This window comes from Oreochromis aureus, linkage group 7 (assembly GCF_013358895.1).
Source record: "Oreochromis aureus strain Israel breed Guangdong linkage group 7, ZZ_aureus, whole genome shotgun sequence".
NCBI lineage: Eukaryota > Metazoa > Chordata > Actinopteri > Cichliformes > Cichlidae > Oreochromis > Oreochromis aureus.
In genome coordinates, this window is record NC_052948.1 from 41,263,921 (window position 1) to 41,408,099 (window position 144,179).

General features: G+C 38.5%; 1 protein-coding gene across 1 annotated transcript; it reads left to right on the forward strand.

Moving 5' to 3' along the window:
- The first annotated feature begins 12,848 nt into the window (after positions 1-12,848).
- On the forward strand, positions 12,849-73,085 carry trabd2a (TraB domain containing 2A). The gene is made up of 7 exons (XM_039615802.1): positions 12,849-13,551; positions 14,911-15,471; positions 40,849-40,995; positions 41,502-41,676; positions 64,609-64,699; positions 66,431-66,703; positions 70,786-73,085. Exons 1-7 carry the CDS (start codon positions 13,447-13,449, stop codon positions 70,991-70,993), a joined length of 1,560 nt encoding a protein of 519 aa, XP_039471736.1. The 5' UTR covers positions 12,849-13,446; the 3' UTR covers positions 70,994-73,085.
- Positions 73,086-144,179: the final 71,094 nt, after the last annotated feature.

Here is a 144,179-nt window from a genome sequence, read left to right on the forward strand (position 1 = left end):
TTTAAGAAATGTGGATACCACGAGTGGCTCCCACGCAGCTGAATGAAAATCTCCCCAGAAGGCTTCGGGAAATCATCTAGGATGAATGACAGCATAGTGTGTAGGTAGGAGGCCATGTCGAACAAATGGATCAGACACAGGCCTGTCCCCCAGTCAGTTTGAATGTGTGCACCATTTGAAAATAAGAATACTAAATATTTCTTTTGGACTTACAGTTGCGTTATTATCTTAATGTCTTCCTCTTTTATGGTTTCTCTCTGTGTTTGGGTTTGCATGGTCACAGAAAACTGCTTGGTTAGGTATAGGAAATGATTATGGGTTGGGTCAGGCGAGACCCTTTCACAGCATTACTCACATGTTAGAAAGCCTTGCTGCTAAAGCCCTGAAGGCAAGCTTCTCCCATGTTCACCAGGAAAGAAAGCGTAGGTTTACCTCCATGTCATACTCACTCCCTGTTGGGCTGACTGAACCGACCTACAATTTACTAATAAGATTGTTAACGACGCTTCATCTGTTGTATATCATTTCACAGTTTGTCATGAGAAAATGTTAAAAATCAATATGTTATTGTTTGAGTTTATATGAGCTGGAAAGTATGGACACTTCACATTGTGACTGTTGTATTGCAGTTTGCTAAACTTGATTTTCTATAATTCAACTAAAAAGGATTGGAGAGGAAAAACTGAGGCCAGTGAAAGTCACGGACAAACACTGAGTCATGAACAACATGAATAGAGACTAACCAGAAGTGCTGAAAAAAATGTGTGGATCAGACAAAAGCCATAAATTCTTCTTCTGTCTTTTGAAACATAAATACGTAGTGTCTGCTTCATTATAATCCCATCATGGTCAGACCTTCTCTGAAACATAATAAAGTTGGAGATGAATTCATTTTTTAAAAAGAAAGAAAAACAATGTTTCACATACATAAAATGATGCGACTTTCTTTTTTTACCCACTGCAATTTTACAGTTAAACTTTATAAGTTGTTGGCATGGACGGGCTGATTCTCTCTCTTTTTAATTTATTTTTCTAAAAATGTCAAACAGCTTGAACGCTTTAAGGCTGTGGAGCCATTAGAAGTGTGACCGGTACAGTAAGGTACACCTATTTCAAAAAACATTGTTGCTCTTAACATGCTGTCAAAGAAACAGCATTTTTTTAAATATCCTAAGAAAATCTTGTCATTGATCCCAGATGGGTTTTTTTCTCCCCTCCTTTTTCCTCTCTCCGTTTCTCAATATTGAAGTCATTACGGAAACATTCCATTGAAAGGAAAATCAGAGCAAATACGAGCTGTCATTTCCTTAATGAAAGAGCCTGTTACTATTTCTTCATAACTTAGCATTTGGCTGACAATATAGGCTTTATGACACTTTCAATTTACATTTCAATCAGGCTGCTGGGGGTTGGGGGGTGCAGAGGCCTGATAACACAAGGCTCTCATTGATGCACGAACGATAACACGCACACACACACACATACTCACAGCCACACACGGATCAGGTGGTGGCACTTTTGGATTGAAGCCTGGTGGGTACCTGACCTGAGATTTTGACATGCACATGCACACAAAAACCCATGGGCGCACACACCATCACCGTCAGCTAACACGCAGGCAAGCCCTCCAATTTTCCATTATCATTTCTGGCATGACTTCAGTGAAACATAGGTGAGAAGTGCACCGGTGTAACTGAAACCTCATGCTCAGCCTGTTGACACAGTCAGAGAGTGAAAGGAAGGCAGAGTGGCTCTTTATATTGTGTTGACCCCTGCGAGAAAGGAGAACTGAGCAGAGTTTGAAGGGATCAGTTTGACAGACAGCTGCTGTGCGCAAAAGGCTGCGGTTTATAAAAAAGGTCCAAGCAGGCGATGCTTTTTGGAGACACAAGGCTTTCATTTGCCATGAAGATTTATTTTTTTCTGTCATATTATTGGCCTTATCACAGGCTTGTTAAAATGCCTTTGGTTGAGTGATAGGTTACAGAGTTCAGTAAACAAACAGAACACTTCTTCCCTACATGAAACTCCAGCCTTTTTATGTATTGCCCTCGTGTCCTGTATACAGATTGCTCATTAATCTCTTCAATTTTACTGCATTATTAATATATTGATTTTGACTTGCATCTCATTGTCATAAAACCAGTATGTACCGTATGATGTTCTTGGTTAACCACATGCTTTGAAAAAATCTTATTTTCCAAGTAGTAGTACGTGGCTTTACTACTGATACCCATTTATCTATTTATTTATTCATAGTAATAAATGCTAAAAGGAGATATATGGGACCTTTGATTACTATTATTCATTTATTCCATTGTGTGTGTTTTTTCTGTCCAAGTATGCTTTTATTGCATTGGTAATGTGTTTGGGATCACTGTCAGTGTGAAAAAAGAAGCCAATCAGATGCTTTCCCGGTCGATCAAAATGCGATGGCCTGAAATGCTGTTCCAAACCATGACAGAGCCTGATGCTGATGACAATTTTAACCAAAAATGTCAAATTTGGATTCATGTCTCCCGTCCAGTTCTTGTGTAATTTGGCAACCTCAGTCTTTTCTCCCTGTTTTCCTTCCACAAGACTGGAACTGAGATAAGAAAAAAAAAAAAAAAAAGCTCTCTCTGATAAGGCTTCGGTGATCAACTGAAGGCCCAGGTAGATTTTTTCCTGTTTCTTAAGAACGTGATGTGGAATTACAGGGATTATTTTACATAATCATCATCTTATCATTGCATTAATTATCATTTCATCAAAGCGTTTATTGAAGCTGCTGGCATTATGTTATAATTTGTATTACAAGGGTTATCATAATCTAATATTAACATGTTTATTACAGGTGCAGTTACAACCACTTAAATCGTTGAGTTAAATCTATAATCTTAAAAGCTTATAGGCTGAGTATATTGTTACAGTAAAATAGTAGCTGAGTAAAGGCCTGAATGTATTCAGCTTCTTGTGGTATTTGAGTTTGCTTAGTTACAGGTGACGGAAGGATGTCCAGTCCATGGTGACCTCAAAGGCCTTAGGTCATCACCATATTCGGAAGAGTATGCCACAAGGAGGAACCTCTATGTTGCACTTAATTCTTAAAATACATGAATGTTCTGTACATGCAAATTATGTGCTTGTAAACGCAAGAAGGGGCATTACAATACCCTGATGTTATAAAAGCAATCTAGAGTGTATTTTGGGCAGAGATGTACAACTGTTTTGCAGTTTGCACCTCTCCACGCTGCGTGCATTAAAATCAATTGTTTGAACGACCTTTTCTGGACTATCATTGTTTTACTCTCATCCTCAATTTCGAACCCGTAACAGTGACTTTGGATACTGTTCATCTGTTGTAGACAGTTTTTAATGCCTGCTACTTTTTCTTTGCCCTCCACTTGTCCAGTTTCCTCAGATTTCTTAATTGCACACTACAGATCAGGCTGAGATATGCTAAGTTTTTGGCTAATAGCTCTTTGGGACTCCCGTTGTTGATGTAAAAATGCAATTTTATACCTATTTAAACTGTGTAATCTTTGGGATGATGTGTTTTTGTGAAAGACTGCTAGTAATAAAGTGCCCCAAGATGCAATTTAAGGTCAGTTAAAAGGTTTGGACTGTAAATGAGTGAAAAAGTAGCCAATGTCCAAAGAAAAGCTTTGAATGACCTTCAGAAAGCCTGGAGAATAAGACCACTTTAAAATTACAATAAAGTCTGGCTCCTTGGAAACAAAACATTAAGAAAGAAAAAAAACAAACCCAGTGTGCTACATCAGCAATTTTGCTGACTTTTGCTTTTTAAAAATCTTTGTCCTCGAGAGGCTCTAAGCTGCGTAAGTACATTACATGAACATTAACCTTTACACGATGTATAAGTAATCAAGTTCAGGTACTGCAGATAGTACACACACACAGAGATCAGGAGGGAGCAGAAATCCACCGGGCCAGAGGGATGAACGTCTGAGTGATCTCCATGGTGTTTGAGCCAGAGTGAGTCACACTGGGCGCCGTGACCACTAAATCAAAGAGCTGTTTGAACAGCTGCATTCCTTCACACCCCTTCATCCTCTCTTTCTCTTGATGTGCAGTAATTCTAATTCTGGCTTTGCTGCTGACCCAAACCCTGTCCCCTTTCCATGTTCTGCTGTGATGGAGATCAAACTTAATGGAACAGGAGTGCAAGCAAGTTTAGTCATCCTCTGATAATGAACAGGTGTCTGTTTGAGTTCCAGTGTGATGATGAGACAGAGAAAGTGCAGCAGATTTATGGACACATGACAGCCCGAGTGAGTCGACCTGCCGTTGCTTTTCACATATACAGCTGCCCTCCTCCACAGTCATTTACTGTTAGGCCTTTAGTTTTCAGTGACAGGCGTGGTAATTGGAGCGGTATGGACAAATCTCATATTGAAACAATTCTTTTGTTTTAGGTTTCTGACATTTTACTGGTTCAGTACCACCTAATATTACAGTGCAATCATGTGTAATGATTATATTAATGATTCTGTTCAATATTTCCTCCACATCCCTGCCCTGATTTTTTACTTGCATGCTTAGGGTGACGATCCTGATCACTAGGCCAGTTTTATTCTACTGTCCATGAGTATTTAGCAAAATAAACAACTTATCAGTAAAGTCTGGCATTTGACATTGTTCCTCCTACTTTGGGGTTCTACAAGTTCAACTTCAGGCCATGCAAACTATGTTGCATCTGGCACATTTAGTGATAGATCCTTAAAAAGAAATGAAGCATCACAGTTTCTCCATTAAAGTGTCATCTTTGAAGTCATCTGTCAACAGGACCAAAGACAGAGATGCTTACACTGGCGGTTTCAGGTGGTAGTTTCAGGCGGCTCTTCATGTTGAGAAGTTGTTAGCTTTTTTTTTAATGTAGGTATTTCCTATTGTTATTCACACTGCCTAAAATAAAACAGTGGTTTAAAAGAGAGAGCTAGGGGAAAATTTAAGAAACATATGCGTATTTAATATCCTACCATTATGACTGCATCCTTAGTGAGTATTTGTTGCTACAATCTCAGGAGAATTTTTTGGAAAATTGAAATGTAACTCTGAAACAAGTCATTTAAAAAAAATCTGCTTTAAACCTGAGGGGGAAAAAACACTGAAGGAGTAGTGCCTGCTGCAGCACTAATTCAAAACAGATGAGGTCTCTCAGCTACCATACTGGATTATAGGTTGACTTCTGTAATCATTCATCAGCATGGTGGACTTTGGTGGACCCTGGCTCAGGCTCTGGGATGGGTTTCACTGGTCTTAGTTTTGCTTTATTTCTAATCAAGTTGCTTTGCAGTTCTGTATTTTTATTTTTGAGTCTTGTTTTATTTAACAATATAACTAAAAGCAAAGCAAATGTGGATACAACATGTAATGTATGTCAAAGATGGACGTACCACTGTGATGTCACCTTTTGGACTTCTGATCTGATTTGGTTGAGTTAATTCAATTTCAGCCTCAAAGAAAAATGGATGAATTAATTTTTTTCACAATCATTCTAAACAAAATACCCTGCAAATAAAAAATGAAAAGAAAAATACATAAAAACTTCTTAATCTAGGTGTTTTTAATGAGATTGCTTCACTTAACACATAACATGTGTATTTTTACGTGTTCATTTCCCAAGAAATTAAAATCTTAAATCAGACCATGCCATTTCAAATCCCAAACTTTCTATCGTGTGATATAAAATTAACAGTTTAAATGACAGTTTTAGTGATTTTATCCAAAATAATGCTCTTTTAGATATGTTTATTTTTTTAAAGAAAAGATTATCTGTTTCACTATACACAAGTCCATGAGGAGAGGAAGCACGTTGAGCAGGTACACAGACTGATACACATACTGAGAGAAGACGCTAATAAAAGTGTCTAATAAAAGCGCTAATAAAAAGGGTATTGAACACAGGAGGGAAACAAGACACAGGTGAAACAAATAAAACAATCATGCAAGGGGAGAAATATTACATGGAACAAACAGGAGACAAATAACAAATAAAACTAATAAAAGTAATTAACAAATACAGAGGTAGATAGCAACTTTACAGTGAGGAAAACACTGAGGGAGTTTGTTTCCACCACTTTTTTTTTTTTGTCAGTGGTGGAAACAAACATTACTTTTGACCATTGCAAATAAGTTAAAATTTCCAGCCATTATCCCAAAACTCAACCCAGCAACTCAAATTTCTGAGAAAGTAACTTGACATGTTGTGTTATCAAGTCGAAACTCTGACATAATAACCCCAAACCTCAACTCATTGAAGACAAACTTTTTTTTTCATAGCGGCGGTAACAACCTTCCTTAAAAAACTGCAATTCACAAAATCTAAAAACACTATACAAACCTCAAAAGAAGAAAAAAACACATGGATTTGAAACTAGAAAGAAAGTGTCCAGTGAGGTCACAGATCATCTAAGTGGTAGAGTCGTCCTCCGGCTAACTTCCATGCAGGAAAACCCTCCTTGCAAACAGAGAAGCCGCACCCGTCAGTATTAAACCTGAAGTGCAGATTTAAGACCTTGTCACCTTCACCTTTTGTTTCACAGTCGTAAGCACACTTTGATTGGTTCTTCATTAACTTTTTTAAAGATTTTTTTTTTGACTTGATATAAATGCAATCCTCTACATATGTTTTTAAGTCAAGTTTTGTAGCAACAATACCTTGAGAATCAGAAAACCACTTCAAATTGTCACAAGATCAACATTTTTCTGCTTTTTTACACCTAAGGAAAACCACACCGCACAAATGTGAGTCAAATATGAAAAACATGTCTCCCAACAGAATTCAACAACAAACACTGAGAGGAAGGTGGTTGGGTGATGAACAATTACGAACATAAGCTGGGATCAGAGCTTTGGATCAAGTATACAAGGTATGTGTGTCTGCCCACAGATCCGCCGGGACACCCTGGATTCCAGTAAGTGCTTTTTACCCTGAACACCACTCCTGCCTTTGAAGCTGTGACTAAAGGCTCAGTCACACAACCACTTCCATCACAGCTAACCATACAGTCATGCCTTTTCTGCTGTGTGTGCCATTTGCCATTAATGTCATGTTTGTTTTTGAAATGCGAAACTATAGATGTTTACAAGTACCAGATAATTAAATGTGCTGTGACTATCAAACACAACCATCATGTGGTTTGTGTCCCTGCTAAAACTAGAAACTCTCCATATAAATCTCATTGAAGCTGAGATATTTGGGAGATTGGTTGTATTGTGTTGAGAAGTCACAGATTAGAATAGATGGGATTACTGTAAGCAGAGCAAAACAGCATTAGGACAAATTATCATGTCATAGGAAGAAAATGTGTGTGGTTTTCTTTCTTTTTCTTTCCAAAACCCAAAAAGATGTCATTATAAAAGTCAAATATCTGTGCAATAAAGTCATATTTTCTCTGCCTGACGAAGACAAATACCCTCCGGGACTCATTTATAAATACTCTAAATGGCTCTGATTGGATCACGATTTTATATGATCACCTCAAACTCCAATCAGAAAACGGAAAACTCTCTTTATGGACACAACCTAGATCAGGATTTGCCTGTAGAGGACATTCCACAAGGTACCTCTGTGTGGTTTGTATAGTTAATAAAAACTGTGAGTCACTGTCTTGATTGTAAAAAAATTAAGAAGTTTCTTTCAGTAAGAATCTACCCAAAGGACCTAAAATACCTTTACCCTAAAAAGCACAGACATTGCAGGCTTTGTTACTTTCCTGGACATCTTCTGAGTCCTGTGTTTACAAAAAATATACCAAATCTATAACAGCTGAACAGATGAAGTGAAGCAATCAATGAGGAAAAAAATTAGCCATGTTGTGACAAACAGTTTAACATCCACAGCCTTGTTTTTTATTTTATGCTACCTTGCTAGCACACAAACTGTCCCTCAGCCTCTGAATCTTCTGTTCGGTCTAGTCTCTGTAAGAGAGACATAATGAAGTCTGTCTTTGTATATGATCTGTCTGACCTCTGTGCATTACTTACTGCTGATTTAACTTGATCGACTGATGTTCAAAGTGGTGAATGTAGTTTAATTGATCCAGTGAGACTTTGGCATGAACATCTGCATCTGCAGCCATTAAAGCAGGGAGATGGTATTGGAAGGTCACTTCTGGTCTGGCTCATTTGTTATTGAATCATCTATAGGAGCTCAGAGGACAATCAGTAAATCATTTATCACCCTTTATTTAATAATAAATTCAAATGAAAGTATTATTTTAAAATTCACAAAACTCTTTGAAAACTAAAAGTGTTTATCTGTAACTCGAAAATGTCTGAGGCTAAAAACGAAATATAGTGTGTACTATATATATTCTGTGGCTTAATATTTTATGAGAATATCAAAACTTCTCTCATATCTGCACATAAAGATCCACTCCAGGTTTAACTGAACACACTCTGCTTTGTATAATAATGTGTGTTGGAAATAAAAGCCAGCCACCTCCACTAAAACCACATAGACCATTTTCACGCATGAACTGCCGCTCTGAACTTGTCTAGACATTACCACACAAAGGTGCACGTGACAACACTTGGGACAGTCTTTAATCTGCCAGCTCCCTAGTAAAAAGTCCATGTGATGCCTGATTGGGCTGATGGGAAAAATATCAAGCAGGTAACTGTCCCGAGAAATCCCAGCTAGCGAGTGGGAGTCATGTGTCCTGGGTCCTGCAGGCTTTATCCGGGCCCCTACGTGCCTAAACTGAAGAAATCTTTGGAGTGAGAACATCTCCAAAGATTACTGTGCTAAATATCAAAAAGGGCATATTTGGATAATTTATCAACCGGATTCCTCCGACATTATCTGGAGGTCATGTGTGAAAATGTCTACAGGCAGGCAATGCAAGCATGGAGGCAATCAGGCATCTGCCAGCACACACAAGCCGCAGATACTAGAGCCAGGTCTTTTCAATTAGACACAATAAGACAGTGGTTTATATGAATGACCATCTGTAATCGGACAATTACTGGAACTGCATATGCAGTCCATATGATTCTCATCTCTTCCTGTTCTTTTTTTCATGCCTGATTCAACACTTCATCAAAATGTGCTTTCCACTACCAATATCCACAGTTTAGGTCAGCTATTTTTCTCCCTGACTGATTACAGCTCAGGACAGGCCCTGGTTTCCCGTCTAGAATCATCTGTGGATTTGCCAGAACCTCGTTCAAGTTAACTGAACTGTTCCTACATCACAGCTGTAGTCCTTCTGTCCCGCAGGTACTTGTCTACTTCTTCTGGAGGCCTCTAGGTCAGCCAAGCCCAAATGGTCTTCTTTTTCAGCTTGACAGCTTCCTTCATCATCAGTCTCCCCTTGTTGATTCTTAGTTTGCAGCTCCAACAGGCGCTGACAACCTACTGACCACAATTCAAGTAACCACCAGCACTGGGTCTAAACGTGGCTTTCTTTGCTTCCATGTCTCTAATATCCTTAGACTGTATCCAAAAATATCCCGTGGAGGAAAAAGCCCTCGCAGACATGTGCCACAACTAGATGTTAGCTGTTCACCCACCCAAGAGTCCAAGACATAGCGCTTCATATCTGACAATCAGAAGTTCAAGCTTTGAACTTTGACCTTAAGCATTCTGCTGCAAATAAGTAAGCCTGTGATCGCTAATAAGGTGTTTCTAGCACCGGAACTTAACCACGAGGTCTCACAAACATTCAGGAATATTCTCCAGAGACTAAATAGTGTCCATCTGGCACCAGGTGGCACAACAAACTCTGGAAAATGCAACTCAACCGCTCAACCTCCCACACCAGCACAGGGTACTTCCCCACTAGAGTGGTTAGCATGCCAGGGTTCCATCTCACAGGTCTGAAAAGCTCCACACCCAGGTCTGGCTGTTTAACAAGCCCTAGTGGATTTCGGTGGAGAGACCCACCTCCAAACATGACATGTTTTGTTTATGTTTTTATGCATTTTTCTTTTGACCCAATATAAAAATGTAACTTCTTCTTCTTTTTATTTTTTTATATCTTGTTCATGCTCTTTCTACACATTTATGACCCAATTTTTTCATTTTACAATATTGTTGCATGAGAAAACAAAAACCCCAAAACAGTGTTGTATGAGTCACCTGTCAGGATCAAATGCATTCACCACCCCATCTTTAAAAATGAAACATATGTGGTCATTTCCATACTGTGAGATGCTTTTGAAGATTTTTCTAAAGAGGCAGAATCGGATGTTTGCTCAGGATCTCTCAGAAGACCCCGGTTCTGTTTGATCTTCATAAACAAAGCCACTTTAAAGTGGAAATATACAGATGCAATGTTGCATCTGTATTGACAGGAGGTCACTGAAATCCATTCCAGATTTCAAACAGACTTTCTTTTAAAAAAAAATAATAAGAGAGAAATGGTTTATGGTCTATTCAGTTCAATTCAATTCAATTTTATTTATATAGCGCCAAATCACAACAAAAGTCGCCTCAAGGCGCTTCATAACTCAACCTTTTATTATCGTTGTATTTGAATGAATGTCCTTACACTTACTACTGCACTCAACTTGAACAAAATATCATCAATGTTTTTTGGAGTGTTCAAAATTAATTTAACCAATAAAACTGTGGATTACTGGTTTAAACAAAGCCAGACTTTAGTTCGCTTGTGCAAAAAATCTGACCATAAAACCAAATCATCTATAAAGTCACCTGGTAAGGTTTAACTTATATCATTACAATAAAAAAAAACATTTTTCAGCCCACAAGAACATAAAACTAGGTGCTTTGTAATCTCCCCACATGCTGGTGTGTCATATGGTTTTAAGTTGCAAAGCTATTTTGCTCTGACGTGACATTTTTAGCAACGTGTTAGTTAATCTCTGAGGAGTCATGAACCCCAGACTTCATTCTGATCCTCGTCCCAAGCGAGGTACTAAAACTGTGACTTCTGCTGCAATAAAGAACCATAAAAAGCACACGTTAAGGGCTCTTATGCCAGGCATGCCATATGTGATGCTGCATTGAGCTGGGAAGGATGATCGAACAGCCTTTGCCAGATAAAAAACAGGTGTGTGCACAGATGATGTTCTTTTAATCTTTATACAGATGCACCACACAAATGATCAAACACTCACATGCGTGCACACACACACACACACACACACACACACACACACACACACACACACACACACACACACACACACATTCAAAGTTGTTTTTGCTTCTCTCAATGTGTCCTGCCAACAGATTGGACAAATTAGCTTAAGATAAAGATCGTTTCCAGTAGATTGTTTATGTACATGATTGACAGTTTCCTGTTAGTCACTAACATCATTAGACAAATGCAGCGATGTTCAGAAATGAGTGAAGTCGAAATGGATGGAAAATAGCACGAGTAGCCATGTGTTATAATTTACATTTACAATTCTGGATTCTAGAAAGATGGTGAGAATGATCTCCAAACTATCTTTGGGCAGAATAAACTTAGAGGGACCGGCTCTGACACTCTGTCTGACACCGCTGCTTCTTTTCTGTCTTTACTTTTCTTGGCTGAATTTGTCGTCTAACCCTCCATCCTATCTTCCATCCTCTCTTCTTCCTTTTTCTCCTTCAGTCCAGTTCTGGAACCAGCAGAAACGACTCTATCCACTAGGAGGCGCTTTAACAGATATTGGTAAAGTTGGTTTATTTACACACAGCTGTGCAAAAACACAGCAGATTATTGATTCACCAAGGGGAAATGTATGCACGTGCAGCCACATATCTGATTAAATTTCCCCGTGATTATCATCATTCACTGTTAAATGATTTAAACGGATTTAAATCGCATGAGTCAACGCTGTCAATTACATTCGGTGAGCTTGACTCCGTGAGCTTAATGTCTTGCACTGTTGAAACCAATTATCATACAAGACACTTTTTTCTCTCTCCAGCCGGTTCTATTTGTATGCAAACAGCAAGCGACAGAAATTGGGCCCCGGGGTCGTTCCTCGCGTCAATAAACCATTTCGTATTTACTCAGACGTCTGAAAACATCAACATGTGTTTACTGCCCCCGTGTGAACCAGGGGTTTCGAGCCAGAGCGCACAGATCGGCCTCTGGACGCAGATATAAACCTCAAGGCCTTACTTAGGAAATTCAGTCCAAAACTGCTAAAACATTAGAAAATGTAAAGCTGTGTTGGATCTAATGATAACACGACCTAATAAATATATAAAAATAGGTTACAAACACATTTTCTACATGGACACTACGTTTACCCTACGTGGTAAAAATGTCGTATCGGTAGTCCTTATTTATTCAGGGCGAGGTGACTGACCTTTTCTCAGCTGCTGCATGTCTCTGCTGGCCTTTCATGAAAAGGTGAAGCTCTGCGGTTTCCTTGTCTGTCCCAGATGTAAGCCAGTGTTATGGCAGGTTTTCTCATGCTAATGCCTCCTGTTTGTAAGGCATTAAGGACTAGAACATGATAATCTATCCACGGGATCTCGAGCGGCACCCCAAAAAACAATGCCTTTGGGGCCTGCTTCTCTAGGGCGACAAAAAGAGACCTCATCAGTCTAACAATAATTGAAATCAGGGATAAATGCTGCAATCAGTGTAGCTTTTGTTAATCACACATATCGGTGATAAATTGCTCTTGATTTAAAACTGGTAAAGGTATGCACATTGAGTTCATTGACATATGAATAGTGATCGCCGAGGTGACGTTTAATCAGATTACTGTATATGTGTGTGTGAGAGAGAGAGCGAGAGAGAGAGAAGGGAAAGGGTGGACTGCAGCAGGGTGGTGGCGGTGGGGTTTATGCAGGCAACCTGGGGGAGGGGGGTGGGGTGGTAGGTGCTCATTCACACACGTCAGAGAGAGAGAGAGAGAGAGAGAACGAGAGACGCAGAAACAAACAGTGCAGACTTGGTGGATAGACAGAGCAGTGTGCGCAAAAGTTTGAGGTTTTTAAATATCTATCTGGCAAGTGCGGCTTCGTGCACCACACTCACATTCACCAAACCGGACATCAGGAAAACAGAGGTCAAAACGCAATCCCGAGTTTTATTCTGATGTTTAGCTTCAGGTGCTGGCGCGGCGTGGACCTGTTGCTTCAACTTTTGCAGGCAACTTCTGGATAAACTCGCGCAGTTTTTCTTGCCAGAAGGGAGCACAGAGAGGGGAGTGTGTGTCTGTTGGAGGGGGATCCAACATGACCAGCAGTGAGAGGATGATGTGACCCTGTGTAGACTCCTATGACCGCCTCTCTCTCGCTCTCTCTCTCTCTCTCAGACACACGTGAAGCGGCAGTCCAGGAGGCTGAAGTCAACATGATTCTGTCCGGCGGTTTGTCGGATACTTGTCAGCTCATTTTACGTGACCGCACGGAGCCCAAGCTGTGGAAATAGGACTTGGTCCATGCTTTTTTGGTATAGTTGCTGCAAACACGTTGTGGTAGAGTAAACACAGGCCACCGTGCACGGTTTGGAGATAGCTACGATGCGGGGCACTTTGGGCGCATTCATTCAGTCCTGCCTCATACTGTTGGTCCGAGCAGACCAGTGGAGGCTGAAGGACTCCGCCAGCTGCGAGCTAAACAGGAAAGTAAGTTGTATGAAGAGAGAGTGTATGAGTGATCACACTGTTTCAGTTTGCAACAGTGTGGCTTTTTGTGGCTTTTCATTTGCTTTTAATTTTGCACTTTTTTGCATAACAGATAAAATAGTTGATCTCAGACTGGAGCTGTCTTGGATTTTGTTAAATCTGCTTTTGATAACTTGTAAAATCAGCCCAGTTTGTTTTTGTGCAACTACTCACTTATCTTCATTATTTGTTTAATTAATAAATTGATGATCTGATCTTTGAAATCTGAGTTCCCTAATTCCAAAGCTCTAATGTAGCTTGGACTTGAAAACTAACAAGCCTAAAAAACCAGTGGATTGCCTACAATTTTCTGTCAATTAATCAATGAACTATTTCTTTTAACACTCCTTTTGTGTATTGGGATTGTGTTATTTGTAGATCCTTATCTAACCTACAAAAAGATGTGTGCATTCATAAAAATAACCTTTCAGTCTCGTTGTGAGTAGTCTTGTTGTAACATCATTCATCATGCCCCAGAGTAACTCAGACCAATTTGAGGTCAGATCCAGCAGCAACAGGAAGGAAAACATTCAGGGCAACAGCCTGTAGTCTGACAGTCACTGACATGTGTATTGTTCATTTGACACTTGGGCTCTAAGTGGCCTGTTAATAAGTCATTATCAGCGTGTTAGTGGTCTGTCTAATAAACAGCCACTCACAGACAAAGAGGCAGTTGGTGTCAGACAGGCTGTAATGTAAACATAATGGAATGACTGTAAATTTGCCCCTTTGTTTCTTTCTCGCTTGTTTTCCTATGTTTTTGTTTTTCTTAGAGTTGCTATTGTTTAGGTGCTATGTGCTTAGGTGATAATTTGATTACTTGAGAAACTCACAATTAGAATTAATTCAACAATAAGGAATCTCCTACATTAAGGATTTATATATTTCTATATTTCATGAGATTGTGGTTTAGGACTATCGAACAAACATAAAAAGTAAAATATTTAGCACGTTATTATGAACCACTCAGTTTATGTTTGTTTGTTGGATCTGGTGGTTGGGACGGTTGTCTCATTGTAAGAAGGCTGTGGGTCTGAATCCAGTCTTGGGGCATTACTGTGTGGAGTTTGCATGTTCTCCACATGTCTGTGTGTCTACACTGGCTTCCTCCTGCACTCCAAACATGGGATTTAGTTAATTGATGATTCTAAATTGTGAATGATTGTCTGTCTCCGTGTGTGATTAGCGACGTGTTCAGGATCTATCTTGCCTCTCGCCCTGTCACAGTAGGGATAGGCTGCAGACCTTCTGTGACCCTCCATGAATGGGTCTGTCTATCTTGATTCTAGCTTTACTAATATTTTTTTCTTGTACCCACAGCAAACTGACCTAAACTCCTTCCTCTGGACGATCAAACGGGACCCTCCTTCATATTTCTACGGTACAATCCATGTTCCCTACACACGTGTTTGGGACTTTATCCCAGAAAATTCCAAGCAGGCCTTCCAGGAGAGCAATATTGTCTACTTTGAGCTGGACCTAACAGATCCTTACACCATCTCAGCCCTGACCAGCTGTCAGCTGCTTCCTCAAGGCGAGAACCTGCAGGACGTATTACCCAGAGACATTTACAGGAGGCTTAAAAGACACCTTGAGTATGTAAAGCTCATGATGCCTTCCTGGATGACCCCAGATCAGAGAGGGAAGGGACTCTACGCAGACTACCTCTTCAATGCCATCGCTGGGAACTGGGAGAGGAAGCGACCCGTTTGGGTGATGCTGATGGTGAACTCGTTAACCGAGGCAGACATTAAGACAAGAGGGGTGCCGGTGCTGGACCTGTATCTGGCCCAAGAGGCGGAGAGGATGAGGAAGAGAACAGGAGCTGTCGAGAAGGTGGAGGAACAGTGCCATCCACTCAATGGGCTCAACTTCTCCCAGGTTAGTTTGAAACTTTACTGACTAGAGAGATGCATTTCTTCTTTATACCGTCTCATCTTTGCTTGTGTGAAATTGTCAACACTGCAAAAATAACAGAAACACAGTGGTACAGCTGTAATCCTACAGCAGAGACTGGTTTAGATAAATTAAACATGACAAGGAGAGTGAGGTGGACACATTGAAGTAATGCTATTTCCCAAACCTTAGGCTACAGTTACAATTTACACAAGCATAAAAAGGTTGCTGGGCTATGATTGTCTCCATAGTCAACATTTAATATGTAGCAGCACATAAGTTTTTAATAACTTCCACAGAGGAGTGATCAACTGATTGGACATTTAAGAAAAGCATTATTTTAAGATGTGTGCTTTTTTTGAATGCGATTATGTCTTTTTGAGTCTGAACATCATCCATCTCATGCTGATGATGCCAAATGATGTGATGTTACATGAAGCAGCTGGTGGGTTCAGGCTTCGGCCTTCAGACATCAGGCTTGCTTGTTTCAATAAACATCAAACCCCCCCAACGCTCTCATATATTGCAAAATACATCAGCATAAGGCCCTAGGATGTGTAATGATTGAGACTGGACATATACAGCCCTCTTGTCCCTTTCCCTCTTTTTCCCATAGCTTATGTGGAGAAAGGTGTGGTGTGAGTAATCAGCTGTATAAACATCCAAGCGCTTGTTTCTCTACATCCTTTTGTTATTAAGGAAAAATGGATTCTAATAACTCAAGTCTGAAATCACCAGAAAAAAAGGGAACCTTGTTCTTCAAACCTCTCTCCCAGCCTTTCTGTTTATCTGTCTGTGCCCCTTGGTGACCCTTTCAGCATTACAAACATGTCTCAAAGACAGCAGCCACTATGAAATCATGTCGCATATTACTGTGGAATTTCTGCCAATGCTGGCCGGGAGTTAGAGGGATTACACCATTTACTCTAACACCCAGAAGCCTAAATTGTTGTTATTTTAAAGGGCGCCCTGTTGGCCACCATAAGTCTCAACTCAAACCACCCAACACCACTTATATAAGCATTCTCTAGAGATGGAAACAAGGGGTTTAATAATCTCACAGCACATATAATCAGTCACATGTAAAATGAATTATGCTTTTTACTTGTTGGTGTAGGCAGTTTAATAGAAATCTTTTTTCCCCATGGCAGTGCTTACATCTTAATAAACACATGGCATGTGAGTGATAGATGACAGTTACTGTGAAAGCATTTTTTCCCTCTCACTGAGGTAAGATGATTAAATTTAGCTTGTGCTCTAAACATCTAAGACTGATTTAAGAATGGCTTTGAATGACTGTGAGTGTTTTTGATTAGATTCCTCTAATAAATAAGAACCACAGGAGTATCAGCTAATTGCTAACCCCTTTCTAGAAAGCATGCTTTTTTCGTAATTAGACAAAATATCCAATGGCCAATGGATATATTAATAAAGCTGTGATATTTCCAGGAAATCTGCAATAATGATATTTATGACACTATAGAAAAAATATGTTTTATTAGTGATTGCAGCTTGCAGCCAGTGACATTGATTTCTGCAACCAAAATTTCCATTTTCAATTCTTTGTTGTCACTGATTACAAGCTATGTAATTTTAAGTGAGAACCTACTGCTACAAGCTCCCAGCAGCTTTAACTTAACTCTAAAAAGTATGTCAGCCTAGCAACTAATAATTCCCACTGCACACAGCAGACAAGAATAAACAGCCAAACTTAACTTAACTGTTCCACATAGACGAGACACAATTATTTACAATATCTTAACTCAGGCACTACAATAATTAAACTTCTGGGCGCACACATCAGGCACATACACAGGTGAGCCAATCCATTATAAGAACATTAAAGAGGATTCAGGTATTGCAACTGTTTAGTCTCTAGAGACACAGCAGTCGGGACATACAACAGGCCTGTTTGCACACTGCTGACTAGAACCTATCAGATTTAGCATATAATACTCGCCCCAAAGCCAGATTTGTAGGATGTAGGACTGTAAAATCACTGCCTAATAACAATATTAAACTGCAGCAGCTTGTAATAGGCCAAAGGGTTACTTTCATCTGCGTGCACAAATATAATACTCCAAATGTGACTAGGTGCTCCGAGGTTTAGGCGATGAATTTCTTCATGAGTTCTACGGAAGAAATTGTCCCAAGTTTTCAAAATGTCTTTGAAGGCATTCATCAGTAACAGGTGTGTGACTCTCATCTGTATTGTATTGAACAGTAACCATGGCGTCACTGGAGAATAATCACTCTGGTGAGGCCAACAGGAACAGTTCTGAGAGTCATCAGGGGGATGATGCTCTATAATATGCTGGTCTTTTGCTGTGCTCTCTATTAACAAAACAAGTGTTTCGGGATTACTGTCATTTTGAAAAATGCACCATGTTTAACTACTAGTGGCTACTATGTAAAGTTATTTGAGCATGATACCTGCTGGTGTTTAAAGAAAAAAAACAGCATTACTTGGCATTTTTAATATATTACAACTTCCTATCACACATTTCTTAGACAGCTGACAACAGGTGCACTCTTGGCACTATAAAGGTTTTTAACATATTTATCTAGGGTTCTTTTGGCACTTGGTAGAGGTGCTGAAATATAACTGCTTAACACTTTTGTTTAACTAAAGTAACTTAATCTTAAAACCCTTCAGGTTTCAGGTGTAATATTTTTATGTAATAAAGCAGAAATTCAAAAATATTTTCTACCTGGGATTTTGTGTCTTGGGTTGATCATTTTAACCAGATGGCTAAATCCCACCTTTTCCATCATGTAACAGCATCAGTAATTTCCATCCGCCATTTCCTTTTTTGTCTACCGAGCATAACTAGCAAGTGTTCCAGCGATGCTAGGTTGAGCCATTTACTTTATTTACTGTTGGACTGTGGTGGTAGTGGTGAAGCAAGTTTGCCCTTTCCACCTTTAGCAGGAATAGTTTGTTGGAGGTTGCTGAAGTAGCTCCCTATTTAGGTACTACATTGCCATCAGAGGCTAGCATTCTGCTATGGCGATATACCGATATTACTGCAGGCTCTGTATCCAATGACCATTGGCATTGGCCCATGTTGGTCTTGTTGATTGATGTCAGAGTATAACTAGCATAACCGGCAATTGTTTATCTGTTTCGTCACATCAATTTTATAAAAAGTTTGAAGGGAGTGAAGACCTAAGCAACTTCATATGTTCTATAATGATTTCTGTGTTGCCCTGGCACAATAATGAAACAAATAACTAACACAAGATAAAGAAAACAGAAGGACATTTTGGTAACAACAAGTTGTCTGAAGTTTGCACTGATTGTACTGCTCAAATTCCTCCAATGGTGAATTGGTGTATGTACCTGACATTACCACCAGCATTTGCAAAGAAGTTTAAATACCCAGAATCATTTACGGGAGGTGGCATATATCCTAATTAATTTCCTTAATCAAAGTCGGCCTGTTATGAAAGACATTGATACTTTGCTTATTTTGTTGTATAGACATGGTTGTTAGACATTATCAATATCAGAGAAAGGTTGCGGGTGGCTGAAATTGGGTTTGTCAACAGACCTGTAAAGAGATTAAACCTTCCATCATCGCAGCTTCCATTTAATTAGGTCCACAAAACCTCCAGAAGGCTCAACAATGGATTGTAGTGTCCTGAAAACAACCCCTATCCTGATCCTATCAAAACAACACACAGCTTGGCACTCCGTAATTTCCACACTCAGTTTCAGTCTAATCACCAGCAGCTCGACTGACGCCTTCGCCCCGCTGGCTTAAAGCAGCCTGCTTTATACCTTTTTTCACAGTTCTGCCTTGTAGTTGAAAAGGGCAATTCCATTTAAAGCCTTTTAGCTCAACTCAACTGTAAGATGTCCAGATAGAGTGTGATGAGTGAGATACACGCTTGGTGAAACAATACTGCCGCCTCAGCCACCAGTCTTGACAGAGATGTTTAATCAGGCTGCAAATAGAGAAGCACATTTATGGTTTGTAATAGTCTCTGTAATGTTTTCACTGGCTATTTGGCTCTGGCATGGAAAATAAAAATATTTAATGTACTGAAACAGTGAAAAGTTCTCTCCTCGTGCCTTTGTTAAGGACAAACCAGCATGTAGGCCTGCTCACTTCCAACAACTCAGATGGATATGCATTTGAAGTAAAATTGATTTTCAAAGCCACAGTCGATGTAGACATTCTCTTCTTTTGTGAAAAATCAACACAAAACCTTTCCACAGCTGATTGGATGACTGCACCGCTAGCTGGGCTGGGTCTTTATTTCTGACTTTCACACTGGAAAATCATGGTTGCCCTTCAGGAATTTTACCAAAATCTAACCCTGAAGAAGTTTAAGACAAATAGGTCTTGCAATCATGTATAATTTGACATCCAAAGTACGTCTTTTAAAGGGTTTTGAAGTCTGGGTATTTCTTCTCAGAAATGAAAGAAAAAGAAGGAAAGAATTACACCATCATCTCACTGTCATTTAGTTTTTATAATCTAAACCCTTTCCATAATCAGCTAATGAGCCAGCTTCCTGCCTTCTGCGAATGTATCCAAACAGATAAATTCACAGAAGGGAATGCAAATGGGATAATGCAATCATTTACATATAAAGATAATGCTGTACATTTTGAACAAATCTTTCCCTGAAAGGTTTCTGTGGTTTTGTACTTGAGACATTCACAAAGAGATAAAGTAATTGCATCAAGAAAGGAAATTTGAGCTCTACAGCGTATGAATTTTGAGAAAGTTTAGATGTTGAACTACTGCATGCAGCAGGAATGCTTCTTGGACCGATGGCTTAGGAAAGTTAGAAAAATTGCCGGATTCATGGATCTTAAAGGCAGGCAATTTGTTGATACCCTAGAATATTGGTACCTGGCGCAACTTTTTTACACAAAAAAGACGAGAGGCGGCTTTTTTTTGCTTGTCAATATAAATTAAGCACATTTAGGTCATTATTTTCACACCACAACTTATTATGCTTTCTTTTGTCGCATCTCTAATCTGGCTAAGCATGACTGCTCTTATTCTTGCGTGGTGCCCCTAGTCTTTTGAAGAGCGAGCTCAGCCTTGGCCATTACACTAAGTGAGCTTGTTGAGGACAACAATAGCCGCATGAAGGCTGGCTTTCTCTGTCACTGTTGCTGGATACCCACAAGACATTCCACACCTCAGTGGAGCGGACCTGCTAATGAAAGTGTTGTTTCTTTGCTTCCATCATTGGGTGTAATGGTGCATGGAGAGAGGTGATGAATGCGGGTCTCAGTGTACGTCTAGGAGAACAGAGAAAGAATGTTTTGAGCCCATTTGGTTCATTCATGACCAGGAGAACAGGGAGAGCCGAGATGCAGACTGAGATCAGTAGAAGAGCCATTAGGGAAGGAAGGCGTGACTCCATCTCCATTAAAGGTATCATGACGTTACCTCTGTTTGACAACCTTGAAACTCCATTTGTGGTATTTTCTTTTCACTTGAACTGATGAGCCACCGGGCTCTGGATGTGCGAGGTTTCATAAGGCGAGGCCTCATGATATCTGAACAAAACTCACATTTATAACATCACAGACTCAGAATGAAGCTGTTTTCTCTTTCGATGGAGCAGTTCAGTTCTCATTAGACTTTCAGTTCGCCTCTCTTCCCTCTTTTTAGGCTCGTCTTTTTTGCCTGAGGAGAAGCATAAGATATTAGAGAGATATTTTACTAAGGAAAGCCAAACACAACTTCTGCCTGATGTGAAATTTAACACGGACAAGGCTCAATAGGACTAGTGATTTTAACCTAATTATCATATCTTCCTGCATGTCTGTAATCCAAGCTGTTTTCACACATGCACAGCGGCCCTGAACTTTTTGAGCCATCACCCTGTGGAGGTGCGCACGAAAAGCAAATGTAGATCGGATATGAGGCCGTCTTTAACCTGCCGTCTCCTTACAAAGTTTCTGTGCTGTTCAATCGAGTCCACTTGAGAATTGCACAGGTCACTGTCAGGTGAGTTCACAGTGAGCGAGTTGGTGTCAAGTGTCCTGCCTCCTGCATACTTTAACCCGGCTGTGCCCTCACCTAAGAAAAAGAAACGAGTGTGTCTTGTAGTGAGAATGTAACCATTTCAGACCATTGACAGCAGTGTGCTACATTTGAGAAAGTGCAACTTTAGACAGTGTCCCGACCTGATTCACCCAAGAATATCTGAGGTTCACGTGTGAAAATGAACTGCAAATATTTCTGGCCTCAAATTCAAAAAGGCTTCTTACTGCACTGATTTACCCATTACATCCTTTTTTAAAATCTCTACAAAACTGTTTGAACTTAATTCTACATTTATGTAAGATCATCAAAAGGAGATATGGTAACAGAAGTGTGCTGTTACAGGAACATAATACTATAGACTATAGACTATAGTACTATAGTACTATAGTCTATAGATAAATCTTTTTTTTTTAATTAGATAAATTAAGTCAAAATAATTTAACTCTTTATCAAAATGCAAAATTCAAAACTATTGCTACACTGCAGATAATTGTTGGTCACTGCATCAGTGAATCATCATAATTGCGGGCAGGGCAGTGGTATTGGTTTTGGCTGGGAAAACAAAAATTCTTTCGTTTGAGAAACAGAGAACATATGGTGTCATAATGACAGTATTACACAGTAATACACAGGAGCAAATCTGATTAGAGCTCATTTGTCCAACTGAAAAGCCATAGCAGTGAGCATGTGACGAGAAAAATGTCTGTGTGTGCTCTTACGGCTGCAGTCAAAATAAAGGGAAAAGAACAGCAATAAATTTTAACCTGCACTTGAATTTATTAAGCTCATTAAGGTATTCTTGAAGTCGAAGTTTAATGCTCTGCCAAATAATTGTCTTGGCTTAAAGAATATTAATTTGTTATTTTGGAGAAATGATGAATCGTGGATATTTTTGAAATAACTTGCTAAAACAGTTTTGCCAAGGAAACGTCACTGTTTGAAATATTAAACATGCAGTGCAATTTTCAAAAAGCCAACAAAGCAGATATGGACTGAGCGCAGTAGGACACGATCTAGTGAAAAACATTTATTTACATGCAACCTGTTGCCCAGGTGTTGCAGTGCAGCTGCATGATCTCATTTATATTGCAGAAAGTCATTTGTATTCGTATGCCCAGCATTAACTTGAGCATTTAGTCTCTAAATTGTTTATAAAATAATTTATTATCTTGCTTCATTCTACTTTGATCACAGGGAGTAAACTGCGCATGTTTAATTACAGCTCGAGGCGTGTTTGTCCAGTGTATATTTTTTCATATAATTGCTTGTATCCGTTTATTATTGCTTGCATGTGCATGCAAATATTTCCATGCACATGTGCACTTCTGTGCTTGTTTGCAGGAGTTGGATATGAATGATGGTTTGTATCTCTGTGTGTATGCGTAAGTGCATGTTTATGTGCCTATACAGCTCTATGGTTGAACTTCGAACATGCCCTTACAGCTTCTTTCCTCAGTTTCATGTCAAACGCCGGTGCTTGATTTCCTCCCCACTGTTGACCAAACAGTCCCGTATTAGATGTCTGGCATTTCCTCAGACATTATCTGTCAATCTGTCTGGATACATGACACCAGAGACAAAGAAGCGGCAACTGTTACTTTCAAATCGCTTTACAGATAGAAACTGAAGCCTGGCAACAAGTCAGAAAAGAATACAAATCAAAAATCAGCTGTCTGCATCGACTCTTGATATGTAGTTTGTATTGGCTGCTTTCATTTTAACAGCCAAAAAAAACAAAGAATGAATAAAACACCAGAGATTTTGTTTTTCTCCTGAAGGTTGAGGAGTTGAATGTGGTGCCATTTGCTTTGGTGATTGCAAATATTCATGTTCATATTACTGCACTCCCTTCTTCGCTTTAAAGTTTACACGTGTAACTTCTCAAATATTTGAGGAGATATTAGAGAGAATTTCTTTAACTTCTCTTGTTGTCAGGATATTCTTTGTGTGATCACTGCACACCTTTTTAAAAGAATCATTAGAAAACCGGCGTCATACCAAGCTAGAAAAACTTTACAAATTCCATTTTCCTGTCCTGTGTAAGTCCACCCATCTGCATAGTTTTGTTTTTTGAGTATATTTGCTTCAAAGTGGATGAGATTCAGCTGGATGGTGCCAACTGCGTGCCAAGAAAAAGAGCTTAGATTCCTGAAAGTATATACAGTAATACACTCCCGCCGAGCAGAGTTTGACTTTTTGAGACTGCCGCAGGCTTTTCCTGGTTGTGTAACACAAGCTTCTGCTGCTCAGTTAGGGATTTAATAGCTTGTCTTTCTGACTTAACGCTAAGTCATGAAAGTTTCTGCAGGCTCCAGAGAACTATAGTATCAACATTACACTGCATTCATACATGGATGCTCCAAATTAAAACATAACACTTACACTCAAAGCTTTAGAAAACATAAACTCTTAAAGAAAACATGCAAAACTGCACATAATAGCTGCCACTTATGTCAAACAAATGCAAGTCACTAATCCTGGTCCAGGGTAACACAAGTTAAACACACTTCATTAGAAATAATTAATCGCTGACTTGATCTTTTTCAAGGATTAATGTATAATAACTGAATTGGGACGTAAAAATAACTCAGATGAACAGAAAGATATCTCAGAAACTGCTTATTTTAATAGGCAGTTTTCCATCCACTGTTCCAACATCTGATTATGAAACCTTACTGAAAGTAAACAGCTCACGGAGAAACATGGATTTTGTTGTCTCACAGTGAACCGCCGCCTTCATTTAAGTAAGAAAAGCTTACCATCTGCAAATGAACTTAACCCTCACTTACTAAGGCCTTTGCCTAATTAAAGCTAATGTAGGTTACATGTAAGAGCTGCGGGAGTCGTTACGACGCTAATTTCAATTTGTTTGGTGCCCATCAATCCCGCTATTGTAGTGTAAGTTAACATTTTTGCAGGCTGTATGTGGTTGAGGCCCCGGGTTTATTGTTTATACTAAGTCGTGACCAATTAGCATTAAATTAGCATGTGACTGATGAAAAGTAAGGAATCCCATACATGCTTGTTTTAGCGTAATTTATTTCTGTGTATTGCAAAAAAAGGTACAAGCTAAGTAAAATAGTTTGGAAGTAAACGTGTCATGATAAAGGATTTGTTAAAAAAAATAAAAGGTTGCTTCTCATGGTTCACTCTTGACTCTGGTAAATTTTATCCTGTTTGTTTTCCCATGACTGATGAAGCCATTGGTCAGGATTACTTGATAGCTAAATTGCTGTAATATTGCTAATGGCTCAGTCACACTAGAGTAAAAGTACAGCAACTGCCTTGCGACTAGGAAAAATCAGTGCCTCAGTGTCTGAGGCAAGCCCGGGTGTAACTCCCTCAAACGTTAGGCAACCAAGGTGATTGCGCTAGGTAACGTGTCTCCAAACAGTCCGACTGTGACTGCAGACAGATTCGCAAAGATTTGCTAGCAATTTTGGAAAAATGACAATTCGTGAACACAGAACTATTGCAAACACACTGCAGCTGATCTAAGTCAGTCTTCATTGGTTGTATTCTGGTTATTTTACTATATAAAAGCAAGCTGAGCGCCTATGATGTTTTGAATTTGAATCACTATTTGTGGTGGGAAATCTGGATTTCTGTTTCAAATGTGTGAGGTTCTAAGTGGCCTCTGAATGCAAGTAGTTCATGTGAATTTCTGTGTGTGTAGATGTGCAACAGATTTGCAGTTTTTGCTGGTAGTTAATCGCTGTTTCATCACAAACAGACCCCATTGCCAACTCAATCGCAAACTTGCAGCAGATTAATAACAGACTGGCCATCTTAACATCTTAATTGCTATCTTGGTGCACCAAAGTTGCTTTGAAGATGGCAACTAAATGCAAGTGGTCACAGACCCTGCCTCTGTCTTCAAAATAACTATTTGAGAGGCAACAAGATTGTGAAATAATTTCCGTTGTGTCACATGAACTAGAGAAAACAGTGTGGAACACCTTTCAAGTAAGTATTATCAAGCTGGATCATCACTGAATGCTGAAAAAAGATGGAGATGCTTTTTAAATTAACCTTTCGCCGTATGACATGATCTCTCCTAAACTCTGCCTGGTAAGCTTATGCTTTCTGTGTGCTGCTGAGGTTTGTGGCTGGTCTGGATTAAATCCAGTTACTCCACTGCCTGTCGAAGTGAGCCAAACCTGGCTGGACTTCAGCCGAGTGATACAAGGCCAAAGCTGTCCACAAGCTCCCACACAGAGGATTAATAGTTTCTGTGTCACCTGGAACTTGTCAAAAGGTTTTTTTTTTCTAAAGAACATTTTTTTAAATTAGGAAAATAATATATTTATCATTTCTAATTGAAGGAATGTCAGATAATTGTTTTTTCATATGTTTGCTTTGAGGTCAGCTTTCTCATACTTAGAAAAAAGTTGATTAAACATTTGTAGCACATATTTCCAGTTCAGATCTTTTTTTTTTTTGGCTTCGGCTTCAGTCTGTAAAATACAACGGTGTTACTGACCATTAAATGAAGTAGGTAAATTAATGTGTTTGAATAAACGTTTAAAAGAGATAAATGACTGTAAACGCACTTGTGTCCTTCTGGCTCCAGTCCACATTTTTGGGGTTTCGGTGGCGTTTCACAGGTGAGTGCCACACAGGACAGTTTGTGAGAGTTCTGCACAGATGTTTTGAACTGTCTCAGTGCTGTTACACACCTCATTCACAACAGGTCTGTAATGAATAGCTGCCTTGAGCATCCACTAGATTTTTTTCCCCCCAGCTAGGTGATGATTTCTTAAATACATTGCAAAGCTGCTTTTTGACCATTACGTGCCATTACTAACGTGTCACTTGCCAGGCTGTGTTCAGTTTCAGAAAACACAGCCTGACCCACCAGTAGATGCTTCTGAGTTATTTTTTCTGCGTGGCAATTTCTACATATTAGCTAAAAAGTGAAATGTTTTGTAAATGATGAATAGCTGTCATGTTGGGAATGGAGGCCAGGACCTTACACATGCTTCAAATGCCAGCAAAATGAGGAAGATGCTTTTTAAATGATCTTTTTGCTGTATTCTGCTGAGAATTCTGGTAATATACTAATTCATTCATTAATTTAAGATTAGCTACAATCTGTGTATGACGAAGGAACCAGTCATATTGTTCAAGGTACACTCAAAAAAATGAAATTGGGTGGTTGTTACATGTACAAGATTCAAACTTGTAATTTGAACTAAATAATTTCATGTTTCTATGGTGAACGTAATTAAATCATGTAGCATCTGCATGAAATTCAGCAACTTAATTTGTTCTTGTTGAGATGACATGATACAATCTAGTAAGAGTGGTTAGTTGCCTGGACTCACGAAATTCACAAGATCACATTAGATGTCAAACTGCAGGAAAATCGCTGGAGTTTTAAGAGGCAGACAACTACACCCACACCATGTGTATGCTATCACTATTTATTGTGGTTTAACCTGTCAAGGACAAAAACATACAGAAAATTCTACATAAAGCTTTGTAATCATAGCTTTCCTACTTTTGTCAAGCCTGGATTGACAGCTTGATGGCGTGATGGTTAGTGCTGTTGTCTCACAGCAAGAAGCGCCTGGGTTCATATCCATAATCTGGCTGGTTTGCAGTGTGTAATTAGAGTTGGTGATTCTAAATTATCCATGAATGTAAGTGCAAATGGTTGTTTGTCTCTATGAAATCACCAACCCCCATATTGGTTCATTAAGCAAGACTAGCAGTAATTGCCTTGATTAACAAAGTAGTTGTTCAAACAACAAGATTTCATTGAGTTTTCCTTAAGTTTTTAACTTGTGTAGAATGAATTAAAACAAATTTCACTTTACATACTTCAATAAATCACTTCAAGTCAATGTAAATATACTACGCTGATCCAACATAATCTGATTACATTAAACCACCAAATGCCAAATGTGTTGGTTTAACATGGTCAAAAATGGGTTATTGTACTTGGTTAAATCACGCGGAAAAAGGTGCCATGATTAAATTGTATTCGTCCAACAACAGATTTGTGTAGCCTTTGACTTTACACCATTAGAATCATCTTCATAGTGCTGGTTTTTAAGGTTACCACAAGCTGGAGAGTCCCAAAAAAGTTACTCTGTCCTGTCTTAGCTTATCATCAGTGTTCCACATATATCTAACGTTCACTGTCAGACTAAAATTGCTCCACAAAAACTTGCCCACATTTTCTCCTCCTTTTATAACTTTGTATTGACAAAAATTGCCATGTGGGTAGCCTTCACATGATTCAGATCTGGCACTTACTACTTTGTGTGGGCATAATTAAACACTCTAATTTAACTCTTTATAGAATTAGGGATGGTAACCATGGTGGATTAGACAGTTGTGATCACTTACACGAATATCTGACTTGAGCTGGCAAAGAGACACTGTGCTACACATGCTCCACGGCCAATCATGACCTGCAAAGGTAATCAGATAGCCTTTACCTCAGGCAGCAGCACACCACAGACATTGTCAAGCTGTCCAAAGAAGAGGCAGGAAAATTTCTGTCTTTCCTTGGGCTTTTGTAAGGTGCCTTGCATGCAGACCTGGTCTTCTTTCATTGTGAAGCAGTACACCTTATGGTGAAAGCATTTGACAGTAAATAGTGCTCCAGACACTCTGCACATGTCAGGTTAGGACACTATTTAGCTGATTTTTCTAAAAGGAATTAAGCTGCTCACACTCTAAAAAGTATTAGACTGTCAAAGTAACTACTAAACATTGCCTCTCCGTGCCTCATTTTCTTACCCAATTGGAAGGGAAAATTGATATTTTCGTGTTCTTGTCTGAGAACAGAGCTAATTGGAGGTTTGAGTGTCACACGGCCTTGCACAGTTTTCCTTCGTGAGCGGAAAAAAAAAACGGTAAAAGCAGTTTTTCCAATTCTGGAAGCCCATAGTTGTAGATTTAGATAAGATCTTTTCAGCTGAACACTCCTTTTGATAAATCGCTGCTTAGATAACTGACACATATTGGTCTGAATACAACGGCAAATGTGATGGTCTGGTGATTTGACTTGTTTCGTATCTGTAGACGAAGACAGATATGTTGTATAAGCTTATGCTGTGTGTGGTTTTTGTGAGCCGTGCATTTTTGTCTGTGTGTCGTGCTATTATGTGTGTTTGAATCATTTTTTGAAAATAGTCAAAAATGTTAAATTATTGACATTGCTGCATTCAAATACCAGGCTAAAATAACGTTTAAAAAACATGCTAAGGTGTACCTAAGCCTTTGTGAACACATACTTTTTCAGCATTTGTGGAATTTCTACTCAGAAGTTGAGGTTTTTGTCAGAGTTGGGTTTTTAGGTTTGGCTTTTGAGGTTTGAGTTTCAGGTGGTTTTGTGACTTCAGCAAAACTGTTTGGTGAGGTTTTTAACCTATGTATTTCAATACCATTGATATAACTGTAATTTTACGTTTTCTGCCCCCAAACATCGACCTCCTTGTAGAAGATAAATACCGTGTACTACCATACAGCCTAAAATACAGAGACAAACTTTTAATCCATGTCACTAAGTGTTAATGTTAGGCCTGTAAGCCTGGCCTGGCTACTGACTGCTGGCTTTGGCCCTTTTTTAGTGTTCTTTGCTAAGAGGATGATCCTAGAAAGGTTTTAACAGCCATTCTTTATAAGAGAACTTTTTCTAGCTTGCTAACAGCATGTCTCTGTGTGGATCTTAAAAATTAGATCAGACATCAACTACCTGATCATTAAATTTAGTGATAGAAAATCATCCATCCAATCAGTCCATTTTCTTCTGCTTGTCCAATAACAGGAAAGTAATGGATGGAAATATGTATTTATCTATTTTCAAAGTAATTTAGAAAGCAAAACCTACCAAACTCACTCTGATGCAAACCGTTCATGGGTGAATATTTGTTGCTTTTTATTTTAATTTTGAACTCAGTATCTTTGTTGTTGAAAAAAAAACAAGCACACTGTATTTTTTTCACATTTGCTGCTTTTATTTTGAGATTCTCTGAAGTCACACACTTTGAAACTCTTTCTGATTCTGCAATAATATAGAAAGTTTACAGACATGATGCAAATTTTGATTCCTCACCATCTAACCTTGTATGCAAACCACTCTTTGACCCTGTGTGAATCTTTCATTGGCTGCAGTTTCCCCCCCTTATCTAAAACGTGCTGAAGCCTCTTCGCTTGCTGTTTTTACAGTATATTTCATCATTTGTGTTGCTTTGACAGTTGCTATTTTGGTGTCAGCTTGCATATCAGGATGTTTATATTTGTACCATCCACAATGGTTGCAGAGGGACACTTCTCTGAAAACTGAACTCCCAACACATTTATGATGTTTGGATGTTTTTCATATTTTGTTGACTGTTCATAAGTCTGTGGTTGTGAAGCTGAGGGAAGTGGTAGTTGTCTGGACAACAACAACCATCACACTCTCTGATTTTCACCCGGTCTACCTATCTGTTTTTTTATCCGCTATTTTTTTTTTTTCTTTCCGTGGAAACGCGATTCTGTCTTTCCTCCCGCTGTTTGTCTCAAAAATATTTTTGCCCTCTGTTTATCTCCTTTACTTCCTTTGTCTCCTGGACTGATCAGCCTGACAGAACAATAAACAGATTCATTTCTCAGATGGTTTGGATGCAACGGCCTATTTTCCATTACATAGACTTATTCTGTAGGTGATTGGGAGGTGTACCATTTATACTGCTGATGGCGTTAAAGGTCGATGTTGAGTTTACTGGGATTCCAGTCTCTGTTTTTGTTTAGAATAAGAGAAGTGATGCAAGCTGACTCAAAGTGTTCACATGCATATTACTGTAAATAAGCGTGTGTGCTTGTGCATGTGCCTGGCTTCTTCAGTTTGGTTTGCCTGCGGTGATTTGGTTCTGAGTCTAGGCCAGTGGTAAATAGCACTGTGTGGGTTTTTAATTCCTGCTGTGTCTTTATTTCTTGGAGAACTTGGAGAACAATTTCTTATCCTGCTGTCTGTTGTTTTTTTTTTAACATTATTTGCCCCCATCATCATGTGGAGTGAGGAATTTGGTGTATTTCAATCCAATGTCTAAACCTTTTACGGGATTAATATATGGATTCAAAAAAGTACAAAATAATCATCTTAACAAAACAATTTAGTCAATGCTGTTGGATTAAAGGTTGGGTAATATTTCACAAAGTTCAGAAACATTTGAGCCTCCAAATTGTGAAGATCACAAATCTTTAAAATTTCGCCAAACCAGTCCTTTAGGAAATGGTATGAAATGGTTTATGACAGTTATTCAGTTGGGTCGAGTTATTTTAACCTAAGAAGCAATATCCCCTAAAGCAGTTTAAGAGTTCCACTTATAGAACATTTCCTGAAACAAAGGTCTGAAATAGGATAAAATTCCACATGCATTAAATTCAGTGCAGTGTTGTTTGAAGCAGCCTAACAGTATCAGGTGTGTCTGTACAGTCAACGACTGGCTGCCATAAGAGTTCAACATTGTGTATTATGATTTTTCACAATTAATCAGTTATAAAACTAAATTAATTTATTAAATTAAATTAAAATATAATTTTTGAAAAAGGAGTAGTTTGAGTTTTCCCTTTTCTTCTTCTTCCGTAATTTACATTTCCCATGTAAACCTTTTCACCTTCAGCCTCTTTTTTTGTCTTCATCTGTTTCCATGATTTCTTTGGACTTCTGCATCTTGACTCTTTGCAGTTTCCTGTTTTCACACGTGTGCTGAATAAAGGTTCAATTAGCTGTGTAGCATGATGTGGGATGACTTAGAACGCACGCGATTGGTCTGTGTTTACTCTGTACATACACTGATAAAGACAAAGGAAAAAGCTGGTTAAAATAACCTTACTACACAGCAAAAACTCCAGTGTTAAATTAACACTGGAGAGTGTTTATATGAGTCCACACCTCTGAGTGTTAAATATAACACTGTTGAGTGTTAAATGAACACTTTTGACAGTGTTATATTTTTAAAAGTAACCTCGTCAGTTTTGAAGATTAACAATGACTAACACTGAGCAGTGCTGATTTTCTAACACTGGAATATTTCTAACATTTTGAGTTATTTTCCAGTGTTAGAAAATCAGCACTGCTCAGTGTTAGTCATTGTTAATCTTCAAAACTGACGAGGTTACTTTTAAAAATATAACACTGTCAAAAGTGTTCATTTAACACTCAACAGTGTTATATTTAACACTCAGAGGTGTGGACTCATATAAACACTCTCCAGTGTTAATTTAACACTGGAGTTTTTGCTACAAGAGTACTTCTGCAGAATATAACAGAAACAGACGTTAAAATCTAGTAACAGATCTGAACTGCAGATTCAGTCAGTTTATCAAGCTATAGGGATACATCCACTGTGAAATTCCATGCTAATTCCAGTGTTAAACTGATATTGGCTAAGGAGAAAAACAAAATCTGTTTTCAAGTATTCAAATAAAAACAAAATATAATGTTATATGTAATACAGCATTCAAAACCCAGCCAATATCCCCAATTTTTAATTTTCACTTATTAATAATTCCTGAAATTTCAAAACTTCTACATTAACATGCAAAAACGCATTTCACTAATTTGTTTTTTTTTTAACACGAAAATGACAAACTACGTCCATTCTTTGAATCATTGTGGTTTGGCAGCGATGTAAATAGATAAGCTTTTAATAAATACTCCTCTGGGCTTGCAAGAAACCATCAAGCAATTTTGATCTATACATCGTTATCGCCACAGGCTAAGGATGAAAATGCTGCCAGCATCACCAAGGGGGCAAAGTTTGTGGAATGAGGGCACTGAGTGGGATTTTTCTGTTTCTGTACAGGTTGGAGTGCAAAAGAGCACACGGGCTAAAATGCACTTCATGCATCTGAAACTATGTTTTTTATAAACTCGACACTGAGATATTTCCAGATATTGGAAATATTGGAAAGTCTTATTCTTGTCTGTATCCTTGCTTGGCTGTTTTTTTTTTGTCCAGCTGCGATTCCCAGCTTGTGGATGGCCGGCCATTTGTCTACAATGGCATACAACACTCTGCTATTGACACAACCTGCTTCACCGAAATATTACAACTTTTTCCCAGATGAAAGAAGATAAAACAATTTATTTCCGACATGGCCGGTGGCTAATTTTTGCCTGTTTGAGTGTGGAAAATCTTGAATTAATTTACTCTTCTTTCTTTGCCTGTTTGCGTGATAACACACATACACACAATTTGAATTCTCAGATGGTCAGTGTGCGTCTGCAGTAAGTGTTCGCAGCTGTTTGGGTTTGAATCTCGGCATGAAACAGCTTGGCGGTGTTGTTCTTGACTCGTGCTGTCCTGAATTAATAGTGTTCTTTCAGTCAACAGACAGTCGTCGAGATTGATGGCTGTTTTCCTTGTGGCTCGCTGTGTTTTCAAGATCTTTGTGTTGTGTCTTGGTGGACCGATTCGCCGAGCGGCTCGCTGGTTGCTGTGTGGGCCTGTTTTGTATGTACGTGTGAGAGAAAGGAAGAGTGACAGGCAGGAAGACAGAGGCAGGAAAATTTTGCGAATAGTGGACACTCCTGTTTGGTCACTGTCAGAATGTGTGATGACAGGTGCCAGCATGTGTGTGTGGGAAAGTGTGTGTTTACAGTGCTTCTATGTTAAATAGGAAATTAGCTTTGCACAGAGAAGCCACTGTTGTTTTGTTAACGATAATAAGATGTGAAAATAAATTGGGGGGGGGGGGCTATGAATCCAATATTTGACTGTTAAAATAAAATAACTGATTATAAATATAATTTATATAAAAAGTTAGAAAAGCTGGAGTTACTGAACTTTGACATTTTGGCATTTTTACTTAGGCAGTCAATCAGGTATAAGAAGACATTACAGCAAATCAAGGGGCTGATCACAGACTAAGAATGACCCTTGTGTGCAAACGGTGTGTTGTTAGGACTCCTGTACAGCTTGTTCAGGGTATAGCGAAGCAGTATAGCTGGATAGAGCACGGGGGTTTGAGAAGTTGACATTTCAATCACCACAACCCCCACGATCTGCGCACACGCACACACACACACACACACACACACACACGCACACACACACACACACACACACACACACACACACACACACACACGCACACACACACACAATGCGCGTGCAGAAACCTCGAGCCGTTTGGTTTGAGGCTGATTCCCTCTGACAGCCTAAATATTTGGCTGCGTCGGGCACCAAGGTAAATGCACCCCGCAAGAATGTTTTTACAGGGCGAGAGAAAGGGAGAGAGAGACAGAAGGGAAGCGAGGAGGGCGAGAGATAGGTTTTGGACAGAGATAAATAGAGAAAGAGAGAGAACGCACAGAGAGGAAGAGAAGGAGAAGTGTAGTCACGGTTTCATATGAATGTGGTCTGAGTGCTGGCCACTGGTTTCTCTGTAGTCAGTGTGATGTACATGGAACATGTGCTCATTTTTTTATGTGCTGAAGTCTGGAAGCATAACTCTACTCCAAATAATTAATCAATAAGAAATTGTATCGACACACTATAAGTTTACACTTTACCACCCCAAGAGATCTATGAGGAAACAAAACATGCACATTAACTTATTCATTTAAAACATTTTAAAAAAGCAGACAAAACAAACAAATATTACTTTACTGATAACAGCTATTAGTAAAATACTTGCTCATCTTGGTTTTTATAAACACACTTGTGAAGTAAAAATTGCATACTGGTGATTTTAGTATTTTAGTGATTTAAAATGCAACTGTTGGCTTAGCCTGGCTATTAAAGGAGTTGTTCATGTCACCGTTAACTCACAAGGATCATAAGGATTAGGAAATATAAATGGTATATGAGGACACTTCTTTCCCCTAAAGAGAGAGAGAAAGTCTTTGGTCATTATTATTTTCAAAGCTTTGGGCCTGGGGACTTCAATGCTTGGATTCTTTTGCTCTTTTTTCCTTTCTCCTCTTTCTTTCCTGTACAGGAAATCCTTGCCCAATATTTTCCTTCTTTTGTTGTATTGGAAAATTAATAAATCTCTCTTCAAAGGTCTGCTCCGAGTTCTGCAGAGGGGGCAGTAATCCATGATGATGAAGCATTTAAGCACACACACACATATAGGCACAGACACATACATGTACATATAAACACACTAAGACGAGAGCTAATCTTGTACAGGTGTATACACACTTACATACACGAAAACATAGACACTGAGCGAGGAGGTCATTAGTGACCCGAGGAATGTAAGGGTCAAATCTTAAAAAGACCTGATAGAGGGGATGTATAGGATCAAAGGAGAGAGGGATGGAAAAAGAGGGAGTGAGGGAGTATGCGGGATCAAAGAGGAAAGTAAGGGAGGTATGAAACGATGGGAGGATAAATGTGTGAGCGAGAGATGTGTAGGCAAGTCGGAGGAAATGTGCTCAGGGGAGTTGGAAGCAGGGAATAGAGGAGAGAGGACTGAAAGAAAGAAGAAACAATATGGATAAGTCAAACTGACAGGTGTGCGTATCTGTGTTTAAATGGTGGGTTTTCAGCAAGAAAGTGAAAAGGTTGCGCTGTGGTGAAAGATTTATGTGTGTGCAGTGGGTTTCTGTGCGGTGGGAGTGTCAGTGAATGTCTGCTGAATAAAACACTTTATTCCCACTTTTGCAGCCGCAATAACCATTAAACAGACATTTCTTTACAAACATAAAGACAAAAATCCTAAAACTGGCAGTATTTTCACTTTTTTTTAACCACAGTCTTATAGAAAAAGAAACTTGTTATGTTTTCTTTCACTTTTCAGCTTGTACTTATGGTTTAAACCACCTTTTTAGTTTATTTAGGTTTTCTCTTTATTTTCATGCATCTTTTCATGGCTCAAACACAATATTGGATATTTATTTGACCGGAAAGCAGCAGAAAAATACAAAAGAAACACGTTTTGTTGATTTTTATTGATTGCTTTTGTTTCTCAAGCGGACTGTTAAATGTTACATTGAAACGTGAAAGTTTGTTTTTCATGGTTTTATACTTTGTTCTCTTCCCTTATGATAATATTAAGTTGAATATTTGGATGGTTAGTGTTTTGAGACAGCGGGGGAAGTTCCAGCACGTGCAAGTGGACAAATTGAGACTTTCAGTTTAAAATACACAAAGAGACTTCTTTGAAAGAGAAAACAATCACTTTTAAATCTCTCACATTTTTATTAATCATCTTAGATATTAGAAGTTCAACCTGTTTTGTCTGCAAACTCAGACAAAACAGAGGTTACTTCGTGAACCCCATCACAATGAAATCACAGGGCGCTGGTGTTTAAATGTTAACTACCTGAGGACTGCAGAAGCTCTCCGAATCACTGTTTTGTGAAGTCCTAGCAGTGCTGCTGTGCTCCTGATGGGTCTTGTTTTAGGGCTGACTGCTCTGATAACATCACTCATAAGTAATTCAGAAACCCTGTCTCTGCCTACTTCTGTCTACATTCGTCTTCGTCTATACTCTCGTCCTGAGGTTTCATTGATAACATCAGTAGTGAAAGTCTTTTCACTACTTTTCTTTTTCTCTCCCTTTTTTCTTTGTTTTCTTCTCTATTATTGGTCTGAACCTTTTTCTTACTGTTTCTGGTATAAATCATACTCAGTGCCTGTTTCTGTCTCTTTATGTGCGTGTATGATAAAGAGAAAAGGAGACTTGTATTACTGTGATAGCATCACAGAGTAAGTAGGAAACCGAGGAGCTGTTGGGAGTCTTCATTTGTACTTGGGAGATTGCCTGGAAGATCTCTCTGTCTCACTCTCTCTCTCTTTCTGTGTGTGTGCGCGCGCATCTGTCTGAGGACATGGTTTGTCAGCAGTGTGGATAGCCTACTTTATAAAACACGTGTTACACCATATGCTTTTTCTGCTCACTTAGGCACGCAAAAACAGAATATTTGGAAAAATCACAAAAAACCACAAAGATGCTTGCACGCACCAGCACACATGCTCATCTTTAGTGTCTCATTAAAGCCGAGCTGAAAATTAAACTAGTCAAACACTCACTAAATCTCAGTGCCAGCTCTTACAATCAGAATAGCATAAATTAGCTGGAGGCTTTACCATAAAAGGAATATATCTTGGTGTTTACATGTTGGTCACATTACGCCAGATTCATATTATGACATGACCTCTCGTATAGTTTACATAGTCTATATATTTATATACAGACCAAATGTGTTGATGACATTGTTGGCGAGATTAAAGACGTAAAGTCATCTTATCTTTGCTTGTTATGGTTATGGTGATTATGACGGCAACATTAAGGCTGAAATATACTGAACATAAAGTAACATGAAGCAGACCAGTGTTGAACGCTGCTGGCTGTTGTGCCGTTGTCTTTCCCTGGATACAAAAGAGGTCCTTCTCTAAACTGTGACACGATTCCTATTCCTATATTATTCCTGTGTTATGGAATTAATTGTGCTGACTTATTTATGGTGCCATCACATTAGTACTGAGTAGGTTTGTCGCCAGAACTGAGAGTTTCGATACCTTTTGACACCAAACCGAAAAAACACTGATACTCCAATACTAATTGATAAAGAAAAAGTACAGATCATATCGCATTAGATACTCATTTGCAGCAGTATTGATATCAACAGTGCTGTCTTCACTTCCACCAGCTGACACTCTGCTTTACGCAGCCCCACTGTAAGCTGACAGGCTCACAGCCCCTCCCCTCACTAGCAGCTGAACACATGAAAAGTAGGGCATCAACTTGGTGATGCTTATTAAAAGACCGACAGCCCACTCTCTATCAACAGTTGTCATACATGTTAGCCTGGACACATGTTACCTGATTAATTACAGAGCTGCCACGTGCTATCATTAAAATAGGGTCTAGCGGTTGTGGCTAACAATAAAATGCTAATGCTAATTTTGGACTTAGGGACATTTTATATCTGCAGTGCGGTGAACTGATGTCAAATCTGCTGTCACTGGCCGCCATTTCTTGGTTGTGCACTTATCAAGTTTTGTAACCTGCTTGAAGACATGACTGTGTTTTTTTGGTTTTTGTTGTTTTTTGCTGTTTTAGTGGTATATCAGTAGAAAAGCTCAAAGATTCACAGGTTATACAAAGGGAGATGTTGGAAAAGTTTGAAAAGAGGATACTTTGTGGACAAAACTGGAAAAAACAGTTTTTTGCTTCTGGTTTTGACCTCTTTTCCTCCTATATCAGTGCGCATGTAGTTGTCTGATCAGGAAAATAATGTAGTGGCTACCTTTGCTGCCATAACAGAGAGCATAAATGAATGAGGCTGTGAAGCCACCAACCTGGTGGGTATACTGGGACCTTTAGAGAGCAAACGTTATCAGTCCTGCACATCTGTGACGTTAATGGACAATGTTAGTTTGTCAAGATAGCAAAATTATTTGTGTCTAAAAAGTATTGCGTATCTTTTAAAGTTCTACTTTGCAGGAAAGGTTCTGGTAGCTCATTGCCCAGACAAATGATTCAGTAGATATTTCTATACCAGGAACTTTTCATTTAATTGTTTATCCATTATTTAACTACTTTGGTGTAGCATGAATGACAAGGGGTCTTTATTAATGGAAAAAAGCTGTAAAACGTATGAAAATATACTGAAAAGTTCAAAATCAAAAAAGCCTTCCAGTGGAACGGACTGGCATCTTTGCTGGTCCGATTCTGGCCCCCGGGCCTTATGTTTGACACCTCTGCTTTAGAGAAAATCAACATTTGGCTCTGGTACATGTTCCTCCACGTCATTTAAAGCATCTCTCCACTTGCAACCAAATGACAATTTTTACTAAATAGTTGAGGAGATGCAACACCTTAACAATACTCTACAAAACTCAAAACCTTAAACTAAGACTCCAAACTCCAGAGCGAGAGCAGCAAGAGTTTTTTTAACCGGACCGCTGAACACTCCAAATCTCCACATGTGGGAATCTGACCGTGATGATGTTTGCTCTAGATGCACACACCCACCCCACTCCATCTCCACAAGAGGGGAGATTTCCATGACAAAGGACAATTATTGACTTTCATTGGCTCCGCTTGCTTTGATATCAGCAAGGGGTGTGTCTGTGTGTCTGTCTGTGTGTGCAGGAGGGGGGCGGGTTAGGGGACAGCAGAAGAAACAGGGGGACCTGATGAAAGGAGCCGAGTGGGGAAAAAGCACCCGCTGACCCGCAATGGAGTAGGAGAAGAGGACGATTACAGCAGAAAGAAAGGAATGATTTGTTAAGGTTTTCTTTCTTTCAGTCCTCCACTCTACTTCTTTTTTCTCTTTCCTCACTTTCTTGTTAGTGTTTTCTTTCTGTCTGTCTTATTCCTTCCCCACTTTTTTTTTTTTAACTTTAAGCTGCCTATATATGACTGATCCTCCCCCTCACCCACACCTCCGCTCCCTCCTCCTCCTACTTCTCCCTTCACTACCATAATTTAAGGGGCTGAAAGGCATGGCGAGCACAGAAAGAGGAGAAGGGAGAGCAGTGAAAAAGGGGAGACCCTGCAGATGAGGGCCTTCCTTCACGGAGATGGCACAGATGTGAGGGTGTTTTTGTGAAATGAGTCGGGGAGGGGCGGCGATAGGCTAATTTGCGTGGCATAAAGACGGGGGTCCTTTTCATATGCAGAGCTCCACTTTGATGCGCGGCCGATGAAAGCTGGAGGGAGCACAGAGGAGAGGAGAAGAGAGGGTGACGGAGGGGTTCTTTGTCCCCCTGACAAGAAGGCATCTGCTCCACGCTGCTCTCCTCTCCTGCTCTCTTCAGCTATAAGGAGGCTCCCACAAAGGGGAAGCCGAGGGGGAAAAGTGTCATCGGAGCACCTTAGAAAGCAGAACATAAAAAGCAAAAACATAACAAAAAAATAGCCGCTCGGGTCCGCCTTGCATACAGATACGCATATCGTTACAGAATTCAAGAGCTGAGGCTTCACACACAAACTGGTGAACAGTGAATTGCAAAAACATGCTGACATACTGTGGACAAATTTACATAGTTCCGCTGCTAACCAAAAACGTATTCATTTTGACTCATTGTTCCTTTTGAGAAGCAAATAAACTATACAAAACTTTCTTCTGTCATTGGGATTGAGATCAATGGCTTCCAGGGTGAAAGGTGTGCGTTTGTGTGCGTGCGTCTGTGTGTGTGTGGTGAGAGATCAGAGGGAGACCATGCACTGAGGTGACTGGCGGTGCTTTCTGTACGAGCCCCTGTCTCAAGTCTGATGTGTAGACTGTACAGCTTTCCGAGCATGTGCGTGCGCTGATGTGTAATTGTGTATATCTATATTTGCATGTGCATGTGTGCATATGTCTTTCATCTCACCAGGGCTCTCTAACCAAACACTGGCTGATTTCATGCTCACACAAAAGCTGAATCTGTGCTGCAAAGCTGAAAGGGGTCCAGGCCGAAAAAAGTGTCCTTTTTAAAGTGGTTAATTCAATAGGACACGTAAATCAGAATTTTATGCCCAGTCTTGCCTAAAATTTAACATGTTTGCTGTTTGCTGACTGTGTCTGTCGGTCAGACTAGTGTAGCTCAACAACTTTTAAATAGAATCTTATAAAGAGTGTACATAAAATAGTTTTCAGATAATGGATCATTTTAACTCTAAACCAGGCTGGACTCTAAAAGGCTAGGCATGCTGCACTATGTTGAAATTGATAGCTCCTCTCCATTTCCCCACTGTGGCAGTTACCACTACATATCATCACAGCAAAAATCTTCCTTATGTGGATTCCTTGCTTCTCAAGATTTTCCGCTCTAGGTGAGCTATCCTCTCACCTTTTGTCAGACATTTGGTTTTTTTAGCAGCAGAGCTCCTCTCTCTTACGGATAATTGACATTGTCTTGCATTGACAGCCACATGTGCTGTCGTTTCTCTTGATCCTCTTTCTTTGTTTTTGTTTTTTTGTGTTGCATTGCTCAACAGCTGATCTGGGAATATCTTTAACTCTCAATTTGATTGTCTCTTTGTTTGGCAGGCCTTGAAATAAAACCTCAGAGTCACAGAATGAAGCCTCCTGAATACAACTGTCATCAGTAAATGGTTCCCAACTATAGGATTCTTCAGCTGCATGGCAGTTTTAGCAGTGGCATACTCTACAGCCAATAACTGTTCAAAGATATTGATTTGGCTTGTAGTTGAGAGGGCGCTGTTTATTGCTGGTATTCCAGTAATTACACCGGAACGTACCAATGGTCACATGTATGTGTGAGGTTGCTGACTCGCTGCTTGTTTGATTGTTAGAAGTTATATTTTACACATATAATTGACATTAATTTGCTTGATCTTCATATTTTTGAGCCCAGAAAAACCTCTGGGTCTTAGAGCGAGGTAGAAATAAATCTTTCATTAATTGGTTATCCCTGTCTTATTTTAGGTGATCTTTGCCCTGAACCAGACTTTATTACAACAGGAGTCTTTAAGGGCAGGAAGCCTACAGGTCCCATATACTACTGAAGACCTCATCAGGCACTACAACTGTGGAGATCTCAACTCCATTATCTTCAATCATGACACATCACAGGTCAGATCATCCACAATCTTATCTTATCTTATCTTATCTTATCTTATCTTATGTAACTTTCAGTCTGTCTAATAAGCTTAGATTCATTTTGACCCCTTGATCTTAGGTTTGTCCAACTGGCACAACCCTTAACCTTTTACTTTCACCCCTAACCTACTGACCCACCTCACCTTCTTCTTCCCCCACCCCACACACCCCCAGCGCACACACACACACGCACAGATGCACTTTCTCCATAATTAGCTACTTCTGTTCTTTCTCTGCCACCATTGCTATATGTTTCTCCTGCCAATCTCATGAGATCTTTGTCAGTCCAAAGGCTTTTAAGTCAATTGTACCATCAGTCATGTAAAGAAAATAAATAAATAAAAACCCTTGAATGATATGTCTTAAGAATTTCAGATTTTTTATGGATTCAACCTTAGTCAAAGGTTTGCAAATAACTTTAAAAAAACATCATGTCTTCTGTGTTTTACTTTCATGGCCAACTACCTCGGGAACTATAGGTCCCTAACTTCAATAATGTGACACTGCCACCCAATGAGCAGGCCACTGCCCAGGAAATAGACAGCTACTTCCGACAGGAACTCATCTACAAGAGAAATGAAAGGATGGGCAAGAGGGTCAAGGCACTGCTTGAGGAACACCCAGACAAGAGCTTCTTTTTTGCTTTTGGAGCAGGTTGGTGTTCTCTAATTAATACAAAATACACACAGAAAAAAATGAACAGTGAACTCTGTGATCAGTGTTTAGAGCAGTGGTCCCCAATCCCAGTCCACGAGGGCCGGTGTCCCTGCAGGTTTTAGATCTCACCCTGGGTCAACACACCTGAATCACATGATTAGTTCATTACCAGGCCTCTGGAGAACTTCAAGACATGTTGAGAAGGTAATTTATCCATTTAAATCAGCTGTGATGGATCAAGGACACATCTAAATCCTGCAGGGACACCGGCCCTCGTGGACTGGGATTGGGGACCCCTGGTTTAGAGTATCAGCTTTATAATATGCAGTGTGGGTTGTTGGTTTTACTAGTGTGTTGTTAGATACGGTAAATGCCGCTATATACGTATAATATACCAAATCCACTAGTTCTTCCCCATGGATACTTCTTTGTGTCTGTGTATTTGTAAAGTGGTAATGAGATCTTTCCATCAGTCCAGACCAAAACTTCTGGACACAAATATACTTAAATACCTTCAAAATGACTGAATGAGTGAATGGTCTGTATGTGTGTGTGTGTGTGTGTGTGTGTGCGCATGGCTGGGCCTGAGGCTTGCCAAGCCTTGACCCGTGTGGGACATGGTCCCGCTCCCGGCTGGATGCTTCTGCCTGTCTTTGGGATGTGGGTGCTTGTTGGTTCAGGGGTGCTTGGCTGGATGTTCCAGTGTGGTCATTGGCTTGCTCCCTTGGTGGCTCGGTAATAATAATTACTTTTATCCATTTAATATAATGACTTCAATTCCAGTTTTGTTTGAAGAGCACTCCTACAAAGGAGATTAGAGACTTCTTAGTCAGAGCAGCTTAGCAAACTCAGGTAGAGAAAACAAAGACATCTTAACCTCCTAAGACCCGAACTCTTTCATGGCATGCATTTTTAATTGCTCTTTGCTATTTGGACTGATTGGGACCTGATGAATGTAAAAACAAAGAATTATGTGATTTTTTTTATTTTTTTACCTGATTTTTGTTTCTGAGAAAAATGAGATCCACATATGAGGACATGCACTTTAAATTTCAATAGAACAGTGGCAGTATAATGTCCTCATAAGTGGATATCAGGCACTTGTAGAACAAAATTTAGTATTTTGGTCTAGACAACTCAAAATGTGATGTCCACATATGTGGACGCCCAGTCCTAAGGAGATTAAGGAAGAGGGAACAGAAAGCTGAATTTAGCTTTTCCCAGAACTGAAAGGGCAGAGTCCAGAAACACACACATATATATACTTACATATAAGTGGCAATTCATGTCACTTACTGTTGTCTTTAAATTAAAAAAAACAAATTTTTTTGGATGTTATTGCATTGGATTTATGGAAACTGGTGCTGCTAATCAGCCCTATGAATGAATAACTCACTGACTGATAGATGATGGTCTTTATCAACTTTGAGTCCAAATAGTTTAGTTTAAAGGAGATGTTCTGTAAACCATAATTTTATCAATGCAGGGTTAACCAGAAGCAGACTTGTGGTGTGTTTGAGTCATTTAGAAATGTCAGCATAATACTTTGAATTCTTTTAACACTACATAGCAACCTCATAAGTATCACCCATCTAATAAAAGAATCCAATGAAAACAGGGAGGGTGATAAGAACAGAAATCAAGCATACTTCTATGTATGTGTGTGTTCACTGTGCATTATGTGTGTGTATAAGTCCATCAGCCAGACTTTTTTTATTCTGTTTTGAAAATGGACAACCAATTCATTCATTCATTTTCTCAATCCTTTGAATTTGTCTTTGTTTTAAATCACTGATTGATCTATTGATTATATTTTGGACAGTTTTCTAATGTAATTTCCAAGACTCAGCTTATTTTTGTAAATAAAGCATTTACAGATTAATTAATAACACATCTATAAACTATTTATTAGCCATCTATAAGGGGAGTCTTATTGAAAAGTGGTACCATTACATTCTGAATTTGGCATGTCATAAAGTTTCAGTTAATTTCATACAGTTACAGAGCTGTATAAGAAGAGTGGACCAAATTGTATTCATTTCTTAATCCCATTTTGTTGTTTTGTTTTGTGTTTTTTTGCTTTTAAGTAATGTTACTGTGTAAACTTTTGGGGGGTCATTTTTGAGTAGAACAGCAGTGAGCTTTGAGCAAAAAGAGAGAGGCTTTCACAGACTATTGGTCTGCTGCAGGAAACAGATGAGGAAAAGCAGATGAACACGCTCACACACACACACACACACACACACACACACACACACACACACACACACACACACACACACACACACACACACACACACACAAAACCCACTCCCAGCGCCTAACAAGGAGTACATTTCAGAGCTTTCCCCTAAGGAGGTGCCTTTACAAGGGCTTGGTCTCTGAAGGTGTGTGCCTCTGTGTGTACTTTTGTATGTATGGGTGTGTGCTTATATGTGTGTTCGCTGTGCATGTGTGTGTCTGCATGTGAGCTGGTGAGTGAAAGTGATATGGCCAATCAGCCCAGAAGCATTGGTCTTAGACATATGGAGGGCAGGTTAGGTCGATGTGTACAAGGAATGGGATGTGGCACACGATGATCCACACACACACACACACACACACACACACACACACACACACACACACACACACACACACACACAGAACACACATATTACGCAGGCCCCAACCAGCAGCTTTACCCAAAACTGATCTGGGTAAAATGTGTCCTTAATTATCCCGGGAGGGGTCAGAGGACAAGCACACTCCCACACCCACACCCGCACACCCCAACGCACTCACACCGGCTACAATGGAGCCCATTATGTCAGGGTACTTAGTTTCCCTGTTACTATCAGCTGTGAGATCTGTCTTGTCACTGACCATATCATGTCCCTCTGATTCGTTAAAGGATGTTTAAACAGATTAAAGGTTTTTATGTTCCACATTTTCAGACAAACAAGACTCGCAGCGTGATGCATTTCAGCAACTACAATTTGGGAAAGAAGTGATTTCTTCCCATTTAGTTATCATGCTGATAGCTTTAGGTAAGCTATGATTATGAATAAGGTTAACTTTAGATTAAATTTGATTCACAGGAATTAGAGTTGTGCTTTTTGAAACAGCAGTAACATATTTGAAATATTTCTTTTCCCGAGTAATGATCCCATTCGAGTGCAGAGGTCGGCCTGCAGATTCCTGACTGACCTATGTGGAAAATTGTTGAGGGTTTTCATTTTTGCTTTCAGTAAGCTTTATTGCCACAACAACTTAAGTACACTGGAAATAAAATAATGACCTAAAATAACTAGTTCAGCATTAACATTCTAATATAGTACAAAGTTAGCTGTGGTGAGGAAATATGGCTGTTTTTTTATTTTTAATTTTTATTTACACAATCAACACAGTTTGTCTGTTTGTCTGTCAGCAAGACAATTCACTCACTGGCCACTTTGTTAGGTATACTTCATTAGGTCTGAAGGGCACTTCTACAAAGGAGATTAGAAGCGTTGTAGTCAGAGCACCTTAACAAGTTCAGATAGAGAAAGCAAAGACAATTTTTAAGTAAGAGGAGACAGAAGTCCCAGAAAAGCTGAATTTTTTTTCTAGAACTGATGGGTAGTACATGGCACAAACTGAGTCTAATCAGCCAGTCACATGACACAAACTCAGCGCTTTTAGGCAGATATGTGCATATAGACATGCTGAAGTTTAAACTGAGCCTCAGAATGGGGAAAAAGGTAATTTAAGTGATTTTGAATGTGGCATCGTTGTTGGTGCCAGACGGGCTGGTCTGACCATTTCAAAAAAACTGCTGATCTGCTGGAATGTTCTCACACAACCATCTCAAGGTTTTCCAGAAAATTGTCTTAAAAAGAGAAAATAGCGAGCAACAGTTCTCTGGACAAAAATGCCTTGTTGATGCCAGATGCCAGAGAAGAATGCTATGAATGCTTCAAGTTGATAGCAAGGCAACATTACTTTAAATAATTACTTTATTATAACCAAGGTATGCATAAGAGAACCTCTAAATGCACGTATTTAATGCAGATTGGCTACAGCAGCAGAACATCACACCGGGTGCCTCTCCTGTTCGCTAAGAACAAGAAACTGAGGCTACACTTCACACGAGCTCACCAAAATTAGACGATGGAAGACTGAAAAAAATTGTTGAGGAGTCTCAATCTCTGCCACAACATTCAGAAGGTAGTGTTTCCAAACCAGAGGGCTACCTGAGTATTGTTCCTGACCATGTCTATCCTTTTATGAACACAACACAAAATGCATGAATGCATTCTGTGAATTCATGAATGCACAGCCAACCAATCTGCAGCATGTGATGCTATCATGGCAACATGAGTCTTTGAGGAATGTTTCCAGCACCTTGTTGAATCTATGCCATGGAGAATTAAGGTGGTTTCTGGAGGAAAAAGGGGATTAATTCCAGGATTAGCAATGCATAACTATCAAACTGGCTGGTGAAAAAGCCAAACTAGGAGAAGCATAGTCAAAGGAACCCGTAAAAGTTTTGTGCAGATATGTATCCCTTCTGTCATAATAGAACAATCGTGCACTGGATTTGACTGACAGTTGTTATCTCTGACTGTGTGAGCCATATTATCTGAGTATTTTGGTGTTTTTACATTGTGCGGGAAAAAAAATCCATGAATGGACAGTAGTCACACACTAGAGTAAAATGCTTTCCCACCTTTAATGACTTCCCATGTTCTTTGAGAAAACAGGAACACATACACACTGATTTTTACACCAAGAAAGAATTGCTTTGTTACACGTGGGCGGAAAACGAGGCCCTGCCAAAGTCTTTTACTTGAACTGAGCTGTAGGGGCTAAACTGACTGGTCAACTGAGAAATTGTTATTTAATTTCTTGTCATCATTTTCACACTCATGTTCAAATTCACCAGAATGTGGCCTGTGATTGGTTTGCATCCCAGCTTTCACTGTTAGATAAACTTAGTTTTTTCAGCAGTCTGGTCAGAATAGTGGTCAGGAAGGCAGCAGTCAAACAAACAGTAGCGGTCGCTGGTCAGTACCTCACACTACACTTTAAGGCCCAATGGAGCAGACACATACACACACTCTCGCCCTTCACTGGCTGTGTCTCACTTTACTCCCACCTCACACTTTGTTGTCTAGAGGCCTTTTTTCTTTTCCTTGTGCAAACTGCCTGTTAATGCAAGTTCACAGAGTACTGTGGATAAAGATTTGAAGAGAGATGCAGCGATAAGAGCCAGTTATAACAGAGTCGCATTCATGGTGCACAGACCTCTGTGACCACCCAGTAGTTCTGGTTGTTATGAGAAAATTTAAGGTAGAAAAACATTTCATACACCTGCAGCACAAAGTACCCTGTGTCATGCTTAGTGCCCCATCTTTCTGCTAAAGCATAAAAACCAGGGTTATTAGAGTAACAGAGACATTGCCCCAGTCTTTCCTGTCATCCTCATACAAAAAGATGTCAATAAAAAGGTTTTGACTATAGTGGGATTTGAGCCAGCTTTCAGTGATTTGCCTTTTTAAATTTTTTTTAAATTTTTTAACAACATAACTCATAATGGTGTACATATAATATTTGCCAGTTCTTTAGCCCTAGAAGAGCAGTGATTTTAGACTAACCGCGATAGGATTCAATATATCGTGCCCTTGTCTTGACCATAATGGTAAAACTATAAAGGTTTTTCCGGTTTTACTTTGCGTAGCTAAACAGCTATCCTGTCACAACTTTGTTCTTTACTGTACTGTAAGTAAATACCTCCTAGAAATTTGTCTTTTCCCCTCACTTGTTTGTCTGAAATACCACGCCCATCACTCAACGTGAATGATGATGTTGAAAACGTGCCATATGTTCAGACAGACATATGGAAGTGGTTATTGCGCCGCTCCATAGGTACAGTAACCCAATCCATGTATACAATCTGAACCCTTGTTCCCTTTATAATCTCTGCCATACCCTGGCACTCTTGACTTTAATAAAATGGTGTGTTTACATATCGCTAAAGGCCGAGAGCGACGTTCTGCCTGCTCTCAGATTTTTTTCTTTTTCCAGGCTGAACTTGAATACATCCATGTTTCAGCCTGAAGCTCCTTAGCACGCCATGATTCTCCTGAAAATCTGCTCCAAAACCACAAATTTAAATATTTGCGGCAGTGTAATTGCCAGTGTGGTTGACAGGCTCTAACGGTTACTGTACTTTGAAATGTTTGACTCTTTTCACAGACAATTAAGGTTTGACTTTGGATCTTTTGCTATTTAGCTTGGTACAGCCTTGCTAAAGCGAATACCCCTTGGTTAGTGAGCTGTTTAGTACTGTGGGTACGGCTGTAATAAATGGATGTTTTGGCTCATGAGCTGCAACTCATGACAGAAGTTGACATGAACTCATAACTCACACAAAGCACCTTGACAAGTCAGTGTATGGGTTGCTCTTGGTACTGGAGTCCCTTAATGAACTGTGCTGAGTCCTCTAGTTTCAACATAAGCAGAGGGTACTAACATAGCCACATTTATAATGCATTTGTTTGCCAAACTATTTAAAAGCAACTTAAATAATAAGAAAATATCTGGCATATTCCAATTGGAGCCCTCTTGAGCCAATGGACATAACAGTGAATCTAAATCCCACTACCATTTTAAGATGGTAGTGTGACACTAACCATTTTCAGCTGCTACTTTATATCAGTTTTTATGTTAACAGTGAAGTTATGTGGCTTTTATTGACATATAAGTGCTGTAACACAAAAATAGATTGAAGCCAACAAGATAAACGTGCTTATGTTGTGGACACGTCTTACTGTGAATAACTCAGAAGCTTTTTTTAGTTATTTTATGATGTGATAATGATACAGTTATTATTTTACAATTATGTAAAATAATAAATGTTATATTTTAGATCATCTCAATTGATATTTGGGATTCAGGTATTTGTTTTAGTTTAATATTTTAAAGCATTATTTGCTGGCAATGGTTGGTGCTGCTCTCCCAAAGTGCAGGGTAGGATTAGGATTAGGTTTAGCAGATACGATGACAGTCATATGGGAGATGGGGTACACTCTGGGTAGGTTGCCAGCTAATCATATGGCACGAAGCAACCACTGACACTCACATCTACACCTACAGGCAATTTAGAGTCACCAGCTAACAAAGCATGCTTTGGTCTGTGGCAGGACTTAACCACTGGCACAGTGATAACATTCAGACTTGTGGAGTCAGTAAGTTTGAACCCAGTGGTAACAGCGCTAACCACCGTGCCAATCCCATATAAACATAGGTTTGAATATTTCCCTCAATGTAAATATAGTTGTGATGAAGAGTTAAAACAAATTGATGCAGAATCTATAGTTTATGGTCCTGCCACACACTGTAATCAAACCATATTCAGCTCATTTGAAAAGCAGTACATTATAACTGTTGTTACAACACTTTTTTGTGTAAATAAACTAAGCCTTTACTGCCCCTACATGCATAAAATGGTAGATTCATAGGATTGACTAGAGATTTCTCCAGGTTAAATCTTCCACATACACTGCTCAGATCTCTGCTGTGTGTTTTACTGTATGCACGGCATCACCGCTGCCACTGCCCCTTTGGTTTTTCTCACTCAGATGGTGTGAAAGTAAAAAAAAATATGGTGCTTTTTTCACAGCAACCTCACACTCATAAACAGCCAGTTTACAACTGTTTGGGGTAGTCGCTGACACAAGTACACACATGTCATCCAACACCATTAAAATCCAGACCAGACCTACCACACACCGGTTAGGGAAACAGGCAGCCAGGGCCGGACCATCTGCCAATCCTGGATTAAATCCCGGATTTAAATTTGAATGACACCTTTATGCCTAAACTTTTTTTTTTTTAAGGTTTAGTTTATGATGATACTGTGTGTGGTAAAAGAGACTTTTTGTAAATGAAATTATCTGTAAGATATTTAATCACGTTTGATAGAATAAAACAACAGCTATCAGGTGTTTTTTAAAAAACTAATCTGAGGAGGCGGACGTGTCAGGTTTCGATGACGTTTCGTGTCAGAAGAGAGGAACAACTAGCTGTTTTGAGTCAGACAGACTTTTACTTATTATTTAAAACTGTGTGTAGTTTCTGTTTGCATGTTTAATATTAAATTCAGCCCAGATTAAAAGACAAAACATTCTAGCGATCAGATGTTAAGATACCACAATGTGTAATGTATCATTAGCACATCCAATGTCTTCTTCCTTGAGGATAAAAGAGCGATAAACCTGTCAGCCCCTCTGGGTAACTAACTGCTTGTTAAGCTGCTGAGTGAAACGCTCCTAAATATATACATTTTGTTGAAGTCATCTGGTCCAAAGGCCTCAGCCTCTGTACTTGAAAGACATATTTCCTATAGCTCACACTTCTCTCTCGGCTGCAGCACTAAATGCTTGTCACAACAGTTTGCTGTGATTTATTGAAAGAGTTGAACTCCTCACCCACTGACCTCATTCAAACTCAGCAGTATTTCCTTATCCACCTGGAAAAGGCTTTTTACATGCCTGCCCAGAGGCTCGGTTTTCATTTGGACCAGAGGTAACTCGCTTCTATATAAAAGAGGAAAGGGAAATGATATCTTTAGCAGCAGTGCATCTATTGATGATTTTGAGTGGAAATTGTTATGAAGGAGCTGTCCTCTTTCATTTTAGGGCGAAACATAAAAGAGCGCTGCCTGTAGGGTATGAAGATATGAAAAGACAGAGAAACACGTGAGGTGATCTTTCACTCCCTCATTCTCTATCTCACTGTGGAGTTAATGAATATTTTTAAAGCGGGGATTTCTCATGTACAGTTTCTGTGTGAATGAGGCTGTCTCTGGCTGTATGGTGACTCTGTACATTCAAACAAGCAAAGCAGGGTTTGACCTCGGTAACTTCTTTTCTGGCTTAGATTAGCTTTATGTGTCCTGTACATTACGGTAAGATTAATGGTTCATGCAATCAACAAAATAACAAATTATGATATATTTTTTTAATTGTAAGTCCTGAAATAACCACATTTATAATTCAAATTTAAATAGTCTTTGTAATAATGTTCTTGTTCATAGTTTTTGTTAATAACGTTAAAAATTAAATGTTTATGGTAAACGTGTCACTCGCAGGAATAATACACTAATATTCTCTTCTTGCACTGATTCATTTTTTTCATTTCCCGACTTCTGGTGTCAGATGTGTAACCTAAACCTGCTTCCGCTATCAAATATGGAAGTGAGAGTCAGGAAGGCATACGCCTAAACTGTATTTAAATGATGGACGTAACTTCCAGGTCAAAAGTGAAGGCTAAGTGATTTAAACTTGGATTCCTGCTAATGACCAACAGGGGGCAACTCCACCGGGTGCAAAATGAAGTCTGTTTTATTTCTAGTAATCTGTGGGAAAATGCTACATTGGCTTCAATGTAGGAAAACAATATAGGAGACGTATTAATTTGGGTCTAACTTGATTTCAAAACATGAAAATGGCAAAAACTCACAGCTCAGGCTTCAGTCACACAGACCTTGAGACAGGTAGAGGACACCCTGGAAACCTCTGGTTGTTAGCGAAAGAAAATGTATTACCCCAACTGGTTGGCAAGTGTTTGCTGGAGGTTGCTGGCTATTGCTGGCATGTAGCACCAAAAACCTCTTTGTGATGGTTTTGATTATGTTGCCATGGTTGCCCATAGTTAGAATCAAAGATGCTTGCCAACTACTGGCCGAGTGGTAGTGAAACTACTGCAACACAAACGAGAAATGGAGAATGTTCACCTTCAAAGTAAAAGTTGTTCCCCTCCTGCTGCAACCAAGATGTTTCAAAACGTGCACCTTTTACTTTTAAAGCAAATGGTCTCTGTTTCCTTTATTCATTATACTGACTTGTTGTACAAGTCAGAATTTTCCATGCAAGCTACAGTGACAGCAGCAACCTGTCAGCAGCCAAGCATTTGCCAGCAGGGTTTTGGTGCAGCACCATATGTCTTTTGGTGACCTATTTCATTTTGAGATTGCCAGCAACCACTTTCCAACCAGTCTGGGGAACACAGATGTTTTCTTAGCAACCAGATGTTACCAGGGTTTCACTGACTGATCTCTAGGTCTAACTGGAGCTTTAAGTTTCACAGACAGCGAGCAACCACTCACCAACCAGTCGGGGAATACAAACTTTTCCCTAGAAACAAGTGGCTGCCAAGGGCTTGCCAGCTGGTTTCTAGGTCTGCGGATTGGGACCTTAAGGCGTCACAATGGGACTTAACTAACCAATGGGTGATGTCACAGTGGCTTCTCAATTTTTATCTGCAGTCTGTGGGATTAAGTAAGAGTTCAAACACATGCCAGAGCTGACAGAGTAACCGAGCGAGGGAGAGAGTAGATAAACGAGGCACTCAGAGAGGTTACCTTTGCTCATGATTGAACAAGGGAGCTGTACCTTACTAACATGTCTAACTGATGATATTTCTCTGACCGTTTATTGCTGAAAGATTATTTCTGCTGAAGAAATGTAGGTCACTCTAGCTTTTACTATTTGGGGGAGGCCTTAAAAGATTATGCTCAGGGGATTCTTTTCTGTAACATTAGGACCTGACACTGTGGGTGATCTTGGAACCTCTGCCTATGCAACTTCTATTTACGTCTGCAGAAGTATGAAGGTTAGGCATACCGAAGCTGGGGAGTAGAAATCACCTTATCTGGAAAGAAGAGTAAACACAGACAAACTCTGAAGCGAGGGGCCGTCCTCTAACTCCCTGTGAGAGTATAGCCTACGGAACTGGACGACCTATCCTGCCCGAACATGTGCTCATCTTTTTTTGTAGAAATACTTGATTGATGTCATTTCCATAACAAATGCATTTGTATTTTGTGTTTTACATCTGCATCCTCTCAAAGATTATTTCTGGTCTTACAATGTTCCCACAATACTGTTTGTGCAAAGAAGGAAGGAAGTTAATGAACTACTGTTTTAGTTGAATAGAGTACAAATAGTCATTAGCTTCATTAGAGTCCTAAAATGAACGACTTGATAAATGAGTGAGTTTTATGTAATAAGCATTAGGAAAATGAAGGAAGGAGGGAGCTTTGAAAAACTCATTGCTGCTGTCCTCCTGCTAAAGATGCAGAAAGAACAAAATAATCAGCTTAAGATGGTATGGTTTTAATTAACATGTGCTGAAATTACTCTTTTGTGGGTCATAACTTCTGTTTGGCATTTAAAAAGATCTGGAGTGAATGAGAGATTTTAATCAGAAAAACATCATTTTCAGTTTTTGCCCAAGCTGCTTCAGATGCTTTAGCTGCTGCAGAAGTTAAACATGGGTATGTTTACTTATGAAGCTAAAATCAGAAAGCTGGAGGATGTAGGAAAACAGGCTCACAGTTCAATGCACGTCACAATCTTTTAAAATAGGTAGTAAAGGATAAAACAAGAGTGAATAGAGACAGAGGACGAACAACTGGGAAACTGTCTGAAAAAAAAAGTGCTTTTGAATTCGTCAAAACAATGATTGTGATTGTAAAGACAACACGACAGTCACAAACGTCCGGTGAGACTTTACAATACTCTGTTCTGTGGATCTGCTTCTAGTTATAACACAGACCTAAATCAAAGACAATATGCAGGCCTCGTTGGACAACTGCTGCAGCTCTTGCAGATTACTCAAACCAAATAGGCACAAAATTGCACTCCAAGCCACATGTTTTAGATGGAAGTCCTGCGAGAAAACATCTGAGAAAAATGACGATCTGGAATTCTTTTTAAAAAGTGAGAGGGCATCCGACTCCCCTTGGTATATTTTTTTCTGGGCTAAAACAGTTGAAAGCCTGAGCAGAGACTCACAGCAGGATCGCAGAGGTTTGTGTGTGTGTGTGTCTTGTTTTTGTTTGAGAGGAAGTGGTTTTTGAGGCTACAGTATGCAACCTCCAGGAATACATTCTGGTGGCAGAGTGTAACATAACTGGCCATGTTGTGTAGACAGTTTTTCATTCTTTGCTGTAAAAAAAACGGATAACTTTTGACAACCTTTAAAACTTTCTGGCTTTTCTGGATTCAGGATAACAGTCATCAAAGTCTGCAGTATGTGTTGCTCACACAGAACAAAGCTTTGTGTGCTTGCTGACAAGCACACTCGTCTACCTTTTTATTAGCTTCCAGTGTCCTGACCATGAGATTGTGAACCACTGGTCAAACAGACCCAGAAGAAAGGATAATAATAATTACATACTCATACTCACTCATTTACCTACTTATTAACTCAAATATCTAATCAGCCAGTCACATGGCTGCAACTTAATGTTTGTACATGTCTAAATACATTTGCATATGGTTTCAGCCATGTGGTCAATTTGAGCTGCTGAAGTTCAAACCAAGCGTCATAATTGGGAAGAATTTAAGTGACTTTGAACATGGAATGATTGTTGGTGCCAGATGAGCTGGTCTGAGTATTTTAGAAACTGCTGATCTACTGGGATTTTCCCACATAAACATCTCTAGGGTTTACAGACAATGATCTGAAGAAGAGAACATGCCCAGTTGATGCCAATACTCTGCACAAAAATGCCTGTTGTATGCCTTGTTGCAACCAAGGTATGCAGAAGAGTATCTCTGAACACAACACGATGTGAACCTTGAAGCACGATGCCACTGCTTTCAGCTAACAGAAAAGAGACTGCAATTTCAACAGGCAAGTTGGATAACAAAAGAATGGAAAGCTGATGCCTGGCCTGATGAGTCTCAATTTCTGCTGCGACAGTAGGGTGGAAGAGTGGCTCCATCTTGGCTTGGATGTATGGTTCAGGCCAGTGGTGGTGGTGTAATGGTGTGGTGCATGCTGACTATGCACATCCCTTTGGGACCACAGTGTATCCATCTCCTGATGGTTGCTTTCTACAGGATAATGAACCTTGTCTCCTCAAATCATCTCAAACTGTGACAGCTCATGACAAAGAGTTCACTGTACTCAAATGGCCTCCACAGTCATCAGTCCAAATCATGGGTGTCCAACTCCAAGCCTCGAGGCCCGGTGTCCTGCAGGTTTTAGATATCACCTTGGGTCAACACACCTGATTCAAATGATTAGTTCATTGCCAGGCCTCTGGAGAACTCCAAGACATGTTGAGGAGGAAATTTAGCCATTTAAATCAGGTGTGTTGGATCAAGGACACATCTAAAGCCTGCAGGACACCAGCCTTTGAGGCCTGGAGTTGGACACCCCTGGTCTAAATCCAACATATCACCATTGCAGTGTGGTAGAACAGCAGATTTATATCATGGATGTACAGCAGATGAATCTGCAGCAACTATATGATGCTATCATGTCAATATGGACCCAAATCTATGAGGAAGTCTGTGCCATGAAGAATTAAGAGAGTTCTGAAGGGAAAAGGGGGCCTAACCTAATACTAGCTAGGTGAACCTGGTGAGTGTGTAAACTTGTATAATATTGAGGTTCCAATGGTGATTTAAACTAGGCATCTTTTACCAAGCCTTTCTCTTTTTCTCAATAGAATATATCTGCATATATCAAATTGCCTTCTCTTTCTTATATAAATGTCTTCATTGTGCATAAATTTTCCATCTGCCCCACTTTGCCGTTTCAAAAAGTCTCTACCATGCAGATGAAGAAACAATTGAATTTAACAAGAAATCCAAAGACTGTATATCAGTAAGAGAGCCTTCTCAGTCACGGATATTCAAACACACTGTTTTTTCTCCTTCTTGGCGCTTGAGACGCTGAACTGGATATAAGTACTGGAAAGTGACGAGTACAGTTTTTTAGGAGCTTTACTTTGATATTTCCACTTTATGCTATTTACTTCTACTTCATTCAGTTCCAGGCTGTAGGTGGACAGGTGGCCCAGCACCATCCCCTATTAAATATTCTCTGAAACTTTATTTGTAAAATGAGACATTCAGTGGTAGGGACTTTCAGAATTGGCATTGCTCCGGTTTATTTTGTCAGAACTGCTCGCTTGTAAAGAATTTTCCAACTTTGATCACTTTTTCACAGTGAATGAGCCGGTGTGTATTCAAGTCCCTTAATGTCTTGGCAGAAGGAGCTAAAAATGAGGACTGCGCCGAGAGAGAGAGTGTAGACTATTGCAGCCTGACAGATGTAATCCCTAACACGGCTCCAAAGTGCTGTGTGCCACCACAAATTTTCAAGTGAGGGTTTATTTAAAAAACAACCTCACACCACAGACCTCTTATGTGCCCTGTTTTTCATTTAGGCTCAGCATAAATTTAAAGCTGCAGTTGCTCAGCACAATCTTAAAAACCTCTTGCAGACCCTTGAGCGGTTGTCACACTAATTATAAACATAGTTCATGTTTAAAAAACAAAAACAAAAAAATGCACAAAGCAAGACAAAGTAATTAAATGACAAATACATTTAATGATCCGTCTTCATCAATTCTCCAAGTGCGAACAAAGTTGCTGCAAATTTGCACTAAATAATGCAACTCCATGTACTTTCTCTCACATTCTCCCAAATAACATCCACAATAAAGAGACCGAACACTTGTCTGCGACAGAGACGCCGACCATTAAATAACAAATTGGTGGTAACAAACAGTGTCAGATAAGATGAAGGCAACGAAATCGATTTCTTCCAAAGCACCTAAAAGTTTCCTGATCCAAATTATGTGAATGAGGAGTTCACGTCTAGTTGTAATCTCTTCTCAAATTCACATTTCCTATTCTCCGTTTTCCCTAGTTTAGCTTGAGCTCAAGATATTTGATTAATAAAATTGTTTGAAAACCACCACCAAGCTGACACAGCGCTTCAAACTGTCTCGTCCCCACTCATTTTTTTCAGGTTGGTGGTAGTAAGCCGACTTTGCATGGGCACAGCCTCAAGATACAGTCTACAGAATCTCAATAGTTTGTTTTAGCTATAAAACTGTGGCCTTAAAGGATGCTCTTGTCCTCTGCTATCACAGTCTGGTATCTGAAGTCTTGACATTCCTGTATTACTTTGCAATCTGTTTTTCTTTTGTAAGAAGGATAAATCTGCTCTTTTTTTTCTACTTCTGTCTTGAATTGCCTTGTTTTCTGTCTGCATTTATGTCTAGCCTCTTTGTTTTCCCTTCCCCGTGTGTCTCATTTTTTCTTTGTCATCTCTACTTCAACAGCTGTGTCTGTTTACATAATCCTGATCGGTATCAGTTTGATTGTAAATTGTTTTATTTCACTGAATTAAGCCTATTAGTGAACTGTCTGTCACACAGTAACATGCCTGAGAGAAGTACAAGGAGAAATGTTTTGGTATTGGTGGAGATGTTAGCATTCTTTGGTCTAACTCTATAAAGGTACGTGGTGTGTGGCTTTCTCTTGTGTATGATCAGTCCTGCTTGTCTTTCAAATTCTTACAGCCGTATCACAACCATCGTTTATCACAGCTTTCTCTTATCACTGGCATCTTTCTTTCAAAACCACATCCTGGAGGAGTTTGAATGGACGAGGTCTGATTGTAATGATGTAATATGTTGTCGAGTCTGCCTAAAACAACACGTGGAGCTCTACTGCTGTCCCACTGAGCTGGACTTCTCTGATGCTACAGAGCCCAGCGTTTTTAAAGTCTTTGTGGTAAGTTATGTTTTTGAAGGACTTGCAAGAGATAAAACAGTCTAGAGCTACAATGTAATATACTCTACAGTTAGAAAGTTGGTGTACTCCAATAAAAGGCTTGAGACTTGGGTGGGGACTAAATCTGCTGGCTTGTATGCACATCCGTTTAACCAAAACTATCTTGGTTTTGGCGTTCTCTCTTATGCTTTCACGAAAAGAGTACCCTTATCCTGCAGGGGGTTTGGATCAAAATGACAACATGTATTTGCATGTAACATCATGCTAAATTGATTCCAGGCAACGACATTGACATTCAAAAAAAGTTTTTTTCCATGACTCATCCAATGGTAAAAAAATCACGGTGCCCACAAGGATATGAATAATGTTAACATTAAGAGTTTCAGCGCCTCAAGCTGGCTGCATTAGATAATCTTCTGCATGCCTCTGATACAGGATTATTTGGTCTGTGATTTTAGACCATGGTGGCATCATAACATATCTTGCATAATAAAATTTTTGTAGATAGAAATTAAATGTCAAAAATGGTCAAACTATAAAGCGAATATATATAAAGGGAAATGCTTTAGCATTTCATAGTTCATGTTTAAAAAAACAAATGCTTTAGCCCATTAGTAGGTGGTTGCTAGGCTGCATGGTAAAGTCATGCATCATGAAAAGTACCTTGGATATAAATTGCATTCTACTTGTTGTGAAATTAAAATGATTTGATGGTTTTATATGTGCATAATTGGTACAAATTGGTCATTTGTAGGCGGTTGCTTGGCAATATTTTGGTTGTTTATCTTTTGAATGTATAAGAGGAGTTGTGACTTTGTGCGTTGTAGGAAGATTATGAAAGTTTCATGTATGTAGAACAACAGCTGTTGCTGCAATAATCACACTGTGGTATAGATATATTCAGATTAAACACTCAGTGGTTATTTCATGTATTTCCATTCTGTCACCTTCAACAGCAGTGTTATCAGTGTAGCTCTAGTACCAACTATGCATTTCTCTGGGTAGGTATTTGATGTGCTATTATAAAATTCTCAGGGTCTCAATTGGATGAAAACTAGTGACTGACCACGCCACTAGAAAGCTTGTTTTGTTCAATAAAATTATACTATTCTATTATTTTAGTTAACAATATATCAAGTCATATTATGCGAGAACTTTTTATATGACCAGTACTTTGGTTTTATGACCCAAAGTGATTTTATTTCCCATTACCCTCAGCGTACTGTACTTTTATTTCTGTGGTCACTACAAAAATTTTTAGTTAAAGTAAGATGGAATACCGGCATCACATGATAAAGGCATCTTATTCAAAGTGTTAAGTAGATTTGCCGCCAACTTTCTTGCAACTTTTTTTTGTTTAAAAAGAAACAAAAATCACTGCATCAATATTTATTAATTATTTAATACTCATTTGTTTTGCTCCAATCTAAACTTTTGAGTCAGATTTTAGTTTCTTGAAAGTAAGCAGAACTTTTACGTAAAGCTTTTTTGATTTCATGGTTGTACACCAATTGTTCGCTTTTTCCTTAAAATAGAAAGAAAAAAGACGTGAAGCCTGCTTTGAAATCAGTGAAACAAACCATTCACAAAAAAGAAATCCAGTATTTTCAGCTGTATCCTATGAAATGTTTTATCCATCTACAAATTATCATAGAATAATAAAGTGAAGATTGATAGACTGTATTACAAGGCACCGTGTGTAATTACTCTTAACTAGCTTGACAGCGTTTAATCATCATGTCTGTGGTTTGATATTACTTCCAATGGTGTCCTGTTCTTTTCAACCAAATTGCATGTGACTGATAACTGATGAGGTTTCAGTTTAATACAAGGAGGAATTGACTGTCCGTCAAGGACATGCAAATCTATGACTTAACCAGAGATTAAAAAAGTGCAGTGTAAGCAGAGCCCATATTTCCAGACACTTGATATGTGTGTTAATACTGAGCTGGCATTGTTTGAAAAACACCAGGATGGTTGTGTGATTTCTATGTGAGTTGATAACCAGTCATTTTCTTGTTATTTGCCTTTGACATGACTGTTGCCTCCATGGATGGCTAAGTCTCCTTGACAGTTGAAGGCAGTGAGGTTTTGCTCAACTTTTAGCAGCTCAAAGAGCCAAAACTGTGATTTTCCAGTAAAATCTTTGGCAGGTTAGTACTTCCGACGTCCTAGAGATGTCAGATCATGAAATTCAGTTTGTTATTTTAATAGTCTGAATCTCTTTGTTTTTATAGCTCTCTTTGTCTCTGTGCTGTAATTTATGCACAGTTGATGTTCAGGAAACCGCTGTAGTGTCAAATATCTGAACAAGAATAGAAAAACTGAAAATGACCATTCGAGCCAAAGATTGTGGCTCTACGTCTTGGGCAATAATAGTATCTTCCCGAAAGAAGCAAACCAAACGCTCCACACATCAGATATCTTATTGTCATCGTCTTCAGTAAAAGGCTTTATTCAGTGCTCAGCGGTCATGATTATGGGCTGCTGGGTCCAGCTGACTAGCAAGGAACATGTGTACATAAACAGAAAGAAAAGGCTATGTAGGGCAGAATGTCCTCAGTGGTGCCTATACATGTAGAGTTTGTTTATCCAGCATGCTGTAATGTTATGAGAACTGCTGCTTCAGCCTTAGTTACAAGTTGTAATGTAAATATTGATGTGTATGGAAAAGGAACAGTATTTAAAGCTTACCATATGTTCTAATAATTTGACACACTGATTCTGAAAACTGGATAAGTGTTTAAGGACAAATACTGCTGTGGTTCTTTTCTGGGTTTCCTCTGATTTAGTACAGAGTTAGCAAAAATGTATTTTGTTCATGTTACAGACAAATATTCACAGTTAACACATAAAGTCACGTGAAAAGCTCCTGTGGACTGCAGAGTCTAGCATGTAGAACCTAGCTTGTAACTAGCTAGTAGCACCTCCTTTAGCAACAATAAAGAAGTAATCATTTTTTTTGTATGGCTTTCTAAGTCGTTTATATGGTTGTGGAAGAATTTTGACCACTGTTCTTTACAGTGTTGATTCAGTTCCTTAAAGGTTGCAGATATTTCTTCACATATCCCTCTCTCAAGGTCCTGCCACAGGACTCATGAGGTCTCACTTTGATTGGGTCATTGCAACAAACCTGATTTGTTTTGCCCGTGTTTCTTCTGTAGATTTGCTGGTGTGCTTGGTATCTGCTATGTCACCAAATTTTCACCATTCTTTAGCTGTCAGATAGATTGCCTTGCATTTAGCCTTTAGCCCTAGACTTCAGGTCCTGTGGTTGCAAAACAAGCTAAAATCATTACCAGAAGTGTGGTTGTTTGTTCATTTGCAACTTTGTAATCCCTAAGTCATCAGGCCACGTTCTTTTTTTTGAGAAGAGCCTTTCCCCTGGCAACCATGCCAAACGAGCCATATCTGTTCAGTCTTTTTCTAACTGTTTTGAGATGCTGAGATGTAGCTCCTGGTTTATTCGCAGCTTCTCTGAGCATTGCACACTATGACGTTAGTGATGAATTTGCAGGGAAGACTGTGACATTATGTGGCCTCACATTAACCCATTATGTTAACGCACATGCTCCAGACCACCAAACTGCCAAAACTATTGCTTATACAGAGATGCTCACACTTGCTGATGATCGGTTAATCATGTGTCAACCAGGAAAGTCATGTTATCTCAATATCATAATAAAAGTTCAATAAAGAGAAACATAATTTATTGAGATACAGAATTCAGTTATTCTATTTGGTGATGAGACTCAGATGACCCATCACAACAGAACAGAGTCTCGGCTACGATAGGATTTAGGCCAGGACCCTTTGGAGTTTAGACGCTGGTGGTGGTGCAGGTGAAGATGGAGGTTTGTATAGAGTTTTGAGTGACTATGGTGAGGTGGAGATGGGCTGAACAAATTAGAGCCTGAATGGCAGAATGACAAATGAGCAGTGAGATTTACAGCACACAGAATGGAGGCTAACTGGCTTATAGAAACCAGGCAAGAAAATGACTGGACTAGAGCAAGGATGTCGGCATTGAGTTTGACAGTGTGGGAAAGTGGATGTAAGAACTAGACTAGCAGCTGATGTATTCATCTTTCCAGCAAAAGTCTTTGCAACAATGCAAATGACTACCCTGTAACAGCTTTCAGACACAATATTATAAGATAGGTTTAAAGAGTGCTTTGAAAGATTTTAGTTTTTATGTTTATTGTTAGACTCTGCTGGTAGACGATTATAAAAGATGTCACTTTTATATAACCATAACATGAACTGGTCCATGGTGCTCCAACTCAGAGGTCCAATCATGTATGCATGTAGCTCCATGAAGGAAGTTAGCTGTGAATGAAAGCTTTCAGGTCACAGGTCTTTATCTGTACCATCTCCCCCCTCTCAGTGGTACAAAATAAGCCATACAGTGAATATATTGTGCAATAGGGCACAAAGTTTGAGCCAATTTCATAAATGTAAAATGTATGAAATTGGTCTAAATGAATAATCAGTGGAAATATATGTCAGATGTCACACATGTTATTCTAGAAGTGTGCTCTTAAAACTGTGGCGTGGGCTGTATGCTGGGCGGCAGCCTGCAGCTCTGTTTTGAATGGGACCCTATAAATATAAACTACTGCTTATGTACCCAACCAAAAAACAACACGTAACAACACCTTAACTTAGAAAACTCTAAACTTAATTAGTAATGAAAAACACGATGAGCTAGTAGACTCTTAAAAAACAACAACATTTGCAGCTTTTATAACTATGGTACAAAGATATGTTTGTTTTGATTTAGCGTGAGACAACCAGGAGTTAAACTGTGCTGGAGACAGCCGTAGTGGAGCTCTGCTTGTTGATACCTTTAGATATTATCTCTCACTTATGCAGTAGAACACTGCCTTCCTTCTTTCTGTCCATCCACCCATTTCCATTTTCTTAACCACTTATCCAATTCAGGATCGCTGGGGGGCTGGAGCCTATCCCAGGAGTCACAGGGTGAGAGCAGGGTACATTATACAGGGCACTGGTAACTTTAGTAATTTTTTATCCATACAAATTACACATACTAAGAAGAATTTGCTTTTACTGAAGAATCATATTTTATGGTATATGCTTACAACTGGGTGTGGCCTTGAATGTTTTGTTAAGTTCGTGTAGGCTAACTTGTTTCATTAAATTAGTGAAAATATTGCTTCATCTTATCATCAAAAGGCACAAAGTGTACTGAAATGAAATGAATCCAAACATAAGAATCTTAGATTTTATTTCTCTTAATTAAAATAAATATAATTAATGAGCAATGTTGTTACTGTTGGACAATTCACATCAACATAACACAAATGAAACTAGTATCTACAAAAGAAATAGCCTATAAGGTTAAAGCCATAAGGTTCATGCCAGTGGCCAAATGTACAGCATACAGAGCCCATATTTCATCAAAATCCAGGCCTAACACATAATTTTCTTTTCCCACTTTATACCTTTTTCCTGGGGCATCAATCATTTTTAATCAAAGATGTCTACATTTTGTTTTTGTTTGTGATTTCATGAGTTGGGCGCACCATTAGAGTGCAAGTTTCCCATGTTTCATGCTAAATGGAACACTTATAAAATGGTCTTTGTGTGAAGGGTTTGCTGCATTGCATCCAAAAGCATGCCTAAAATAAAAATGTCCCTCTGAAACAGGCGTGTGAAAGTTTAAAGTCTCACCACTCGTGTTTTCTATTATATTGATTAAGCATGGCCTAAAATCTGCTTTAAAGCATTGATTGCATGTTGATAAGATAGCTTGTTATTAAAAAAGAAAAGTTTATTATTTAAAGCACACAAATGTCACTTTCTATTTTATTTTCTTGTGCCACAGGATTTAAAAAAAAAAGTTTTTTAAACTCAGGAATAAATGAACTCTACTTTTTTTCATCTTGTCAAACACGCTCTCACTCCCCATGAACACACTGGCCTTTGGGGACATGACAGAATTGATGGCTTACCTCCTTAGTGCTTGCGTGTGCTTACGTATGTGTGTGAATTGTGCTCCTTTGAAGTTCTGAAGTCCGCCCACCTCTCTATGGCTCTATATTGTGCTCAACAGCTCCATTTATCCCACCTTAATCCCCTGACGTATACTTGCATAAATCACGCTGAGTTGTTTCTAAACGTGGGCAAGCTGGAAAACAGTGTCTCTGTCTCTGTTTCGTTCTGGTTCAGCTCTCATTGTGAGTTTAAGGGCTTCTGGATATTTAGCCGACCATGCTAATGATTACTGCACAAGTACAAAAATGTCTTTTTTTTGTGTGGCAACAGCGGGTTTTCTCCTACAGCTTTTAGCAAACCTGAATTAGGTAAATGTCCCTTAAGACAGAGAAAACATAAGATATGAAAACATAATTAATGGTATTTTTTTCTGTTTATACATCAGAAATATACAGTTAGCTTGTAGCGTAGGAAAAAGAAAAGCTTTAGAAGAAAAAAGAGCTCATGGGATCAAAAAGACTACTTTTTAGACTAAGACTAAACTCACAAAATTCACACTGACAAATCGTTTAACTGTTTTACTCTAGCAGATCATATGCAAACATTGTAGAAGTCCCTTCTCTGGCCTTTTTCTATGGCTGGGACATAATGTGACATTGTTTTAACCAGCATTCAGTCCAAGTCTCTGGGCAGCATCACGACACCCATAGTGCATCCAGGCTAACCTCTCTCTATCGATGGCTCTAGGCCAGATTAAAGTGCTGGGGCTCATTGTTTACACAGCTCTGTGGTGCCACGGCTGAGCAGGCCCAAACAATGGACCCCTGCTCCCTTTTGTCAGAGTGAGAGGAAGAATGGAGACCTCTTGACATGGCAACCTGAAGCCTCAATGCCCCTACTTCACCTAGCTGAGAGGGTCACAACGAGAATGAGAGGGGAAAAAAGGAATAGAGGGGAAGCTGGAGATAAGAAAGAAGGAGAGCAGAGAGAAGAAAATGGAAAGGGAAGAAAAGAGGTATAATATGGAGGGTAGAAGATTAATTAAGAATGGAGGAAGAAAGTTCGAAGTAAAGGACGTGGAAGAGGAAAGGGAAAAGGAGAGGTAATGACAAGTGGATAGGCGATGCAGAGAAAAGCAACACTGAACTTACTTATGTAGGAATCATAAGTTTTGTAATGATGACAGAAGCAGATATATAAATGTATGCGTATGTGTATTTTGATTGGTGATATCAGGCTTGCTTTTTGTTTTACTCTTAAGTTAAACGAGAAAGAGAACTAACAGAGCTGTCGCTTGCATCGGTGCTGTCCTGACAATGTTTCGCTTATTTTAGTTTGAAATAGCTCATCATCTCCTTTCAGAACAGCAAATTTATCATTTTCTTCTTGTTGGCTGCAGGTCACTTTCTGGGGAACAACACAGTTATTGACGTCCTTCGTCGCCAGGGATACGAGGTGGAGCACACACCTGCTGGGCAGCCCATAAACCGGTGAGTTTGCTTCAGTCTAATTATCATCATCATGCTGCAGTACGTTTAACGGGACTGGACCGTGAGACAGCCGCAGCTTTTTGATGCAGTTTTTCATATACTATATGGTGTTTTCGGTAACGTCTCCCCGCCTGTGTGCTTTTTGCAAGTCTTCTCTTGTTTCAGCTTAGATTGTACTGGGAGATAAGTGTCACAAATTCCCCGCTGGCCACCAATGAAGTGGTGTTGAAAAGGCCAACTTAAGTAGGGTTCTCACCTCCTGCTGTGAAGCATGTAGTGCAGTCTACCTTGGCACACTGAGGGTGGTTATCTCGCTTTAAATCTGTGTTCTTGTTCCTGTGTCTGAGTGAATGAATAGATAATTCTACTTTCTCACACACAGCCTCCGTGTTTGATACGGTATTATGAGCCTGAGGTGAACCCACATCTAACCTGTTCATATACTACCTTGATGTTGTTATGAGCGAACAGACAGCTTTCGTTATATCCATGTATAACAGTTTATTATTGGACTTTTCATTAATATATCTGACATCACAGTATCACAGTTGTTCAGGTCTAAGTGCATTTACTCTCTTTGTTACCAGTATTGGTTTATTCATGGGGATTAATGTGTCTTGAAAGGAAAACTAGTGTCAAATAGTATCAAAAAGAAGAGTTTAGGTTTTTCTGTCATGCTTCCCAACTTGTAATTTGTTCTTCCACAAAAAGAAAGCTATGTTAAGTCTTAGACTGTATTTAGTTTTTTGTCCTTCCATTGCATCCTGAATGGAGGAAGAATGGAGACCTGTTTGTAATACACAAATTTTTGCTCTGCTTCGCTCTGCTCTTGATTTGGAAGTGTATTTCTCCTGCTTGTTTTGGGTGTTTCTCTGCCATTTACTTATTATGATCAAATATTCACTTTAAACTGTCATGTTAAAGTTTTATTGGCAGGCTCTTTAACAGGACTGTCAGGTGGAATAAACTCCTGACCTGTTTAAAAACACTCTAACATACTTTCAGGACTTTGCTACTTTTGCTCAGCACTTTTAGACTCTCCTACGAGAATACAATGCCATGTTTCAGTGACCAGAGGCAAATGTGATATTTATTTTGCCTGTGACAGCAAAGCAGACCTTGTCCTTACATTCTTTGCTGTCCATGGCAATATCCTTGGACAAGGCACAGAGGCTGTAAGAGTTTGTTTCATCCTTTGGTGCATCCTAAAAGTTCAATTTATGGTAAGGCCCTCCAAGCAATCATATGCCGGGTGAAATGTGGTGACGCCGCAGTGTGAAACCAACACCGGCTTCACCGCCAGTATAGTCGAGCATCACCTTCGTATCCACGGTAGGCCATTAATGGTCATTGTTAATTGGAGCTCATATAGTTCGCCGTACTTGATGAGTTCTTCAACAATGATCTCTTTCTGTCTGACGTGATTTGATCCAAACAGCCACAAAAATGTGTGTTTTCAGCATAAAAGATTTCAAGTTTTTGCTTTTGCTTTGGACAGGCAAACATCATCTGATAATCTTCATAAGGTTTCTTGCCTTGTATCCCCAGTTTTCTGCTTATGGCAGGGCAACTACTCTTCTTCTTTTGCAGACAGGCTTGGCACCATCCTTGGCAGGATTAAAGATGATTAAAGATTAAAGTTGATGATTTTATTATAAAAGTGACATGCAACGAACCCCATTTCTCTTTCCTTCTAAAGCATCTTACCCTACTGTAATGTGCATCCTCTAGGCGATCATCATCTGGACCCGTCTCACCAGAGCTGGACGACCATTACGATGAGTCTCCTCAGCTGGAACCTTTCTTGCACGAGCTTCCTCACAAAGAGGAGGGTCAGGGGCATACTCTGGAGGAGGATCTGTTACCCCACATGCTTCTGCCACCAGATAGCCTGGAGGTTCTGGAGAAATCTGAGAGAAAAATGCTAAAGAAAAAGAGGAGGAATAAGCAGAAGAAACAGCGGCACAGGCATTTTAATGACCTCTGGGTTCGGATAGAGGAGAGGTAAGATGAAAGAAAGAGGGATAAAGAGGTGAAGGTCTTTCTTCTCTATATATGGGTTATCAATGACTTGAGATGAAAGGCCACAGGTGAAATGAGAGTATGATAGCAAGAGCTCAGAAACAAGCCAGAGAGGATGTAAGGGGAAATGCGTAACTCACACTTGTATATAGAATAAAACTGACACTTCCTGGTGCAGTGCTGCAGGCTCAAACAGCCACCGTATCACATCACCATACACTTCATGCGGTTTGCATAAACTTCAGCACATACACATATGTGCCCTGCAGTGGTATATGAGTCCTGACTAGTTCCAAACTAGTGTAAGTGTCTTGGTTATGAAAGGAGCGACCTGGGAATTCCTGCTAAGTATCGGGATTTGGTCTCACAGTAGCTCCAGGCAGGAACTCACAGGACAACACGATAAGATCACCTTTCAGACAAAAGGGAGTCTTTTGCACAAGGTGTGGTCTGCCATGTGGAAACATCCCTGCATTTTTTGCAATGCCAAAACACCATTTTTGTATTTTTGTCATTGGGTAGAAGCAGTAACGCTAATATGAACTTCAACACATAAACTTAGTCCGAACCTATTCAGTCACGCCTTTGGGGAATTTAGGGTTTAAATCTTCCATGGCCTTGCACAAATTTGGGTTGGAAGAGAAAAGACAAAAGGACAAGATGTGATCTTGACACAAAACAGAGAGAAAATTTATCTTACATTTTTTCATCATCTGAGAAAAGTGTTCTGAAACGGCTGACTCTAAAAGAAAAATGAATAAAAGGTAGATGCAATCTGAATATTTGAATTTGAACTATAGCTCTATCAGAAAATTTCAGCTTCTTAGCCAAAGATACATCAGGTTGAATTTGTTCATTATAACCACTCAGAATCTTAACTGAAACAGAGAATGTGTGAGTAGCTAACATTAGCGTTATTCAGATGTAGATCTGGACTTAAGTTGTTGCAGGTAGCAGTTTGTAAAACTGAACTTGTGCTACCAGTAATTATTATTTCAATATGCAGTATGCACTAGTCCAAATTAGTGATGGAAAGAAAAAGCTAAACAAATAGTGTCACTTCTTCATGTGAACAGAGGAGGTTTGTGAACATTTATGTACATTATTTATGCAGAAGTGTTTTCTCTAAATCCGCAAGATCCTGTATTTTGAGCAGAAATGAAACAGACTCTTTGTGCATGGACGTTACAATGTTATGCACGTTCTTGTATATTTTAATGTCTAAAAAGGTGGCTGAGTAAGAGAAAGCAAGGCAATTCGAGAAAAAGAAGCCTCACAGTTCTCTGTGATATGTCACACCTGGTTTCTTTACGCCTCTTAAGGCCTTTTCACACAAACTAAAGTTTATTTCTCCAAAACTATCCCCTCGAGTATTTGGCTGAATGCAAATAAGTATGAAGAGTAATGTACATTTGGGGCAAAGTGGCATTATGTTAGGACTGAGTGTTTTATATATCCCTTTTTAATAAGAATGGAAATGCTATGATGTCTTTGTGGTTTTGACCACCTCAAAACAGTCATTGCCTCACAGACACTTCAGTCTGTGTAATTTGGGGAGTGAAGGAAGAGTGATAAAGGGCATAATAGCTTTCAGGTTTATTGGCAGTTGGTCATGTGACGATCAGTGATTTGAGCACCCAGAAGTTCTGTCAGTGAACTTTTCCTTTGTGGCTTTCATCATCATTAATGTTTCCATTGTTGACTTTCTGCAGTCTGCATATTTTCTCTGGCAATTGTGGACAATGTGTGGATGTGGAAAGAGGCCGGTTTTCCTGCTGATCGTGCCACAATTTCCCCTACAGTACCAAAGAAATGTACTGTACACAAACAAAACAAAATGCTTTTTGTTTAAAAAAACAAAAAAACCCCCCAAAAAACTAAGTAAAAGTCTGGAATTAATAAGACCCTACCCAGTTACCCAGTCTTTAGTGACTCTAAATTGCAAAATGGGAGCCAGTGCCTGTAGAAAAATTATGGTGTAGTTTACTATTTGCTGCATACAGAGTTTTAAAGTCTCTGAAATTAAGATTTTATGTTGTTTTGTATTTCCTGTAATAAAAAGAGTAACAAAAAAATCAACGAATCTAAGCAAAAATTAATGTCAGGACAGTGAAGATGGGTTAATTGTGAAAGCCATCATCCAATTAACCCTTTAAAGGCTGAACCATGAAATACAGGGTGGGCCATTTATATGGATACACTGTAATAAAATGGGAATGGTTGGTGATATTAAAGTCCTGTTTGTGGCACATTAGTATATGTGAGGGGGCAAACTCCTCAAGATGGGTGGTGACCATGGAAGAGGGTCATGTGACACATCAAACTTACTGGTAATGTCAGAAGAAAAACAATGGTGTGCTTGGTTTCAACGTAACTTTATTCTTTCATGAGTTATTTACAAGTTTCTGACCACTTATAAAATGTGTTCAATGTGCTGCCCATTGTGTTGGATTGTCAATGCAACCCTCTTCTCCCACTCTTCACACACTGATAGCAACACCGCAGGAGAAATGCCAGCACAGGCATCCAGTATCCGTAGTTTCAGGTGCTGCACATCTCGTATCTTCACACCATAGACAGTTGCCTTCAGATGACCCCAAAGATCGGGAGGGGGTCAGATCGGGAGACCTTGGGGGCCATTCAACTGGCCCACGACGACCAATCCACTTTCCAGGAAACTGTTCATCTAGGAATGCTCGGACCTGGCACCCATAATGTGGTGGTGCACCATCTTGCTGGAAAAACTAAGGGAACGTGCCAGCTTCAGTGCACAAAGAGGGAAAAACATCATCATGTAGCAATTTCAAATATCCAGTGGCCTTGAGGTTTCCATTGATGAAGAATGGACCCACTATCATTGTACCCCATATACCACACCAAACCATCACTTTTGTTGTTCCAACAGTCTTGGAGGGATCCATCCAATGTGGGTTAGTGTCAGACCAATAGCGGTGGTTTTGTTTGTTAACTTCACCATTCACATAAAAGTTTGCCTCATCACTGAACAAAATCTTCAGCGTGAACTGAGGGTCCTGTTCCAAATTTTGTTTTGCCCATTCTGCAAATTCTGTGTGCCGATCTGGGTCATCCTCGTTGAGATGCTGCAGTAGCTGGAGTTTGTAAGGGTGCCATTTGTGAGCAGCTAATATCCGCCGAAGGGATGTTCGACTAATGCCACTCTCCAGTGACATGCGGCGAGTACTACGCTGTGGGCTCTTGCTGAATGAAGCTAGGACAGCCACTGATGTTTCTTCATTAGTGACAGTTTTCTTGCATCCACATTTTGGCAAATCCAACACTGAACCAGTTTCACAAAACTTAGCAAGCAGTTTGCTAACTGTAGCATGGGAGATGGGTGGTCTCGTAGGGTGTCTTGCATTGAAATCTGCTGCAATGACCCGGTTACTGCGTTCACCAGATATCAACACAATTTCGATCTGCTCCTCATGTGTTAACCTCTTCGACATCTCAATGGCTGTGAACAAAGAGAAACTTGTAAATAACTCATGAAAGAATAAAGTTACGTTGAAACCAAGCACACCATTGTTTTTCTTGTGACATTACCAGTAAGTTTGATGTGTCACATGGCCCTCTTCCTATTGAAAAAACAAAAGTTGTATCCAAGATGGGCGACTTCTAAATGGCCACCATGGTCACCACCCATCTTGAGGAGTTTGCCCCCTCACATATACTAATGTGCCACAAACAGGACTTTAATATCACCAACCATTCCCATTTTATTACAGTGTATCCATATAAATGGCCGACCCTGTAGTTGCTAGAAATTAATTTGCATATATGAGTTTTAATTTGTGTCAGTGTGCAATGTGCAGTATCATTGTGCAATATTCGGGGGTGGGGGGGATCACACTAATACTCATTCCCTTTGCCCACAAACCAGTGAAAGAAATGCAAATAAAGAATGAATGCAAGATCCTCATTAATTATAACCAATAAAAATCATTCTGTTTTGTGTTCATCATTTAGGACCCATCATTTAATTGAGAAATATTATAAATCTTCATTATTAAATCCATGTTTTTGCCTCTCTTTTCTCTCTACAGCTCTGTGGTGCAGTCCCCGCCTCCCCCAATGGTTCGCATCATCAATGGTTACATCACGGTGCAGCCGCCTGACAGGATCCAAAGCCAGTACAACTATCATCGTGTTCCTTCAGCAGCACCAACGCCTTCAACCTTCTCGTTCTCTTTACTGAGCTTCCTCCTCACACTACCTATAGTAATCTCACAGATATGGACTGTGGCCCTCTAGTAAAACAGTTACAAGGACTCTAAATAAAACTCGTACACGTGGCGGTTTCAAATGTACTGCTCTAAAAAGTCTGCTCTAGCTGTTCACTCCATGGATGTTTGGGCACAGAAAGTTTGCTATGTTGGAAGTGAACTGTAAAGCATGGCAGTAAGGCTTATCTCTTTACAGATTGGGCTTTGATGTGCACGCGAGTTCATATAACTTGAAACATAAAGGTCTGTGTTTCACTTAATTTACACAGAGAGTGAGCACGGAGTACGCAGTAGGGAAAAGATCGAAGCTCAAACAGACGTAGTGTTATCACTAATTACACAACTCATCAGTGCCTTGCTGGGTTACACAGTTATAGTAGACACCTATTAGTTGCTCTGAAAATTTGAGAAATCACTTAAGTAATTTTTCAGCTTAAATATTTTCTCCAACAGCAACTGGGACACATGTCCTTTGTATATCTGTGTAAGAGTACGTGCGTGTGGGCGTGGGACAAAAAACGTCTATCGGCTCTTAAACCCACTGGGCTTGCAAACACGAGTGCTCAGACTTTAATTTATTCTTCTATTTTAGAAGAATCTGATTTCATTACATAAAAACCTGCTGCGGGGAGAAAATTGTACATATGCCTTTTGAATATTATAGAAGTATTTTAGAATTATTAAAAAAAATTAAGATTATCAGAAACATTGTTGTTTATATGGAAAAGTATAAATAGATATGCAGTATATTTTTGAAACAAAATCAGGAACTAACCACCATAGCCCCCATGTCATGTGTCTCACTGAAATTACATTTTTGAAAGGGACAGGTGATTGTATTGTACTTTATTAGTGTTATCGACTGCTATGATGTATATGTTTGCTGAAAGAATCTATGTGGATGTGTCTGTGCGTGTGTGCGCGCGTGTGTTTTACATAGCATTCATAGTATTTTTTATTTATTTAAAACTGTAGTTTTGCTGTTAGCCATGTGAAACATTCCCTGTGGCTTTTCTTTTTATATATTTCATCTCACCATGATGCCAAAATGACTTGTTTTTCAAATGTTCTCTCAATGTAATTTCAAATGCATATCGTGGCAATAATAATTAAACTGACTACATGAGCAGACCGCGTAGTGCTTTAGGACCTTCACATTTCATTTATGGCACGAGATAGCCACAATAAAATATTTATCTGGATTTAAAATTGGTCTTCGAAGCTTGTTCTTCGCTGTGAAGCAAATCAGTGGAAAGTCAGGGGGGAGTGTTATATTAAGTATAGATCAAATTATTTTAAAGGTGTTACTCATCACAACAAATAACCGTACAGCTTCCCAAAACTTAAAACCTTTTGGATTCCTTAAAAAATCTTTTGATTTAACGGTCAACAGGTTTACGCTCCAGTCCCATTATCATGTGTACAACCTTCAGTTCCAACAGGGAGCTGTTTTCAGTGATCAAGCACACATAAGCTCTTCCTGTATGACCTGCCCAGCACAAGCACAGTGAAAAATCCACTGAGTATAGAGGACCATTTACCAGCTAAATTGCGCATATCTGTTTCTAAATATGTTTTTCACCAGAGATGTATGAATATTTTATCAGGTGGACATAAAAATGAGACCAAATGAATGTTAATGCTTAGTGCCCTATGTCTGCTGGATGTATAAATAGCCATCTGTTAGCTAACATGTTTTTTAGGTCCAGCAGCTTTAGGTACAGCAGTATCAACTGAACAAAAAAATGGGCACACACACACACACGTACACATGCTGCCCTCCTGATGGGTTCATGGCATGTTTATGTGATGTTAATGTGATAAGACAGCTATTAGAAGTTGTTTGATGTGTGCATGTGGTCTGTCACAAACAAGACAGCAGCTCTGCTGGCAAATATCTTTCCTGCGAGACACAAACAGGAAACCGGAGCAAACGGGGTCTTTAGATGTACAGGAAATGAGACATAATTGATTTGTTACATCAACAGGAAATGCTGAATGACTTGTTAGTTTGTGCTTTTATTTAGGAGTGGCTATGTGCTTGATGTGCTGACATGCATGAGCAAAATTAGGGCAGTTATTCTGTAAGTCAGTACAGCCCATGGAATATGCTAACTTTATCTGATCCTTTCTGATTATTAAAGACAAATTTATGTTTGTTTTTATTTAAAAAGCAAAAAAGTATGATGCATGGAAAAAGTAAATCACACCCTTACAGTTTTTCACACATGTGTGCATGTCTTGCATTTAAAATACTTAAGTAAATCATTACTCTGTAAGTGATATCAGCTACAGGGTCGTTTTTTTCAGGACTGGCTCCACTGCCATCGGTGTGCTGGAAGAAGAAGGTGAAGACATGGCATCTGAAAGTTACTCCTTTACACACGTAGTCAAAGAGAACTCAAACAATTACATTTATGTGAGGCAGACTAGACAGCAGTTTGCCAGTGAACATACAGGCAAAGTCTACAGGTCTAGTGTGGATCCATACTGAATACGTAAGCGAGCACAAAAGCCAGAAATGGCAGGTGCAAAAATACTCTTTTTCTAAATCACACAAAGTGCATCCTGGTTTCTCATTTATAAATGTGGCTTATGCACAAAAAGAAGGCTATGCACAAATCTAAGTCTGTTAAAAGAGGGGAACCTGTAGATACAGGTGTTAAAGGAGTGAACTGAAGCCAGAATGCAGATATTAAATGCAAGAAGTTGTTATTACACCCACATAAATTCAGCAGTGTGAGTAACCCAAATCAAATATTCTGTTCCACTTATTATTTTGAACTTTCCTTATCACATTTTTTATACCCGAAGTGTAGAGAAGAGAACAAGACTGTATCCTACAGACACACATTGTGGCGCTTACAGCAGCAGAAACACAAGATGATGACAGGATGCAGCAGGTGACAGGAAAGGCAGCCGTGAGTGTCACTTATCAGTCTGTGCATAATGTGCATTTCTGTCTTACTGTCTGGAGACAATGTGATGGCTCCTACACACTTTGTCTTCCTACCGGGAATATCACCACCATCACAACCATTTAAATGATAAAACATTTCCATGCATCGCTCCATTTTCTTTCACTTACCCAATTCAGGGTTGTGAGGACTGGAGCCTGTCTTATGGCAAGAGGTGGGGTACACTCTGAACAACTTGCCAGTCTCTTGCAGGTCTCACACAGACACACACTCACTCACTCACTTGCTTTTAATATTTACAGATATTTTGGACTCATCGCTTAAAACGTGGACGTCTTTGGACTGTTGGAGGAGATCATGTAGACTCCATGCTGGATTCAAATCTAGGACCTTGTTACTGTGAGGTGATGGGGCTGTTATGTTGCTATACTGTAGTGTTATTATGTAAATTTCCAGTTAGGAAACAAGGCCAGCAGACAGATCTCCTAAAATTATTATTACACCACGAATCCTCATTACAAGCACAGCATACATAGCTACTTTCAGATGGGCTCATACTGACAAGAGCAGCACACAGCAGGTAGCTCAACATGTTTGACTGGCAGATTTTTTATTTATTTATTTTTTGCCTTTTCTGTCTTTTTCCCTCACTCCAATTTCCTCCTATGTGCTCGTGTAGATTTCTTTGCATGGATCTTACACACTCTCTCATAAAGGAGACTCCAGGCTTTTTCGAACATTTTTAGGACAGACAAAAGACAGGAAGGTCAGCAACTTTTACATATAGAGGTAAAAATAGTTGCTTTGCTGCCTCAGGCCACAGCTTGCAGTCAGTGATTCAATTATAAATCTTATGTTGGATCAGGAAATGCTAAAAAATAAAATGAAGGTGTCCAAAGGCTGAACTTTTTCCATTTGGGTATCTGAAGCTCAGTTGAAAAACAACCAAGGAATAGCTTAGAATAAGAATAAAGTCATGTAGCAGACTAATCACAGCTGAGATTTGAATCCCATTGAAATGTTGTTGGCAGGATTTGAAATCTTGCACTGAAGGAATTTAACATGGAAAAGTAGTGAACATTTTCAGAGGCTATATCAGAGACTGCTGTGCAATTATGCAAAATGACTGCAACGACCTATTTTAGCTCAAAGAGCTAATATTAACTTCTGAGGCTAAGAGGGCACTTCCTTTTCACAGAGAAGAATTATACTTTTGCTTAAACTTCTGTTCACTAAAAGCCTGCATGTCATTGTTCAGCCTTTATCTGCTTTGTTTGTCCAAATAGGTCAAAAGGCCAAGAATAACAGAATGCGGGGATAACATATTTAGCTCTGAGGGCTTTTTAAAATCTTATTCTATAAACAATTTAGGCCTACTTCTGACTTTTTTGCTGATCAGGTCAGGTCATTAATCTTTTTTTAAAAAGAAAACTTAAAGAAAATGAACCCCAGACTTTTGCCGCTGACCTTATGTGAGAATGTGGAACTGAACACTGCTACCTTTCATGGCGTGATGCGTGTTTGGAGAAATGTAGAGAGAAAAAGCAGACTGATTGTATAACTAAAGTCATAACTGGAGCCACTGCAAAAGCTCAAAAACATTAACCTTACATCATGTTGATGTGCGACTCCAAACGACATTTGTCTTGAGCTCCGTGTAACACAAAACTTTAAAAACAACAGACCTTGTAAGTCACTCAGTCATTCCATAAAAGAACAAACAAACAAAGGTGCGGGTCACTCTGCTAATTGCCTCCCTTTGAGTGCTTTTGCTGACAGATGTTACAGCTCATTTACTATTAAAAACACTGTATAAAGGATGGTGTGAATTACATAAGTCAAACTGTGGACCATATGAGTGAACTAGTGTCAAGGTAAAATCAATTCAAGACTTTAAACCAAGTCGAGAACCCGCTTATACACACATCAACTGGCAATTTCTTTCATTTCAGTCTAATTTTTTCTTACATGTTTTAGTTCCCTTCTCATTTCAAGACTTTAACCAAGAATTAATACAAGCATGCAAAGGCTATTTGATAACAGCGGAACCAAATACCAAACTCAAGAATTCAATACTGCAAATCCCGACACACTTGAATTAGAATAGCATTTCGTCTAGAGTTGGTAATTATAGTGCAATAGATATGCATGTAACATGTGGCATATGAAAGTGGCATAAAATACAAATGCACATGCAAAGCATTACCTGCAACGTGAATATGAGGAATTTGTTCATTCTGATCTTTTTTAACATACGATTCTGAGCATGTTTGGGGGATTTTTGATCTAATTATACCCTTATTTATCACTATATGAAGCAATATCCTCTTGCCAAACATTAGTTTGGGAAAACACAATCAAATAAGAAAGCAGGTCTTAAAAAAATACACGCTACACTGAACTGGAGGTGCGCTTTCCAGATCGGACAAACCCATACGAATTGAAAGCAGATGGCGATGCATCCATTTGTTTCTGGAAAGCAGAAACCCAAAAGGTAAAACCAGGCACAACTTTAATTCTTTTTTTTTTAAATTAACATGGATACAAAAAAAATAACCTGAGGTTGTCTGTTATTTACAGGCAGAATAAATATCTAATCCCTTGTGAAAACAAGATATAACCTTGAGTTTTCTCCATTTGTTATTGCACATGACACAAAAAGGTTTATTTTGCGCACTAAATAGTTTTTGGTTCAAACTGATCAGAAATTCTCAGCTTTTTATTTATGTTAAGTTGCTCCCATTATACCAGTCACCCAGTAAAGCTTTTATCTATGCTAGTCTATTTGTGCCTTTGTGACACAAGGTCAAATCACTTTCCCATTGTTAAAACAAGCACTGCATGCTATTGTTTATCTGATGTAGCTCTTGCACAATCGAGCCTATGTTAGGTGGATCTGTCTTTGGCTATTATCGCTGCATCTGTCTAAGAGTCCTTGCACTGTGTTAGCTGAGACCCATGGAAATAAGTGCTTTTTTGCCTGAGTCCTCAGTATATATTTACATAGTAAATCTCTCTGCGGTTACATGTGTTATGAATATTGGTTAGAGCTTTGACCAGTGGGAACTCATATTGTAAATATGCAATATTAGAGAACAGTCATTTCTTGGATCCACTATCAGTAAAATAGTAAATTCTGTATATTTTGTCTCTGCTCCTGATTTACATTTCTACATTTTTCTTTTATTTGCCAGTTCTGGCATAATTCATCAACTTTCACAGACGAACAAAACCTACTTTTGTTAAATGCAGTAATGTATCGCAAAGCGACCTTTGCAAACTGGGCATGTGTGACATTACACATGATTTTTGCCAGGGGCCCAAAAGGATTGCTTAGAGATGGAAGTTTTCATTGGGTGGAATTGCCCAGAAATAGCCCAGACTGAATAAAACATATGAAAGCCCAGGAGTTCAAGTATTTTGTAAGGAGGTGATCTTAACAGTTTTCTTAAACTGCTTTATAAATCAGCCCGTTTTTATTCACATAAAATGTGAATAATATTATCATATGACCATAAAAAACTAATTTGATTTTCCACCACCAGCTACCATCACCACTGACTGCTTAATAAAATAAAAAGTTAAGTGATAACTTTTTTCCCTCCGTACCATGGATCTTTGATCTGGTTTGATTTATTGTGTTTATTGTGTCTATTTACTCTCTAATATGAAGACCTGGTGGAGTATTGGGTATTTAAAGAGGAACTAAACACCAGTTTTAAACTATGTGGTGTACTAAGTATTACAAGCATTTATATCTCTGTAGAAATACCGCAAATTATTTAAGCCTTTATTTTTAATCATTAAAAACCAATTATTTTTTTAAAAAAACCCCTTATTTTCTACTTTCATTACATTTCAATTTTATTGTAAATTGTATAAGAAACAATTAATAACTGCTAATCATCAAAACAGCCAGGTCATCCCAATACACCTAAAATCCATGTTTCAGTTCATTTGAAGATTCAGAGCAAACACATTGTTTATGTCTCTCACTGCCTCTCAGGGTTGGTCAGACGATGATTGTCAGCATATAAACAAATCTAACATTTTTTGTGCTGGCACTGCACCACAGGGTGTCAGTCAGCTGCAGCTTGGATCAATTTTTCTGACGAGTGCTGCGGATAGAAAGAAGCCCACACTGGGAGCTGTAACCTGGAGTCATGGCACGCACGCATTTGGAAACACTGCTTCTCAAAACCAAAGCACACAAACACTCATGAGTGATATCAAAATATTGATAGTATATATAAAGTAGTGTCATAGATGCCTTTCTGTCTTCATATTGCTCATATGTCAACATGCGTTGTAAACCCACTTGTGCCAAATGCACATGCACCCCAAGCTGAAGTATGCACTGTTAAAAAGCTAGGTGGTCCCTCTCTACTCTGTTCTCATTCCACTTAGGAACAGTTTTTGACTACTGCATGTGTCAGTGTTTCTATTCTTCCCCCAACAACAAGCCACATTACTAACCTGTTACTTTATAACCTATTTATGAGCTGTTCCACCCTCCCCCCCCCCCCCTCCTTTTGGTAAGCATTTCACAATATCCCTGTCATCATTTTTAAAATAATGTCCTCCAATGCCATGTAATTATTTACAATTATATATTAAAGAACTGAAGGACTGAGCTGCATCTTTCTTTTAATGGGAATGACTGGAGTAGATTTGCGTGCAATGCTGCCCTCTGTCTTTGAACTGAGGTACTGGATTTCAGTTAATTTGTGATTCTCATGACAAAGTGACTGTGCAACTACTGCAAAACATGAGTAATAACATATGTAACAAATAATTAAGCTTACATTTTTTGACATGGGTTTAAATAAAAACACAAAAACCTAAATGCAATAACAGAAAAAGAAAAAGTGTGCACCAAGGACCGGAGAATATTCTGGAATTTTATTTTTGGGGGATGGAGAAACAGTGTTAGCAAGACTAGTTTTGGCTTTTATTCCACTGTGCCTACTATTCAAGTAGACAAGCAACTCCATTAATATATAAAACATCAGTTTTTACTGTAAAAATTTAACTTGATACCTGACAGGAAAAAGAATAGTCACATTTTTGATAGCAACTTACCTACTGTTTCCTGCAACTGGATGTCTATGTATGTCACTCAAGGGTAGGTACATTATTATGTCCACCCCCATAACTACAACTGATCAAGTCTGGCTCATATGAATAAATTCTCTTTTTCATTCTCTTTATGTTTCCATGTTTTTGGACAGATAAACATCAAATGGCGTTATAACAGTGTAAACATATAGAAAAGCAAAAATCTAAATATGCTTTACATATTGTTGATAAACCTTACTCCAGTACAAAAAGCTGAGATGAACTTAGTTTGCCTCCCTAAAACCTTAACACTAACTAGTTCTGAACAAGCTGTACCTTGGTAGGCTTGTCCTGTACAAGACGGTTCCTTGTTAGAATCTTTCAGTCACTTTAAGTCTTTTTGCACATCCTCAATGGACCTGGGTAGATTCTGCATGAAGCCATCCTTTTTAGGTTAAGTGATGATTCAAAATTGGCCATAGAAGTGAGCTAGATAAAATGTATGAAATAAAGCACTGTGTGAACATGCAGCTATAAATTTACATTCACAGGGTGGTGTAAAGTCTAAAGCACTCAGAGTTGTCTGTAAGACTAGAAAAGTACTATATAAAATTGAGTCTATTTACATAACTAAAACAGAATAAGATTAAACACTTAAAGTAAAGTAAAGATGAGGATATAAATTGGCACAGGGATCATTAGAAGATTATGAAGTGTATAAGGCATTTTCTTTTCTTTGCAGTCCATCAAGTGCTCTTCTCTTGTTCAGGGTCCCTGCTGTCACGTTCCAGCCATCCTCCTGACTGTCTCTTCTATGACTGAAGCTTCCAACTCATCCTGGACTGGCAAAATCTCATTCTTTGCCTTCATTTTTTTAAGTAGTGACATCTCGACATCTCCAGTAGACCTTGTGCCTTAGCTACATCTCAGTGACAGCCAGGACCTTTACTGTTCTCCCCTTTCATACTTTGAAGACATGAATAACTGCCTCAGAGACTTTTGAGTTGCAGAACTTTCAGTATTTCAATACTTCCCTATTATGGGTGAACTTACATTCTTCATTTACGCTCAGATATATTGCCAGAAGTATTCACTCACCCATCTAAAGTATTTAATACATGTGTTTCAATCACTTCCACGGCCATAGGTGTATAAAATCAAGCAGTGAGGCATGCAGACTGCATCTGCAAACATTTGTGAAAGAATGGGTCGCTCTCAGGACCTCAGTGAATTCCAGGGTGGTACCGCGAAAGGATGCCACCTGTGCAACAAGTCCTGTGTGAAATATTCTCACTACTATTCCAAAGTCTGCTGTTAGTGTTATTCTTCAACATGAACGTGATTGGGCACAATCGTAACTCAGCCACAAAGTGTTAGGCCAAAAATCACTGAGCGAAGTCAAAGGATGCCGAGGAGGATACTGCGCAGAGGTCGCCAACCTTCTACAGAGTCAATCTCTACAGACCTCCAAACTTCATATGGCCTTCAAATTATCTCAAGAACTGTAGAGTCTCAGTCTCTGTGTGTCTCTTTCTGCCAGTCCAATGGAGGAGGAGAACAGTACTTGTCTGACTGTGCTATGCCAAGTGCAAAGTTTATTGGAGGGGGGATTATGGTGTGGTTTAGTTTTTTAGGAGTTGGGCTCTGCACCTTAGTTCCAGTGAAAGGACCTCTTAATGCTTCAGCGTACCAAGAGATTTTGGCCAATTTCATGCTCCCAACTTTGTGGGAACAGTTTGGGAATGGCCCCTTCCTGTTACAACATGACTGTGCACCAATGCACAAAGCAAGGTCCATAAAGACATGGATGAGTGAGTTTGGTGTGGAAGACCTTGAGTGGCCTGCACAAAGTCCTGTCCTTAACCCACCAGAACACCTTAATTAAAGTGGAGACTGCGAACCACGCCTTCTCATCTACCATCAAATATATGCTGATAATGCAAAGGGGAACATGTGGAACCTTTCATTCCAGCCTTGAGACAAATGTCAGGTCCTCTATAAAAGCTGTAGACTCTTGGGCACTGAGCCTCAGCAAACTCTACCTGCATGTTTATGGTGGCTTGTCAAAGGATCCTTAAAAAGGGTGCATCCATTTCTCAAAGTTCAGTTACGGGGTGGGTGTGTCACCCTGTAGTTAAACCTAGAGGACAATATGTAAAGGAAACCTTGTTTGCAGAACAGTGAGATGGTTCTGAACTTATTCATTTCCTTTAACTCTTACTCCTTCATATCCTCATTGCTTCTCCTCAACATCCCTCTCCTTCAGAGCAATTTTATAAACCATTTAATTTACCCCATTTGGCTCAGTGTTGAGTATCTTTATTGGCCATCTCCTGGATCTCCTTTCCAGCAGGAAAATTTACTTCTTTGGACAAGTTTAATAAATATGTAACACAGTTTATGCTGAAGGAATTCTATATTTACAAACCTGAATTTATTTTAAAATATGTCTAAGAATTAGTTGTTCATAGGGGAGTTTTGAAAAGCAGAAAAACAGATTTAGGTGAGTTTTATAATAAATTCTTGCTTTTACTTATCTTTTATAACAGGAAGCACTTCAAACTGACTTGAGGTGAAGTATGTCTACAGAAATAAAGCCTTTTATCACTTCAATTACAAAGTAATTTCTTTTATATATTTGGTTTCATTCCAATGGATTTATCCACAAGAATCACTAAGTTTTCACATGTTCTTTTTAGGAGGGTATTGGAGAAACTTTTCACACGCCGCACAAATAATACTATTACTTGGTACAGTTGTTCTGAGAAAATCATGTACAGAATTTAAGGACCTTGCTTTAACCTTGGGATAATAAAATAGTTTTAACAAGGGGACTGATGAGATACTGTGTTCATCAAAATCAAACCACATTTTTTTCATGCGTGTAAATTACCCACGCACCATTCCTAATATCATCAGCAGTGGGGTTTTTTTTGGTCTCTGAATGGAATTCATGAGGGAAAATGAACTTTACTCCCAGGTAAAGACTTATTATGTTCACCCACAGATTCAGCTGAACACACTGCCAAGAGATGGTATTCATTTATGAGCTTAATATGCAGGAGATAAGTTTGTTTGTGTGCAGTAGCTTGATTGCCCCAAACTTAATCAATTAAGAAGCCAAATATTTTTGATTTGTTTGACTTTCAGAGGCTGTATTTAACAATTAATAGCCATCCTACGTATCGCATTTAAGTAAATCCATGAGATTTTAAATACATGTCTGCAGGTCTGCCTCCTGTGAACATAGTACTTAACAATTTTAAAATGGTATTATGTTTGTCTCCTGTAGTCTCTCTCATTTTATAATCCTCCCCCCATTATTACTTAACTGGCACAGAAGAAGCCATACAAAGGTAAATGCCCTTCTTACTTCCACATCCCCCGCACCTGCTACCATCCCTTGTGTTAATGGTGCAGTGGTGTTTTGAAATGAGTACCTATTAAAATGCCATTATTAGATAAAGGGAGAGATGTTGTCCGTGGCACAGGTTTATTGGGAAGTAAATGTAAGCCCCTACATGTGAAACACCTCATTAATCCTGCAGTTATTTACGACCCTGCAGCACAGAGGCAAGTGCAAAGATGAAATTCTTGCTCATCTAAATATTGTCTCAGCTGATAAGATTAACTCTGCTCCTACTCATACATGTGGGTGCAAAGGGACTTAACACTTCAAGTAATGACCTTTACGGATTCCTGCAGAGAAACTTTCTTATGCTTAAATCTCACAAAACAGAACACAGAAAGCCAAAAAAACAGACCATTGCTGAAACAACAAGAACAACAACAAAACCCTGCAGTATTATTTGGGATAGACTGCAGTCAATATTATGTTGACTTTAACAAGAATAAAGAGGTACAAACTTAAAAGAGTGTATTTTTGGCGTGTGGTTCAAAGGAGAATTGGAACAAGGTTTTAAAACAGCACTGATCTTGTAGCCTAGGGAGTCCAAAAATGCTGCCATAAAAGATGCATGTGAAGCAGCAGGTGACCATAAATTTATCACAGCTCTTCGTGTCTAATATTCTTCCACGGATTCAACTGCAATTTCTTCTCGAGAGGCTCTGTTTTGAGAAGAAATTGCATCAAATGAATTTGGAAAACCTGCAATAAATAATACAGAAGTAGTGCAAAAATTTAGCAAACATCAAAGCCAAACAGTCATATTCCACAAGCCAATTCAGCTCTTTATACACCAGTCAAAGTGACACTGTAACTGCGATGTTTAATAGAATTTGCATTGTTCTTTATTCACTCACCTCAACATGCATGAATCTTTTTTTGTGCTTTTCCACAGCCATCACCACTCTGGTTTAATGATCCTCTTCTTGTTCCGTATCCAAGTTCATTCTGGATGCTCAGTGAGATTCACCTGAAGTCATCCGTCATCCATCTGCTAACGCTAGACTAACAAGAAGCACTTCAAAACACAAACCTCCGCCAAGGCATCACACTCTCTGGGCGGTATTTACTTTTGACAGTACAATATTGTATCTGGTATATATCAAGGCTGGGTTTTTTTTGTTCTTTTCAAACCTACTTTAGAAGTTTGTAGAGCAGTAAAAGTTAGACAACGGAAACATGACAGATGTTTATTCTGAGTGTTTTGAAAGAAAGGAGGATGTGAGATGTAAAAGTGATGTCAGAGGTCAAATTAGGGAATTTTAAATTAAATTACATTTTTAAATAAAAATACAAATGAGGGTATTTTAAATTTGTAATTTTTATATGATTCTTTCTATAATACAGGCACACATCCTAGTTTCTAGAGTTTTTTTGGTCCATTTTTGACCTATAAATCATTAAGCTGGTGGATGCAAGGCACCCCTACAAAGTGTCATCTGTATTCAATCAAAACTTTGCAACCAATCGTGTTTACAGACAGGAAGAATGGCACATGTGCATGCAATGACTGCAAAAAAACACAACCTCCTTGGCGGAGGAAATAAACATCAGAGTAAAGGTGTATCAAAGCATACAGGAGAGAGCTGTATTTTTTATTTAAATTCATATACATTACAGACAGTTTTCTGTTTTTAAGTGAGAAATAACCTTGATATCCATCACCTCACCACTTTCAATGAATATAGACAGAAATAAAAAAGGTGCATTAAATACAGTTTGGGGCATACTTGCAACACTTTAGAAATATGATCATTAAGCATGCTACATGCTGCTAAGGGCATTATGATTTGAAGGGGTTACGTTACAAGATGTACTTGCCTGAAGTTAATCGTTTTTACATTTACCCTGTCATTCAACTGAACACAACAATGTTCTTTAAATTGTCTGCCATGCAGCAAACTGATTGATGTGTGGCTTTGATTGCAGAGTAGGATGCACAGCATGGCAGTGAATACTACCTGTCAGATAAGGGTTGAGTCTAAAAAAAAGAGTTTGCAGTATAACCCCTCTCAAGACTTTTTTAGCTTTTTACTTTAGGCTGAATCCATTACTTTTTTTGAAAGACGGATGGCAGTGCTACCAGCCCCTCTGAAATTCCTGACCATTTCTTTTTCCCACCTTCCAAATGTGAGTGTGAAGTCTTTCCAGCTTCCCTGTCTCCTCACCTTAGGTTCTTCCCGAGCAACTGGAGATAACATTATTGCATATAAATCACCTAGGACCAGGCCCTCTCTCTACCAAGATCAATTTCCAGTCAGAAGCTGTGAAAAAGTAGCTGAAAGCTCTGTGAAATGAAACCCTGAAATAGCACCCGGCCCCCCACAAAACACCCATAAATATGGAGGTTCCTCTTGAAAAGTCTTATTTACTGGGAGCTTGTTACTGAATTTAAGGAGAATTCAACCATTGCGGATGAAGGTCTAATCATCACTTAACCTCTGCTAGATAAGCTATGTAAGATCTCTATCTCTAAGTTGTTTGAAAATAAAATAAATGATGTGCTCATGGTCAACTATACCCTGAGATGCTGTGTAAACAAACGCATCGCAGTGAAATGTGAAGATGGCTCGAGCCTCCAAAACAGCGCAAGAGGGCAAATTAATAGTCTCCATGTTTGCCCGGCTGTCAGACGTTGCCCTGTTGAGACTGCAATTAAAACAAAGCGTGTTTTGACTCTGCCTTTCGTACCACTCTAATTTCTGCCACAGTCTCTCTGCTTGGCATTTGAGTATAAGATTACATAGATAGAAAGGCATTCTGCATGAAATGAAAAGTTACCTTTGCCTTTTTGAGGCGAATGCATGCAGTTATTTGTCATTCTGAAGCATTTTTCAGCTCCGAAAAGGTGACCGTAACACTTAAGGCTTCTATAGTTCAGTGTGTTGTGATTTAAAAATGCATGTTTTTGTGCTGACATTCAACTTTCGCAGTCTTTCTTCATTCTGCATTCAAGTAAAAGCTTCTTCTTTTTTTAAAAAAGTGGCACAGTTTTGTTACTCGTGATCGCTGTGTTTTTGTACGTTCATCTGGCAGGAAAAAAACACTTTTCTCTGTTTCATTTGGTTTCACAGGGACAGGAAAGAAACACTCTCCAAGCACAGTTCTTTTGTCCATCAGGTCCCGCAGATCCAAAACCACTCTCATCATGTTTTGTCATGGATATCCACATATCCATGAGGGAAATTAGGGAAATTTTCATCCAAATGCGGTGTGGCAATTTATTCCTGGCTGACAACAAGCTGCCAAAAGAAACCTAGACGACAACTGCACATATAAAAAAGAAACCAGAGAAAATATATTATAAAGCAAAATACCTTTCCTGGCCTCTTCAGAGGAAGTGTGCTTTCTCTGTTTTTCTGTGAAAGACTGACAACCTTAATCTTTAGCATGTGAGAGTAATCTAATTACCAGTAAACATACTCCATTATTGAAAGACTGAACAAAATGATCTTGTAATTTTTATGTATCAAACCTTCTCTTGTCTTTACCCTACAATGTTAGGACTTTGGCCTCTTGCTCTTACCTTGACAGTCTGACTTAAAATTAAAATTGCTTTGGGACAATAAGAGAAAAGAAGAAAACATCTGTACTTTTATCCAGACATGAAAAATCTCATTTAAAAACCAACTCTGTACTAACCATAAAATATTCAGGTCTTGTTGGACCGCTTATAGCAAGAAAAAAAAAAGAAAAAGAGTCAAGGATAATCCAATCAATCAAAAGGAATCATTTTTAATAGCTTAATCATTTGCCGCATATCCATCTAGGCTTAACGGCATGGCAGAATTGATCTTTTATTAGAGCTGATCTTGTTCGCACGGTAAGGCAGATGATTGAGCCTTATGCAACAGCTCAAGGCTCCTCTGGTATTCAAGAGTGAGGCTGAGATAACTGACACTGACAAGGCAAAGCTGGAGTAGATGAACCTCATCGACTCCTGGAGGCATCGCCGATCACAACCCTGACAGTGCTGGAGAGGGAGGAAGAAGACAGACCAGAGGACCGGAGATGTGAAAGTGCATGTCAGTGCTGATACGTAAAATGCTCCCGAAGCAGGTAAGGCTACCTCTGTGTAGAGCTGATGAAGATGATAGAAGGCTATGGAAGACTGCAGTGATCTATAACATAAAAAGATGAGGCGGTTTCATTTTACCAAGGGGGCAAAGGAGGACCAGCTGTGGGAACTTGCTACCACGTTGAAATGTTTGAACACTAGATGGCAGTTTGACACAGAACACTATTGTTTTGTGGATGCCTTGCTGCACAGCATAAATTTATTTACCAGCAGATACGCTGTAACTGTTGTTGTTTAGTGATGCTGATTGAAGACAAGTTTGCATCCCTCTAAATTCTTATCAGATTTTGATTATCCTAAGCCTCGTTTGATTTCATGATCTCGTAGATATTAAACCCACTTCTATTAGCGTGTGTGTTTGTGTAGGGAGATGAGCATCAAGGCAGAAAAGTCTTTTGACTTTTACGTTTTTGTCACGCCTTATTTATTTGAAATCAAACACTGTTTCTAAAAAAAGATGAAACAAACAAAAAAATATATAAAGGTTAAAAAAAAAACCTAATTTCACAGGTTCACAGCTTTTGCTTTTATGCTCTTTGAGTTTTTACTATGCAATCCACAGAGAGAAACGTGCGGTGTAGGTCTGTTTGAGTGCACAGTGTTTTTGGCATATCGTACAGAGACAGTTTTTTTTCTTTACCTTTTTGGCCATGTGCGTAGGAAAGAGTCTTGTGACATTTACAGCCCTCTGGGGGAATGAGCACTCACCTGGCAGACTTGGTATTTATTAGCAGATGACTAACTTGGTATTTATCTGATGCTCCATTTCAGCCTCATACCCAGCAGCAAGCAGTGACCATGGCCAAGTCAACTTATCAGGCAGGCTAGGGTAAATGTCTACTCCACAGCTCCACTGTGACCCATCCACAGCACCTCTGTGCTTTGTGTATATACCCTGTTGCTATTTCCTGAAGTTTTCATTACATTCAGTGCACACAGTAGACTAAGAGTGCCAGCTTCATTACATTTTTCTTAAATCTCTAGTGACCACATGGTTCTCCTGGTCCCAAGTGTACCCTGTCAGTTTGATAACTAAACTAAGCTAAATATACTACGATAATAAAGTGGCATGGTTTGTCCTTCGTCTGAAATATTTTAAACAGAACTGCAATCAGTCAATCAATCAAATAGACACAAACTAAACAAAGGGTTTGGACTAGAGGTTGATATAACGGCGCGTTTTTCCATTTGCAAACCAGCTTTAGAGATGTCCTTAGGGAAGTTTCTGAGAACACAGTGACCATATAAAAGTGGCTGAAACCAGAACTGAATTCAAAACATATTCATTGTTCCATCTCTAAACCGCTGGCACATTTATTCAACAGACCCTTCAGAAAAATAATAATAATAATAATAATAATAATAACAAGCTGCACAGTTAGAGGTCTTTGCACTCAGCTGAGACCTGAGAATGGAAAACAGCATGAAAACAGCAGAACGTTTAATCTACCCTCATTGTAAACTACAAGAGATTTGATAATGTAAACTCTAATGGCACATCAGCCCAGAAACCTGGGGGGACCCCAGTGCGTGAGGAACAGAATAAAGATTTGATTTGCCTTTTTTCTATCAGCACTCATGTGTGTATATATTTAATTAGAAGGAAAATTGCTTACAATTCAAAATACTGCAAGATTTAAGGCGTCACGGAAAGAACTTTGTTCACAAAGAATTTGTCCCTGAGCCAATCAACAACCTCAGATATGAGTTTTCATTTATGTTCGTTAAATATCAGTACAGATAGCAAATTAAAACTGAAGAAGAATAGATTGATGTGAAGTGATTAAAATACAGCTCATGATTCTGATTTCTATCTTTTAGCACAAAGATTGCATTTAGCACTGAACAAGATCTTCTAAAGGGAAATCACTGTCATTCTTCATTGGGGCGTTTTTTCAATATACTTCTCTTACCTTCTTTTTACCTTCCAATTTATGTACTTTGCATCTGTTTATTTATTTATTTATGAAAGTTCTCCTTATGTCCTTAAACTCTTCTCTCAGTCTTGCACATATTTAGATTTAATTTCCTGGGAAAAAAAGGAAGCTGTGTAGGTGGTATGTCCAAACCTCCAGTTATTAACTCCAGCAGCAATTCTGATTTCCATAAGAGAATCTCAAATAAGCCTTGGAGCAGAGAGAAAGCCTAAAACCAGATGCAGCAGGAGTAACAATCAGTCAGATTTTATTTTTGAAACTGTTCTTATTTTGTCTGCTTTCTCGACCTGTGCTTATTTTTGTTTTTTGTTTTGTTAGCTTTTTTTTTAAAAAAAACAACCCATGCTCAGTGCACACATCAGACAAACAGAAGGTAATTTTTTCTGTGTTACCCCCTTTTTTCTGTCTTTAAAGAAAAAGAAAAACATGTGGACCAAGGCAGAAGATGTGAGTTTAAATCACTTGCACATAGATGATTGGGGGTTTTTGGGGTATAAAATGACATTTAGAGTACTGCTTAAGACCTGTTGGTGGCAGTGTTGATGCTTCCAGCTCTGTGAGAAGCTGCACTTTGGTGAACCCTTGCCACACACGTGTCTGATAAATGATAGGGACAGAACAGTAAAGCCCAACACCGAATGGTGGCTTTAAACTGAATTTGATTTGGGGGTTTGGAAAATATATTTATTCTATGCTAGTGAATCACAATTCATGAGATGAAGCTGCCACTCCAGCGCAGACACACACAAAAAAGCAATGATTAAAAAAAACCCCTCAAATCCAAGGTGATATATTGATTTTTTTGTTTTGTTTTTGTCATTATTTCATTCAAATCATTATTGATAATCCATATATGAAATTTCCTAACCCTCACACAAGACAGTCCTTAAATAAATCCTTTCCATTTTTCACACTGTGTGGTGAACTGACCATCTGGATAGACATTTTCCTGGTGGGCCTCTCACCCCGTAGGTCTGCAGTGAGTCTACAGTGATAAGGACAGATTCAATTCTGCTATAGTGTTGAATGGTTCACTCCATCCAGGTATGTGTGCTGAAGAAATGTTAAAAAAACCCATATCGTACAGTATGTCCACTGCTCTCTCTCAGCGTGTTTCCCTTTCTATTTTGCAAACTGTCTTGGCTGTGCAAATCAGCATCATACTGCTATACTTTACCTTTTATAACAATCAGGATTTTATTGACTTATCTGAAATGGTTAATTTCATGAAAGCACTTATACTTCCCACTTAATCCTGTCCTTTATGGTTGCCCATCAAATGATTTTAATGGGCTCTACCAGTTCAAAAGTTTACAGTGTGAAGCTGCTGTTTGATTCTCTGACTCCAAATCAATACGGCATCATTAATGGATAGCTAATCTCTCTACCCAGACCTCACATACAAATGCATGGGTAACATGACATTTTAATGCATGGGGTACCCTTCAGTTCAATTATTAACTTGAGTGTTAACATTGTTGAAGGGGGAATTTTAACTCAAAGCTTTTTCTAACCATACCCAAGTGGTTTTAGTGTCTAAGTCTGAGAAAACAACAAAGGAAAGTACCTACAGAATAACTGCTGGGAGCAGCTGGCAAACTTCATGATTCAGAATTATGAATGTGATTAGTCAGGAACACAATGGTGGACTGATCAGACATCTGATGAGTAGACAATGGTATAGAGACTATCGTAACTAAAAAAAATTATTCATTTTTTGTGTTTGATCTTTAATGTTACACTCTGTGAGGTTTCAGGTCTATGAACTATCAAACACCAGGAACACCAACAAATGGGGCTGCAATCAGGCCCAGGAGAGATTGGAAAATGACCCAGTTTTTGTAATTTACCCTCTGTACACCACCACAGTTGATTTTATATCAAACAGCCACTACTGATGGTTTGTTCTGACTGAGTTGTAGACTTTCAACATTAATTTGTGGGATTAAAGGGAGGGATAGAACTTTGTATGTTGTAGCTTTTCTATGGAACTCTCAACATGAGGTTCAGAAACCAAAATAAATCTATCAGAGATAGTAAAAACTTGGAAAGTGCCCAAACCTATAATTGGGTAAATTTTGGAAATGAAGGAATGTGCTGTGCAGAGCAAAAGGTCTGAAATGCCCCGAAAGATGACTAAAGTAGGAGTTACAAGAAAAAAAAGAAAAAGAAAAAAACCCTTTACAATATAGTGAACAACACTCTTGGTGAGCTAGCCGTAGCATTGTTAGAGTCTACAATCAAGAGGTGCCTTGTTCTGAAAAAAGTCTTTGGACAGATGAAACCAAGATTAGCTTGTACCAGAATAATGGGAAGCCAAAAGTACAGAGAAGCACGGAAACAGCTCCCGATCCAAAGCATACAACATTATCTGTCAAACATGGTGGAGGTAATGTTATGGAATGGGCACATATGGCTGTCAATGGAGCAAGTTAACCATTGTTTAGGGTTCAGGGCTGTACTCTCTTATGCTTGACAGCGCAAATGACCCAAAGCATACTTCAAAAGCAACCCCAGAGTTTCTAAAGGCAAAGAAATGGTCAAGTCACTCACTTAATTGCAAACCAAGAGAGCAGAAATTTCAATTACTGAAGATAATACTAAAAGCTGAAAGACCCCAAAGAAGCAGTAAAGTTCTAGGGAAAGACATCTCAAGGGAGGGTTTACATCATTTGCTCATGCCCATCTGTTCTAGACTTCAGGCACTCATTTCTTTTATTCATACAAAATAAAAATCCATTTTAGTCTGTCCAGTTACTTTTGATTGTGTGAAAATAATGTATATAACCATTTTTAGTTATAGCAACCTGAGTTTGTTTAAGCCATTGTATTAAAGTTGAAAGTCTGCATTTGAATCACAATTGGGTGTTTTGAATAACAACATACAAAATTAAACATATCTGACTTCTATGTGACTTAAAAATTGTTGAAACAGTATAATGTTGTTTATAACAATATATAAAAGCATGTGAAGCTCATATTTGGAACACACATGGCATCACAGCGTTTCTCCTAAGAAGACAGAAAGAGCTAATATTAAAAGTCATTAGCAAAGGCAATAGTTGAGGGCTACATAAAACAAACTGCTATTACCATCTTGTTTAATAGCCTAAAGCTGTTTACTAACTGACGAGCAAAGCAGAATTAATAAAGCATCTTGTTCTTCTTCCAGGATTAAGCTGGTAAGCAAACACAATTTGAATGCAAATTGCTTGGCTGGTGACCACCTGCTAATCAACAATACTTCCATCACTCTAGAAACTTTGCTGCGAAAATGAAAAATAGAGTTACTTTGCATTTATTGATGTTCAATTTATTATCATTGTTTTTTTCATTCTGTACATTTCGAGCTGCAGTTTTGTGCTTTGTGTATTAAAAGGCAGCTAAAGGCGAGGCTTAAAAACCAGCACAACAGTAAATCACACTTCAAAGGAGGCTAGCTCTGGCTTTTGTCTTTCAGATCCAAGTACTCAACTTGGATATTTAAATGAGCTAGCAGAAAAATAAGCCCATATACAGCAACACTGTTTTGCCTTTTGGATCACAGGGATCAGTGCACACATGCGCACACCGTCATGGATCTCCTTTTCATTTATTTCTTTTTTTTCCCCTGTGTCATTAGTGACCACAAGAAGAGCTGATTCTCCACATAAATCTGACGCTATTACACTAGTCGAGCCAATTAGCTGAGCGTTTTGATTGCATTCTTCTAATGAACATTCAAAATTGTGTTGTCAAGCTCTTGCTGGCCCATGCTGTTATTGTAAGTATTACATTAGCTTTAATGAGGTATGAATAGACATGTGCTTTGGTATTTATTTCACTAGAGAGTCTCTCTCTGACTGAATGGCATGAAGCACATTTATCTTGAAACCAAAGTCTGCAGAGGATTGTCTGGAAGGAGAGACTCAAACAATGCTTTACAAACAGCAAACACCATGAGACTGTGACAGGAAATGACAAAATAATGACTGCTGAGCTAGCGAGGGGATTGTAATGGTTTTAATGATTTGGAAAATATTATTAATACAATGTTATGCAACTGTGACAATTCAACAGTTTTAATTGATATGCAGATAGACACTGTTCAATCTGTTAGGCCCAGGGAGTCTTTCAGATACGATGACATGAACGATTAAAAAAAGAAGCTGCGTGTGTGCAGATAATTGCATTAAGTAGGTAATAAAGGAATCAACCAACTCAGGACTGACAAGCATTTAATTGTAACTGTAAAAGAGAGAGTAAATGAGCATGGAGTAGCTGAAATATGCACAATAAGTGTACAATACAGTTGTATATATTTCAACTTAAGAAAAAAAAGACATTCCTGAGCAACTCAACTGCCTCTTTAATTACGTTTGATACAGATTTAGAAAAAAAATACAAATAAGATGGAAGTATATTTGTTATTTTTGCTTTTTCCAGTCCTATATATATATCTTTTTTTTTATACCTGAACAGAAGCGGCAGGAGGAGAGCAAGAAATAAATGTCAATGATGTACAACTGATTTAGAGAAATTAAATCAAATAGTGCTTGTTAATTACCGCCAGTCTAAGTAAATCCTGTGTCTGTTCAACAACAGTACATTTTGCCTGTAGAGTATATTTTTTGAAGTGAGACCTCATGTGGATTCTTCATTCCAGACTCCCTGCTTTGCATAGTTTAATAATTATGTAACCTATTTCATTACTGCTGCTTACCTCAGTGCACTTTTATTTATTGGATTCAGGTTTACCAAGACAGGTTAAAGCTATTTCTTTGTAAAAGTAATATCAAGCAAATTTGACAGATTTTACTTGATAAATCGCTCATGTAAATGTAATAATGTAAAACAAATATTTCCAAATATTTGGTGTAAACAAAGATGACAGGGAACAACGTGGGTTGCTGTAAAAGTCTTCATACAAATGTTTATTGTATGAGAATATTGATGACTGATTGTTATAATTAATACATTAAATTGCTTTTAGTCAGACAAAGAATACACTGGACCTTGTTTTACTGATTTTAATGCATTGAATGAATAGCTACTGCATAGTGTACATATACTTTTAATCTTTAATATTAAGTAAAACTGATATATTACCTTTTACCAAATCATTTCTTTTTTGGTCTTCACTGACTCCTGAGGCAGTTATCGGCCCTTTTAGCTTCTTTTTATAAATACTCTCTCTTATTTCAAATCAGGCTTATGGCAAAAGCTGAAATAGTGCCAAGATTCAATCACTTTCACCCATTCCTGCTTCAGTAGGAAATGTGTATTGTTTCAGTACAAAATGTGTTTTGTGTGAGTGTCTTCTGAGATGAAATGTCAGTGATTAAAAACAGCTTTGAAACAAGTGGTAATCAATCATTTTTAACTAAAACCTAGAGATATTGCATATGAATACGTAGAATCTGGATATCACCACAAGCTCTACCACTTAAGCTTTCCTATGTATGTCAGCTTTTTACAGTTTCTATTAACCTGATATTTGTTCTGAGAAATGAGCCTGAATCGAGTTATTACACTAAAAAAAATTAAAAAGAAGAAAGAAAAAAAAATCCATCAAATGTTAAACTTTGTTCCACTGATATCCATCAACTTATGTTCATTTATTTTGGCAGGCTAAACAATAATACAGTATGCAATAATGCAGGTGCTAGCAAAGTTTATCCACAGCAGTGCTGGATCGAACTTCTCTGGTGGAAATCCACCTTAAGATTCTGTACTACTTCTAAAACAGGGCTGCTGGGAGTGGTTAAGAGATATGGAAATAGCTAAAACACATCAGATCTCTGCTGCCTTTCCACTGCCCCTATATCAAAAGCTAGATGACTAATGACTACCACCGTGATGTGTCTTCTACTGCATTTTTATTCTTCATCAAATAAGAAGCATATATGCAGATCAATAGGTCACAAACTAAAAATTAATCATTTGATCCACTGCAAACAGAATTTAAATGTAGGATATAAAACAGTACATATAAATCTGCTGCAGCATTCTGACCCCAAAGAACTTTCAGGAGTTTATAGCGAGATCCAGCTTTTGCATCACTTTGCTGTTACCATGGCAATGGAGCTGTGAGAGATCTGAGCCTTCTTCAAATGTTATACTTTGAGTGTGGCATCATCATCATCATCGTGCTTCCTCTGGAAGTGTTGTCACCCACAGATGACACGATCATCTTCTCTTCATTTCTCTTCTCTTCTCCATTTGTTTCCCTCGAGGCGTGTGTATTCAGTCGCACCTCTGTCTACATGTGCCTCGATCTGTAAATTTATACTAACATGAGATTTATGATGTGCGTTTCAGCTTGTCTGCAAAACAAGCTCCACTTCAGCATAAGCTGCCACAGCTGAGACGCGTGTAAAGCTATGCTTAAAATCAGCAAAGTCTCAGGTATTACTTTGTAATGTTACTTATCATTACCTAATCCTTTAAAAAAGATATACAATTACTTTCCTATATTATTATTATTATTATATGGCTTTCATTAACCATCCTCCTTTAAAAAATGTTAAGCCTGAATCATTTCCATTTATTGAAATAAATTATCTTAGAGAAGTCAACAGTCACCCAAACTGCTATCTTGAAGCCAATGAATCCTGACAAGTGCTGAGCCTTTCCAAATCTTGTTCACTTAAGGTCTTCCCACCTCCGTGTCCTGCTCTAAAATCCAATTTATATGAGTGTGCATTACCGATGGTAGAGGCCTTCCTGTCAACGCGAGTGTATTTTTCAGCAAATTTCACATTGGTGAGCTATCAAATCAGATACCTTTCACGGTTAAAAGGTGCTCCTGCTGAAACAAAGTTCGAAAAGAATTGACAATATTCTGTGCATTTTTGACCGAGACAAACTAAAAATATTGAAAATACTTCCAGCTGTTCAAAGTACAACTGTCTCCCTTCACATCTTCTTGCATTCCTGATTTAGCTTTTTGCCGTGTGGCCGACATGACCCGAGCTGACCTGTGGTGATGGCGAGGAAAACGAACAAAAACAAAAACAGATCTGATAAAAACTGCTACTGCAATAATCCAGCAGTACTACCTGCAGCATAACTGTTTTAGAAATAGTAATTTCTTAGATTACTCATGGTAAATAAAATATGCTTAACACATTACTGTTGAACACTGCTCAAAAGAGCTTATAAGAAACTTAAGAAGATAATAAAAATCCATCTTCTTCTCTTTAAAAAGTTTTTCTTTCTTCTTTTAACTTTAGAACTAAAATCAAGGGAGGGGAATGTGAAAAATGCAAAATGAAACTAAACATAATCTGCAATCAAAGCAAAACTGCGGGCAAACAAATATCATAATTGCAGTTTGAGACATGGTTACAAGTATTGTCAGTCAGAGTGGTCAAAACCATCATTTTTAGTACATGTTATTTAACTGTCATTCTTCCAAATTGAGCTACATGTCTCTATTGAGTTAAGTATAATGATGCAGACAAAGTGAATCAGCTCCATTTGTGTTTTTAGGAGCCTTAAATCTTTTTTAAAATTTGTACAACCTAATTTTGAGCACAGTAATGCTGGCTCTTTTGGGGCTGCGATGGAAATTGTATGGCTGGGACGATGCACAGGAAAGTCTTGGCAGGAAATAATTTGCAGACCTGGAAAGTAAAACACGGAAAACTTTCTTTGTCCCTGAAGACATTAGATGTGTGAAAAAATTTAAAATAGAGCTTTGGATATAATGCTGCAATATTGTTTATGTTAAAAAGCCGGATATAACGGTAATGGATTCCATCCAGCAAGCAGGAGGCAACATGTTTAAAGCTGTTGTGTTTCTAATTAAGAGCTCTTTGCTTGGTACTGATAGTGACTGACTTTGTATAATTGCTTACACAAATTCTAAATCCCACAGCATGTAAAGTCACAGTTGAGGTGTTTGATGTATACTTTGTATTTGACAGATTGACAGCAGTAAAAACTATTTCTTTGGATGTCTTTGATTTTCTCGGCTGGCTCTCTTCATGGTACAGACTTCCCACCCACATCTGCTTGGCAGGAAACAGTAGGCTATAAGCAGTGACAACAGGGATCCAGTTCTCACTGCTCGGCGAATGTAATCACACTCTATTTCCTGAACTCTATATTGTGAATCCTTTCATGAAAGTCACTTTTTCTATTCTCCATGTGTTTGTCTGTCTCGTGCTCTCTCAAATACAATGGTGCTTACTTTATGCTCTAGATCAGTAACTTGGTTGATCACCGCATCAAGATGAAGAGAAGGAAGCTCAAAGTCGATTTATTTTTAGGTATAAGATAAAGTTCTGTATGAGTCCATCCATGTTCAACAGAACAAACAGATAAACTTCAGAATGAGGGAAGTTTACCTGAGCCAACTGCAAATCAGGCTATATATCCTGCACAGACAGATGTCGAGTAATAACAGTTAATACAACAACTAGTAAACCCACGGTGTCCTAAATAATAATGCTCAACATCTGCTGGACAGACAAACATGTGTTGGTCCAATGAAGCCTACTTACTTTGCTCTTTCCCTGACTTCCCCACAAGTGCTACCAGTTTGTCAAAGTTTCTATGTGCTCTGTGAAATATATGTTGCCAAACAAACGTTCAAATGCAGAAAGTTCAGCTCGGTTTTGAATTCTAAGGGGTGTTATCAAGGGGCGCAGACCAACATGCCTCTGACAGCTATTGAATAGAGCTACAACCAAATCAAAGCAACAAAATGTGTGATGTAGGCCTGGGTGATGGGAAACCTGGAACATATTATAGTGTACAGCTGGTGGTCAGGAGAACTGTAAAGGTGGAGGATGAGAATAAATCCCAATCATGGATCAGCAGGTCAATCAAAATCTGTGCTTAAAAATCCCCTGCAAATGCTTAGACTATTTACAAAACCTTGCTGTAGCTTATAGTCAGTTTCAGAGTATACGTCCATCCATCCATTCACTTCCACTTATCCTTATCAGGGGTTGAGGGAGGGGGCAGGAGCTTATCCCAGCTAACATGGGGCCAGAGGCGGTGTACACCCAATTTGAACTAATTTCTTACAGTTATTTACATGTTTGGTCTATTTTAGGTGCTATTTTTGTATCACTTCTGTCATTATTCCTATAGACTTGGTCTTTTCTATTTAAAAAAGCCCTTCCCTTCCAGTGGACAAACTCATGACTTGCACATATTACATCAACACGCAGCATCATGTGGTTGTTGGAACACACAGAGTGTCCTGCAATGGAGTTATTGTTTCAGTCTGTCCTTACTGATAATATTTCCAAAGAGCAAATATTGGATGACAATGCACTTTCCTCCCAACTTTGAAATAAATAAATAAATAAGCAACTGAGCAGAAGAGTAACTAGCGGGGAGCAGAGACTAGACAGGCTGCATTACTCCTCACAGATGGCTGTCTGAATCTGCTGCAGTGATGGAGGACAGCTTGTCATTTTGTGTTACGTGTTTATCATTGTTAGGTGAATTGACAAGACCCCAACATTGTTTTTGTTTCCCCTGCTCTTCCCCCAAATCCAAACAGAAATTGCTGACTTTTGGCAGACATGCTTCACTGCCATGCCCTCAATCTGCTGCTGTGCGAGTACATACAGTAGAGATGAATGAGTATCTGTCTGCTACAATGACAGAAGAGTTCTAAAGGGCACATTGTGTCAATTATAAATTATTTGATGAGTACTTAAATTTATAAGTCATATCTTTTCCCCCCTTTCATGCATATGCCGGTGAAGAATGGTACGAAGTTTCATAATGTAAAACTTCTAATATTTTTTAGTACATTAGCGGGTCGCTTTGTTTTTAAGGAAATCATAATCTGGCAGAGAACACAGAGTTATCTTTTAGGTTATTTATCCTAGAAAGTAAAAATCAGTTTTGCAGTCAATAATGCAAATAAATGTAAAAAGAAAAAAAATAACCTGCACAGATGTAATTACTGTAGTATACAAACTTTCCCAGTGCTCAGTCCCAAGTTGTGCAGAAGACCCAAGGCCTGTGTTACTGGTGCAACAACATTAAAATGCATAGGACTGCAGAAAGAGTGCAAGACAGAAAAAAACACTGAACAAGAAGTGCCAAAATATCTGCAGTGGCTTAGCCCAACATAACACACCGCCCCCAACTTAGTCATTAATAATACTATTACATTACATTACATTAATGCATGAACTCAAATACATACAAACTATTCAGCGCATCAATCCAGACGCAACAGAACAAAAACTACACAAAAGGGGAACTGAATGGCCAGATCAGCTTAATTTCCAGTTCAGTTGTCTTTAAATTTGGTTCAGTTTTCTTCTGTCAACATCCACCAAATACTGTCATGTGAATGTACAAATCCTTATGCTAATACGTGAATAGTGTTTAAAAGAATTTAAAAATATATTTATCTAAAAAAGCAAAAGACAAGCACTATTCTTTGGAAATATCCCAGATTAATACTGCATCAAAGTGTCCCTGCACTTCTTTCTGGTCCAAGTCCAGTCTGGCACCAGTGCCCTCCCACTCCACGGTGAGAGTAACGTGGCTTAGGGTCACACTTGTAAAAGTTGAAGGGCCTTTTAATTAAATGTTAGAAATACAGCAAGGTTGGAGAGGCCTTCTTCTTTCTGCAACAGAAAAATGAACTTCAACCAACGTCTTCAGTTATTTATACTGCTGTCAGACGGATTTATTAAGAAAATCAAAAAAAAGAAAAACATGATTTATGAAGCACTTTTCTTCATGAAGTGTTTCCTCCATATCAGAGACAAAACAGGTGCTATGCATTCACAGCTTATGGTTTGTAAGCCTGCATCAGTACAGATTCTGTGAAGCATTTTATAAGCCACTTTCCTTTTCCATGCTAGTTGGTTTGGAGCGGCACATGGCCTGAAAACAACACGCTAATGTCAGTTTTCACTGTGGAAATATTTTGATAGAAATAGTAAACATCTGATATTTTTCAGTGGAAAATGCTTAATTTTTAAATATTACTCAACCATCTGTAATGTTCTTTGTGTTATCATAACTACATTATGATAACAAAAGTTTCAGTCTACGTGTGTTTTGTTAACTGAGGACATTCAGCTGTAGGCGTTTCAGGGAGTAAGAGTATGAGGTATCCATCCTTTGTCATATGCTATTTGGTCCATCTACGACTGTACTGACACCTTAGTTTGCATTGGCAGCGATGAGTCAATCCTGGTGGATGCTGGACTCTGCCAGGGCTGTTTTTTATTCTTTTATGGTCAGAATTTCTAGGCATAGCTAGAGGGTGGATGATCAGGTGGATGATGTCCGTGTAGATCTTCTCTGTATTTCATCTCTGCTTTTGAAGAGGATGTTGTCCTGTTGGCTTCTTCTAGAGATGATCTCCAACTCGTACTTGGGTGATTTACAATTGAGTATGAAGTGCCTGGGATTACAATTAGCACTTCCAAGCCTGCTGGAAAAGGGTGTAAGTGAGCTGGTGTAAGTGTAAGTGAGCTCTGAGCTGGTGACCCAAGTGGAGGTGGGGTGACCGTATCCCAACACAGTGAATGTGAGGCAAACACTGTGTTTTTGTCGATGGAGTCTCGACACTGCTGAGTTTTATGTCTGAATTCAATGCCAAATTGCCAAGATGTCTGAATTTTATTGTACTATTATTTCACTCTTCTGTCTGGGAACACTTTTTGGGTGTATCCATAAATTGGCATACAATTTTTGAACTATAGCTGACAGCAATTTTTATCCAATTATGCACACATACACTCATATTTCCCCCCCATGCGAAATTGAAAAATAACTTGAACAAAAAGACAAAAACTCTATTTCTCAGAATGTACTGCAGCTTGATTTTTCGGGCGCTAGTTTCCATCATATTCGACATAATTTGCAAAGCTTGTGAATTTTCAGTGACTTGTAACTTCCCCTGATGCCCTGAGTATGGCGTTAGAGACACTAACCTTCTTATGACTATAATATAAAGCCTTCCCTTCATATACATTGGGTAAAATCCATTCTAGTCAAAATGTGAACTAGTCAAAATCTTGTTCATTGTCTCAAAATGTGGGATAGGCAAGGGGACAGGGAGGAAAAAAATGCTGTGCAGTCACACATAACGTGGAACAATCTGTCATCCTAAGTAGAGGAGTTCAAGTATCTCATGGTTCTGTTCACAAGTGAGGGGAGAGTGGAGTGACAGATGGATTGGAGTAGTGTCTGCAGCGATGCGGACACTGTACCAATCTGTTATGGTGAAGAGAGAGCTGAGCATTAAAGTGAAGCTGTCGATTTCGAGGTCAATCTGAGTTCCTACCTTCACCTATGGCCAAGAGCTGCAGGTAGTGACCGAGAGAATGACACTGACAACACAAGTGGCAGAAATGAGCGTCCTCCAAAGGGTGTCTGTGCTCTCTCAGATATGGTAGGACCTTGTTCGGGGAGGGGCTCAGAGATGAGCTCTACTCCTCCATAATGACAGAAGCAAGGTGAGGCGATTCAGGCATCTGACTGGGACTCCTCGTAGGTGAGGTGTTTTAGGCATGTCCAACTGGGAGAAGGCAAACTCAGGACACGCTTGGAGAGATTATATCGCTCTGCTGGGTCGGGAATGGCACGGCGTCGTGGCTGGGGAGAGGGAGGCGTAGGTGTCTCTGTTTAGACTGCTACCACTGTGACCCAGACCTGGATAAGTGGCAGAAAATGGATCGATGGGTGTCTGAGTAAAATGTCTGTCATTTATGTTGCCCTGCATGTGCAGTTTAAGGTACAGACGAGTAGCTTTTATTTATTCCACTTTCTGTATTATAGGCTTGTACTTGTTTATGGGCAGGTAAAAGAACAACACTGTCACTTACTTGTTTTGAAAGTTGCAGGATAACAATACTGTCATTTTGACTATATCAATAATATTTAATAATCACAGCTAAATTTTGCTGTTTTACAACAATTTTTTTTAAAAAAAAGTTTGAAAAATAACTGCTAATCACAATATTAAAACATTAGACCAGCAACAGTAATTATACAGTAAGACTCACACATGTAGCCAGATTGTATACCACAAGCACACCCAATGCATTTCTATCTAATCTGAGCCACAAATGCACCATGACACCACAATACAAATTAACATTTGACCAGGGGACACATTTGCACTGTAAATTGTAGGGGTGGTAAGACAGAGTTATTAGTGTTATTATGTCATGCCTAGTGTGTTTCTGTTGATTGTTATTATCTCCCCCTCCGGTCTGCTGGATCACTCTGTGTATTTATTGTTCTCATGCACATCTTTTTGTCCAGCAAATGTGATTGTATATTAAATATTGCAGTTATTTTCCCACTTAAACTTTTTTGGGTTGTAGTTAGTTGTAAGACTTGTATTTTCTGTCATCTTCTCGTCTCCTTTATTATCTGACTGATAAGAAAAGGCATTGTTTTTGCACTTCATTCTAACACTTAAATTATCTTAATTATCAGGTCATGTATGACACAAGGACATGACTTAAAGCAACATAATACATATGCTTAGATATGCAAATGCATTACACTCATAAAAATGATTATGTTTAGCAAAGGAGGCTGAATGGAAAACACAAGAGAACAAGCTCAATGCTGAGAGTGTGTATTTGACCTGGCACTTGCTGAAGTTGTAATCTTCAGTTGCTGAAAGTTGTGTTTACTGCTGACTGTGTGAGCATCTGATGCCAACAGTCTCTCTCTCTATCACTTGCTCTCATGGGGTCACTAATACAACTGTTGCAGCTGCTCTGTGCTTTCCATTTCACACAAGGCAATTGTTTATCCAGTGTTTACAACCCCCACTCTCATCTCTATCTGTTTATTCTTTTTTTTGCTCCCTCTCACTCTTTTCTCACTTTTTTCTTTGGTCTCTCTGCTGCTCTGTCACTCGTCTTGCCAATAATTGAGGGGTTGTCAACCCTGATTCACTGTGTGTGACAGGTGTGTGGTAAGCGCCTACTGTTGCCTATCATTGTCCTTGTCACCGCAGTCTTCTTCACTCACAGTGCTTCATATCAAGATCGGTAAATTTATATCAGCACACCTAGATCTGTTTGTGATTGGCTGCGTGTACCCCCACTGCTATACACACGCACATAGGAAGTACATTTTTATGAAGGATTCAGATAAATAAAAAGCAGTTATATACTAAATCACACCATGACTTTCTGCTTTATAAACCTATCAACTACAAGATTGAAAAATACTCGGTCTCCAGGGGACCATTTTCCATCATCATCCATCCAGACTCCCAGAGGGTTCGAATATATTTTTAAAAAGTCTGCAGCAGTCATCTGCGGCTGTGTAGGAAAACTGGTCAACAACATCAAATGGAGCTTTTAATGAAAGCAAAAAAAAAAAAGTCACAATCCATGCAAACCAAAATAGTCAATTAATATTTTACTTTAAGCTTTACAGATAGCTCACACGGCTTTTATTTAACTAGCCACTTTCCTTCAGATTGTGTTCTTCCTACTGACGTGATTGCACCCCATAAGTGGCAGTTGTAGTCCTTCCTTCTCACACTGTTTTAATATAGTGCGAGCGCTCCACTATTGTGTTTTGTTGTTGTGAGGCAGCATGGTATTTTAAGCTCTTGTGTGGCCAGCTTTCCATCTATGCGCCAATATTCAAATAGAACAAATTAGACTACAGGTTGTACTATTCTAACCGTACTTGTGTCCTAGTATATTGTATTGACATTTTGGTTATTTTTTGGTGTTTTTTCACATGGTTTTGCTGAGATTCTATGTTTTGCTTGGGGTTTTGAACTATTTGTACACTCTTATTTTAATCCTTTTTGTTCTTATTTTTCCAGTTACTGTTACTGTTTATAGAGTCTGTTATTTGTGCTTTGTTTTCTCAGTGTGTTCCTTTTGTTTACTATAGTCTCTGTGTAGTAGTAATTCTTTGACTTTGACTTTGCATTTTACTTTGGTAGTAAATTGTCGCCTATTGCCTTAATTGTCTACACCTGTGTCTAGTTTGCCCCCGGTGTCTCCGCTTCTCTATTTTCCCCATGTGTATAAATAGCCCTGCCTTTGTTGCAGTGTTTGTTCAGCTTTTCTGGTGTTTTCTGCTGCCTCACCTGAGTTGACTTTTATTACATGTTATTATTTCACTTTGTTTTGAGCACCGGTCTAAATAAGTGGCTTTCCTTCTGTTTAATCAGCCTGCTTCATGTGTCTGTATTTGGTTCCTCTAACCTGCAACCCATGGCAGAAAGAATACAATCTAATGTATTGTTCATCACCTATTGACGCAATTGCAGAAGGTTAGTGTTTTGCAGTTTTTAGCATACCTCTCCTAAGTCTATTTTTTTCTCTCTTTTTTTTTTTACTTACAGGGTACATCAGAAGTGTCAGTTTTATGCCACACATTATGCTTTAATTTGACATTCTCCGTGTATACTCCCCGTGGGATTCATAATCATTAGTTGGCTGACACCTCCAGTGAAATCTAATAGCAACTTCTCAATGGATTATGCTTCTTCATAAATGTCACTTTTTGTCAACATGGTCTATTTGCGATATATATATATATATATATATATATATATATATATATATATATATATATATATATATATATATATATATATATATATATATATATATATTTAAAAATTCAATTCAGGACATTGAGATAAGCTCTTTCTTCTCGGAGATCCAGCAAAATCTTTCACCAAACATCTACAATTAACAACAAAAAGGTACAGTTTTCAGCATATTGTCTTGTTTAGTTTGTCGGTTATTTCCAGTCACACGTCTGTGTTTGCATCATTTAGAATAATTCTGAAATATGACAAAAATCCTGCCTCAAAGAATAAGGAGGACATGGGTGGATTTTTTGTTCTAAATATGAAAGTTGAAATGCTTTTTAATATGTTGTCCTGTAGCTTCATTCTTTTCTTTTAGTATTTAAAGAGCTAAAGCTTTTATGTATTAAGTGGGTCCTTACTTTTTTGGGTGACTGATACTTAAATTCAAAATAAATAACAGAATAAGTAATGGAAGAAAAACAACAGTATGATGGCACACACACAAAAAGATTTGTGGTAGAAGACCTTAATACTTTGTGATACATTTCAATATAGATGTAGACAACAATACTACTCACAGATACAAATAGAAACTAATAGAACTAATGCACTGCTAAATAATGAGTGATAATGTGCCACAACAGCCCCAAAACAATGCTGTGTAGGAATTTATGGCAGATTGTACAGAATAAAATGATTTCTGTTTGAATGTAGACTGCCAGCCCCTGCAATTGTGGTTTCTCTGCAGTGTTTGAGAAGCAGAGGTACAGAGGTATAAACCTGGCAGGTATGTGGGAGTTTTGATCCAATGGAGTCTTGTGTAAAATGAAGCTCTGAAGCTTGTCACTCTACTTAATCTAAAATGACAGCATCATCTTTTACCAATTTGTCACACATGTACACTCATCTGCACGGCATACACACACCCAAAACACTTGCATACAAACTAAGCACACTCTCCAGTTCATATTTAATACAGATGCCATTTCAAATTATTGTTGGTTACTACAACTTTATCAGTTACCTGCACCTTAAAATGTCATGTTTCCACCCCCGACCCCAACCTTCAGCATTTCAGTCAGTGTTAAATAGAAGAGCAGAATCAATCTGTTAATTATTGCAATAGGCAAGGTGTCCTAAACTAAGCACAGTATATTTCTTAGTCTGTCCAGCTACACCAAACCTGGAATGATATTCATGAATGTTCTCATTCACCCCAGACTTTATCCAGAGTCCATAGCTTCCCATTGTGGTTGTAAACAGTTAACTGCAAGGATAAAGACAAAGTTCAGTAGCCTGCTCAACTGTGAAATAGACTTCAAATTGCACATAATTAGTGCATAATGAGCTCAATGTGTTCTATACAAGACCCCCACAATCATATTGAATTAATTAAAGTTTTAATTACCAAATCACCAAAGGTTATTTATATGTTTAAAAAGAACTGAGAAGTTTTGATACTGACTGTTTTTGGGTCTCTTAAACTTTTTCCACCTATTTTCTTTGTTAATAGAATTTAGTAGCAAAACAACGTCAAGATTTGGTCTTCAGTGCTTGTACTTGCTGCATTGATGGCACACCAGTCACTACCTTGAATGGTTGAATTAATGTTCGTCCTGTCAATGATGTTAGAGGATTTGAAACAAGTAGTGGTGAATCTTAAATTTTGAATCCTCGCCAACTGTGATTGGCGATACTGTTATTCTGGGAAAAAAACTGATTTTAATGTGAAATAACTTCAGATAAAATCTGGTTATCAGAAAAAAAGAAATCTGCTAAACCCTCAGATTTTTATTAGGTAGAAAAATCTAAGTTAAACTGTTAAACTGGTATCTTTCTGTCCCCTTTTAAAAAGATATTGATAGAAATTAGCTCACAAAATATTAAAAAAATATACATTGATTATACATTGATGCTGTTAAACATTAACAATAAGGTAAAAGGTGGCTGCAGTGTTGTGAAGGCTACTTATCCAGAGAAGCTCACCCAGTTTTCCCATTCACTTACAAAGAAATACCTTTTAAATCTGCTTCCAGGTATTGCTTTAAAAAGTCACTTCATCACTGTCAAGTCCTTTTTACGTTGAGGTTGTCTGTGATCTACATCTGACTCCATGGACGACAGCCTCTCGACGTATCTATCCACATCATTACACAACTCCCCTAAGCACAAAGAACCATCTCAATTATTCTAAATGTTCAACCAATGTCTTGTTCCCCAGTGTAGTGTGGGTAATGAAATCTATTACTCAGGACATCTTGTGTTGTTCCCATCCTGTTTTTTTTGTTCCTTGGTATCTCACTCCTCTTTTCATAGCCTTCTAATTGAGGGTTCTCTTGTTTGAGTCCATTGAACATAACCCCCAAACCCAGGTAGACTTTTGATGTGCTGATGTTGCTGCCATGATGTTTTAATGTGCATCACGAAGAAAAAGCTGTAAATGTGTGTACAGTAAACTGAGAAGCAATTTTTGTTGTGAACATGTGAATGCGCCATTGTGTACAATTAGGAAAAATGAAAAGAAGCTTTATTATCTCCTAGTGTGCTCTCATAGTTTTCAAACAGTGGAACAGTGATTTGATCTAAGTGCAACTGAATGAAAGGGCATTATCTGACTTTTCAATATAAGATAAGGAAAATAGATCGTTACGCATTGAACAAGTACGCGGAGGCAGTCCTACATGTACTTTATGGAGTTTTCTGGGCACGTCCGTGTGGAAGGACACTCTGGGATAGACTCCGAACACTAGGCAGATTGGATTTCTTATCTAGCTTGGGAAGACCTTGCTGGGAAGAGGAATGCTGGATTTCTTTACAGTGCCAGCTACTACCTCAATGTGGCCCTGGATAAATAGATTGGATGGATGGCCTGATGGATGCTGGTGTAATGACAAGGTCTAGGATAAAGGACAAGTGGCTGGATGACTACAGAAAACAACAAGCTCAGCTGTCTGTGAACAGCAGAGGCAATCCTGTCACACTATCGACTGAGAAAGGATTAAAATCATCAGGCTCGAATCAGAGAAAGGCCCGAGCCTTCATGATGTAAACACTGCCAGATCATGGTCTGTGATGTGATACAACACAGCCTGGCACAACGCTGGGGCACAGCTATAATAAAGTAACAGCCCTCCTGCACAAATCCAGCACATCTGTGGATGACTATACTGCATCTTGTTAACATATTGTAGTACATATTGTACTAGACTTTATATAAAAAATGGATGTAGCCTTGGGTTTGAAATGTGAAGGCAATGCAGAAGTGCATAAACCTGCACTAGCACACTTTTTTCTAATAGATAAAATGGACAAATACTTTGGCTTTAAAAATAAAGATTGTAGTTGTATAGAAACATCAGAGAAAATGTACCTCTCACTTCCACAATTATCTCAGTACAATACAGACATTAGCAACACATTCATCGTCTCAATCTTTAGTTTTAAGTCATATTACTGTACGTAAAGAATGATGAGAAGAAGCAGCTCATTTATTCACACTGCACTACAGAGCCAGTACATACAGAATGATGCTTGATAATGATAATTGTAATTGATAATAATGATGGCAATTTTGTAAATTATGGTGCCATCTAAAGTAAAACACACAATACAGCAGGGTGTGAATATTGTGGCAGTGACAACTATCGATGTCTGAGCCTTACTGCTCAATTAAGCGAGCCAAGACGGTTCCTGGTTTCTCTGTCAGCTCTTCTCACATCCAGTTTCAAAAGACCAAACACTATTACCTAAATTCTCAACTCAAGGTTTAAAACAAAATTTCAGCTTTAAGTAAATTTACACCCATATCCATCTCTTGCTTTGACATATGCAAGATGAGGGCCCAAATGGAGACAAACTGAATTAACTGAAAAGGAATTCAGTGGATAGTCCAAACCAAACAACAAAATTCATAAAAAATAACCCAAATAGTGAAACAGCTAAATGAATCCAGGCAGGGAGCATACACAGACAATCTGATTGAGAATAAAAGAAGCGCAGGGTTGAAAAAATACACAGTGTAATGAGAGAAGGTGAACATGCACGCACAAGTGAAGCACAGGTGAACAGGGAAGAAAGACTAAATGCAAAATATGCAATACAGGTGGCGAACAAAAAAACTGGAAGCAACTAAACAATAAACAGACTACAAACAGAACAATTTAATGCTTAAGGAAACCAGGGGAATTAAAACAAGCTACAAGCAAACAGATTAAAAATCTAAAATCTCACAGAGGTACAACCCATTATAATATTATATAATCGGGGGCATCTACTGTATATATTGGAGAGGGGTATTCCTAAAATACATCCTTAATCCTTATTCCTACTAATTTGTTGGTATTCACCTGTTCACAGCACTGAGATAGACATTCTCTCTCTTTCACTGCTACATGACACGCATCGCATCTGATTTGTATAGGTTAATTAAAGATGAGAGATCTCTCACTAGTTCCCCGAAACAGGCTCAGCAAGTACTCTAAAATTTGCCAGTAATGAGACATGCATCAATTACCCAAGCCACAAAAACAGGAGATCATTTAAACAGGCTTATGAGTGGCCAAACTGTCTGAAAAAGAAGTTGCAGAAGTTGCTGAAGCAGAAGACATTTCTTGTTTAGTTTGGTGTTTTCTCACTACAACCATTGAGTAATGAGGCCCCCAGTGAGCAAGAATTAAAAGAGCAAGAATGGCCTTTCTTCCTTGTCATGGGAATACTTGCCCTGCTCATAGCTTAAAAACGAGGCTTTAAATTCACTAACAGAAACGGCGTCTTTCCAAAAACTAACTAGTGTTCAATAATTATTGGCAGTGGTTTCCGTTCATCTCTGACTTCTATTCCCTGTTGAGGAGCCCTTACACTTTAATTAATATATAAATAAATAATATGAAAAAAGAAAGAAATGTACAATTACGGTGGATGATTTTTTTTTCAATACATAAACAATTTTACAATGCATTAAAAAAACAAACACAATTATAAATCCAAATGTCTGTGCCAGCAAATTTTTGAATGTAATAACTAAATTAGGCTGGCATTACTTCTGCCTGCTTTATTAGAGCATCCAATACCACTGAATTTCTGGGAAAACATGAAGCTAGATAGCTACAGAACCAAAAGCAAGCTTTATTCACTCCCATACTTTGTGTTTCTCATGAAAATGCAACAAAATATCTGTTCCTGGGAGGAAAAAAAGGAGAAGAAATATGGACAAACTTCACATTTGATGTCAAGGAAAATAAGATGCTTGCTCTCACTGGTAAAACATGACAAACGTTCAAATTTGATATGTTAGTTAAGTGAGTCAACTTTAGATTTAGTCTACTGTAATGACATTTAGTCTAAGAAAACAAAAATCATTTAGATGCCTAAATTATGACTAAAACTAAATAGAAATTTGCTGTCAAAATTAACCCTGCTGCCAAATCAGAGCTACCCATTGTAGCGACTACATGGTGAAAATATCTTACTAAAATAAGATACTGTGCTTTGTTCATAGTACAGGTAGGCGTGTCCACCTCAGGTCAAGTAAGGTAATTCAACTTACGATTTAACAATGAGAATGTAAAGTGATGAGGAGTGTTTTTCTGCACTCATACACTTTTACTTTTTATCTCTTTTTTGACATGAAATCTTCTTGAAAAGCAGAATATTCATCATTTAAATGGGGCGACGTCAACTGTGCATCTGAAAATTAATGAAAGCACAAAATACATTAAGGCATGCCACTTCTTAGGGCTTCTGCAATGCATATAAGTCAATGGTTGACAAAAAGGTAACATGATGAAAGCGAAGTCTCCAGGTTTGCATTCTTTGTTGTGCTCTGTTCTCTGAAGACATGATGAATTTATATTTCGCTTTGCATTCTATCACTGCTGTGCAGAAGCATTAACAATATAAAAGGTACTACTATGATGATTAGTTTCTCTGTGTGCACTTAAAAGGCCTCTTATGAAGAGTGAAGATGAAGTCAGTTTTCGCCTGACCGTACATAAGAAAGAGTTATGCATCCATTGCAAAAAATCAATTACTTATGCTCCAGGCGAATTTTATGTATCAATGGGAGGTGCTCTAAGACTTTCAGCTCATACTCTGCAGTGATTAATTGAAGCAGTTCAGCTGCTGGGGGCTGATTGGTGAGCTGTTTAACTGTCAACAAAAACCTACACATGCACATCACATTTGATATATACGAAGACAGTTATGTGTGGAACCACCTCCTGTACCTTCAGATGACATTCAAGATCACTATGGACTATTTCTTTCTTGAGTTTACACAACCAGCATCTCGCCTCCTCTTAGATGCCGTAATTCAGGCATCATAAAGTTGATCAGTCAGCTCTCAGTGATTATAACTTCATTCTTTGAGATACCCTGTCAGAGGCACAGAGGTGCAGTTACTGCTGTGAGCCACATGATCCCTTTACAGTTGTAATCAGTGTAGTCACATTTGTCATTGTGTGAAATCCAAGTGAGTGCTGGATTTGTATAAAAGAAAAATGGAGAGGAGAATTTGAAATTGGAGAGACACTTTTGTACTATTTGTACTCTTAATAGATTCAGATGGCATGCATCACGGTGTATATTACAATGAAAAAAACGCAACAGCTTTGTAATCAGCTGTCCTAAAAGATTTAAAATGGTAAACCAACTGAATATTTTATTTCACATAACCAAAAAAAGAAAAGCCAAGTGTTGAGTGAAAATGGCCAAACTATGTCCAGCTTTTGGACAGTTCATCTGCTTTGTTCCAGCCACAGATGACATTGAATTTGAATCATAATGAAGGTTTATCGTTTGTTGTACCCAGTATCACTACACAAGCTGCACATATTATACATTTATTTTCTTCCCTATTAAATATATATAAATATAAATTTTATATGCTTAAAATTATTTTTACCCATATCATTTTCCCCAATATCTGTAGAAGGAAAGGTTAATGAACAGAAAAGTTTGATCAGCGAAACCATCTTGTGATTTCCAAAAGTTGAATCTGTTCATCTGGATGTAGCGTTTTGTGGGAGAAACGTTTCGTCACTCATCCAAGTGACTTCTTCAGTCTCAGCTGACTGCAGGTTTCCCCAAACCTTATAAACAGTACATTTGCATAATGACTGAAACCAGCCCACTGAAGGAACAATGGGCTGTGAGGTCAGTTCCTTAATCATAATTATGCAAATTCCCATGACCATTGATCAACAATCACTGACCAAAACCCACTGATCAAAGAACACTGATCAATGGCCATGAGTACCATTCACAGAGAGTTGGGGAATGGCTGCAATCACAGCGTTGTAAGATGGTGACAGATGTACCCTTAGGCCCCTCCTCGATTCAGAGATGGTCTTTCCTTTTCACGTAAATGGCCTCCTTGACTCCGGCGCTCAAACCAGCGTTCCTCCCTGTCCAGGATGTGTACATCCTCATCGTTGAAAGAGTGTCCACTGGCCTGTAGGTGTAAATAAACTGCAGAGTCCTGGCCTGACAAGGTAGCTCTTCTGTGTTGTGCCATCCGCTTCGCTAGAGGTTGTTTGGTTTCCCCGATGTATAAATCCTGGCAATCCTCCTGGCACTTAGCGTACACTATGTTACTCTGTTTGTGTCGGGGGACCCGATCCTTGGGGTGGACCAGTTTTTGGCGCAGCGTATTTTGGGGTTTAAAAGCCACAGAGACCCGGTGTTTAGAAAAAATGCGTCTCAACTGCTCCGATACTCCTGACACATATGGGATCAGCCATTCCCCAACTCTCTGTGAATGGTACTCATGGCCATTGATCAGTGTTCTTTGATCAGTGGGTTTTGGTCAGTGATTGTTGATCAATGGTCATGGGAATTTGCATAATTATGATCAAGGAACTGACCTCACAGCCCATTGTTCCTTCAGTGGGCTGGTTTCAGTCATTATGCAAATGTACTGTTTATAAGGTTTGGGGAAACCTGCAGTCAGCTGAGACTGAAGAAGTCACTTGGATGAGTGACGAAACGTTTCTTCCACAAAACACTATGTCCAGATGAACAGATTCAACTTTTGGAGATTTACCTTCCTGGATGATTGAGAATGCATCAAGACATCTTGTGATTTCAAGTGCATAATTTGTGTATTTAATCAAACAAAAAGCATTCTGTATCTCATGGACTATTTACTTATAGGCTCAAAATCATAAGTTGTAAATGATAAAATATATCAACACTAAAATGTGGAGCCAACTGAATTCATTTGCTCAAAAAGTTTAAAGATATTTTTTCCTTGAGCGAAAAGAAATCTTGTGCGTTCTGTGAAATGAGATTGCAGCACTGCCAACTGCCCACTTACATTTGTGTTGGCCATGGCCTACGGTGCCATTACTGATGCCAGCATCAGTAAACAGAACAGTTGTTGTGTTGAAAAACATGTAAGTTAATGAGCAGGCTTACCCCTAAGTGTTTCGTAGTGATCTATGTTATCCTGCACCGCTGTAAGGTGTTTTAAGCTGGTGCCCTCCCTCCAGGGGTTACATAGTCATTTTAGAAAAGAAAGTCACCTTTGAATTCTAAAGCTTTATGTTTTTTATGTCATAAAAATTAATCTGATCCTCATCTGGTTGTAAAATTGTTTAAATACATCCTAGTTAAAGAAAGAGGATTTAATTTATGACAGTTCTGCATTTAATAGTTATTTTTAATCTCTGGCTCTCTTCAGTAGTGTGTCTTTTGTCCTGTCTCTGTGTCCTCAACTCCTCCCTGCCTGAGATATCTTCCTGTTAAAAGGCAGTTTTTCCTTCCCGTTGTCGCTAAGTGCTTGCTCACAGGAGAAAAAAACCTGTCAAAACTACCTGATCTTATGTGAAAAAAGTGAAAAAGTAAGTTTTTGGAATTTTCAGTCAAAGTCTGACCTCAAATGGGGCATTCCTGCTCAAAAACACTCCAATGCAGGTGAATTAAAACAATTCTGCAAAGAATTTTTTTCTCTTAAATAAATGAAGTCGTCATTTAAAACCTTATTTTTTGTCTAATATTAACACCAGTGCTGATAGTGTTCCTCTTGCAATAATAGCACTTACACTGATAAATGTAAGAGGTGCTTACAAATAAATAAAAAGAAACAGATTATTTCATGCGAGTAATTTAAAATATGATTAGTATGAGTTGCTAGGCTCCATCATTTTTTGCTTTGTTACCCAAAATGGGCCTGATTCAAACATTTTTGGAGTACTAGTTATTATTCCATTAAGCAAAATTGTAAAAGGGCTACAAGCCCGCACTTTGCTTGGGGCCTAAAAAAAAAGAAAAGCATGTGTGTGCATGTCTATTTATATGTGTGTGTGTGTGTGTGTGTGCGTGTGTGTGTGTGTGTGTGTGTGTGTGTGTGTGTGTGTGTGTGTGTGTGTGTGTGTGTGTGTGTGTGTGTGTGTGTGTGTGTGTGTGTGCACATTTTTGACCATCTGCCATTATTCTTGGGTTTGGATCTATCACTGTTTATGTCCCAGAACAGATGCGAGCTCAGAAAGTTCACCTCTCAAAAACACATATTGTGTCTCAAAGAAAGCTGTGTGATGTATTCTTATAAGACTCTTTGCTGCTGCCAGCAAAAGCAACAGTAGAGCAGCATATTGAGAAACAAACACAATCCAAACAAACAGATTGGTACTTGATGTAATTATACAAAGGTTGTGGAAGACAAAATTAGAATTACACTCTGATGAACCCACGATATGCACCAGTATGTCTCAAAAAATATTTTTTAAGCACTAGTGACAAATGAGATGTGTATCCAGCCCAAAAAGCTGTTGTTTTTAATGCCACTTAAAAAATTTCCAGGCCAATTAGTACCTGTCCATTATTTCTTAGTAGAATCTAAGGTGTTCTATTAAACTATTAAACTATAAAGTGCCCAGTGGTTTTAATGGCTGTTAAGTTTATAACTTGCCACCGAAGAAAAAGTACATTATCTTCACTTACATCCAGCAACCTTCCACTTTCTGTTCAGTACATCATGAATTGGAGTATGGGTGTTACAACAACTGCGTATTAAATATAATTACACGTGCAATGTCATAGACACTTAGACTGCTGAAAGACGCAAATATCTGAAAGGAACAAAAGCCACATAGATAAACCAAATGTATTTTCAGACAGGATATCAAAGGATTGGTGATTTTCACTTACAATTGTTATCTTATTTTGTTTTTTTCCACAAGATTTTAAAGCTTTTCAGCAAGAATATTTCACTCATAAAAACTCCTTAATTTTTCAGGCAGGAAAACTCAATGTGATTGTGTTGTTTATTTGACTCCGATTTTACTTCAACCTATTTTCTGAACCCTGTTAATCAGATGATTAGAAAACTGCACGGCCTCTGTTAGCAGCTTAATGGGTTGAGAAGTCCCCATGATATTAAATGTTCTCTAACAATATAATGTTATGATATTTAAAGTCACTGTTATATGACAACATAGAGAAATATACTTAAGAGATCATCTGCCAAATAGAAAATAAGGGGAAAATTGTGTCTTTGTGGAACAAAGCGTTTGGATGTGCACACCACCACAGTGTAATTAGAATCAAGGAATCAATATGTGATTAAAGTGCAAACTTTCAGCTTCAATTTAAGGGTTTTGTAGAACAATTTAATATTAACTGTTCGTGAATTACATCCATTTTTATACACAGTCTCATTATCAGTGACTCAAAATGGACTAGCACAGTTTTATGTTATGATACTTTAAAATGAAAATGCTTTAAGGTTAATGACTGCCTGAAGTCTAGAACCCACAAACATCACCAAATACTACGTTTCTTCCCAGAGACGCTCTGCTAGGTCTTTACTTCAATTTCTGCTTAATTTGGGGTCTCTTTTTCTTAGGTTTTGTATTTAATACCCTTTTTTTGCCTTGAGAAACTCTTGGGTTGCTTTTGCAGTATGCTTTGGGTCTATATCCATTTGCACTGTGAAGGGCTGTCTGAACAGTTTTGCAGCATTTGACCTAATCTGAGCAGTAGAGGTGGGCGGATCGATCCAAATATTGATACTATTGACACCAATGATGGTATTGGATCGAAACTAGCGCAATAGGATGGAGACTTTGTTTCTATCCCAGAGTTCAGCAGCCCACTAAAATGTGTTTGGAAATGAAAAAATGTACCTCAAACGTGCACTTTGAAAAATGTCCGAACCTTTTTGTGCTGAAAGTCACGTCTGTGTTATTTATAGCCCATTGTGCATTTAAACAACAGAAGCTGACCCAAAGCGCTTTAGTGACATGCACATTTATATTCCAGGTCTCAAAAAAAAAAAAGTTTCAAAATACATGAAAAGCTGAAAGGTGTGTTTTGTTGTATTAGGTAATTATTGTGGAAAGTCATGTTAGACGGATAACGTGGTATACACTTTTCTCTTTCCAGCATTGTGGTACAAGTAAATCTTGGTTTCATCTGTCCAAAGATCTTTTTACAGAACTGTTTGTGCTCTTTTAGGTGTTTTCTGGCAAATACTAATCTGACCTTGTTGATCTTGAATGTAACCAGTGGTTTGCATCTTGTTGTAAACAAGCTGTATTTCCATTCCTGAAGGCATTTCTTGATTGTAGACCCTGTCAATGCTACGCCTACCTCATTGAGAGTGTTCTTGACTTGGCTAGATGTGAAGTTGTTTTCCTATTTTGTCATGATGCACTTTAGTTGTCCTCTGTGATCTTTTAAGCTTTTTGATGTTGCTGAGCTGGCTAGTGCATTTCTTCTTTTTAAGAAAGTATCAGGTTTCTCCTAAAGATCTGGCATCTCTCTGATGGGTTTATTTTGTTTTTTCAGTGTAATGGTGGCCTTTCACACATGCATTGATATTTCTCTGGGCCTCATATGTGAAATTTCACTGAAAAGATATAAAAAATTCAAAACTTTAAATAACTTTAGTTATTATTTCTGTTTTTTTGTTTTTTGATTAGTCTTGAAATAACAAGGGTGCAGGCCTCACTTGGCTATAAAACTGCTTGTCAAGCATCTGTCCAATTAATTTTCAGCCTCTGAAAATGGGGAACTAATTCCTAAATAGCAAATGCAAAATTTCTGTAAATCCGGTTGAATGAAAGCTCAAGGTCCACACTTCAATCAGATATTAATTATTTAATTTAATAAGTTATTTTATTTTAAAAATGTAAATGTAAATTTTGAATTTTTTCACATAGATGGATCCAATAAATTGTCCAATAAATTTGTTTACTGGTCAAAGTATTTATTAGTATTTTATTAGTTTTCCCCCATTCATGTTATATGCATTCATTCATGTTAACAGCTATGTTTGGTACTCAGCAAAAACAAAGGTCTTGATCATGAATCTCTGAAGATGAAAAGCACAAATCAATGATGTTCAATCCTACAAATTCACATTTTCATTTTTAAACAACTCATAAAATTAGTCTCACATATTAAAAATTAACTGAATGAATATGTGTAATGATTACCTGTTGGGCTTTCACCATCCTGTGATCATGTATGGATAGCTCAGAATACTACTGCATATGGCTGTATTTATGTCCTACTTTCATAACCTTGAGGATTTGTACTAATTATCAACGAGTGACTCTGAGATGTTACATAATTAATAAGGTAATACTGTGACCTTGCTTAAGGTTACTCATTAATCTCCTGAAGCACTACTGTTGTGTGCTTAATCAGCATACTGTTGAATGAACCACTTTAATATTTAAAGCATATTTTTAATGTACTGCAAAATATGTCAGATGAGAAAGATTTTTTTTTTTTACACGTTTTATTTCCAAACACCAAAAATAATCAACATAGGACAACTATGCTTGCTTGATATATATAAAGAAGGGTAGTAAAAAATACACACAATACAGCATTTTATGTACAATTTTTTCAGATAGCAGCTACTCTTATTTGTATATTAAAATATTGCTAGTAAAGTGTCAGAAAAGCTTAATTAAAATTTTATTAGAATAACAAAAGATTCTCAGTTGCGCTCAGCTACTTGTTTTGTTGTCAAATTATCTGATTCTTTTATTAAACAAATATGATTCACCTGCAGCCTCAATTTATCCAAGCCAACATATAAGAGCCTATAAGAAGATGGGATGATGATTTGTGACCTTTTTATTTTAATGACCTGTCAGTATTGCCAGACTCACTGCAAAACAAGAATCACCTGAAGACCTTCTAACTGACTGTAAACAGGTTATTTTTAAGCTCACTGGTCTCTCAAGTCAACCATGAGGGCAGCCACAAGGACTTCAGTCATTTCTTGGTGAAATTTATTGCTCATGTCCATTCTTTCAGACAGTGTCTATGGGCTATTTTTTATTGTTTTTGCCAGAAATTACTTTTTTCCCCCCTTGTCATGCATATCCCTAAAAATGGTATAAATTTGGTCAGTTTATGTCCAAAATTGCACGCAGGAGCCCCTGGCATGCCATCCACCCACATGTGGTATTTTTAGACTTGAGACCTTTTGTGTAACTTGTGGGCTGGGGTAAAGGTGCTGAAGGGGACATTTGTGCAGGAAGGGAAATTTGTGGTTGAGCACAGGGAGGTGGCCTCCCTATTCCCATCCTTCTCTTCCTCATTGTAGTTTATTGTAGCCCATCAGCATTCATGCCGATATTAAAATTAATTAATAAAAATATTTTTTCACTGACTAATACTAAATACTTGAAGCCTCATTCAAAAGAAACAAGCTAAATGTGGTTTATGGATTAAACTTATTATGTTCTTTATTTCTGCCCTAGACCTTTCACAAGAATAGCTCCTCTATATAACTTTTATGTAAGTGGTGTCCTGATCAAAACAATAAATACATAATCCAAAATTAAATTTCCAACATATCAATTACGACGATTTTCGTAAATAATAAATTAACCATTATACCCGAGACCTTGACCGACAAGCACTTTGAGCCATCTCCCTTTGTTTTTAAATGAGCTTAAAGAAACATATGAATTTTACTGATATACTAAAAACCAATTTATTGTTTATTGTGTTTCTGTCATGAATGTGTCAAAAATGACTCGGGTAAAGAAATGTTGTCATTCTTTTTCACATCTTAAAATTCATCAGCTCCAAAGCATCAGCTGGAGCTGTCATATATCCTTCTTTTTTCTGTAGCTACATGCTCTGATGGCTTCAATGGCACCCAGAGGACCCAATTGAAGGTTTCAATTCAGTAACACAGCTATATGTTCCCAGTGGTGGATGAGACATGATGAATATATACAGATGGAAAGTGGCAAGAGTGGTGGCTAGTCAAACGATCCAAACTTTATTTATTGTTGACAGAGAATGGCAGCAGGCTTATCAAGTAGTGCTGTTTTTCTAGTTTTATTTTTTTTTAAACAGCATGTTTCTAATTTCAAACTACAGCAGCTAGTGATGTTTTATGCTAATGATATACATAATCACATGGGTTCATAGAACTGAACATGCACTGCAGATTGTCTTCATGCTCAGTGTGTAGGTGTAAGTGTAGCTTCATTGACACTGCTTGGATATATGTTGAATAGAATAGAATAGAATAGAATTCAACTTTATTGTCATTGCACATGTCACAGGTACAGGGCAACGAAATGCAGTTTGCATCCATCCAGAAAGTGCTTTAGTCGTGATATAGATATATTACAATATAAATTAGCAATAATAGAGATGTGTAAGTATATTACAGAAATGGGTCTATTATGGTATGTTATAATGTACACAGTGTGAAGTATGTTATGAATATTCTATAAGTATGTACAGGCTGTAGTGAGTACAAGCTATGTACAGGCTATGAACAGGATATAAATATGAAATAAAAACTATACAGAAATATGAGATATACAGTTATACAGAATGTGAACTATGTAAGTTATAAACAGTTGTGGGATTAAAAATTATCGTATGTACAGAATGATTATCTACACAGAACTATACAGTAGTGGTAAAGTGCTAGTGGTTGTGGGTGTGTGTATGTTCAGTCCATGAGTTTAACGTGGGTCAGATGTCAGGAGGCAGAGTTCAGGAGTCTGACAGCTGTGGGGAAGAAGCTGTTCCGGTACCTGGTGGTCTTAGTCCGGAGGCTCCTGTAGCGCCTCCCAGAGGGCAGGAGGGTGAAGAGTCTATGTGATGGGTGACTGGGGTCTCTGATGATTTTCCCAGCCCTTTTCAGACACCGCTTCCTGTAGATGTCCTTTATGGCAGGAAGTGGTGCTCCAGCGATGCGCTGGGCAGTTTTCACGACCCTCTGCAACGCCTTCCGGTCCGAAGCAGAGCAGTTCCCGTACCAGACTGTTATACAGTTGGTCAGGATGCTCTCGATGGTGCAGCGATAGAAGTTCACCAGGATGTCTGAGGACAGGTGGTTCTTCCTCAGAGTCCTCAAGAAGAAGAGGCGCTGGTGAGCCTTCTTGACCAGCTTGGAGCAGTTGGTCGTCCAGGTGAGATCCTCGGAGATGTGGACTCCCAGGAACTTGAAGCTGCTCACACGCTCCACAGCCATCCCCTTAATGTGGAGTAACATGAGAGAGTGTTGTTAGTAATCCTGGCCCAGCTTTAATAGTGAGGTTTGAGGGAAATAAGACTCGCATGGGCTATTTGCCAACCTTGGCTTACAATCTTTATTTACTTGGACCAGCAGCATCTTAGTCCTTTGAATATTCTTGGGAATAAATTAGCTATTGAATTAGCAAATTGGAAAGTAAACACACAAAGGAGCCTATTTAAGCACACCTTAAGACTAGTGTTTGTTTTGGGCCATAAACCAACATATTGGACAAGGGATTGCAATTGCTATTCATTCAGTGTAGAACTGAACGTTGTACCAAATTTTGAGACAATTCATCCAACAGTTGTTTGGTGTATTCTCAAAGCAAAGAAGCTTAACCTCATGCTGGAGCTGGAGGAAATGCCGGTTCTCATAGTGCCAACCACAGAGCCGTAGTGGAAAGACTCCTTATTAAAGGAGGTTTTCTAAATTCATGTTGTCTGCAAGCTAAATGCAGAACTTCACTTATAAATGATCAATTTGTCTGACTCTTTAAAATTGTGACCCATCACATTGCAGTCGTCATGACTTGCCTCTGTGATGGAAACTAATTTAAAATGTCACAATGCGAAAAAAAACAAAACAGTATGGTAACAGCATCCACTTCAGTAACAGCAGAGAAGGCATCTTATATTATGGCCAGCGGTGTTGGGAGTAACATTTTACATTTATATTAAGTACACATGCTACATTTTTCAGTAATGTAACACGTCACTGTACTACATTGAGTAACAACATTACAGATACAACTCTGTTGTTATATTTATTATATGGACGGTGGGTGAACAGAAAGAAAAAAAACATCAAACATGTTTTCTTCCACACTTGCACCACAGTTGATTTCTGTTCATTTCAGCTGATTTAAGTTCATGTGAAAAATGGTGGAATGGTCTACGGCAGAGATATGGACATTACTTTTATTGTGCAAAAAGTCAGGAGTGCATCCATGTTACAAACATCAGCAATAAACTGCCAACACAACTGCGAATATATTTGCAAATATATAGTTATGCATGAACACAGCATGTGTTCAACTATTTCAAAAAGACTGCATATGTGTCTCGTTAGATAGGGATTTGTATTGGTGTGTGGGACAGATTAGCCTAAGGTTTATTTTGTTAACTGGTAGTTATGAGACAATTCATTTATGTAATGGATAGTGTATTATGGTGAGTAATTAAGCATCATATTATAATACTTTTAAGAAAAACAACAAGTAATGTGTAATTCATTACTTTTTTGTAACGACCTTAACACTGGTGGCCAAATGTTTAGTAAAAGGCAACAGCAGCAGAAAAACTCATATAAACAACTGTGACTGAATTGTGCATGTGGCTCGAACAGAAACAACTTATTAGCCAAAAATAGTTCCACTTTCAAAGAAAAGAAGAGCGTTGATGGGGGAAAAAGATTGTCTGCAATGACTGCAATAAATTAAGCACAGGGCACATCTGCATGTAGGAAATTACAGTCTGGTTTTCAATAATGATTCCAAGAACTGAGAAAATGTGGAAAACACATTTTCCCTAATTTTAGCTGTTTTCATTGCAAATGGAAAAAGCGAGCTTCAATCATTCAGTACAAACTTGGCTGTGTTACAATTTTGTGCCAGTCAGAGAGATTTGGAGATATTTCATTTGATAGAGTAAAACTCTGACTTAGGCCACTACTGTAGCTAAAAATAAACTCCAGTGATGAACGATCTTAAGCAGGTAAAATATGATTTTTTTTAGTCTTCACTGACCTTCACTAACCTTTCACGTTGCATTAGATAACTCCCCCAGGTAGCGTGAATCATCGTGTCCCCAGCCTTCGCACATGCAGGAAGTGATGTCATACCAATAACAGGCACTCTTATTACTTGTATTAATCTTTCAATGCTATTAGACAAGCTAATGTATAATTGATGCAGCCTCACTGAGGTATTTAACATGTTCTCGTTCCACCTGACTGGCAAAATGCAACCTGCTTCTTTCTTGCACCCTCAGATCAGACACATTCAGAACAGATTAAATCACTTTTTCTCCTTTTCAACTCAAATCAGGTCCATCCAGCTTAGACATGACATGAGAAATGTGCTCTTACCTGCTGACCTTGACTCACTCCTGACCTATCAGTCTGGTTGTTTTAGAGTCAGTTTGTAGCTAATATCATGTATGCATCTGTTCAGAGTAAGAATAAGTACGGTATAACTATAAGAATAAACACAGTTGCTGTATGTCAGGAGACATTTTAAGCATGAATATTTTATTCATTAAGATCTGATGTGTGAGTTCGACGTTGCCTTAAGTTTTTCAATAATTACTTAAAAAAATATGTTCGCAGCTAGAAAGCAGGAGCCTTAACCACCTAAATATCAAAGTAATATCCAAGTAATAACTTGTATTGAGAGTATTACACTGAGATTTATATAATTAGCTATTACAGGTCCAGACTGGGGGTAATAATGTATCCCTGTGAGGCAAAACCAATTAGCAATAGTACAGTAGTATATTGATAACACAATCAGAACTTGCTAACAATAAAACAGTAATACTGCTTGATGCTTTGCCATATTAGGATAGGATTAACCTATTATGATTGTGGAAATAATGCTACCTCATGTCGCCACTCTTCTTCTTTTTAAGTTAACTGTATATTTAATGATGTTGCTTTTTACTTGGAAGTGTGTGATTGTTTCTGTGAAATAACCACGAATCAGCGCTACAAAATGAAAAAACGCCAATTTTGATTAAATTCCATGTCAATAACCTACTCAAGAAAACTTCATGGGACATTTAGTTGTGTAAAAACCAGAAATCAGACCTGCAAATTCAAAACTACAGTTTCTATTAAATGTCACAGTAATCTTCCCTAAAGCTAAAAAGGACCAGAAAATGTCTGTGTTCGCTAAACGATGTCATAGTTCACAGAAGATTTTATTGATGAGCAAATACAAGATGCTGTGGCTCTGCAAACACCCTCTAATTACACCATAAGACCTATGCAGGGAAACAAAATAAAAATAAACGGCGTACTTTAACATCCTGCCCATATGGCAGTGCAGCTTAGGTAAATAAACCAATTTTTGTACAATCTGAGTTATAAAAAGTCTCTTTTAAAATGTTCTTTTAGTTTATAAATATGTTATTGTGGCATTGTACATGGCCTTCCAAACAGATTTGTTAGCTCCTGTGGAGCAGTCACAGAAGCATTCCCTTTGGCTTTGCCTTTATTATTTCTGTCTCTTAAAGTCTATTTGTCTAAGTGACCCACACACTGAATTATTCAATAACTACAGATACACAGCTGACCTGCACTGCTGTATTGTTTACCTCCAGTTCCAAAAACATGACTGCCCTATAATGAACATCTGTCATTTACCAGAACTTACCTGCTCTGAAGTCAGCCTCTCTGTCTCCAGCTCTTGCCTGCTGCTCGTTCTCCCCCAAATATCTCATGTTTGAAGTGTAGAGTTTATACAAGAACTTAACTTCGCCTTTGTTGAACTCAGGGCATGTGCTCCCGCGTGGTCCCATATGCATAGAGAATATGAACAAAGCGTAATTTGCATAGGCACACCAGAATGAACCCCAAAGTCATTTCATTTCCTTTCTCTCTGCCTATAAACTATAACTCTAAAACTCCACATTATGGGACTTAGTGTTAGGTTAAGAGACTGTTGTGCTATGTATCGGTCAGCAAAAAAACTCAGAGGAAGCTGAAAAGAAAGCTAAAGAGAGAGAAGAAAAATACAGACAGTGGAATAGTATAAAAGTGTGAGAGAGGGGGGAGAGTCCAGAGAGAATGGGAGACAGTTTGAAGAGGCAAATATCCACAGTTGCTAGCAGGAGGTAGGAGGATAAACAACAAAGAGAATCTTTCCCTGGCAGCCATGGGAGAGAGCAAAAGTAAAAAGAAAAAAAGAGAGAAATAGAGGCAAGGATCCAACTGAGTGTTTAAGTAGGGAAGAGAAGCAGGAAGCACAGGGAGAAATAAATATGCTATTCCTCGTATCACTGTGTCGCGCTTCACCCCGTCTTTTCTCCGCTGTGTGGGTGTGAGCGGGGGCAAAGGAAGAGAGCTGGAGAGGCTGCCCATGGTGTGCGGATGGGGGGTGGTCAGGGGAAATTTGTGTCACTGTGTGATGAGCCAGTGAGCCTGCTGACAAATAATAGCATTATTTTCACAGACAACGCATTGTATCATTTAGATATTGATGTATATGTATATTTGTAACAGTATGTTCCTCCAAGATGTGGGTTTGTGGTTGCTTCTGCATTTCTTTGATATCTCAACAAAAAAAACGCACCACTGGGTTCAGAATGAAATGCTTTATCTTCATCGACAATCCACTTATGTAAAAAAGGGGAATGAAAAGCTCTTTTCATGTTGACTGCTCAAACTTAAATTCAGATTAGAACTGGCAAAAGACAGACATGAAAATAATTAATATCCCAGTTCCTAAATTATGACATTCGTTTGAGCCTTTTTTTTCTCACTTGAATGTCATTTTAATGTAATATGGCATTTAATCATGACAAATTATGCTGATGAATTCCTTGCAGATCCCCTATCCAGCTCAATTTTCCCATTAAATCCATCCATAGAGATGTGCTGCTCAGTTAAAAAAAATGTGAATTAAAAAAATGAAAGAATCACATAAAATAATAAGAAGTTACTTTTTTATTCAGTTGACTTGCCAACTTTAGGGATTTTATTTATTTATTTATTTTTGCAAATTTCCTGCATATTCTCCCAAATATATTCATCTTTTTAAAAAAACACACATATGCCCAACATTATTCATGTATTCAGTTTTTCACATTTCTCACCCACATGCAAAGACATTTGCTCACCCACAACTTTTGCAATTATATGCTCTAACAAGAGTAATCAACTCAAATTGAGGCTAACAGGCTTTTTGCTGAATTATTGCTCATCATTATGTCACAGACTTACAGCTGGAGAGGTGAGACTGACATTTTGTTAAAATAAAAAAGTCACATGATGCGTAAAAGTAATAATCTTGGAGATATCATTTGCATCTTGTAACGCTTTATATATTTTTTTCAGTTCCTGTCTCAAGTGATTTATGACACAGAGCTAAATTGTGAGTGTGAGGTTTTTTTTTATATGAAACATGCACAAAAAGTCAGAATCTACATGTAGAAGTTGAAAATCTGTGGCTCTCATGGGTGAATGATCAAGCAACAAGTGCCAAAAACTGAACGCAGCACAACACAAAAACTGCATTAACCTATAATCTATGGGAAAAGGGCAAGAATGTGTTGCTAACAGAAATGTGAGCACATATAAAAGTAAGACAGTAAACAAACAAAAAAAAGAAATCAAGTTTCCAGAAACAAAAAAGGAAAGAGAGGAATTATTGGACTATGGAGCAAATGTATTCCTCATAATTTAGTAGCACTCATTACAAGTTATTAGCCCCAGTCTATATTAAAGAACTTTGGTCATTATTTTGGGCTACTGCCTTTATCAAGCTGCAGCTTGTGAGATCTACTGCTAAATCCCTAAATAGGGCTGCAGAAACATTTACTCTATAGAACCACTGTTTGGGGATTTTCCATTATTATGAATGTGCATTTTAGCAAGTTCACAGTAATGCATATACTGTTGAATGTGGAGACAGCACAATGCACGCTGCCATTTACTCAGTGCGGGATATTATTCTTTGCTAACGCTACAAATAACAGATCATATGGAGAATAAGTGCCAATAACAGCAGGTCACATTTTTCCACTAAGTGGGTTTTCATGCTAATTTTTATTAGTGTGTGGGTGAATTCCTTACCTAAGTCAATGCGCACAACCTCTGCCTTACTATCTTTCTAGACAGAGTTTAATAACCTCAGAGACTCTCTGTCTCACTGTGGGTGGCTGCAAAGATGTTTAGACCTGTGTTAATATGTGGGAGAAAAAACCCCCCCAAACTCCATAACTGCATGGGAGTCCGTACACTCTTACATGTGTGCACAGATGCATACCCACTGCTTCTCAACATCACCTTGGTTCGTCTCCGAGGATTAATGAGGTGTGCTTATCAGCCTGCACTCTGTATGCCAGAGCCTCGGTTTTCCCTAATCAGGCTGCATGTGTGTTTTCGCTGCAGTCAAGCTGTGGAATACTGATCTGGTCACATTACCACAATGTATCTATAAATACACACGGCTTCTCTTTCTAGCACTGATACGTTAATGTTTATTAATTTATGTATTATTTTATCATTGTTGGTTTTTAGGCATAGCCCTAAATGTTATCTGCAGGGGCAAATGGTTGTTGACACCATTTTGCCCCTGCAGCATTATCTAGTGCCAGCATTAGCAAGCACAGATTGTGGAGCTAATTAAAAATAATCAGCTGTGTGTAATTTTCATATTATGCCCACATAAGCTGTAAAGCCTCAGCGTACATTTACCTAAACATACTCTAATGGCAAAGATGATGATCAGCAGCAGTAGCTCTGACCTATCAAGCAAATGTTGAATGACTGTTAATCAAAATGTTTGTAGTGAAAAATGCTTATGTCGTGTCTGAAAATAAAGATTTATTGGATGACCACCTGTGGAGGTGGTCGTCTAGGAAACAGACTCCATTTCTATTGGAGCATAGCCAATCCCACGTCCTCCCTCTACTTTTTTTTAACACTTGATTTAATTTGTTTGTGACTCAATAAAAGACAGTGTACCTGTAACTGCTGACCTTGATCACTGTCAAATAACACGTCTGCACTCAAGGCAGTGATAATGCATGTTAACAGCCCGTGTCGGTAGTGCACTTTGCCACAGCTGAGGCATTTTGACTGCGCTGCATTTCAGTCATTCATTTGATTATTTACATCTGTGAGATGTCAAAATGTCTGCTTTGAAAGGTGAAATGCTTTGGTGACGTAAGAAACTTTGTTTGATTTTTTAGACACTTGTTATACAGAAATAAAAAGCCTTTAGAAAAATCGTGGATTTGCAGTCATGGTCTGGCCACGACCTTGAATACATCCTTCAGAAACCTCTGGCTTCTGTCTCACTTTGTTCTGTCATTCATAGTTGCTGTGATACGTCAGCTCTCTACTTGCAGCCCAGTTACTCATTAGCACAAAGTCATTTTAAGTCTCATTTGGATATGTCCTTTATTTAATGGGTTTGTTAGGTGAAAATAGCTGCCCCCAGTTTTTGTTCACAGCTTTGACTGCATTAGATGAAGTAGAGAACAGATTTGAACAAATCTTTCGTCTAGTGACCTCCAAATTACGTAAACAGCTCTTGGCTGTAAGCCTCAGTGTGATAGGAGATATTCATGTTCTACCAGTCTACTAAGATGCTGTGTAAACCTGCACAGGTGTTTATATTTTTAAGTTTACATATGATGAAATATGCCATGTAAATAAAATAGTCTCTTTTCAGAATTGATTAAATAAATGTCTAAATTAATCTGAACACAAGGCCTTTTATCTCATGTACAGTTCAATTAAAAAATCTAATTACCAGCCTCATCATCTGTGTTAAATTACTATAATTTGGTTAATGAAATCATATGCTATTCTCCTTGCAGTTAATACAGTGTTAATAATTAAACAATAACAAAATTGGACTAATTTTAATGTGTGTTTTTTTCTTTTTGATGCTGAATGAATTAGCACCAATAAAGGACGACATGAACTGTAAATAAAATGTAAGATGACTCAAGTTATTATTTCTTAAATTGAGCAAACCTCTTAAAACCCAAATGTAACCAAAATAATATCATGTTCCAGTTCTGTCTGTTTTTGAAAGAAAAAGAAATGAGTAATGTTTATTTTCAGTATGAATGTTACAGACTCATGCCAAGAGGCATCACAGAGCACATAAAAGAGAGTCTTATTAATTGTGCATTTCACTGAGTTTAGTATTGCATCACATAACTGCACCATATGTAACAGATATCCTATTTCAATCTAACGGACAGGTATTGTCAAACATGTCTGACAACATTATTAAGAACTTATTTTTTTTAATCAACTCTTACTTCCTGTAACATGTACATATTTCTAAGCCAAATGTTGAATGAATTTTAAACATGCAAAAATGTAATAATGCGAAATATACTGTACATGAAATGAAAAGAAATGTCTGGCTAAGTTAGTAGTCTGTTGTCTAACTGGGATATTATAATTGTATGTGGAAATTTTAATTAGAAATCCAGTTTTATATATATTTGATTTGATTTTAATAGTTTTTTTCTTCATAAACTGTCCTACCTGATACCTGATGTCACCATTGTTATTATTATCTAATATATTAACTTATATTCAGACTAGCTAGTATTACTCTCAGTGCATATGAACATTTAAAATAGGTCAGTACGAATTTAAATAGACGAAACTCTTCTCTCAAAAATTGGATGGATCTTTTACCTCCCGAATACAAAAAAGACTACCCAGAATGCAAGAGCAACAAAGTTGAAATGTCAGATTGGGCTGAATCATCCAGTTCAATGACTGATGATAATGAAAAATCTTTACCAAAGCGTATGACCACGAGCAAACAGCCGGCCTTGTGTACATTAAGTGAAAAACAAATGCTGGCAGTGATTTTTCTTGACATTTAACAGTAGAATGACAGTGATTCTATGGAAGTGTACAGTCAATTATTTAGTTTGGAAAGTACACACACACACACACACACACACACACACACACACACACACACACACACACACACACACACACACACACGCTGAAGAGATATACTAAGAGAATAAATGGCCTGTTCTTTATTATATGCTACTTTTTGGAATACTTGTATGCACATAGGTCAGGGGTGTCCTGCAGGTTTTAGATATCACCCTGAGTCAACACACCTGAATCAAATGATTAGTTCATTACCAGGCCTCTGGAGACCTTCAAACCATGTTGAGGAGGTAATTTCGCCATTTGAATCAGCTGTGTTGGATCAAGGACACCAGCCCTTGAGGCCTGGAGATGGACACTGCTGACGTAGGTGGTTCGTAGTCCTGATGGGGGTGTGGTTCTCTCCTCCTTTTATGTCAAATTGTGTTTTATATCAAAGAAGCTCACTTTACTAATGACGCTATTAGAAGATGCACAAACAAGAGCGCGTGTCTTAGTGAATATTCCAAATATATTCCTTTGAGTGTCTACTCATCTCCAGACTTGTTAAATCCCAGCTGTATTACTTTAATGTGGTTTCTAGTAGCAATTTGGCAATTAAGATGTAAATCTAAGGATACATCTACTCACTTTAAAATGGACTTTTCTTACATTGCACTGACATGGCAGAGATAATGCATTGTTAAACATATTCCAATTACATTGCTTGAAGCAAGTGCCGCAGCACAAACTGTTTAGGTCAGAGACGAGAATAAGAGGCTTCCTAAACTCCTGGTGATTTGTTATGAGCTTAATTCTCATTCCACAGAGTGAGGCATTAAAAGAGGGGCTTTTACACCGTCCCACATCAACTGCCCTACTTGATGGGGCTACAGATAGGGGCTGGGGAGGGATTTTAACTGAATAGATGAAGGACTGCTGGTAACTCTTGAGAAACTCATGCCTTGCATTTTATTGCATGTTGAACTGAAACAATGTAATACATAGAAAATAAAGCAACAGAATATGTCACTGAGTGTAAGAAACCTGCTGTTCAGGCTGCACAAAATCTCCCTGAACCAAGTTGATTTCTGTCCAAACCACAATGCCCCCAGAAATCTAAATCTGAGCAGATGAAGAACGTTGTCTGTTTTTGGCCAGCTGCTTGCTGCAAAGCAATATTGTGTATAAATATCATCCTCATATTAACATTTCATAAGGTCTAAAATGTGAAAGTCTTTTAGGGGTTAGGGGTATTCTATCCTGCTGTTCAATGAAAAATATGCAAATAAATAAATTATCCTTCTTCGGTTTGCCTATGAGCAGAAGTATGTTTCAGTCTGCTGTCTTCTGATGATGAGTGCACAAAGTATAAGCAGCTAAAATACATTTTGATTTTCTGCTTGTGCAACAGTATAAGTGTGTAAAATAAAAATTGCCCCCAAACCTAATTACTGTATTCTGTGCAGATGTGTCAGTGTGTCTAAGTTCACATCAGAGTTTTCAAATCTTATTAATGATGGAGCAAATATTTTCAGTTGTTAGAGATTCAGTGACCGTAAGGTTTTTGTCTAAAGGAAATGACTTTGTATTCTAGATAGGAATTAACAATTTATGAATTAGAGTTTCTGGCATCCATTAATAGGGTACATGCACAAAACACTGGCGGATATAATTTAGTGCACCTTTTTAATTGAATGCACCCTGTAACACAGGTGCTACACAGTCTTTGCTGCTTCATTTTTATTAAAACAGTTTGTTGAGCTACTGGCAAAATCATGGAAAAGCATGATGCAATTACATGCACGAACCTGCAATAAAGGAATTTATTTGTTTTAATTTAAAAGTTTGCATTTACTTGTTTTTAATGCTTTGTGTTCACATTTTTTATATAGATTAATTTCCACTGAAACATGCATCAAGCACTGACCACACCATTTATATCACATGTATGTACAAAAAGTTTGAAAAAAAAAATCACCCTTTATGCAACACCAGAAATTACAGCCACAGGAAAGCCAAGGTTAAATTGATGGTATTTGGGGGACTTTTATCAAATCTTTTTAGAGCTTTGTGGCGTCAGAAGTGCAGTTCGTTTCATACACGTCTGATTGATGCTTTTAAATTGACATATGCACACAAGTTAACAGAAACAGTCCTTGAATCCTTAACTTTTCTAGTAAAAAATAAAACATTTTGTCTCCGTAAGGTTTTTTATTGCTTTTTTCAGTTAAAATAATCACAATGAATCAAATTAAAATCAATTATGAAACTTCATTTTTATGTTATTGAAATAGATTTTTTGTCATTTCTCATTATTAGAGTTTGGTGACGTGTTCAGTACTTATTTTACGCACTGTCTACTTTTCTAGGAGATTTAAGGGTTCACTTTGTTTTCCATTTGTTTTATGACAAGTCAATATTTGTCATCATTTGCAGGTTGTTAATGCTGCCATGTTAATGCACTGGGCACACTGGATATCAAAATTAAAGCTACTGGTCAAAACACAATCTTTCTCCATAATGCACTTTTGGTGCAAGTGATCTGTGGGGGTTTCTTTATATAGCAATACATCTGAGCTATGCAGATCTGCATATTTGTATGCAACTGTACTTTACATCTTAACAAACTCTCATAACTAATAAGCAAAAACTACTTTTGGCTCCTGCCTTATTCACAAGGGGTCACCATAGCAGGTAGCTCTGCAGGTTTTGATTTGGCAGATGCCCTTTCGAATGCAACCCCCAAGGAATTTGCGTTTCCTCTCACGATCAAACTGGGGAGCTTTTGCTTGTTAGGTGACAGTGTAAACCACTACACTGTGGAGCAATCTCCTATAATAATATAGCAGATAACTGACTACCAGGGAACTTTGAAGCAAGGCTGTAAGGAGTCCACATTCAGATAAAGTGGGTTAAGCAACTGGGTATAAAACTGTCTCCATCCCAAAACTTGACCACTTTTGTCCTTTGTTTCTGGTGAGGGTGGGCTGGGAAATGACATAACCAAATAAGAAAATATGAAGTAATTAATTAAGCATTTTTAAATATCAAAATGTAACACTAGTGCTCCTCTCTGACTCGCAAAAGCAGACACAATCACCTTTAATTTAAGGAACTTTAAACTGTCACAGTGGCTTGACACTAATTAAGACACATGGCTTTTAAACATGAGAACATGTGTAAAATACTGTTGGGTTTTTTTTGGTTTTCTGGTCAAATTTTAATGAGATGTGATGAAAAATGGGGCATACTGGGGCAGTCAGATTGTGCATGCTTAGAAAGCTTAATTGCCCATCTTCCATCTACCACCTCTAAGTGTGAAGTTGGATGTGTTAATGTGCAGGATAAGTGCCTTCTGCTCTCTTATTCATTCTAGCATTGTTCATTTAATTTCAGGAGGCAGCTGACAGCCAATTATCTGCTCAGTGGTGAAGACAATACATTGGACTTCAGCCTAGTAATAGCAAAAGCAGAAAAGTGACCTTGTGGTCACAAGCCTGCTTCACTCTTATCTGAAAAGTAAAGGTGATCAACACTAAAATTAGATTTCAAATCCAAGTCCAGCTCTTAATAAGAAAATACTGAACACATTGTCTTAAAATAGGTTCTTGAAAGGCTATGTGGAGAACATTCATTGCTTGGCTTTTGTGTTTAAACAGATGGCCTCACCTGCTTTAAAGTAGCTGGAAGTTATGAATTTCACAGAATCTAAACAGCCTTTCTGTAAGCGATTGCTACAGTTTATTTCATGTCCAGCTCCAAGCTGTTGGCAGCACAACATGAATGCTCCTCTTTTTTTCTAGGGAATGGAAAGTTTGTCATTAGAGACCAACTGTACTGGTATCCTGTGGCAGAAAGTTTGAAGACCATGTGTTTGTAGTTCAATGATGTATTGGCCATTCCATGACAAATCCCAGAGGGCTACTGCAAGCGGTGGGTCTGTCTCTCTATCAGCTCTCTTTATCAGTGTACACATGAGAGTTGGCTACGAGTGAGTTCATATATAATCTAACAACCCTAAAGACTTGAAGTTATTGCAAACAGTAGTAAACAAGAATGGACCAGCCCTTACAGGAGAAGCGGTAAGACGAAAGAAAGAGACCGGGCCCTCAAACTCATAGTATCAGCTACACACTGCAGATGTTTCTACAGCTTTTTTTTTCTGTAGGCAATGTAGTCTGATAGAACAAAACTATGCTTATTTTTCAATTAAGCAAAATGATTCTGAACATTTATTAGTATTAATAGGAAGAATACATTTGCTTTTATTTGTGCAGAAGCAGGGGAGGTTTGTCCATATTTGTTATGTAAGGTTAAAGAGAGAGAGAAAGGGTAGGGCACACACAGATAAGCAGAGTTTGGCATTAAATAAAAGTGAACTTATATTGTGGCACAATATGAATAAAATCCAGTCTCAATTAGGCTGACATTTAGGGCTTATGCTAAAAAGATAAACTGCAATATTTGCCACTGAGATAAAAAAAAAAAAAAAACTGTCAATCTGGGCATTCAAGCAATCTGTAGTTCATTAGAGTTTGCATCTGTTAACAGGAGATGACTTTAGGAACTTAGTCAAAGGTGCTCACTTTCAAACTTATTTTAACTTTTTTGCTTCCTCCTTCTTTAGTGTGCTCGCTGTTCACTGTCCTTATCTTTCATTTCTGTGGCTGTAGGGCTCACAGCAGCGTGAAAGGGGAGTCTTGGCTTATAAACATGATAGACAGCAAAGATGCTTCAAACACAAGCGTGTGTGTGTGTGTGTGTGTGTGTGTGTGTGTGTGTGTGTGTGCGTGTGTGTGTTTCTCTGTGTGTGTGGCACTCAATGAATACCAAATTGTATCTGAATATACGGCTTACAATATTGTCAGTACCTACACCCTGAATTTAAAAGAATATTTACTTCGTTGAGAAAGATAAGTAAAAAAAATATCTCGGACCATATTGTTACCTCTAGGTGGATATCTTACCCCGGGCTTTGTTGTTTCTACTCTGCTGCATCTCATTGCACTTCCTCCGCTTAGTTTGAGAAATTGGGTGTTAACCACCTCAGCTTGAAGACCCAAACATTTATCCATGGCAGTTCCACAGGCGAGATTATGAATTAGTCAGGGAGCTCAGAGAAAAACAACAACATAATTAGGGAACTCCATCACCACACTGTTGATATTGTAAAGAATTTGTATCCTTCAGTATCTCCCCCTCCAAGACATATTCTTTTCACATATGTTGGTAAGCCAGCACAGAGCTTAAAGAAGACTGCAAGAGCTCCTCAACGGTATCAAAACCTAAATTTAATTTAAAATGACTGCATTAATATGGCTTCAATTTGTAACAACAGATATATTTACATCCTAAGATAAAAACTGTATATAGTTATAGAGAGATTTGGTTCTCTTAGAAATATTTGGTGACAGTGAGAGAAAATAAAAAGCACAGAAAATGAAAAAATAGATATATAGTATAACATATGTCTCTGATATTTAAAATGTATATATATTTTATGGTAATTTCAAATTTTCTTGCCATTTTTTGGTTTCATAAACCAGATGAAAGGATCGTGTGTCACCAATTTCGTATTACACTTCTATTAAATGTCAGATTTACTTTAAATGGCAATTCTGTCTGAGATGACTCATTTTAAACATTGTCATTACCACTGAATGTACTTTATCATCTCCATATATTGCCTCTAGGCGTTCTCCACTTTCTATTCAGTGCAGGTTTCTCCTCACTGCTGAAAGGAAGTAATGCTTTAAATGTTTCTACTTTAACACAAAAACACCAATGCATTCAACTCACAACTGTGACACTTAAATTAAAGATAGGCTTTATGTTTGCTACAGCTTGCTTCTTATCTTTGGTTTAACATTTAAACCACTTTTGGTTGCTGTTGTTGTTTTTCTTTTCTTCTTCTTCTTTTTTTTGTTAAGTATAAGCACCAAAATTACCTTTGGATAAGACAAGTTTGAATTGAAATGCACAACAAATCGTACAACATTGAGACCATGCCAATTACCGTTGATGATTTTACATATACTTCTTTTGATGACTGCTAGAGGCCTCTTACATGATCTGTGTTCTCTTTACCAGTGAATGCAAGAGATGATAACAGCCGGCTGAGCTGACTACAAGGCAAAAGGCAGCACCTGCTCATGATCTGGCACTTTCAACAACTAATGAAGTCCATTCAGTGGGTTGATAACATCTATGTTGAGACTTGGCTGTACTAGCTGCATCTAATGTCCCCTAAAGCTGTAACTTAACAGACACAAGGAGCACTCTGCAGTTTGCTCAGTTTGCTGTAATTCTGCTCCCTCAGATCCCACCAACACTACCTCAGGTGACTCACTTTATCAGTTTTTCAGATGTTACACAGCTCCCTCTGGCTTTCTGGAACTGAGGGAAAATAACAACCTTGATTACAGGAAAATGTCTTTAAAAAAACAACACGATGCTGTTCTACATGTTGAGATAACAAGCCTGCTGTTTTTCTTTAATAATGTCTATCCTCCATCATACATGTATACACAATATACAGCCATACGTCTCATTTCCTGTTACAAATTTAACACTGCATAGTGAATATATCTGATCAGCTTAGGCCCACCCAGCAACTTGAAAACTTTAATGACACTGGCACATTCTTATATATTATCACAGTGTTCAAGTGTTTTGTGGCTATAAACTAAATGGTAATTTTGTGAAATTAAAATGATCCATTGCTTTTTGTCCAGCTGTAAAAAGTGAATTTCTCTAGCGTGGGATTAGATAAAGTCTATGTCTTTTATGTGTTAGAAATACATACATGTTACAAATGGTTCATTTTAGCCCATTGGTATATGTGGTTGTCTTTCCGATGTTGCTGTCTGCTGGGATAGCTACATCCATCACAGCTGGGGTCTTCTGCTCCTGGTCATCCACCACAAAAGCAGCCAGCAACTGCTCATCTGTCTGTCCCAGCTTGCATCTTACACCATGCTATTATGTGGCTGATAGTCTCCTAAGCACCTTTGCATAGTCTGCAACATGGGTACTCTTGGCTGTGGTAGGCTCCTACCTTTATGGATATGGTGCTTAGGCCATTGATTTCTTTATATCGGCTACTTCCTCTATCTGTTGATGGTACATCCCATGCGCAGTCTTAGATGTCCATGATAGTTCCTCTTCCTGGTCACCATTTGTCTTCGGCTGCCTGAGGCATTCTTAGAGATGCTAATCTCAGGGCCCCCATCTTCCAGATGTATTTGCAGGTGCTGTGTTTCATCCTGGATTGTCAACCTCCCTCCACTAATCCTCACCCACTCTATTTCCATTGCTCAGAGAGCCTCGGGGTGCTGGATGTCAGGTGGAGATCTCCGTGCATTGTGAGGAGTTTTTGTGTCTCGACATCAGTGGCATCCATCTGTTCCCGTGGCCAGATTATTATTCCAGATAGGTAGCAGATGACCAGTGTGTGTATGTATTTATGGCTTGGATCTTATTCCTACCATTCTTACCTTCTACAGGTATTTGGCTGTGGCCGACCTTTGTGCACCTTTATTATGCTTTACCTTAGCCTGTGGGATACCCAGGTACGGGTAGCCGCTCTTTATATCTGCTATTCTGCTTTCTGGCACATTCGTCTTTGTACCCGTTGTATAGAGGTGGTCAGTTGGCAAATGTGGCCTGCCATCAGAGGTCAGTTCCTCTGGTCTGCAGGCTCATCAATGGCCCTGGTGAGGGTCATGACAGCCGGGATCCTTTCCCCACGCTCCCCCCACCCTCTCTGCCATATGGTTTCCTCTGGTGCACCATGCTGCAGTAACTGTCCCACTTGCCACCTCTACTGAGAATATGGCTTTGGTCCATTCTAAGATTAATTATAGTATTAAAGAGCAACTGGAAAAACTGCAACTGGAAAAGTTAAAGCCATCAATGGCTCTCGGATGAGCTGTGTGAAAAGTGATAAATTTGGTTGCAGCTTAAGAATGAAGAAGTTTAAAAATGAAAAAAAAAATCTGGAGTGTATGGAGAGGTTCTTAGTCCTCATCTCTATTTGAGGGTACAATGTGCTGCCCAATTACTTTAGAAAAGGGAGGTTTTTCTGATGGGCTACATTTGAAGGCAGAATGAAAAGCCAGCGAGAAGGGGGAGGGGGTATCACACATTTTTACCACATTTCAGGAAGACACTTTCATGCTTGAGTGTTCTCATGTTAAGTACCACAAATAGTTGTATGACAAATAAAGAAAAGTGTTCAGTTCCAGCATAGTTTTTACCTCCGCACAGCTGGCCAATCTCAAGGAGAAGTGGGTGTGAATGTAGTCAGTCAGTTAAAGCTACAAGCCTTATCTGTGACAAAGATGTGTGATCATACTACATTTATTTTATTCTCTTTTCAGTAACTCTCCACTGCTAGCACAACAATCAGATAGGATGCAAAGTTATATTTTTCCATGACTCGTTTTGCTTGTTTAGTTTACATTACCGTCATCATCAAATAAACACAGTGTAGTGTGCAATGGATTCATGTTGATGAAGTGAACATAATAATTATTGTCTCTGTGTCCAAAACACCTGAATGGATTTATTTGTTGTCCTTTGCTCTGATGAGAAATGTCCCTCTCGTTCCTGGTTGATGGACTTCTCTACTGTAGTGGCAGGCCAGCCTTATCCTTTACCATCCATGATGCCCGTGGAGCTGCCTGAGCAGACAACCAACCAGCATCATTCATGACTGGAGCAGTCAGAGGGGATACTTGGATTTGGTCTGCAGCATTCAGACATGCTCAGCAATCATTCATGTCCCACTGTAATGCACTGCAAGTATCAGCAATGATGGATAGTTAACATCACCCTTTCTCCCACATTTTGTTTCCTGCTCTCTTTCATCCTGAAAAACTAACCTGTTCTCATTTATTGCTGCATTGCTTCATTTGTCTCGTTGTTTCTTTGTTTGTCCCACACTCCCTCTCTCAGTCTTGTTTTGACCTGCCAGATGCTGGCTGTGTCTCTGCAGGCATCACAGTGACGGCATGGAAACTTATGACTACAGTAGCAGCCCTTGTTGACAGCTTTCAGACTATACAGCCTAATAACATAGAATTAACCACAGGTACAGCAGCTTGGTGCTAAAGGGAGCAATTATGTATTTTATATATATTTCAGACCAGAATGAAAGAGTGTTTCACTGTGGTTTCTTTCTTCTCCATTTCCAAAGTATGTTCACTGGTGCACGTCAGCAGTACGATTTAATTTTAGCGTTAAGAAATTTAATGGGCAGATGCATTTGACCCAATATCACCCCTTACTTTATGGTACATGATGAAAATGACTCCACATAATTCATTTTGGGTTATTTTATTGCTAACATATTCTGGACCCCCCTATACCTTAAGGGCAACATTATGCAATACAAAATAATAATGGAAATTACAAATTCACAGATCCACTGGACAGTACCTTTTCACGCTGTTTCACCTCCCTTTATTTCTCTTTTTGTGTGCAACACTTAGATGAGAAAGAGGCAGAAAAAGAAGAAGAAGAAGAAGAAACTGGGCCAAAGAAAGAGGGGACAATCGTTGAGCACAAGTTGATGTTAGACACAGCAGAATGAGTTTGACAGATCACAAATGCCTTGTAAGAATAGACGAACTTAAAAAAAGCCAAGAGGGCTAGTAGCCTTTCATACATATTTTTATAACTCTTACAAGACACAGCCTCTAAGGGCTGGGAGGCACTGCTAAATAGATCTTAAGCTCTGTCTTTCTGCTACTTCCCTGCCATTTTGGGAGGCACTGCTCTGTTTCCAGTGCAAGAACCAAAGAGCTGCTTAAACAGATTATTACATTTTGCATATTAGTTCCCTTGCAAGCTGCACTGATCAGATTGGTCATGGATCAGGGGGCAGACGGGTTTAGGCAGAAATAGATATTGCGTAGCTTCTGGCTCCCCAGCCTTATTACAAACCATTAAAAGGCGTTTTGCACACTTCCTTCTTAATGCCATTTCCTTCCCCCTGGGAGGAGTCTTGTTTTGCTAAATGGAGTTCCAATCACAGGCTTGACACTTCCTTAATGAAAAGTAAATGGAAGGTAAACAAAAGAAGAGCAGTGACACTGACAATACACACACACACACACACACGCAAACACAAAAATCTTCAGATTTTTTTTTTCATCATTATGGCTTTAAGACTTCATTTATTTAGTTCGTCTAGCGGGAAATCACAAGGCATAGCCAGGGTAACAGTCACAAATGAAAAAAAATGTTTCTTTATAACATTCAAATAATTTCGTCTTTAGCTGAAATTTAAGGAATAAGAAGGATATCCTTCATTAGAGGAAAAAATTCAGTATAGTTGATCAGAATATGGGGTTTCTGCACAATGAAGCAGGATTAAATTAAAAAATAAAATAAAATCTGACACCAGAAGAAAACTTCTGCAGGGATAGGCAGATTATGTCTTTGTGTACAGAGCAGCAACAGCCAACTAAGATAAGCACTTTAAATGCCATCTATCCATTTCCTGCCGCTTATCAAATTCAGGGTTGCAGGGGGGCTGGAGCAACTGTCATAGAGCAAAAGGTAGGGCACACCCTTGATATGTCACCAGTTTGCTGCAGGGCTAATAGAGACAGACAAGCATTCACACTCAGTTCAATTCAAACTTTAAATTGTAGCGCAATATATAATACAAAGAAACGTCAGCAACCACATGACCCCTTCTGGACAAGCACTTGGTGACAGTGGGGAACGAAAAACTCCCTTTTGACAGGAAGAAGCCTCCAGGAGAACCAGGTTCATGAAAGCGTATTTGGTGAAGTGAGGAAGACACAACAAAAGACACAGTTTGTCTTTAATAACTGAGTTTAATAAGAACTAATGATTAAATGCAGAGTGGTGTATAAATACATAGTGAGTGAAAAAAGGTGAGTGAAGGAGGAACACTCAGTGCATCATGGGAAGCCCCCAGCAGCCTAGTCTATTCTATTGGTACTATGAGGGTCTTGAGATGGGGCTTGATTATTCAAGACCTTGTATGTGAGGAGAAGGATTTGAAGTTTGGTTCTGGATTTCAAAGGGAACCAACGAAAAGGGAAGCAAATATGGGAGAAATATCCTCTCTTTCTAGCTCCTGTCAGTACTCTCGCTGCAGCCTCGTTGATCAACTAACGGCTTTTCAGGGAGTCTTTTGGACAACCTGATAATAATGAACAACTGCCCCACTTTAAATGGCAGAGACAAATAAGACTGAATTACCACTTTGTCTAATTTGCTAATACTTTTTACATTACAACTACCTGGCATCACTAAAGGGGTGTTTTTCAGCACAACATCAAGAGTAAGAAAGAAAGGCAGAAGGAAATCTCCGAAGACACATGACCAAGACATAATTTGTACTAACCAAGAAAAAAATTTTTTCCTGAAGAATAAAAACCAAAAATAAAATAACAAAAAGAGGGAGAGAGAGACTGGTAATATACATCAGTTACGCCAGTGGCTTTTTAATCTCTTGGGTTACGGTGGCCTTGTGAGGATAAAGCCTGTGACTGATGAAAGTGCTGGCTTGCTTTGATTTACACGACCATATTGATACAGCATGCCTGATTAAGATCAGAACTGGCAGAAATATCTGTGGGACACATGCCATCAGCAAGTGGAAGTCCAGTGGATGCACTTGAAGAAATTAAAAAGAGGGCTGTAGGTTATAGCAATTACACAAATGATTCCCGGCAAGTGAGGAAAGGAGGAAAGCTGAGCTGTCCATTGTATTTTAAGGGCTCTTACACAAAACCACATCTGTGAAGGAGCAATAATTTACAGATTGCTTAGAGCTTGTCAATCAGTTAAAAGCAGGAATGGCAACAAAAGTCTTCCAGTGCCATTTCCCTAGTTGTTCATTTTCTTGTGTATGTAATCATAGTTCTTCTGTCAGACCCAAAAAGTTACCCTTCCCCAGCAACTTTTTTCTCCACTTACAGTACTGGCCAATTTGGCCTCACCCTGAAGTGCACTTTTCAAATTGCATAATAGTTTCCAATTGCTGACTAGAAATCAAATATAGGATTTAATCTTTTTAAGTCAATATTATCAGCTGTTATCCAGGAAATATTTAAATATTTAAGACACAACCTGAATATTACTTTAGTGCAGGATTGTTCATGATATATTTACAAATAGTACTTCTTGGCATGAGTATTCCTGTTCTTCCTTTGAAATTTTATTTGAGTAAGAATTGATTTTTTATAACGTTTCACTACCAGTATAAATATTTCATTGTTTCACAAATGCTTGAGGGATACAAAGCCTATAAAAATGTTTATCACTGTGGTGGACTTGAAGAAGGTGCAGATTATGATGCCTGTGAGAACATAATAGTGGGAAGTAAAACTCACTAAAATTAAATTACACTACCAAACATTATAGGATGATATATGTGTCTGTGTGTGCAATAATTCCTACCAAGCAGAAATTGTAACTGAAATTTGTCAAGTTCTCCACTTCTTCCATGTTTACCTTTCCATATGTCTCCTTCTCGTTCACATGTGTATATTTTGACTTGCTTATACTGACATTCATTCTTTTTCTCTCCAGCGCATACCTCCGCCTGCTCCCTACTCTCGCTACAGATCACAATCTTGTCTGCAAACATCATAGTCCACGGAGACTCCTGCCTGTCCTCGTCTTTCAACCTGTCCATCACTCTTGCGAACAAGAAGGGGCTTAGAGCAGATCCCTGATGCAATCCCACCCCCACCTTGAACGCATCTGTCACTCCACCTCACCACTCTCGCTGTTATCATATATGAGCTGCACCACTCTCACATACTTCTCTCCCGCTCCTGACTTCCTCCTGCTGTACCACAGCTACTCTCTTGACACCCGATCACATGCTCTCTCTAGATCCACAAAGACAAAGTGCAACTCCTTCTGACCTCCTCCAGACTTCTCCATCAACACCCTGAAAGCAAACGCTCCATCTGTAGTGCTCTTTCTCAGCATGAAGTCAGACCACTGCTCACTGATACTCACCAACAACTCTTTTCCATAGCTTCGTGGTATGGCTCATCAGCTTTTATCCCTCTAGTTACTACAGCTCTGCACATCATCTTAAAAATTAGTACCAGAGCACTTCTTCTTCGTTAAATTAACTCCTGAAGCATGAAAAAAATTGCAAAAAAATTCTAATTTTTTGAATATAGATTTTTTTTGTTTATTGAACTTTCTGACAAATTGAAAAAAGAAATTAAATATCAAGTTGCATGTATAGTTTTTCCAGTTTGTTTACCTTCAACAAACAATAACATATCAGGGAGCTAGGGTTTCTTAAAAAAAACCTTGATGATGTAAATGTTTTAAAAACTTCAAATATGAAGCACCTTACATGCTTTACAGGATTAATATTTAAATATGTGTAAGGCCATTTTAGCCTATATTTTCAGCTGTAGCACTAGGTGAGTTTAATGGTCTGAGAACAAGTAAACAAGTTAAAACCCAGGCATGAGTTCCATGCAAATGTAATAATAATGTAATAATAATAGGTCCATAGTTTAGGATCATATTACAGCATACAGGTCAATAAAAATTAAAAATTTATTGAAGCTTAGAAGAAAAAAAAAAATCAGGGTCTAAGAATTTGTATTTCCTACTGATGTTAATCACAAAAATCTTCATGAAAAACTTTAGACTAGCCTGACTAAACCGCAAAGGATCTTCCAGGAATGGTGAGGTTATTTTCAGAAGGTGGTGATTTCATGCCTGCTGCTCTCTTGAACATAACCTGCAGAGCTGCAGCAAAACCATGCCAGTGTACCCTGACTTGAGCTGGTTTTGTAATACTGAAAATTAAGGGTTAAAGTGGCTAACTAAAGATTTCCAACTTCAGAAGATTCATAATCATAAATGTAGCCTGAACACAAGAGGGCTTTTCTTGAGCATTATTCATTAAACAAAAACAAAAAATCATGTTCTAACCTTTAGATGTACTGACTCACTCTTTTGCTCTTTAAGATGACATTAACATCACGCTGGGAATGCAGTGTACTAGCTTACATTGCAAGGCAATCAATATGTGACTGGAAGAAAATGTCTTCAGAGATGATGAAGTCAAAACCATTTTGGCTATAATTGCAAGAAATGAAGAAATACATAATGGAACTAATGTAGGTCTGAAATCAATGAACCCAGTTATTCCACACTGTTATGCTGCATAATTAAAGTGCTGTGAAAACTCTGTTATCCCAAATCCATCACCCTCCAAACTTAATTTTGCCCCCCCCACCCCCCACCTGCCATTGTTCTCATTTTTACAACATCAATATTATTTTCATACGATCGTAGTCCTTTAAAGTGTGTCCATAACATGCATTAAGATGAACTTGCCTTCAGCACACTGATAAAGGCTGCTTGATTTCTTTCTGAGACAAAATTCTGACATCCTCCTAAAACGTCATGCGGTGCCCGGGATTTCATCTGTGTTTTGTTTTTCTTAGAGGAAAAGCACAAGTGAGCACCGAGTTTTGTACTGATTATGAAAAACGGCTTTGACATGAATGGAAGGTATCCCAGATGACACTCACATCTGTACTATAAACATGTTGAAAACAGCAGCTTCTGCTTCTGCAACTTCGACTTTCTCAGCTAAAATGAAGACACCACACTTCCATAGCTCATCCATTCCCTCTGTTGTTGAACAGATACATTTTGATTATAGCAGTCTGTTAAAGGTCAGTCTGCAAGCTCAGTGTCAGTCCATCATATGTAGCCAGTTACAGGCTTAAAAGCTTTGCATGATGAACTCCGTCAACACTATCTTAGAGTGCTTTTCATTTAAATGCAGTGACATCTTTTAAGCACTTGGGACCTTTATTAATCATGAGTGATTTTAAAGAATATGGCAGTCAGAACTCTGAATTTAAAATCCCAATTACTGACTGGCATTAACAATTACTGTCTTTCTTTACAAATATTACGGTACTATGCCACTGAAAGTAAGCTCATTCAAACAAATTTATTTTGATGTTAACTGGGCTCATTTCTTGATGAAAGATGTTACATTTTTCTAAATAAATATTTATGTGGATGTTATACTTGACTCTATTTAATTAATACGTTTTAAATTTCAGTCATTTAATGTATGATCTCCTTTATTATTACTTATATCAGCCAAAGTTTTAGACACAACATGTCACTGTGGAGAAACCTAGTGTGATTTTCACTTTGGCATAGCTTATTTTTAGACATGCATTTAAATAAAAAAATAAAAATAAAAAGATTATATTACCCGTTTTGTGAGCCATATGTTTGGTACCCCATCATGCTTAACCACTGCAATATGTTTTTTGTCACTTTCTATTCATGCATATCTCCGTGTAATCTATCTTGTAGAGGGAAGAACTGATCACCAAAGTTGCACGCAGTGAAGTTTAACTCTGAACATCCTGCTCTGACAGCAGCATTGTGCTCTTTTCAAAGGCCAATATTAAACCATTACTGAACATATTGTAGCAGAACTAGATGGTGCCAGTCACCAGTGATGCACAAGCATCACTGGTGACTGGTGACACAAGCAAATCTCAGTTTTCGAAATTGTTCATCGTACTCATCAGTCTAATCAGCTAAGACATGAATACATAGTACAGGTCTCTCTGCTTTACTTTACTCAAAACAGCTGCAGCAGGTTCCTCATGAAGTCTACTTGGTAATTTACACTTTACTCGGCCAAGAAAAAAGATCATCAGTAATGAAACGGGTTCATTTGCACCCTTCTTTGTTTATTTTACAACACAAACTCTCACCTTGGCTTTGTTGCTGTTTTGCACATGTTAACAGTATATCAGCTCCTGATCTGCGTGATGTCCACAGAGGATCTAATAAACCCTGAATTGCCACTGATTCTAGTGTCAGGACGACCTTACTGGTCAGTAGCTTTGCTCCCTGTTGAGGCTAGTTGCATTTGTTTCCCCAGTCAGAATTGGCAGGTGTGCCATGCTGTGCCCACAGAGCACAGGGTGAGTTGTTTTTTTTAGTGCAGAATTTGTGAAATAATAATACACCTGCAGTTCAAAAGTTTAATTTTTCAGTGAACAGATTTTTGATCTGTTCATAATAACAGCGAGGCGTCTTGAAAGGGGAATCAATCACAGGGACAAGCCGAACAGCAGCAATGGCTTGGCCTTTTTGGCAGATGTAGCCTGGTAGGTGTCCATAATTTCTAATCCAAAAGTGGAAGAATTT

What these genes read in the sequence shown, in the direction of transcription:
- trabd2a (XM_039615802.1), top strand. Translation starts at nt 13,447, where the DNA reads ATGCGGGGCACTTTGGGCGCATTCATTCAGTCCTGCCTCATACTGTTG. An exon ending in ATGGGCTCAACTTCTCCCAG is followed by an intron (nt 15,472 to 40,848) that starts GTTAGTTTGAAA and finishes GTCTTATTTTAG; the next exon opens with GTGATCTTTGCCCTGAACCA. An exon ending in TGGGTTCGGATAGAGGAGAG is followed by an intron (nt 66,704 to 70,785) that starts GTAAGATGAAAG and finishes TTCTCTCTACAG; the next exon opens with CTCTGTGGTGCAGTCCCCGC.